The 101,336-nt window shown below is 47.0% G+C and overlaps 4 protein-coding genes, 1 long non-coding RNA gene and 1 other non-coding gene across 9 annotated transcripts in view; 4 read left to right on the top strand and 2 right to left on the bottom strand.

Moving 5' to 3' along the window:
- The first annotated feature begins 10,686 nt into the window (after nucleotides 1-10,686).
- Nucleotides 10,687-10,846, top strand: LOC142842865 (U1 spliceosomal RNA). Its single transcript, XR_012909520.1, has one exon. It is a non-coding gene; the product is annotated as a U1 spliceosomal RNA (small nuclear RNA).
- A 17,133-nt stretch (nucleotides 10,847-27,979) lies between these two features.
- On the top strand, nucleotides 27,980-50,062 carry Ttyh1 (tweety family member 1). Of its 3 annotated transcripts, none has more exons than XM_075942371.1 (14): nucleotides 27,980-28,215; nucleotides 31,075-31,253; nucleotides 33,213-33,324; nucleotides 34,105-34,325; nucleotides 36,984-37,079; nucleotides 41,306-41,378; nucleotides 41,672-41,747; nucleotides 42,458-42,513; nucleotides 42,698-42,790; nucleotides 43,173-43,265; nucleotides 47,384-47,526; nucleotides 47,660-47,705; nucleotides 47,938-48,012; nucleotides 49,264-50,062. In XM_075942371.1, exons 1-13 carry the CDS (start codon nucleotides 28,090-28,092, stop codon nucleotides 47,974-47,976), a joined length of 1,353 nt encoding a protein of 450 aa, XP_075798486.1. In that variant the 5' UTR covers nucleotides 27,980-28,089; the 3' UTR covers nucleotides 47,977-48,012; nucleotides 49,264-50,062. The 3 variants fall into 3 exon arrangements, with proteins under 3 accessions (XP_075798486.1, XP_075798478.1, XP_075798471.1); XM_075942363.1 differs by having other exon boundaries at nucleotides 48,612-50,062; XM_075942356.1 differs by having other exon boundaries at nucleotides 48,134-50,062.
- Nucleotides 50,063-50,968: 906 nt separating this feature from the next.
- Nucleotides 50,969-62,198, top strand: Leng8 (leukocyte receptor cluster member 8). Of its 2 annotated transcripts, XM_075942211.1 has the most exons (16): nucleotides 50,969-51,128; nucleotides 52,906-52,998; nucleotides 53,578-53,749; nucleotides 54,090-54,197; nucleotides 55,143-55,253; nucleotides 56,097-56,349; nucleotides 56,561-56,702; nucleotides 56,903-57,106; nucleotides 57,503-57,781; nucleotides 57,874-58,014; nucleotides 58,134-58,419; nucleotides 58,813-58,914; nucleotides 59,007-59,075; nucleotides 59,165-59,294; nucleotides 59,375-59,582; nucleotides 61,045-62,198. In XM_075942211.1, the coding sequence occupies exons 2-16, from the start codon at nucleotides 52,961-52,963 to the stop codon at nucleotides 61,205-61,207; spliced, it is 2,406 nt and encodes an 801-aa protein (XP_075798326.1). In that variant the 5' UTR covers nucleotides 50,969-51,128; nucleotides 52,906-52,960; the 3' UTR covers nucleotides 61,208-62,198. The 2 variants fall into 2 exon arrangements, with proteins under 2 accessions (XP_075798326.1, XP_075798330.1); XM_075942215.1 differs by lacking the exon at nucleotides 55,143-55,253 and having other exon boundaries at nucleotides 50,982-51,128.
- Nucleotides 62,199-62,299: 101 nt separating this feature from the next.
- On the bottom strand, nucleotides 62,300-64,228 carry Leng9 (leukocyte receptor cluster member 9). The gene has a single exon (XM_075942346.1). The coding sequence runs from the start codon at nucleotides 63,809-63,811 to the stop codon at nucleotides 62,345-62,347; it is 1,467 nt and encodes a 488-aa protein (XP_075798461.1). The 5' UTR covers nucleotides 63,812-64,228; the 3' UTR covers nucleotides 62,300-62,344.
- Nucleotides 64,229-65,448: 1,220 nt separating this feature from the next.
- On the bottom strand, nucleotides 65,449-70,658 carry Cdc42ep5 (CDC42 effector protein 5). Its single transcript, XM_075942429.1, has 3 exons — nucleotides 70,248-70,658; nucleotides 69,833-69,939; nucleotides 65,449-65,985 (listed from the first exon to the last, which is right to left on the bottom strand). Exon 3 carries the CDS (start codon nucleotides 65,983-65,985, stop codon nucleotides 65,524-65,526), a length of 462 nt encoding a protein of 153 aa, XP_075798544.1. The 5' UTR covers nucleotides 69,833-69,939; nucleotides 70,248-70,658; the 3' UTR covers nucleotides 65,449-65,523.
- A 30,212-nt stretch (nucleotides 70,659-100,870) lies between these two features.
- LOC142832174 (uncharacterized) overlaps nucleotides 100,871-101,336 on the top strand; it is a 2,532-nt gene continuing 2,066 nt past the window's right edge. Inside the window, exon 1 of the long non-coding RNA XR_012907201.1 lies at nucleotides 100,871-101,198. This is a non-coding gene — a long non-coding RNA (uncharacterized LOC142832174). The remainder of the gene's footprint in view (nucleotides 101,199-101,336) is intronic.

Raw genomic sequence — 101,336 nt, 5'->3', positions numbered from 1 at the left:
CAGCGGCATACCTAGGCAAGTGGTCCTGGGCTGTATAAGAAAGCAGGCTAGTTTGTTGTAAGAAGGCTGCTTGTTTGTTTCCCAGCCGCCCAGCAGTTTAGACCCAAAATAATCTCACAGAAACTATATTATTTAAATCACTGCTTGGCCCATTAACTCTAGCTTCTTATTTGCTAACTCTTACATCTTAATTTAACCCATCTCCATTAATCTGTGCATCACCACAAGGCCATGTCTTACCAGCAAAGTTTCAGCACATCTCTCTCCAGCGGAGGCTCCATGGCTTCCCTCTGACTCTGCCTCCTTTCTCCCAACATTCAGTTTAGCTTTCCCTGCCTACCTAAGTTCTGCCCTATCAGGTCAAGCCAGTTTTCTTTATTAAGCAATAATATTCACAGCATACAAAGGAGAATCCCACATCACTAGTCCATGGCCCTATAGCAGCCAGGGTCTGTATTGATGTCCACGGCCTGTGTGGCTGCCAAAGGCCACACAGATGCTCAGTGTCTGGGCTGCCGCCTCTTCCCACAGTGGGGACTGAGGGATGTACCAAGGCTGGAGGCATGCTATTCTGAGTATCCTGCACTTTCACCCATGGTCCTGGTGTCATCTGCAGCCAAGGTCCATATCTGGATCCATGGCCCTACCGCAGCCTGGGACTCTGTTGATGTCCATTAGCTCTAACTGTTACCACCAAAAGCCATGTAGATGCCCAGGGTCTAAGTCAACACCTGCTGTCCAAAGGTCAGGGTGCCCCAAGGGTCATTCAGATCTGAATGCCTTGCACAGCCACCAAGAGGCATGGTGACATCTGGCCTGAGCTGCAGCCTAAGGCCATTTCTGGGTCCATGACCTGACTGAAGCCAGGGTCTTGGTTGATACCCATTGCTCCTAGTATCATCAAAAGCCATGCAGATGCCTGGGGTCTGGGCCACGACCTGGGGCCATATTGTGGTCCAAGGGCCACCTTGCAGCCAGGCAATGCTGATCTGAATGACTTGTGCAGTCACCTGGGGACATGGTGGCATCTGAGCCTGGGATGCTGCTAAGGACCATGTCTAGGTACATGGCCCAATGGCAGTCGTGGTCTGTGTTGATGTCCATGGCCCTAGTTGCCACCAAAGGCTACAAGTACGCCCGCCTTCAGGGCTACTACTACCTGTGGCCATGCTGGTGTCCAAGGGATGGGATGTGCCACTCCCAGCGTTATGCCAACCTGATTAACCTGTGCAATGATGTCATCCAGGCCCAAGCTACTGACAAAGGTTATGTCTGGGTCTGTGGCCCTATTGCAGCCAGAATCTACGTAGATGTCTGTGACTCCAGTTACCGCCAAAGGCAGTGTAGATGCCACAGGTCTGGGCTGACACCTGAAGCTGCATTGGTCCCCTTGGTTCATTCTGCCACCAGGACCATGCAGACCAGGGTGGCCAGCACTGCTACCCAGAGCCATGTTCACATCTGGGCCTAAGCTGTGGCTGGGGGCATGTCTAAGTCTGTGGTTCTGCTGCAGTCAAAATTTCAGCATCCACATAGCAAGCTGGGTGTGTTGTTCTTAATTCCTGGCTGGCTGCAGGTTAGAGGGTAAAGACGTTACGCGAGGAAAAGACACAGACACGCGGTGGTCCCACGTGGGTGCACTTTAATGGGGGGGAGGGGTAACAGGCAGGTAAAGGGCGTGCAAACACAGTAGGAAAGGCAGGGGAAGAGAAGAGAGAAGAGAGAGAGGGGCTCGTGGCGCCCCCGCTTTTTTTAACGGGGAATGCAAAAGCTTCTGGGAAATGTGTCCCTTGCTTGGTGCGCTGGAGTCCAGCGGAACGCTGGGAGCTGTAGTCTTGCAAAAGAACAACAGGGTGTCCTACATAGAGTTGTTAACTCCAGCTCGGAGTGTTCTGATGCCCTCTCCTAACCTCCACACACATGCACAGGCACACAGGCAGCACACACATGTGCCTGTACACTCATGCAGACACATTATACATGAATAAAAAACATAGAACTTTAACATCAAGATTAAAAAGAAGGGAATTTGTCACTTGTGCCAACATGGATAAATCCAGAGGATACTGTGTTATGTGAAATATGTCAGAGAACGCAATAACTGCAAAGGCAGACGTCATGGGACAGAATAGAGAGTGTCAGAGATACCACTTAATAGATACATGATAACTGCTACATGAGGGACCCAGATTATGTGAACATAGACAGAAAGAAGAGACTGTCAGAGGCTAGGAGGAGGGAGGGAGATAAAGGGGGAAAATGAGAGATGGGTGCTAACAGTTGTGGATTTTCTTTCTTGGGTGATTAAAATATTTGGAGACTGATTGTGGTGGTGACGGCACCACAGTTCTATGCATAAGGTAAGAACAGTGGACTTGTGTTCTTTCAGTTAGGCCACTGGGAGTCGGAGAGATGACTCAGCAGTCAAGAGCACTTACTGCTCTTGCAGAGGACCCAGGTTTGTTTCCCAGCACCTACATGGCGGCTCACATCTATCTGTAACTCCAGTTACAGGAGATGCAATACCCTCCTCTGGCCTCTACAGACTCCTCCTGCACATACCTGGCACACATACACACATTCACATACACACATACCCATAAAATAATGACAAATAAATAAGTTAGTCAGCTGTAAGATATGCAAATGGGGTCCCAATAGAGTTAATCCAGACCTGTAGTCCCAGCTACCAGGAGACTGAGGCAGGAGGATTATGTAAAATCTACCATTTGAAGCCAGCCTTGGTGCTAGCAAGGTCAATAAAACAAATCTGTTTTAGGCTGGTAGGCTGGCTCAGTGAATAAGGGTGCTTTCCTCCAAGCCTGACAACCTGAGTTTAGTCCCCGGGAAGGGACTTTGACTTTCACAGGTATGCTCTGAGATATGTATTCCCTCTACACACACACACACACAAACACACAAACACACACACTAAACAAACAAGCAAATATCTCCTTGAAGAAACAAGAATTTTGTTAAGGGCTGAGGAAGGTGTGGTGGCATGCATTTGTATGTAATCAAAGCATTTGGGAGGCAGAAGGATCAAGACATCAAGGTAATCTTTAGCTACATAATTAATTTGAGGCCAGCCTGTGTAACATGAGACCTTGTCTTGAGAGGAAGAAAAATGATTGCACAGATGTTAGGCAGCTCTGGAAATCTAAATAAAGGCTGAAGAATCAAGTTCTGAAACCAAGCTTGGTGGTTTATGCCTGTAGTCCCAACACTAGGAGGATGGGCAAATGGATTGCCAGTATTTCACAGGCAGTTGGAGCCCTGCCCTGCCCCCAACCAACCCTCAATCAAAATGACTCAAAGGAAGCAAGAGAGAGGATACAGAACCAAATAGGGCATGCTAGTGTGAAAGATACTCATGTTTAGGGCTGGGGGGTGTAACTCAGATGTTAGACTCCTTGCCTAGGCACAAAGCCTTGGGTTTCATTCCCAGCACCACATTTACCAGTCATGGTGATGCATCCAGGTAATCCCAGCACTACAGAGGTGAAGGCAGGAGGGTCAGAAGTTCAATATCAGTCTGAACTCCATCCATGAGACACTGCCTTAAGGAAGGATGGAATGAAAGAATGGAGGGGGGAGAAAAAAAAGGAGGGAGGGAGGAAGAAAAGGAGAGAGGGGAGGGAAGGAAGAGAGGGGAATGAAGGGAACTGGCAACTAGGAGCACCTTTATTCCTTCTGTCTCTGCCTTAACTCCCCCTAGAGAGTACCACATAGGCCCAAAAGAGAGCTGGAGTTCAGAACTGACTCTAAAGAAAGTTCAATACATGGTAACAGTGGGCAAGCAAGTACTTTGGCTTCCATAAAAGGAGGCAAAGCAAGACTTCCCACTAAGCCCCAGATGGATGGAAATGTCTTTCCAAACAGGAAAGGAACGGCCATGTACAGAGCCAAAGATGGCAACCATGCTGTCTCCATGCACAGCCGTCAAGGTGATACCTGAAATAAAGGCTCCTGCACCTCCTGCCTGCCCACACACATTCTGCCAGGTGCCCAGAGAGGATATTTTTTAGAAACTAAGAGGCTGACAGACCTGTGGGTGAGAGGGTTGAGCTCCTCAACATTTTAATATACAAGTTTTGCAAACATAAAGGTTGAAAGAATTTGACAGTTTCTATCTACTCATATTCTGCTTCAGTACTTTCAATAGCAGCTTACCCTGCTTGGTTTTAAAATATGAAGTCTCTATTAACTCTTTGAGAATCTCATACTTGCATACAACGTATTTTGATGATAACCACTCCCACTCCTCCCATAACTCCTCTCAGGTCCATCCTTCACCCCTTCTAACTTAAAGTCCTCTTATTTTACCTTAAATAATCTTCAGAGCTCAATCTGCACTACTCATATACTCATCAGTACAGGGGTATACAGTGGAGCTTGGTGGACTTACTAGGAGTCAGCCTGTAAAAGCTGACTCTCCCTCTCCCAGAAGCCATCAACTGCCAAAATCTCCTCAACCAGGGAGGGGCGCTGGTGAGCCCCTCTCACCTCCTTGCCAGATCGTCACCTGGCTTGATGTTGTGCAGGCATCCGCAACCTCTGTTGAGTTCATGGATACAGCAGTGCTGTTGTGTCCAAAGGGAACTGGTTTACTCAGTCCTCCTTGGCCTCTGTCTCCCCTTCCTCGATGATGATCATTTGGAGAGTGAGCGTGGTAGAGGTGGCCCATTTTTGGCTGAACATTCCACACTCATTATTCTCTGTACTTTAATCGGTTGTGATGCTCTGCCTTGACTGTTACATCCACTACACAAAAAAACTTCTCTGCTGAGGTCTGAGAGCCACACTAAACAATGAGTATAGAGATGGAAATTTAGAGGGTAGTTTGATAGATACTACTCTCATGTCTTTGTTAGGGTTCCTATTGCTGTGATAAAACACCATGACCAAAATCAACTTGAGGAAGAGTTTATTTTAAGTTTCCTTGCCAGATTTACAGTACCAAGCATGATCTTCTAAGAATATCGTTGCTCAGTTAAGTATGTGAATGCCGGTGTGGATTTCTGTTAGGTAAATGCCGAGTATTGGAACTCCTGAGTCCTGAGAAGAAATTGCAATTTTATTTCTCTGGGTAGAACTTTCATGTTTAGTCATGCAGGTTAGTTGTTTTATTGCTGCTGATTATCAGCTTTGTTCATGTTTGAAACCAAATCACAAAACTTGAAACCAGCCACTGACTATTTTAAAATTCTCTTAAACTCCTACTTAATATATAGTAGGCGTTGGGGTATGTGAGGGTCGGAGGACAGCTTGAGTGAGACAGTGGGTTTCAAGAACTGAACTCTGATTGCCAAGATTGTCAGCAAGCATCCTTACCCTCTGAACCATCTCACTGGCCCACAACTGACTGTATGTAATTTGGCGGATTTGGTATCTTCATATATTACCCAACTTCAAGACAAATTCATCACCCTGAAAGGAGATTCCAGCCCCTTAAGTCATCATTCCTTGAGTCCCTGGCCACCATCTCTCAAAATCAGTGATCTGCTTCTGTTGGCATGGCTTTTGATATATATACATGGACTCATATGTCCCCACCCATGTCCTAGGTATTAATAATTCATCTAATTTTTGTCTGAATAATATTCATTTTTTGTGGGGTGATGGGATGGAACCTAAGATCTCACATATACTAGGCAAGTGATTTATTACTGAGTTACATCCCTAATCCCCTTTCCTTTTATTTTGAGATAAGGTTTCACTAAGTTTCCTAGGCAGATCTTTAGATCACCCTGTAGCTAAAGCTACCTTTGAACTTTTATCCCACACTGTCTCAATCTTCTGAATAGTTGGGCTGACAGATCTGAACTACTATGCTAGGCTAACCAGCCTTCCATTGCAGGGTCATGCCATTTTTTGCTTACCCATTCATACACTGATGGGTTGCTTCTAATAATCATCCAACTCTTGTGGTGCCCAAGAGTTCCAGGGTTAAACTGTGGGACCACACCTTCTGCCCTCGAATCCCAGCTCTACTAGCACTTTTTGTGATAGTGGTCAGATGGCTCATATTCACTGACCATCTATCTGTTTTCTCAAAAACAGAACTAAAGGAATGACTGTGTCTGACTCACAGGATGGGTGGGAAGGTCGAGAGAGTTGATCTTTGGTGAGTGTCTGTAGCCTAGGAATGACCCCTAACTCTATTCACCGTTAATGAAACTAAAGCTTTTGTGAAGCCAAGTCACAGATGCACTGGGAGGCGAAGTCAGGTTTAAACCCACACTCATATCCTACATAGACTCATGTCCTACATATAGGCCTAGTCCTTCCTCCTCCTCTTCCCTCCTTTTTCTCCTTCCTTTTTCCTTGTTTTTTGGAAGTCTCCTACCCCTCAGAAATACCTCAGAAGCCATAATAATGGTGATGACAGCCAAAGAAACGTGGCCATTGTGTCAGAAGGAATAAGATACATGATAAAGTATATGCAACAGATTATTGTCCCATCACCAAAAAACAAAAAAGAAAGAAAAAGAAAAGAAAAAAGAGGACTGATGTGTCTCTGTTCTATTTTGCCTCTCTGTTGCCATGATAAAATCCTGACTGAAACTTACTCGAAGGAAGTGTTTCTTTGCCTTACAAGCTGAAGTCCATCACAGAGGGAAACTGGGGCAGGAACACGGGTAGGAACCTGGAGGTAGGAGCTGAAGCAGAGACCATGGAGGAACACTTACTGGCTTGCTTTCCATAATGTGCTCAGTTTACTTTCATATTGTGGTGGTTTGAAACAAAATGGCCCCCAAATGGAGTGACACTATCAGGAGGTGTGGCCTTTGTTGGAGAAAGAGTGTTGCTGGAGGCTCAGCCTCAGCTCTGATTCAGGCCTTGAGGTGAGGAAGGGGCATCAGTGCAAGGAAAACTTCAGACCCCCCAAGTGGATTGCACTCAATTGATCCCAGAGAGCTCGAGCTGTCTTTATACTTTAACAGAGTATTTGTTTCTTACCAGGGTTACATGAACAACTTTATTATTGGCTCCTTTTCTTTTGATTCTTAAGAAATACATCATATTTTATAAATACATCGTAGTCATTATAAAAGCCTTCATTGTTCCCCTTTATGCTTCCCCAAATACATTTTTCCACCCCTTACATAACCTTATTCTAGACATAGAACTCAGCATTTTTGCAGGACTAGCTAAATATTGAGTCAGACGCATTCCATTCTTGCAGCATTTATGTCAGCTAACAGCCACTTGGGTATAGAAACTTAAAAATTAATAGACAGGGGTACAATGCTTTAAGGACAACAATATTCAAGCTCAAACAATTCTTTAATGTCTACAAGATATGCTTTTATACAGTTCCCTTCTCTACAAAAGGGCCCCATGTCTCAATCGCACAGACTTTGATAAGCCCCCTCCCCATCCCACTGTGCCATACATCTTTCACCAATATAAGCTCCTATATATGGTAAAGCTGGATCTCTTCATCCCACATTTACACTGCATTCTTCCCCACTGGAATATACTGGATCTTATTATTGAGTCTACATGATTGGTGTCCAGGGAACTTACAACAGTTGACACGCTGTGTATTCCTGAGACCCTTTTCCTATTTTGCGAAGGTAAGCCTTACTCTGCTTTCCAGAACTGACACATGGTTAATGTTCCAAGTGTTGTTTTCTCACGTGTGCCTAATTGTCCCTATTGAGTTAGAAAAGTTCCCAGGATCAGGAGTTGTAGTTAGTCATTCCAGATAGGAGATTTGAGAAACATTAACCCCCTTTTGGATCTTAGAGGAAAATATTTGAAAATGAGCAGAATTTCGGGGAAAATTACAGCTGTTGTATGTGTAACTTAAACTTAAAAACTTAAAATCCCACCCAAAGAATCACCAATATAATGAGAGAGAAAAGAACATGCAAGTTGCGTGAATTTTGTAAATCCCTGTGCTGTCCTATGGACTACTGATCCTTGGCAAGTGAGAGTCCATTTCCATAGGTGCCCTGCCCTGAGGGAACCCTCTGGACAGGTCATATGCTGATCCAAGAGTTTGTCGCTGTGTGGGATGGGCCTTAAGGTCCCTTTCTCTCAAGCTTCCTACAGTGAGTCAAGATGTAGGACTCTCAGCTCTACCACCACATCTGCCTCTGTGCCTCCATGCTCCCCAACTCGGAGATACTGGACTGAACCTCTGAAATTCTAAGTGAGCCATCTCAATTAAATGTTTTAATTTATAAGAGTTTACACTGTCATGGTGTCTCATCACAGGAATAAACCCTAACTAAGACTCGTATACACTCAAGGACCTCCTGTACATGAATGGCACTGCCCAAAGTGGGGGAATCTCCTTACATCAGTCAGCAATCAAGAAAATGCCCCCAGAGACATGTCCAGAGACCAGTCTCATGGGGACAATACCTTTATAATTGTTTCCCCTTCCCAGATGACAGTAGGTTGTGTCAGGTTGAGAAAAACTAACTAGCACCGTTCCCTGTCATTGGAGGATCCTTGAAAATATTTTGCTTTGTGATAAGAAAGAAGATATCACGGGCCATGGATTGCATAATTCCGATCCATGTGAAATGCCCAGAAAGCAAACCTAGAGTCAAAAAGCAGATTAGCAGGGGACAGAAGGGGTAGAGAGTTGCTTCTCTCCATCACAGAACATTCTATGGGTCTGGGAAGACGGCTCCTACCATATACTGTGAGAACCTGAATTCAGATCCCTATAAGCTTATACCCATATAAGCTGGGCAGGGTAGAATACGCCAGTGATCCCAGCACTCCTATGGCAGGATAGAAAATGGAAACAAGAGAATTCCGGGAAGTTTGAGGGTGAGTTGTCCTGGTGTACACAGGAGCAAACAAAGAGACCCTTTCTCAAACAAGGTAGAAGACAAGGACCAACACTTAAAGTTGGTCCCCACATGTATGCTGTGACAGGTACATTCTCACACTCAAACACACGCGCATCATGCACACACACACACAGCACAATTATAGTAGCGTGTGTATGTGCATGTAGAGCTCAGAGGATAACTTTTAGGTGTTTGTTTTCGGCTCCTGACTCTTTGAGGCAGGGTTCCTCTTGTTTCTGCCATGCTGTTCTCCAGCCTATCTCGTTCACAGCCTTCCAAGTGACTCCCCTAACTCTGCCTCCCATCTTACCGTAGGATTACTAGGATTTCACACACATCCCACCACAGCATCTGGCTTTCTCACATGGGTTCTTAGGCTTGCAAGGCAAGTGCTTTTACCCACTGAGCCATCTCTAGGGTCATGAAAAATACTTAGGCTATGGCAATTCTAGCAAAAAGCTGGTATAAAGCCCTATCTCAAAGGAGTCAGCTGATGCTGAGGACCCTACTTGTAAATTTCCTCTGACAAAGAGGCTTGGGTCTTTTCATTCCTTCCTCCATGAAATCAGCTCTAGTGTGGCTTTCTCTCACTCTCTAGACTTCTAGCCAATCTTTTCTTCTTTCCTTCCTTGCTTGCTTCCTTCCTTCCTCCCTCCCTTCCTCTCTCCTTTCCTTCCTTCCTTCCTCCCTTCCTCTCTCCTTCCCTGCCTCCCTCCCTCCCTCCCTCCCTCCCTCCCTTTCTTCCTTTCTTTTATGCAAGATCTCTCTATATAGTTCTGACTGTCCACGAACTTGACATATAGAGAAGTAGGCTGGTCTTGAACTTACGTCAACCTGCCTCTGCCTCCCAATGACTGAGATTAAAGACATGCGCCATCACAACTGACACAATATTTCTCTTAAAATTATTTCATTGCACTCTCCAATGAGCTTGCAAGGGAAATCAACAGAAAGACAGACAAGATGTACATTTTAAAATCCAGGAACTGTTAGGTTTTACTGTCTTTCTCCTTAGTTGGTGGCAAATTGCTCCACGCCTGCACGCCTGTCATGCTATAAATAAAATGATTTAATTTTTTATCTCACCTGCTGGAGCTAACGCATCTGCAGCAAAGCCCACACACATTTCCTGCCAAGTTCCATTCAGAATCTTACTGCTGTGCTTGGAATCACCCCAGCAGCTTCTGGTGCCCGAAAATATACTCTGAACTCCCAGCCACCATACTTTAGAATACTGCGGCATTCACCCTGCCTGCTCCCAGATCTATGCTTTAGCAATTCTCCAGCTCACCCAACTAGCCCTTACCAAAATGCTGTCAGAGTCTTCAGCCCTGCATTGGATCTTTGGTTGCAACTGCTGACACCCACTAGCTATAGCTTCTTCTCATGCTCCCTCTAGCACCTTTTGTTTCCACCTCAAAGCACCTCTCCTGGAGTCTAGAGAAGTGGCTCAGTGGTTTAGAGAACATGTTGCTCCTTCAGAGGACCTGGGTTCAGTTCCCAGGACCTTCGTTGTGACTCACTCTTGATAACTCCAGTTTCAGGGGCTCTGATGCCTTTGTAGGTACTACACACACATGGTGCTCATGCATACATGCACACATGCATACAGGCAAAACACTCATATGTATAAGTCAATTTTTTAAAAATAAAGAAAACTTTTTAAAGACTTCCCCTGGTTATTCTAAATAAAAGGTCTCCCTCGTTGTGCCCCATCAGACCTCCATATCCATGATCTATCGCCATTCTTTCCACATGTATAGTCACATGGGGAGAACTGTGTTGTTCCCAACCCACCAACACTACATCCAGAGCCAAGAGAAGGGCACAGTCTCTTCTGAATTCTGTATCTGAAATTTATGTCATGATACTTATGTAGCCAAGGAGATACCATGATCACACGTGGTTTCCCCAGGGTGAAGTTTATCCATTACACTCCAGATGTGCTGGCCCTGCAATTTCCCCAAATTTGGGAAACTTGACTGCATACTTGTGGTAGTGGAGGGCTGTGTTCTCACTCTCCTCTGGCAAAACAATAAATTTATATCATTAATCCCAACCATGAATGAAACGGCATTATAAGTGATACATTTTGGGGTGATTGGTTTTAAACCTCCCTAATAGCATTCCTGTTTGATATGGTGGGAAAGACACTGAAACAAGACCTCTCTCTCTCTCTCTCTCTCTCTCTCTCTCTCTCTCTCTCTCTCTCTCTCTCTGTCTTTCTCTCCCTCCGTTTTTTTGCTCTCCTCACTATGCAAGGATATACTAAGATAGCTGAAGCCTGAAAGACAATGTTCAGAACATTCTAGAATTTCCCCACTCATTTTTCCCATCTAGAGAAGGCAGATTCATAGCAGCTCTTTGCAGCACTCCACAGAATGTGTCGAGCAGGAAAGTTAAATATAGAGGTCCCCTGAGACTCTTCCCCATCCAGAACTATCTATTGACAAGACCAGTCTTGTGCAGACTCTACTGCACAATCTACTCCAAGCTCATGATATATTGGGTGTGTCATACTCGGAAGATGGTATATAATGGCCTTATCTTCTGCCTCTTACGTTCTTTCTGCCTCCTCATTTAATGATCCCTAAGGTCTAGAACAGTAGTTCTCAACCTGTGGGTCATAACCCTTTTCAGGGTCGAAGGAGGCTTTCACCATGCTCACATGTCAGATAACCTGCTTATTAAATATTTGCATTACTATTTGTAACAATATCTAAATTACAGTTATGAATTGGCAACAAAAATAATTTTATGGTTGGGTTCTACAACATGAGAAATGTCTGTATTACTGTATTAAAGGGTCACAGGATTAGGAAAATTGAGAACCAAGGCCCTAGAGGGAAAGGTATATCTTGTTGAACAATGAGCTCAACTGTTGCTTATTCTCAGCATCTATTCAGCCATGAGTTGCTGCATTCACCACTGTTGGTTGCACAAAGACAAGGTTCTTTGGCTAAGGTTGAGTAACAGTTATATATGGGTATAAATATATTTAGAAGGTAGTGTGATGCTACGTCAACTTAGCTGAAAATGGTACCTTGTTCCCTCTGAGAGCCTATGAGTTCGCTAGCCAGTGTTTCTGACTAGATTTACGGTAGCAAGCATGGATTTCCTCCCATGGAGCATATCTCAAATCTAATTAGAGAGTGCTTGGTTATCCCAGTAAGAGTTGTGCCTCTATGCCACTAGGGGACTAATTGTGCCAGGCAAGTTGATGCTGTAGTTTGTAAATTTCACGCCCTCTCTGCTGAGCTATTGGCTATTGATCAAATCTTGGAGAGAGGGAGTCATTGCCTCTAGTTTTGGACTAGCTGGCGAGTTCACCAGGCTCCAGTGGATACTTCCAAGCAGATGATGACACAGACACCAATAGTTAAACTCTGAGTCTCCAAACAAAACCAAAAGACATGAATGAGAGAAAGGGATCTACAGGGAGGAGGGAATTTAACAAGGGTGGGAGGGAGATGAGAGGGCATGTGGGAATAAAGACAACCATGGTGTGATATAAACATGTATGAAATTGTCCGATAACAAATTAACTAAAAACAAGACAAAAAGGAGTATATTTAGACGACCCTATGGAAACCATCTAGTCTAGAGACGACTTCTATAACTCAAAGAGGAAGGATCCCAGGAAACTCCTAACAAAAGTGTCTCCCAAATCTCCACATCTGAGGTTGAAACATTCCAAGAAAAGCAAGCAGGCTGCCAAATTGCAAGGGATGCTCATTGATGTTCTGGGTAGTACCACTAGATGTCAGTATTCAGTGTGCCCGTTGTTTAAGGCCAAAATAGAAATATTGAGGAGCAAGTAAGTATCTTAGAGGCTAAAATCCTGGGAAAGGTTACTTTCAAGTTCCTAAGCGATGATCTCTGCAGTAAATTACTGCAAACTTAATACCTTACAGAAAGTCATCTACATTTAAGATAGTGAAGTACATGTAACTCTTCAAAGCCAGTGGATTCCTGACCAACAGGCTTAGCACATGACTCCTGTATTATCAGTCTATATGTTTGCTTGTTTGTGATTTGACATCTTGAGGTCTTGAAAACTCTATAAAGGGCTTTTCTAGATATGTTATCACATGTTAAACAACTCATCTGTTATGATGTTTAATCTTGGTTGTCAACTTGATTGCTCCTGGGCTCCACTAAGGGACACACCTGTCTGAGGCAGGACATTTCCTGTGACTATGATTTTAAAAAAATGCTCTGACAAAAGCAATTTGAGGGAGAAAGCGGTCATTCGACTCACAGTTCCAGGCTGCAGTCCATCATGGGGAATTTAAGACAGCAGGGATTTGGAGCAGCCAGTCACATTACAACCACAGTCAAGAGCAAAGAGCAGTGAACCCTAGCGCTCAAGGCATTTCCCCCTTTTTATCCAATCCGGGATCATCTGCTCAGGAACTGATGCCACCCACAGTGATCAGATCTTCACATTAATCAAGACAACCCCTCAGGGACATGCCCATCGTCCAGGATAATCTAGACAGTCCCTTATTGAGGCGCCTTTCCTAAGCGATTCTAGGTTGTGTCAAGCTGATAAGTAAAAGTAAGCATCCTGAGTACATTTCCTAGAAGCATTAGAAGGAGGAAGCTCTTGCCCAGAATGAACTTTACATTATGCTGCTCAGATAAAGTCCTGAGAGAAAAGCAGGCTGGGTCTTGCCTGTCTGTTTAAGCCTTTGCTGGTGAGTGTATCTCCACTGTGGTTGCTGCCTCTGCCACCAAACATCCTTTGCTGACATCAGAACCCAGATTTTCAGCCTTCCAATGTGGATTGAAGGTCAGTGGCTCTCCACAAATTCTCTAGGCCTTCAACATTAGATTAAGACAGCTGAAGAGGGGCTGGAGAGATGGCTCAGTGGTTAAGAGCACTGACTATTCTTCTAGAGGACCGAGGATCAATTCCCAGCACCCATATGGCAGCTTACAACTGTCTGTAACTCCAGGATCCAGATACACATAGAGGCTAAAACACTGATACAGTAATTTTAAACAAAGACAGCTGAAGCATCTAGCTTTGTGGACTGAGCAGCTTCTGGGCTCTCATCCTCTCTAATGTTCAGACAGTCACTGTTGGACTATGCAGTCCCTATTGTGTCAATCAATCCAATAAAGTCACTATATGACATCCATTCTTGAGTGATGGAGGAAGGTCATTGGTTAAATAAAAAGAAACTGCTTGGTCCTCATTGGTTAGAAGATAGGTGGGAGGAGTAAACAGAACAGAATGCTGGGAGGAAGAGGAAGTGAGCTCAGACTCCACAGCTCTCCTCTCCGAAGCAGACGCCTCAGAGAGACACCATGCCCCAGCTCCGACCCAGGATGGACTTAGGCTAGAATCTTCCCAGTAAGACCGGTGCTTACAGATTATTAGAGATGGGTTGATCGGGATATCAGAATTAGCCAGTAAGGGCTAGAGCTAAAGGGCCAAGCAGTGATTAAATGAATACAGTTTTTGTGTTGTTATTTCGGGCATAAGCTAGCCAGGCAGCCGGGGTGCTGGGGACGCAGCCCCGCCGCCCTTATTACTACACTTGAGACCCTGTCTCAAAAAACCAAAATGAAAAATAAAAAACCATTCTGTCAATTTTGTTCTTCTAACTAAACCTGGCTGATGTATCTGTGATTGTGGTTTCTCTATGCAGACCACACAATCTAGAATCTACCCACCAAACCCACACACATCATCCCCCCCCACTCCTCTGCTGAGCCTGTCATGGCTTGGGTAATTATTCTCTGTCCTCAGCATTCCAAGACAGGTACCAGGTTTTAAAGTCACCCTATCTTGAAAGACACTGAAACTATTAGTGTTAATTAATTCTAAAATTGATTTTCACAAACACAATAATGTATCTCACTCACGAATTCACCTTATTTTCAGTGCCTCTTGACAGGCCTTGTGCTTCCTCGTGTATTTTTGTGTGGCACTGCACATCCCTTTGTCTATAAAAAGCTACCCTTCAATGGACAATCTCTTCTTATCTGTTGGTTTCATCTTATCTGTATTTTAAAACATCTTGATGCCTGAGTGAAATGAGAGATAAGGATGTGCATCCCTGGTGTTTGGAGTTGGAAGGATGCCATTGTGAACATTAGACCAGGTCACCTTTGCAGGGCTCACAGAAGGCTCCATGCTGCAGAGTCTAGGTCTGGCAAAGAGAAAGCTGCCTAGAAATGAGAACAGCCAGAAGGCTGCCTGAGGGGAAGATTGGCCCCAGGGGAGTCATGGTAAACAAGAGCATAAAGGGGCAGGGCAGGACGGTAAGAGTTATCACGGCACTCACAGGAACTGGAAGCACCTTGGAGAAGACAGATTCAAGGAACATCAGAACTCCTCCTAGCCAGAGTCCTGACATCATCCAAGTTTTCTTTTTCATTTGCAGATGCCTTCTGCACAGGTGAGCCATCCTTACTCCCTTGTGATGCTCCTGCAAAAGGTGAGATGGAGACAGACAGAGCAACTGAGACGAATTTTCTTGGCCAAGCTGAAGGTGATGAACAGTCTTTGCAAATCTTCCAACCCTAGAGATTAGCTACAAAGTCATGTCTGAAAAAAAAGGAAAAGCAGGACATAGGTAGTGGCATTCACTGGGATGCTGTTTTCCAGTGAAAATGAGGAGGGGATGAGGATGTAAGCCAGCTGGGAGAGCACTCACCTAGCATGCACGCAGCCCTGGGTTTGAGCCCCAGCACCACATAAAAGTGGGTGTGGTAATATACACCTGTAATCCCAGAACTCAGGAGATGAGGGCGAGAGGATTAGAAGTGCAATATAGTAAAGTTGAGGGAAACCGGACTGTACTACTTGAAACTCTGTCTCGAAACAGAAGAAAAAGAAGAAAGGAAGACAGGAAGAAAGGAAGGAAGGGAGGAAGAGACGGAGGGAGGCAGGGAAGGAGGAAGGGAAGGAGGGATGAGTCATGTTAGCCAAGACAGATCATATGCACATCATGGCAGACACAGCAGTACTCCAACTAATCCACAAAATGGTTTTATGAGTTGAATCTAAGATGCACCCACAGCCCCTAGGGCTCTTGTTGTAAAGTCTTATCTTCAGCTGGTGGCGCTGTTTAGGGAGGTGGGATCTTTAGGAGGGGTCTGACTGACAGAAGTAAGTCATTAGGTACAGACCCTTCAAGGTTGTACTTGACCCCATTTTTTCTCTGCTTCCTGATCTACTTGTGGGACAGCTTCTGCTTCGTGCTCCAGCCACCAGGCACTGACCTCCACCTTGTCTTCCCTGCCTTAATGGACTGAAACCCTCTGGTCACCAAGCCAGAATAAATTGTTCACCTTTCAGTTGTTTCTGTCAGATAGTTTGGTCACAGGGATACAAAAATAACTAATGCAGTTGACTCTTAGGATGTACACAAGATCCCAAACAGCTCTTTCCCATCTAAATGATGACTTCTTTCCTGGCACATTTAACACACCAAATCATGCACACACACACACACACACACACACACACACACACACACACACACACACACACGATGTATAGCTAGCCTGTTTCCTTTTTTCTACTCCTCACTCTGTTACAGATTTTTAGTTTGGGGTGGAGGATAAGTGCATAAAAATATATTCTACGGTGAAAGTTCAAGTCCAATACGAAGCTCCACAACTTCCATTCCTGATGGTTACTTTACTTATGTAGAAATACACTGAGATGTGTAGACTTTGGGTCTGATTAATTTTGATGTGATATTTTTCTATTTGTAAGGTTTTGTAACAAAGCTAATAAAATATAAGAGAATAGAGACCCAAATGTCTTAGTCAGGGTTACAATTGCTGTGATGAAACACCATGGCCAGCGGAACTTGGGGAAGAAAGGGTTTTTTTACTTACCTCTTCTTCCTCATCATCAAAGGAAGTCAGGGAAAGAACTCAAATGGGACAGGAACCCGGAGGCAGGAGCTAATGCAGAGGCCATGGAGAGGAGCTGCTTACCAGCTTGTTCCCCATGACTGACTTACTTGGCTGCTTTCTTATAGAACCCAGGACCACCAACCCAGGGATGGCACCACCAGAATGGACTGGACCCTGCCTTATCAATTACTAAGAAAATGTCCCACAGGCTCGCCTACAGCCACATCTTATGGAGGCATTTTTCTTAACTAAGCTTCCCCCCTCTAGGTGACTTTAGGTCATGTCAAGTGAACATGAAACTAGCCAGCACACCAAGTAAATCCAAATCTCATGAGGCTTTCTTTTTTTCTTTCCTTCTTTGTTTTTTGTTTGTTTGGGTTTTGTTTTTGTTTTTGTTTTTCTTTCTCACGGAGTCTTTTGGTGCCTGGATTAGCCTTGTGTAGCCAAGAATGGCCTTGAATTTCTGATCCTCTTGCTTCTGCCTCCCAAATGCTCGCATTATAGGCATACACCAACATGTTTTATTTGTGAAGAGCTTGGTGTTGAACGCAAGGCCTTGCACATGCTAGGCTAGCACTAATGCGCAGCCATGTAAATTTAGGAGCTTTGTGTATGAGGTATGTACATTACATCACACCTTTTTCTGACCCTCAAGGGTCAAAAGAGGGCTTCAGATCCCTTGGGACTGGAGTTACAGATGGCTACCAGATAGGTGTTGGGAACTGAACCCAGATCCTCTGCAAGAGGGAAAAGTGCTCTTAACCACAGACCTATCTCTCTCCTAGTTATATTTTTTATTAAAATGCATTACATCATTTCCCCCTGGCTTTTCTTGCTCCAACCAAGTCCCCTCCCTCCAACTTAAAATTTTTATCTTTATCCCCTCCCTATTTGTGTGTGTGTGTGTGGTGTGGTATGGTGTTGTGCCTGTTGTATGTATGTGCATGTAGTGTGGTGTTGTGTGTGGTGTTTATGTGTACTATGCATGTGGTGTGGTGGGGTTGTATATTTGTGTGTGTGTGTGTGTGTGTGTGTGTGTGTGTGCGCGCGCGTTGTTGGTGCCCAACCAGAAAAAATTGTAGCTGGAGATACAGGTGAATGTGAGATACCTGATATGGTGCTGACACCTGAACTCAGGTTCTGTAGAAAAAGCAGTCAGACTTTTAAATTGCTGAGCCAACTCTCTAGGCCCTATTTATTTTTACATTTAGTCATTTGAGATATATATATATATATATATCTCAAATACATAACATATGGGTATACACAAGTCATAACATGTATGTGGAGGTCAGAAAACAGTATGTGGGAGTCTGTGAAAGGAAATTATCCAATCAGGAATCCCAAAACCAAGTTCTCAGCCCAACGAAGATTTATTTGCCCCAGAGGGACAAATAGCTTGTAATAAGAGACAAAATCAGGAGACAAGCTGGGCGACGGTGGCACACACCTTTAATCCCAGCACTTGGGAGGCAGAGACAGGTAGCTCTCTGGGAGTTCAACAGGCTCCAAAGCTACAGAGAAACACTGTTTCAAAAAACAAAAATAAAATAAAATAAACAAACAAAATCCAAAAACCAGGAAACAGATGACCAGGGAGAAGGGGAAGGGAAGAAGGGAAAGAAGACAGGGGTATTTGTCCCCAAGGATGAAGGACTGCCTCTGGGTAGAGAGGAAACAGACATGGGACATAGACAAATGGTGGTTTATAAATGTAAAATGGGAAACCCTATGTTAAGGTAAGGTGTTCAGTTTTTAATGGGCATGTTAATTAGTTAGCCAAAGGGGGCTTCTTGTTAGACTTCAAAACTTTAATAGCTGGACCTTGGTAGTCAGCCTCAGCAGAAGGAAGAGTCCAAAGGAGGCAATAGACCTTGGGGCTAGCTTTTGGAATGTAATCTAAATGTTTTTAGCAAGGCAGAGGGAACGGGAGAGAATGGCAAGGCCTGCCAGAGCCATGCTTGTCTTGCTCAAGCTGGCCAGAGTCCCTTCAGCCTTTGGTCTGTTTTCTCCTAAAACCTTGTGGGTCCCAAGGACGGAGCTCAGGTCGTCAGGCTTGGCGACAAGCAGTTTGACCTGATGAGTCATGTCACTGGTCCCTAACTTCTTTTTACAAGGACTCCAGTTGTGTCAGAGTCCACTCTTGGGGCCTCATTTTACTTCAGTCATCTCATTAAAGATACAACCACATCTGAGATACAAGGGGCCTAGGAGTTTAATAAAGGGATTTTGGGTGATGAACACACATCATCCAGAACATACTTTTACTTGGTGTGGATTACCTCTGACCTCTGAGCCTATAATGTGTGTTCTCCTTGTGCCTGGAGCAATGCAAGATGCTTGAATAACCTCAGTGTCACTTAGCTGTTAAGCTCCACACTGAACTATTTCTCCTGTGGGGTGGGAGGAGGCTCATGCAAACTACAGAAAACTTAGAAGAAAGACTCTTGGGGGCTCCCTCTGAGGTTCTAGTAGAGATAGACAGTTGATGGAGGAGAGGAAGCTGGTCAGTGGAACTTACTGGAAGATATCCACGAATCTCCAGGGATGCCAGTTTTATGAGGCCTCACCCGTGTTGGGATGGACTTTGCAGGAACAGAGCTGCCCAAGTCACCCATGCTCCTGTGAATAGCTCCAGTAAGTCTGCTGTATTTGAATGGAACCATTCCTCCTGCCTGACTCTGCCATCCCTAGCCTGGGTGAATAGGAATAGACTTGTGGGTGAAATAACAAAACGGGGCTGCTTATCCGATGGTCTTTGAATGGAGGACATGGAAATTATGTGAGCAGAAGATGAGGATGGGGAGGAGGAAGAAGAGACAAGAAGACTCCTGGGAGTCCACAGGAATGACCCCAACTAAGACTCCTGGCAGTGGTGGAGAGGGTGTCTGAACTGGCCATCTACTGTGATCAGATTGGTGACTAACCTAATTGTTCTCAGAGAGCCTTTATCCAGTAACTGATGGAAGCAGATTCACAGCCAAGCACTGGGCTGAGCTCCTGGAGTCCTGTAAAAGAGAGATAGAAAGGATTGTAGGAGCCAGGGACGTCAAGGTCACGACCAGACAACCCACAGAGATAACTGACCTAAGTTCCGGGAGCACGTGTCTGTGGACTGGAAGCTGGGGAACCTGCATGGGACTGACCTCTGGGTGTGTGTGGCAGTTGTGTGTCTTGGTCTATTTGTAAGGTTCCTAGCAGTGGGATAGGGACCAGTCCTTTGCACTTGACTGGCTTTTGGGGAACTGTTCCCCATACTAGGTTATCTTGCCCAGCCTTCATGAGGAGGAGGAGCTCAGTCCTGTCTCAACTTGACATTCTATGCTTTGCTCAAGTCCATGGGAGGTCTGCCCCTTTCTGAATAGAGGTGGAGGAGGTGTGGATAGAAGGGGCATAGATGGTAGTCCCAGAGAGGGGAATGGATGGAGAGGAAGGAGGGGAAACTGTGATTAGTATGTAAAATAAATAAAAAATGTTAATTAAATAAAATAAAAAAGGAGAGACAAGAGTTTCTCCTGTGTTAGAGATTCTATAAAGCCCAAGGACAGAACTCGGAAAGTGTGAATTAAAATGCTGCCACCAGAACTCCAGAGCCCAATTATCTTGGTTATTTTTACTCCCTTTGAAAGCAATCCACTGGCCACCCCTGTGCCTGACCTAACAGCCTGTAGCTATCAAAACCTTAAAATGTTATTGTCAGAACGGAATTGAAGTGCTGGACCTCCAGCTGGTATCAGAGCTAGGATTCCAGGTGGAAGAAAGAAATTATTAAAAGGTTTCAGGAGGCAATATGGGAAATGAGATCTGCCTGGCTATTAAAAGATACTATGAAAAGAACACCCTTAAATTTTATTCTTAGCATACCACTAGCCTCCACCAACCCCAAAGCTAAGAATGACATCACATAGCAACTGAAACCCATAGCAGGAATTTCCCCCCCCCTCATGCAAATACTTGATTTATAACATTTTTTTTCTGTAACTAACTAATAAAATCTCATGAAACTATTTTCACAGCAGAGCATGGCTTTGGGAGAGCGGGGACAGACCCAAATTTGTGTTCCTGGACTATACCTACCCATACATGATTCCACAATAAACTATCACTGCCTCTCTTTGGGGTAAGGAGTGTGCTTTGGAGATAAGGGCTGTGGCTTTGCCTTGACATCAACAGTAGCCAGTGAAAAGATTTTGTGCCCCGATAAACCTCCCCACCAATGTAATAATCAGAATCAGACCAAATCAAACCAAATTAGAGAAAGCCCGAGTTTAATGGATACCAGCGCTCTTGGGTGGCATTCCGGCCCCCAGAAAGGAGATGAAAAGGAAGAGCGGAAAACCATGTTTGGTCTCTGGGTTGCTGTTTAAATGCCCTGTGGGAGTGGTCTTGAGCATCTCAGAGGAGGGGGTCATCATTGGCCAGACTTTCTTGGGGTGGAACCTGGACTGAGGCAGCTCCCAAGGGAGGAGGTTTGGGATGGAACTTCCACCCAAACATTCCAGATTATTTGGGTATATGGAAGCCAGGGGCTGCGGTGAAGCCTTAACCCAAACAGTGGGAGGTAAGGAAAGCAGCAGTTCTTGAAAGACTGGTCAAAAGGGAAGAGGGCTTCCCAAGAGCTTCCACCAGACGAGGATTCCAGCTACTTTCCTGGCAAGATGCGGGAGAGAAAAGCCAGCGTGAAACAGTGCCAGTGAGAGCACCCCATCCTGCTCGACTTGACCCCAGAAATTGGAGCAGGGGAGAAAGGAAGAGAGTAAGGAGAAAGGACAGGTCTGTGTCTGTGCTCTGCTCCCCTCCTTTGTCCTAGGGAGGTCTCAGCTCAGGCCCCCACCAGGTTAAGAGAAGCAACTTCGAACTGATGGACTGTTAGCCGCTTTAATATTAAGTTAGGCTAGATGATAGGGCCCCTGGAAGTTCGGCCATTGGAAAACCTCAAAATGACAATAAAATACTGAAGGCCTTCTCCAGATTATGACCAAGGAACAAAGCAAAAATTGGGCCTTATCTGGACAGAGTGGCACGTCTGTTGAATTACAGCACTTAGGAGGCAGGGACAAGCAGATCTCTGTGATTTCAAGAACAGACTGGTCTAGATAGCAAGTCCTTGGTCAGCCGGGGCTAAATAATAAGTTCCTATCTCGAAGTGTCAAAGTAAGAGAGAGAGAGAGAGAGAGAGAGAGAGAGAGAGAGAGAGAGAGAGAGAGAGAGAGAGAGAGAGATGGGGGAAGGGATGTAGAGAAATGGTTCAGTGGTTAAGTGCACTGACTGCTCTTCCAGAGAACATGGGTTCAATTCCCAGCAAACACATGGTGGTTCACAACTATCTGTAACTCCAAAGCCAGGGGGATCTGATACTCTCCTCTAGCTTCTGGGGGCTCTAGGCACACATGTGTTGCACAGACAAAACATGCATTCACTTAAAACAATAATAAAATAATTTAAAACAATAAAAAGGCCAAAAAATAAGACCCAGTCACACATAAAACAAATAAAAAAATAAATCTCTTTTGTGCTCTGAGTTCATTTTAGAAGATGTGTGTAACATACATTTACTTGTTTATAGTGCATCTGTGTGTGGGTGGGTCATGAAAGCCAGGTGACAGCTTGCAGAAGCCAGTTCTCTCCTTTCTCCATGTAAATGCCAAGGATCAAAGTCAGGTCATTAGACTTGGGGGGTCAGTACCTTATTAGCTGCACCTGTGTACTGGTCCCCAGACTTATATTTAAAACTCTTCTGTTGTGCGTTTTTTAAATTCCCTCTGCTTTTTTAAATAATATTTTATTTTAGAATTTCAGATGCAAGGCAAGTTGCCTACAGAGTTCCTATACATCTTTCCCAGAGTCTCCTCCTATTATCATCTCACATTCCTAAGCTTCTTTGTCACAGCGAAGGAGCCACAGGGTCACACTGTTGCTAACTGTAGTTTACGCTGTACTCATATTCCCTTCCTTTGATTTACTGTCACTTCTCTGTCCCCAGATCCTGTTACATTTGTCCCTCCTATCTCCTTAGGCTCTTCTTGGCCTTGGCAGTTGCACAGGCTTTCTTTGTTTTCACTAACCTTGACAACTTTGAGAGCTCTGGCTAAGGATTTTATTAAATGTTCTTCAGTTGGAATAGTGCATGTGTGTGTGTGTGTGTGTGTGTGTGTGTGTGTGTGTGTGTGTTTGTGTGGTGTGCATGAATGTCTGTATGAATGTTCACACATGTGAGAGGTTTTGTGCATGAATGTGTACATACATGTGGAAGCCAGGGCTGACAACAATTATCTTCCTCTATATCTCTTCACTTTATTTATTGCACAGGGTCCCTCACTGAATGCAGACTTTGAAGACTTTGTTAGTCACCTAGTCCCAGTGATCCCCTGTCTCTACCTCCCAAGACCTTGAATTGGAGATGGGCCATGATGCTTCCAGACATATTTTCTCTGATATATAAGCCTCCCTAAACAGTGCCACAACTGGAAGCTGAGTATTCAAATGTCCAAGACGATGGAAGACATTTATCATTAGATAACTACAGACAAGGAGTCACCATCTTAATGACTGATGACATTGACCTTGGTCACTGCCTGAGGACGCATTTGTATACTTTGGAAAGGGGTCAATGGTTCAGCCCATCCTTTGGGGTTGAGGAGCTTGTGTTGCCCATCTAGTCTTTGGACTGAAGCTTGTTACATAGTGTATGGTCAGTTTGTCAGGGCTACCTCATTAAAGAAAATGGACTTCCCCTCTCCTAGCATCTATAAAATGTCAGTAGCTCCTCAGTTAATAGTGGCAACATTCCCTCCTCTATGCTGGATTTTGTCTGGCTGGAGCTCGAACAGGTTTCATACATGGTGTCATAATTCACCATGAATTCATAAGTTTATCTGACCTGTTGTGTCTGGAGAACTCTGTTTACTTGAAATTATCCACCAAATGTGGCTCTTATGAATCTTTCTGCCTCCCCTGAAAAGACCCCTGAGCCTCTGAAGGAAGGGTGTGATATGAACATCCATAGCATTTTGTTCTCTGCACAGTGACCAACCGTGGGTTTTTGTGTTGGTTGCTGTCTACCGCAAGAAGCTTCTCTGATAGGAGTTGAGAGATTCTCTGTTCTACAGGTATGGTCATAAACCATTCCCTTAATATTACGTCCATTTGACAGAAAAATATTGGATTCTCCCTTGGGGCCTATGACCCATTTAGCCAGATTCTTGGTCCCTTTAATAGTGTTAGGTATAGGTTCCATGCCATCCTTTGTGGATAGATATAGACTATTTCCAGTCCTGGATTATTACAAATACAGCTGATTTGTACACTTTTTCATAGTTTTTTTTTTTTTTTGGTTTTTCAAGACAGAGTTTCTCTGTCGTTTTAGAGCCTGGCCTGGAACTAGCTCTTGTAGACCAGGCTGGCCTTGAACTCACAGAGATCTACCTGCCTCTGTCTCCCAAGTGCTGGGATTAAAGCTGTATGCCACCACCGCCCGGCTTCTTTCATAGTTCTTGTGGTGGATGGATGTATTCATTTTCCCTGACGAATACTTAAGTGTATACTTGCCAGATCCAAGGGTAGGAGTTCTGGTAGGAGTTCTGCAGAGAAACAGCACAAATGAGATGGATGAGTGATGGATAGATAGGTAGGTAGTTAGACAAAGAACTGAAGAGATGAGAGAGAGAGAGAGAGAGAGAGAGAGAGAGAGAGAGAGAGAGAGAGACTCCATTCCTGGTACCAACTTTTGTATTAGTTACCTTTGTAGTTGTGATAAAATGTCTCAAGTTACAGAAGGGAAAATTTGCACTCAGGATTCTAGAAGGAGAAGCTGTAATGTTGGGGGTAGGGATACATGGCCCCAGGAGGCTGGAGCAGGAACCTGAAGCAGGAAACTGAGAAACTACATTTCAACGGCAAGCATGAAACAGAAATAGCAAACTAAAAGTTACATAGGGTTGGAACTCTCAAAATCCGGTACCTCTGATGTACTTCTTCTAGCAAGGATCCACCTCTGAAAGGTGCCATTACCTCCCTGAAACAGTACTGCTAACTGGGGACCAAGTGTTCAAGTCCATGAACCTGGGGAGCAACATTTCTCACTCAAAGCACCACAGATAGATATACTAGACAGACAGATGGAGGGATCAATGGATGGACGGACGAACGGACGGACGGATGGATATATACAAAAATAGATCGAAGGAAATTTATTATGAGAATTGACTCAAACAACTATGCAAGTGAGAAGTCCCACAATATGAAGTCCTCCCTGAAGACCCAGGCACATCAGAGATTGACTTCACCTTGAGTCTGAAGGCCAGAATATCAGGACCTCGAGTATCTTATAGCAGAAGAGGATGTTACAGGTATAGAAAAGAATGTGAACTTATTCTGTTCTAACCCTCAATAGATTTGGGGGTACACAAATCTTACATCTAATGTGATGGGTTAATATCTAATCTCCAACAACTTCTCTCAGACACGCGTACTGTGAATAAAGAAATAAGGTTGTACCAGCAATCTGTGTATCCCCCAACCCAGTCAAGTTAGCACATAAAATCAACCACTCTACCATCTGGGCTCACACCAGGCAGCTCAGCTGTGAGGTCTGATCCTGGCTGTCAGTCATTTGAGTCTATACTTAAAGGTCACCCACACGCAGAAAAAGCCATTTCCCAAGTGTCTTTTGTATCCAGAAGCAACCATTTCTTTCCACCACACACTCAAATAGACTATGGAATTAGTTGTTAGTATTGATTAATTGTACATAGCAATGGGTCTCATAATATTTTCATTCATAAATATACACATATATATGAATATGATCTAGGTCCCCGGATGACCAAAAAATGCAATGTTTGCCTTTATAAATCTGGCTTATTTCAATAAAAACAATGATCTCCAATTCCATCTGATTTTTCGAAAATAATAATACATTCTTCTTTACAATTCTATAAATTTCCATTGTGCATACAGACAAGTTTTTTATCCTTTTTTATTCTTTATTTTTTATATTTTATATATTTTACTTTATATTTATTTTTTTTCATCTGCTGATGGACAGCCGGGTTGAGTCTGTCACTTGACGACTGTATGTGGTGCTGCAGTAAACACAGATGTGTAGAAATCCCTGTGGCACACTGACTTAAGTATTCCCCTTTTCCTACAGCTTCACACTATACTTACAGTCCATTTCTTGGGTAGCTACCATCCATAGGAGGCTGTGTCATTTTCTTTCAGGACACAAAGCAATGCCTGAAGCATAGCAGACACCCTGTACTGTGTATGAGGCATATAGGAAAACAAATCATAGTTCATTCCATTTAGTGAGGACATACTATGTGCCAGAAATAGGATACAGAACTTGGTGACATCTCCAGGAGTCTCTGCGTACCTGGTTAGCCAGCAAAGCTCTTCGAGTCTAGGTTGAATTTCTCAGTCGAGGCCTGCTCTCACCTTCTGACAGGAAGGGCTGGGCAGGAGGGTTCCCTGGAGGAGGAGACACATTACTACCTCTCCTGGGCTTCTCTTCCACTTCTCTGACTCAACATTACCGTGGCCCCCTCATCCTCCACTTGCCCCTTGCATGCCAGTGAGGCATAGTGTCTGGCTAGACCAGAGCTTGCAGACCAGCCAGCACCAACCCACAGACAGGTTTTATTTGGCCCACACAGTCACATTTTTTTATTTGAATTCATTTTAACATTTAAAAGCTGGGGGATTTTGCTTTAAAAATATCCAGATTTCTGTCTTCGTTTGGAAATTTGGAACATCTGGTGAGGCTGGGTCCCTCTTCCCATATGGCCAGCACTGGCTGAAACTAAATGGCCCGACCACGTGGTCAATGCCAGCTTCTCTACACCCAGCCTGAATTAACGCCTGTGGAGCCTGAGGTCATTTGGGAATGGTGTCCCCATCTGGGGACTCCAGAATCCCACAAGGGCCATCTGGGAATAATCCCTCCATATCACTTTCAGGAGAAACAGACAGGATACAATGATAGGTGGAGGTCAAGCCAACAGACCTATAATGGATGTACTACAAATCTCTGGTATAATAGGACAGGTGTCTTAATTTTAATCAATACAGGCTAAAGCAGTTCCCCAAAGAGGCTGCCTTCTGGGACCAAACCACACATTCAAGAGGCAGAGAGATGGAGACAAAAGAAAGACAGGGGCAGATGCAGAAAGCAAACAATTCAAGTTCTCTCTGTGTGTGTGTGTGTGTGTCTCTCTCTCTCTCTCTCTCTCTCTCTCTCTCTCTCTCTCTCTCCTTTTGCTAGCCCTTTCCTATCAACCTGGACCAGAATCGAGATGGATACCTTTTACTCTCTCCATTACTGGGTATTTCAGGGGCAAAGACTAAAGACTATTCCTTTTCCACACCAAGAGGGACCCCTGAGCAGCATCCTGGGAATGTTGGTTCTAGTTCACACAGTGAAGGCCAGGGTGATGATATCACAGTGGTCAGGACCCCCGCCAGGGTCTCTATAAACCCTTCTTCATCTATCTGTGTGACTTTAGTGCCTTCCAATGAGATCCCAAACAATTATTTTTTTTCTAGAAGATCCCTTGAAAACTTTAAGGTGAATGGCGATGGGTGAGGATGGTCTAGACTGAAGCAGTCTGAAGGACGTCTCAAAGACATGAGAAGCCATGCAGATGGGATGAGTTCCTACGTGGATAACAGGAGCCCTTACACAAAGCGGATGGCGGGGGGGGGGGTCCTCTTATAAGAAGTTGGTTAGTCCTTTCAGCATGTGCAGGTCTTAAAACACATTCTGGAAGGATCTGTCCACACAGGAAGGTTCCTGTCCATATACAGGTTAGGACAAAGTGGTGGTGGTGGTGCGGGGGGGTGGGGGGGTGGGTGGGACTTTTATCCAAGCAGAAGCGCTCATTTCAACAGAGAACACTCTTAGAATAAAAGTGAGGGATTTTCATTGGCGCGCCTGGGTATTACTTACAAAATGCTGCTCAAATACTAATGACCTTTACAACAAGGTGAAGGTTTTACTTAAGGATAAAGAGCTTGTGTGCTTCAGAGAGAAATCACAGTATCCTGCTTCTTGCACGTACGGAAAGAAGGAATGCTAACCGATTATGTTCTCAGCACAGCTCAGCCCCTAGATACAACTGACTTGAGCAAAGACCCTGCACCTGCTCAGGCAGCAGGTGGGAGCCCGGGAGAGGGCGGAGCAACTGGGCCCACTGCTCACATCGCATTGCCTCCGGTGGCCGCCAGGGGCAGCACCGAGGCGCCTGCCGCACCTCCCCCTCCCCAATCTCCACGCCCCGCCCTCCGGGCTCCTGCTCCCGGGAGCCCCGCAAACCCCGCTCCGCCCGCGCCCCGCACAGCACCGAGGCTCCCGGCCCGGTCCGCCCAGCTGCCCCTCCCCGGGGCCATGGGGGCACCCCCGGGCTACCGACCCTCTGCCTGGGTGCATCTCCTCCACCAGCTGCCCCGCGCTGACTTCCAGCTCCGACCGGTGCCCAGCGGTTTTGCGCCCCGCGACCAAGAGTACCAGCAGGTGGGATGGCAAACAGGGGCAAGGTGCCCCGGGAACAGGAGTCTGGGTCACAGTTCCTGCATCTTGGGGGTCGGGGACCCAGCCTGCTTTTGGAGGTACAAGAGCATGATTAGAGGTAGAGAGCTCATACCTTGAGGTTCCCCCCTTGGACGTGCGCTGGGAATGCAGACCCCTCTCTTACTAAATAAGAGAAAGCCAAGAGCCTAGACACCCCTCCCCAAGAGTCCTAAATGGGCGGAGATGAAGCCCCAGCATTTGGGCTCCCGAGACCTGCCTTGGAAGCCAGTCTTCAGGGTCATCTAAGGAAAGGTCCGCTCTTGAGGTCCTAGATGAGAAGGACCCCGCCCCTACAGAATCCCAGCTAGTAAATATGTCCCAGAAAAGGGGGTACCTAAGAGAGAGGACAGAGAGCGGGAAGTCTGGGAAGGGAGCTGAAGTCTGGGACCGGGGATTGATATTCTCAAATAGGGAAGAGAGATTTTAGGGCCAGGGCTGGGGAATGAGATGAGGTGAGATGAGGATTCAGGGTGTTTTGGGCCTGCCCCAGGACGGAAGGGGCTGTCAGGGCGTTAGAGAGGATCGGGTGGAGATGAGGTTAGTTTTGGGGATACTAAAGAGAGGCCTGGGTCCCAGGAGGGTGAGGCTGGTAGTGGAACCTCACAGAAGCTGGGTCTCCAGGGAAAGGGGCCCAGCTGCAGCTCTGGGTGGGGGTGTGTGAATGTCCCCTGACCCAGTTTAATTCAAGTCCTTGACTTTGAGATTAATGAGAAAAGCTTGGCTGAGCTGGGGGGCCTGGCGAGGGGGGCTGGGAGTCAGCTCTGCCCTCCCCCCAAATCTGAATCTCTGCGGCTTCTGGGAAAGGGGCACAGGGTTGGGAGAGCTTCGAGGGAGGGGGTGTTCCCAGAAAAGCAGCAAGGGGGAACGTGTGCTGTATGCTTGCTATTTGGGTCATGGCTGGCACAGCCTGAGCGGCTCCTCCCTGCCTACTCCACCCGCCCCCTCTCCCCTCCAAACAGGGACCGCCATCCCCTCGCCCACAGCCACTTACACAATCACAGCCTCCAGACGGTGGGTCCACCTACTCCCAGCCAGACTCACGGGGCTTATGGCTCCAGAGAGCGCCTCAGCCACGAGGAATCCCCCGTGGGCCCCCAGCACCACCACAGTTCACTCAACCTGATCTTCAACAGCCGGAGTCAAAGCTAGGGCACACACAGTCCCATCCCCGGGACATTCTTCCTCATAGAAATGACCACTGTGAACACAAAAAGACGCTACAAGGGTCTCTGGGACAGGACCTTCAGGATCACATGCCAAGGCACATATACACAGCACACTCATGTGTACACCATCACACACATGGGCACACACAAGCACCCCACACGTGACACGTCTACGCCCCCGTCTACACACACACACACAAACTCACAAACTCAAAGTCACACGCACATACACTCCACAGTCCACCAACACCACTCACTGACTGAAGAAGCTGTGTTCAGAAAGCATCAATGCCCACAAGTGTTCCCTTGCACACAGACATGCAGCATGATCTTCACAAACACCTTATATCCACAGCCCATATGCCCTCACCTGGTGGAAGGCAAATTCACAGCCACAGAAACACTGCTTGCACTTGTCACTCACACAGGTGATGTGAAGGACAGGCAGATATGCTACGGTTCAGGGACAACAGTCCCTGGGAATGCAGGGCTGTGATTCCAGATCTCATCCTGCCCATATCCTGCAGTGTAGCTCCAGGCAAGCTTGTCCAGCTCTAGGCCTCTGAGAAGACAGGTGACACAGGTCTCCTGAAAGCCCCTATCACATGAAGAGCCTACAGTTCTGTAATTTATTTGAGACAGGGCCTCACTCTGTAGTCCAGGCTGGCTGGAGTTTATGTAACAACCTTCCTGCCTCAGCTCCAGAGTGTTGGGGTTATAGGGGTGAACTGCCTTTCCTAGCTCAGAGATAGGATGTTCTGCAAGGTGTTCCCAGCTATGAACACCCTTTCTGCCTGCCTTTCCTTCCCTCCTGCCTTTGGGTCTCACTACATATTACCCTGTCAGTCTCTGGTTTTCTGTAGTTCTTTCTCTGTGTGTCTCATCATCTCTCTGTCTGTCTCTCTTCCTCTTCCCTCTCTCCCTATTTGTGCTAGATCCCTCTGGAATTTTTTATGTCTTGTCTCTACATTCCTTTTTTTTTTTTTTGCCTTTGTCTCTTTCCTTGCCTGCCTCTTCTGTCTGCCTATTCCTCTCTATTGCTTGATCTGTCTTCCTTCCCTATCTCCATCTCTGAGCCCTGTGTGTATGTATCACAACACACACATGCAAGCTGTCACAGCACCCTGTCCCCATCCCCAGCCCTGGGGTGACAGACTCAACTGCAGTGGGTGTGTGAGCTCAGCAGCAGGAGGGAGATGGGGTAAAGAAGGCTGTCTCTCCTGCTCCCCTGAAGTACGGAAATGGAAGCCTTCCTGCGCCTTCATCCCACACAGTTCAGAGGGAACCTCTAGAAGTTCGTGAGACATGCTGCACTCCTATGGCCTGATTGCGGTGAGGAGGAAACCGAGACTCAGAGAGACGAGGCCCCTTTTGAGGCCGTACAACCTGGGAAGAACAAGCAGGGTCAGAACCCCAAACCTGGGCTCCTTACTTGGATGCTGCCTCCGGCAACCTAGCCCTAAATTCTGGATGGGCCTCAGTTGCTAATATGAGAGAGAATAGGCATCTCAACTTTTCCACAACCTGGGTGCCATCAGGGGCTGGGCTTCGTGCCCCTGAGCCCCCCAACTGAGGAAGAGCTTTTTGTCTGGGACACGATAGTGCTCTCTGAGGCTTCTCATCACTTCTTCCTCAGGCTCTGCTGCTGGTGGCAGCCTTGGCCGGGCTGGGTTTGGGCCTGAGCCTCATCTTCATCGCCGTCTACCTCATCCGCTTCTGCTGCTGCAGGCCCCCAGAACCCCCTGGGGCCAAGAGTCCCCCACCCGGAGGAGGCTGTGTTATCTGGAGCTGCATCGCTGCCCTTCTCGTGGGCTGGTAATGGGGCCCCAGGATGGGTGGGGTGTGGGGATAGAGCTCCCTACACTTGCTCTCAGTCTTGTTTAAGCTACCTTGGGGTATGGGCCCTGAGTTGGCGCAGAGAGTACCTGTCTGCTTGGTGAGTGGAGGCCTAGAGGCTTAAGAAGGATGAAGCAGCCAGCCTGGGAGTAGAATTGAAAGCCTGGGATAGGTTTGGGGTTCTCAGTGGTTGTGCTACCTAGGGGAGTGAGATGCTCTCTCTAGACCTCCGTGTCCACATCTATAAAGTGAGTTTTGCAATACTATCCATACCCTCCTTAGTCACACTAAGACTAGAGAGGGCACAGCACCTGGGTCCTAGGGGGTGTCCTCCGTGTCCGCACTGAACAAAGAGTTATTCATTCACTGAGCTCATTCATTCAACAACTGAACATAACTACCATGTGCCAGACACGGGACATGCCAGCCCAGGCACTCTGTGACTTCAGCCAGAGTTTCAGTCAAGGAAACAGCAGGCCTTACAGGGCAGCAGCAGCACCTGCTCAGCCCACACCCAAGCTGGGTCTGAGGCTTTTAAGAGCTGTGCTCAAGATGGCCACACCTGGCTCTGATTGAGGGAAGCTCAGGGAGGGAGAGAAAATGAATTTTCAAGCCCATATGGTTTAAGAGGCAAGTGGAGATTCAGACTCATGGAAAAAGAACCCTCTCCTCCCACTTCCCCCTCAGGACCCCCAATAGGAACTCCACAGGAGCTTCAGTGAACTTGACACCAAGATTGCTGGCTCTGAGACCAGCCCCTCCTAGGTCATGGTTAGCTGACTTATGTCACATATGAGAGTATTCAGGACCTGCTGGGACCTCATGCACGGTTAGCAGGAGCCCTGGTGTCCAGCCATCTGGGGGTGTGGCCTGGAATAGTCACTCCAATCTGGGCTCTGGTCCACTCTTCTCATTGTAGGAAAAAGAGGGTGTGTGTTTGGGAGTATATGGGGGCTGGGCACCCTCTGTCCAAGATGTTTTCTCATCAGGCTCTCCAGAATGAGGGTGGCTGAGGGAGGCTGACAAAGGCCCAGTGGGGGAGAGTCACAACCCCAGCCCCCTCAGAGCCTGGGAACAAGAGGAGCTTTGTAGGGTTCTGAACAATGGGGCAGGGCCAGTAGGCTCCCATCCAAGGGATGGGGTGGGGGCCTGTGTAGCCCAAGGCTGGGAACTGTGAGGGCATCAGGCTCTCGCCCCCTCCAGTGTGAGGCACAGACTCAGGGAGAAAAGTGGGTCCCCATATTCAAGCCCCACAATGGAAGTCTGTGTGTTGGCTGGGCAGGGACAAGAGCCCAGCTCCTGGTCTGGCCTTCAGCCCTCCCTCCCACATTCTCTTACTCCTCTTCCAGCTGGCCAGATGCCTGGATCCCTGGGCAGCGGAGGGGAAGGCTGAGAGCTCCCAGCACGCGGTCTTTTACAAAAGAATAGGGGCTAGCGACCTTGTGCTCCTAGGAACCTTTAGGAGGCAAGGGCAAAGAAGACCAGGAAGGGCTAGGATGAGACAGGGGTTGGTGCCTAATGACTCCTAAGACAAGGCTGTGAATTCTCGGGTGTTTTGACAAAGGATGGAGGAGCTGGTTGTGAGCTGATCATAATTAGGAGTTGATAACCTTTTATCCAGGGATAGGCAAAACCAGGGTTCCATTCTGGGGAGGTGCGAGTTAAATCTGGGGGCTCCTTCTTTTCCACCACTCCACCCACCATTAGCATCACAATGACGTCTTTCCAGCTTGGGGGAGTGAGGTCTTCAGGTTACCCTGGCAACTGGTGGAGGCCAACCTTGGGCTGTTCTTTTTCCCACGGAGGATGAACCAATAGGGTGGATGCAGAGATTGGATAGGCAAATGAAGCAAAGGGGAGGACTGGTAAGTGTGGAGGCATGATCCTGCCCTCCAGATTCTGAGACTGTTTGGTATTTCTTCTTCCTTCTTCTCTCAGTGCGGGCATTGGCATTGGTTTCTATGGCAACAGCGAGACCAGCGATGGGGTGTCCCAGCTCAGCTCAGCTCTGCTGCATGCCAACCACACACTCAGCACCATTGATGACTTGGTGAGAGGGGCAGCAAAGAGCCAGACTGCAAACTCATACCTCAATTGATCTCCACATGGGAATGTGGTCCCCCACTGAGGAACAAAAGAAACCAAGATCAAAGCAGATCCCAGACCAGAAACCTAATCCCCAGATCAGAACTGTAAACTCAGACCTGCTGACATTAGACCATATGTTCCGCCCAAACCCTGCAACCTGGAGCTGGATCTAGAAGATTCAGACTCAGGCTGAAGACTCTTATCCAGGCCCAGGCCTGCACTTCCGTTTATAACCAAGCCAGAGACAAAACACCAAGGACACTGGTCCCTGTCTTCAGGCCAGATCTAAGACTACAGGTCCTATCCTTGGACCAAATACAAGCTCAGGGACCCCCACCACCACCACTGTGAGATCTTATACCCCAGGATATAAGCTTGGGACTGAGATGCAGGTGTTATATTTCAGTGCCTACTTGTGTAGAGCCAAGGAATCAGATTTGAGATCCCAGACTCAAAAGGACTGATGCAAACTTCAGACTTAAGACTCATCCTTCCATTTTGACTTAATTTCAGTGCTGGGGTTAGAATCTTTACCTTGGACTCAAGCTCCTGACTAAACTAGAGGACCTGGGAGCCCCACCTTGACTCACCTTTTCCCCCTGTCTCCAGATGCCCCAGAACTCCAAATCTCAGGCAACTGACACTCCTCATCCCTGCTTCACCCCCGAGATCCCATCCCTCAGCCCCAACCCTAGGCTTTGGAAAAGGCGGTCCCAGACCTGAGACCATGTCATCTCCCCAGGTGCTGGAAACAGTGGAGAGGCTGGGTGAGGCCGTGAGGACTGAGCTGACCACCCTGGAGGAAGTACTATCAGAACGTGTGGAGCTGGTGGCCGCCACCCGGGGAGCCAGGAGGCAGGCTGAGGCCATGGCTCAGCACCTACAAAGACTGGCCTTCTGGCAAGGAGTGTCCCTCAGCCCAGTGCAGGTGGCTGAAGATGTGACTTTTGTGGAGGAGTACAGGTGGGAAAAGGACCTTTCTGTTTTTTTTCTTTTTTAAGCATTGTAGTCTCACACTAGTCCCTGGGGGGATGTGGGACAGTATCTGGAGACAGTTTTATTTGCCCCACTGGGGAAGCAAAGCTACTGTCACCTGGTGGAAGCAGGGGTGATGCTGGTCAGCATCCTTCAGGCCAGCCCCACTGTGAAGAATTACCCAGTTGTGAATATAGACCAGGCTGACAAACTGAGCTGTGAGGTTGGATCCAGACATTTGGGGGCCCATCCTCATGTTTACATACCCCCTCCACAGTCTCCTCTCTCATTCTTTCACTCACTCGGCCATTCCTTGACTCATTCGTTCAGCAAATCAATCACAATTCAGTTTCCTCTTGGACTAACCCAGTAGCAAACCTACCTACCAGATTATTTGGGAGGCAACTGTGTTCACTGTGCAACTACTTAGCATCTGGTGAGAGACAGCACATGTGGTTAGGAACCTTAGCTTCAGGAGACCACTCTGTATTTGTGCACACTTACACAAGTTTCTTTGGCCTTGGTTTTCCCACCTTAAAGTCAGTCCTGTCGTGCGTAGCTCAAAATGCCTTGTCCAGAGTTAATAACTTTGAGTGTCTGAAACAAAGACTACGTTATGACAGATGGAACAGTGCCAGTAAAGTACAGATATGCCAAGCAAAAGGGATGACACAGGAAATCCCACCCAGGAAAGATTCTTTAGCAGGGAGATCAGAATAAAACAGGCTTACAAAGCCAGACCTGGTGGTATAGGCCTGTAATCTCAACTACTCTGGAGGCTGAGGTAAAAGGGTTGAAAACTCAAGGCCTGCTTGTCCTACTGAGTAATTTCAAGGTCAGTCTGAATAACTCAGTGAAGCATTGTCTCAAAGAGGAAAAAGAAGGCTGAGGATCTGGATAATGGAAGAATGTTTGCCTAGAACTGACTGCTGAGGGACTGAAAGTGTGATTTAGAGGTAAAACTTCTGCCTAGAATCCCCCAGTGAGGGACTGTGGGTATGACTCAGTGGTAGAGCACCTGGCTGGAATCTCCCAGTGAAGGGGATGTGGCTCAGTGGTAGAGCACCTGGAATTCACCAGTGAGGAAATGGGGAGTAATGGTCAGTGGTAGACCACCTGCCTAGAATTCCCCAGTGATGGGCTGGGTTTGTGGCTCTGGTAGAGACTTACTTAAAATCTACTACTGAGGAGGTGGGGGACTTGACTCCCGTAGAGTTGCCTACTTAGCATGTGTGAGGCTCTGTGTTCACCAAAGCATCAAACGGAGTAAGAAGAGAGGAACTAGAGAGATGTATTAGTGGCTTAAGGGCACTTGCTGCTTGTATAGAAGACCCAGGTTCGGTTCCCAGCCCTCATGGTAGCTCACAACTATCTGTAACTCCAATTCCATGGGATCCAACACTCTTTCTGACCTCTGCAGACACCAGGCATGCATTTGGTAGATGTACATACATGTAGGTAAAGCACTCATAGATATAAAATAAATATTTTTAGAAAGCAAGTTTTCTGTAAGGAGGGTGAATGAGAGCTTTGGAGCATGTAAAATAGGAAGGGGCTTGTCAGGGGACAGGCAGGGCAGTTTATGTGAAAGTGTTTAGAAGGGCCATACTAAAAGGTGACACTGGGGAGGAAAGAGCAAGCTGTGAAGCCCTCTGAGTCAACCATCCATCTCAACAGCCAGCAAGACCTGGCTTTATATCCACTCAGTTATTTCATTTCTTCTTGAGTTTAGCTGATGCTCCCGAGTCTTCTGTTCCCAAGCAGGAGGCCATGCTGCTTAGTACAATCACACTGGGGCTGAAACAATCCCAGCAGCAGATGATGCTGGAGATGAGGCAGTGGGAGGCAGGCAGGTCTAGGTCCAAGGGCCACAGGTTCTGTGTCAGCCTGGTCAGGGAGGTAGAGGGGACTGTGACAATGATGCTTGGCAGATGCTCTGGAAAAGTGTCTGGTAAAAGACAGGCCCTCAATAAATACACTGGGGCCATGGAGGTGAGTGCAGAGGTATGGCCGGGGACAAGGTCTCGGGGAGTGCAAACCACAATTACATGGTGACTGCTGAGAATGAATCTCTTTGTGGAGCACTCACGGTGTGCCAAGTGCCGAGTTTGGGCCCCCATGTGGCTTCCTCTACAGTCCGGATGCATTACTTACTTACTTACATACTGTGTCGCGTTCACAGCTCCCCGGATGATGATTTAGCTAACACGAACTTCACCCACAAGCCCATTCTCCTAGGACCGTTCCATGTGTCCATTCATTCACCTGGCAACGGATTTTGAATTTGATTCTGATATGCCACTCATGTTCCTGGTAGGGAAACTGAGGCAAATAGGTTACATGGCTAATTGCGTAATTGAGACCTAGACATCAGACCTCTGAAGTGTGCATTTAGGTCCTGGGTGACTGACAGTACTGGCTCAGGGATTTATTTAGAGAGGCCAATGCATGTGTCCACAAACACAGAACTTCTGTGTGATCTGTTCAGGGTAGGTTTCAGGTGCTCCAGAGTCTTGTGAGCCCATGCACCGTTTCACCAATGAACTTTGCTGGGCAGCAGGGAGGCTGCAGGGTCGGGTTGGGTTAGCGTGAATCTGAGGTCCTGCTGGCCTCCAGAAGCCCACTTCTTTTCCCTTCTTCCTACAGGTGGCTGGCCTACGTCCTCCTGCTGCTCTTGGTGCTGCTGGTTTGCCTCTTCACCCTCTTGGGCCTGGCGAAGCAGAGCAAGTGGCTGGTGGTTGTGTGAGTGGGGTATATTGCACAGGGGAGAAAACCAGGCGGGTTTCCAGCATGCAGCATTGCTAAAGTCTTAGGAAAGACAAAGGCTGTGTTTTCTATAAAGGGGTGGGGGGGATGATCAGGTGATCGCTGACATGGCACAGATACGTTTTCCCTTGGTCACCACAACAAGCCCATGGAGGAAGTGCCACCAGGTCCTCTGTATGGCAGGTGAGGGACTTATGGTAATGTGGGGACACATAGAACCCATGCACTTATTGAATAGTTTGCTGTGTACCAGATATCATTCTTAGGACTTCATGGGACTTTTACACTCAGTTACCCAGGGATGTAGGCATTGACCTCTGTAGAAGGAGCAGCGGGCAGGCCTGCTTTTCGTCCCGCCCAGCTCCCGCACGACTAGCTTCATACCCGAAATAACTACACAGAAACTGTATTCATTTAAACACTGCCTGGCCCGTTAATTCTAGCCTCTTGTCGGCTAATTTTTATATCTTGCTTAACCCATTTCTAATAATCTGTATAGCACCATGAGGTGGTGGCTTAAGGGGGAAAGATTCAGCATATCTGACCTGGCGGCTGGCTCCATCACATCTGCTTGACTCAGCTTTCTTTCTCCCAGAATTCTGTTCTGTCTACTCCACCCACCTATGTTCTGATCTATCAGGCCAAGCAGTTTCTTTATTAACCAATGAAAATATGACCCTCCTCCATCATTTCCCCTTTTTCTGTTTAAACAAAAAAAGAAGGCTTTCATTTTAACATAGTAAAATTACATATAACAAAACAGTTATCAAGCAAGAATTACAGCTACAATATTTATATCTATTTTATCTTTTATCATAACAAAGGAAAATAACTATAACTATCTATTCTTCAACTCCATCAAAGACTCCAGAAGGATATAATATTACCTAAGTAAATGAGAAGTAAGCAACCTACAAAATTCTAGAAATCACAGAGACATCTCGCTGCCTGGACAGTCACCCAAAGTTTCTCTGTACTGTTGGGGCATCCATCTTTGGCCTACAGGCCCATAGTATCCAGAGACATTTTCATGAAGCTGGAAATTTCAAAGGCAGTTCAGTGACTATCTGCTGTGTCCTGCAGAATGTCTCGCAGACTCTTTCCTGAATCAGGAACCCCGAAAGATCATCTCACCTTTAGGCAAGTTTAGCAGTCCTCTCACTGTGGGTTCTCTGTGTCCAGTTTATGCATCAGTCCAGGCAAGAGCAGTTTCTTGCCCAAATGGCTATCAAACTCCATAGGAGCCTCTTTGATGCCCATCCTTTTCTTGAAGTAGCTGGGGCTGCCAGGAGCAGACGTGTCTCATTGTCATGAAAAGCCCTAAGTTTTTGAAAGATATGAGGAATGCTTATCTGAAATATATATATATGTATATATATATATATATGCATATCTAGAAAATCTAACTAACACAACTACAAGCTTGATGATTATTAATGATTATCCATTAACAACCTGTATACATTACACAATCACAATACCTTAGTCAAGGTCAGAAATACATATACATATAACAAGATTGACCTTAAATTTATATCAATAAAGTCAAATCCATACCAATGCAAATTATTCCTATCTCTATCATATCCCCCTTTAAATGTAAAAGAACATTTATAAACAGTATTTGGGAATATGGGCACAGTTATTTCTTTCCAAACTGCTTCCTGCTGAATGGGGGCGCTGTTAATCAGATCTTTCATGGTGTAACCTGTGTGCCAGATTCATCTCAGTCAGCATTAACTGAAGTAATATTTTGGAAGGTGTTCACAGCAACCTTTCAGGAGGGCATGGTTTATCATACCATATTAGAATAGAAGCAATACACAGGGTCTCATCCTCTGTGAAAACAAAAGGAGAACTTTTCCAAAGCATCATAACCTTAGATCCAAATTTTGAAGTATTTTCAAAATATCTATGTTGGATTTGTTCAACAGCATTTATAAACAAATATCTTTTAGCATCTGTTGCTCCTTCCTCAGCATTCAAACAATTCAGAGAGAGCATAATAGCATACAGTATCAAGATTCTCTGTGTATTTTCCATCTTTGTGCAGCTTTGTTTTAACCTCTGTTTCTTTTATTTTTACTTTTACTTTTTGAGACAGGTTCTCTGTATATCTTTGTCCTGGAATAACTCTGTAGACCAGGCTGTCCTTGAACTCTCAGAGATCCATCTGTCTCTGTCTCCTCAGTGCTGGAATTAAAGGTGTATGCTACCACACCTTGAACTCACAGAGATCTGTCTGTCTCTGCCTCCCAGGCATTGGGATTAAAGGTGTGTCCTGCCACACCTTGAAGTCACAGACGTCAATCTATCTCTGCCTCCCAAGTATTGAGATTAAAGGTGTGTGCCACCACACCCAACTACTCTCTTTCTTTCTTTTTGTTTTTTACTTTAAGAACTTTTAGCCTGCATATATTCTTAACACACTGTAAATCATTTAGAGATTTTCTTTGTTTTTGAATCTCTCTTTACTGTATTTCTCTCTCTTTTTCTGACCACATGAGCCTTTAAATTACTGAGCAATATGGGTAGGATTAAAGCCGTGGCTTTGCCAGCTGGATCCAGCCCATCCTTAGCTTTCTGCGATTCCAGCCTTGTGGCTGAGGTACCGGCCAGACCCGTATTCATTGCCACAACTCTACAGTGTTTCAAGGTCCCTGCCAGCAAGCAAGCTGCAACATTCTGCTCACAGACCACACTCAGTCAGACTGCCTGCCTGAAAGAGTCAGAGTTTGCACTGGCAGTACGGACCAGAACGCCAGCATTTTAAAACTGCACAGCTTTTTCCTGCTACGGCTGAAAACCGAAAAGCATGCATTCAGCTTTTCATCAACACCGTTTAAGTGTTTCGTGGAAGGTTTTGCGGCTAAAGCTGAGTCAGGAAGCCTCTCTTAGATGAGAGCGCTTGCTTGCCTGTAGCAAGCAGAGCAGACCCGAGAAATTGCTGCTACCAAGAAAACATGCTTTACTCTATTCTTTCCCAAGCTTTCTCAGGCTTTCTGTGGATTCAGTTATCCATGTCTGGGCACTATTTGTAGAAGGAGCAGCGGGCAGGCCTGCTTTTCATCCCGCCCAGCTCCCGCACGACTAGCTTCATACCCGAAATAACTACATGGAAACTGTATTCATTTAAACACTGCCTGGCCCGTTAATTCTAGCCTCTTGTCGGCTAATTTTTATATCTTGCTTAACCCATTTCTAATAATCTGTGTAGCACCATGAGGTGGTGGCTTAAGGGGGAAAGATTCAGCATATCTGACCTGGCGGCTGGCTCCATCACATCTGCTTGACTCAGCTTTCTTTCTCCCAGAATTCTGTTCTGTCTACTCCACCCACCTATGTTCTGACCTATCAGGCCAAGCAGTTTCTTTATTAACCAATGAAAGTATGACCCTCCTCCATCAGACCTCTGTTTAACAGTGGGAGGTGTTTGAAACCCATGTGACTAGGTCAGGACCACACAGCAAGAAGTACTGTGGTGGGGCTCAAGTCCAGCCTGCCCATCACTGGAAGAGTTTATCCTTCTTCTCCTCCCTTGTGGCCCACTGTCTGTGGACTCTCCCTGGGAGATTAGTCCAACTACTGCATCTAGGCTCTCATCAAGGCTTGGAGACTCATAGAACACACTGTGCTGAACAAGTATATGACTGGGGGCCAGGTCTTCCAGTTTACCACAGCTGTTAACCTCCCCCACTACCCCAGGACCCAGAATTATTCTACCCCTCACAGCCCTGGACATAGGTCAAGACTTAAATAAACCAAGCTCTGAGTTTCAGAAATTAACTCTGAAACACTCTCCACACCTTACATCCTGGAGGTGGAGAAAGTGGAGAAAGGATAGCTAAATAAAATAGGCTGTAGATGGGCCTGAAACTAGCTTAGAACCTCCAGGACCCTGTGCAATGAAATCCCAGTGAATTCAGCTGATGGGTGGACAGCTGCCCGCTAGGGTCCAGGAACAGCTGGGATAGTGGTTGCTGACCTGCAAGCCAAGACCTTCCCCTCTCCTTTGCCAACTGAACAGATGTTCTATTTGACGTCAATCTGGGCCTTACCCCACCCTTTACTCCCATGCCTCTGACGCTAATCCTCTAGGCTATGGATGTTGGTGGGTACTGGGGAGGGCTGTGATTGGATGTGGGGTATAGAAAGAGGCAAGGCTGATTAAGAGATCTGAGTCCAATCACCTCCCCCTCTAGGATGACTGCCATGAGTCTCCTGGTGCTTGTCCTGAGCTGGGGTTCTATGGGCCTAGAGGCTGCCACAGCTGTGGTAAGTATGAGACTCTGGATTGGGGTGTTCTGAATCCTGGGGTGGGTGTGACCTAATTATTGCCATTAATCCTAAGGCTTGGTGGATATGATCACAGTTCTGAGGTTTCAAACTTATTTGCTGGGTCCTGAGAGGGCAGAAGCTGGGGCCTAGACTAGACTCCTCAGTCTGAGGAGAGTTAGGGTCTAGACCCCTGGATCTGAAGGAGCAGGGTTGGAGCCTGGACCTTTGAGTTCTATGAAAATAAGAAATTGGACATTTCTGATCTGATCCCTTCCTATTTCCTTCATCAGGCCCTCAGTGACTTCTGTTCCAACCCAGACACCTATGTGCTGAACCTGACCGAGGAGGAGACAGGGCTCAGCTCAGGTGACTCCCATAAATCCCTGCGGTCCTCGGCACTCCCTGCCACTCCCCTAGTGCCCAGTCCATTGTAGGGGGAGAGTGTAGAATCATCTGGCAATCCTGGCAGGATGGTAAAAGGGCAGGATCAAAATGTGAGTGGTGGGGGTGGTGGAGTGGGCCATGGTCCTCAGTGATAGGAGAATTTGATTGATTATGGGAGAACAAGGAAGCATAATTAGGTTAGTTGAATTCCAGGTGCAGGTGAAGTAGAAGGGATGGAAGTATGTGGTGTGATATTGCCCACCTATAATCCTAGCACTCATGATGTGAAGGAAGAAAGATCAGAAGCTCAAGATGATTCTCAGTTATATAGCAAGTTTAAGGCTGGTTTGTGGTACACGACTCTGTCTCAAAACAAGAGCAACAAACTGAACAACAAAACAGGAAGGAAGAAGAAAAGGAGGGAAGGAAATGGAAGGAAAGGGGAGAAGGGGAGGGAACAGAACTGGGGAGTAAAGGGAGGGAAGGAAAGGAAGTGATGAAGGGAGAGGAAGAGGGAGGGGAAAGAGAAGGGAGAATGGGAGGAGAGGGAAAGGAGAGTGACTAGCAGGTCTTTGAGACCCCAAGAAAGTTCCAAACTGGGGAATGTCCGCTGGGCTATGGCCCTCCAGATTTGCCCAGGGAGAGTCTAGGCCCAGGCTCATAGCCTGCTCCTTTCTCTCCCTCCACTTCAGACATCCTCAACTATTATTTCCTGTGCAACCAGGCGGTCTCCAACCCCTTCCAACAGGTTAGGACTGTGGGCAAAGAAACGGGAAATGAGGAGATGGCTAATGTGGAGCCCCAAGGGCATATGCTGGGCTGCCCTTCTGGGAGGTGGAGGGGTCCTTAGGGTCTTGAGTTGTGTATTCTAGTGGACAGATGGCATGGTGGATACCCTGACCTGAGTCCTCATCTCTCTTCTCCCCCTGCAGAGGCTGACTCTGTCCCAGCGAGCTCTAGCCAGCATCCACTCCCAGCTGCAGGGCCTGGAACGGGAAGCTGTCCCTCAGTTCCCTGCAGCACAGGTTAGGTCAATGGACTGCACCAGTGGGTGGGGGGAGCTGAGCCTGGTGAACCTGTGGGATGCTGGCCCATCTCATGTGAAGGGGCAGGTTGATTGGGTCAGATAGACTTGTGGAGCTGGCTCTTCTCTAAGTAGGCATGATTTCATGTTGTGTGCAGAGCCTACGGGAAGGGGCAAGGCAATAGAGCTAAGCAGCTCTCTGGGCCAGAGCCTCCAGAGGCGACAGAAGTAGGCTGGTCTCTTGGAGCTGGGGAGGAAGTGGAGGCGAGGGAGGATCTAGAGTGCTGTTGAACCTATGTAAAAGGGACTGTCTGGTCCCTCTGGGAAGTGGGGCAGGACATTGCTGGGTAGCATGACTGTGTAACTGTTCCCTCCCACAACAGAAGCCCTTGTTATCTTTGGAGGAGACGCTGAATGTGACAGAGGGAAGCTTCCACCAGTTGGTGGCACTGTTGCACTGCCGCAGTCTGCACAAGGTGCGCTCCTGTGTGCTTGCTTGCCTGCCTTCTGTCTTTTCCTCTCTCCTTCCTCTCCTCTCTCTTCCCCTCTGTCCCTCTCCGTCTCCCTCTCCCTCCCCTCCGCTTCTCTCTCTCCCCTCCTCCCGAGGTTTTCAGCTTCTACCTTCTCCCCTACTCTTTGAAAGCTGTTCAGCCTCTTAAGCCCTGGAAAGAGAGCCTGAGAAGGCTCCTAATTGCCTGGGTTGAATGCTAGAGATCTTGGATCTCTAGATGTGAAAGGGGCAGGGGAAAGGGGCAGCAGTCTGCTCAAGCCCCACTGTAGGCTCAGCTGTGAGCTGTGTGGCCTCAAGAGCAGGCCAGCATCTCTGAGTCTCAGCTTCCCCACCTTTACACCTTTGGGAGAACAATGATGAGCATCACAAAGACTCACCCTTACAACATCAAGAGTTGATCTAATAGAGACTTAACTGCTTTCCTTGGTTACAGTCCTCCCACACTGATACTGTCCATGCGTACAGCTTTCGCCCTGATCCTGACTCTATGGAGTCACTGGTCACTGACCCCCATAACCAGACCAGATGACTTTTTTCTTTTATGGTACTGGGGGATTGAATTCTGATACTCTAGCTTATTAGATGAGCACACTACCATTGGTGTGTATATGTGTGTGTGTGTGTGTGCGTGTTTAGGGTTTCATGTAGCCCAGGCTTGTTTCCAACTAGCTGCATAGCTGAGGGTGACCCTGAGTTCTGATCTTTTTGTGCATACCTCCCTCCTGAATGCTGAGATTACAGGTGTGTGATGGCACACCGGCACACCTGTATGAAGTACTGGGTATGGAACCCAAGGCTTCATGTATTTTAAGGAAGCGCTCCACCAACTGAGCTATGTCTGCAACCTCCAGTCTTTTTATTTTTATTATTATTATTTTTTTTTTTTTGGATTTTTCGAGACAGGGTTTCTCTGTAGCTTTTGGTTCCTGTCCTGGAACTAGCTCTTGTAGACCAGGCTGGCCTCGAACTCACAGAGATCCGCCTGCCTCTGCCTCCCGAGTGCTGGGATTAAAGGCGTGCTCCACCACCGCCCGGCCCTCCAGTCTTTTTAAAAAGTATTTTTTATTTTGAGGCAGAGTCTCATTAAGTTGCCCAGATAGACCTTGAACTCCTAATCTTCTGGTCTCAGCCTCCCCAGTAGCTGACAATATTTTCCAGACCCAACAGGGAATATTATTACATCTTCTGCAAACCCAGAGGCTGGGAGAAGGCAGTTGAGTGATTTTCCCAGAAGGCAAGGACGTCATGGAAGGGCACAGAGCTGCTTCTGGTGTGAACTGCTACGCATGGCCAGTCTGTCCCCTTCTGATTTTGAAACATTTTTACCCATCCAAGGGCTCACTGCAAATCAGATCTGGAGAACATATGCTTCTTCACCACCTCTGGTCATCTGGTCTACCTTAGGATTAGGATACAGACTCAGCAAACAAACTCCTCTCTACAGGGAGACCTAAGCAACACCTGGAGGTCCTTGCCCCAATTCACTATTGCTGGATATCCAAAGTCTGAGATTAATGTGGTATCCTGCCTCAGAGGGCAGGTACCAAAAAGTCAGTGAAGGGTCACTGAATAGGTAGGGGTTCTTGCTTTTTTATATACAGTGGCAAGCTGGGCCCCAATCTTCTTTTATGTCTCATTCAGATGCTGAGCTTTAATTCTGGTTCCAAGATGACTATGAAGGGAGAAAAAAGGGGTCAGAGTCTGTGCCAATTATTGAGATATCATGTGACCCTGGGCCTTGGTTCTCCATTTAGACCTTTTCCACCACATGTTAAAATTAGGGACAGGACTGAGGACTTTGCTCCATCTATAAAGTACTCACCACACAATCATGAGGACCTGCGTTTGATCCCCAGAAACCATGTAAAAAGGAGGGCATATGGTGCTCAGCACCGAGGGGGCAGAGACAGATAGTCAGTTTAGTGCACACCAGGTCCCAGAGAGAAAGCCTACTTAAAAAACAAACAAAACATTGCTGACAGTGACTTGATACACCTTTAATCCCAGCACTAGGGAGGCAGAACCAGGCAGATTTCTGAGTTTGAGGCCAGCCTGGTCTATAGAATGAGTTTTAGGAGTCAGGCGGTGGTGGCGCACGCCTTTAATCCCAGCACTCGGGAGGCAGAGGCAGGGGGATCTGTTGCGGGAGATCCTCCCGCTCCTCCAGCCTATAGCTGCTGGAGTATAAGCTAGTCAGGCAGCCGGGGTGCTGGCGACGCAGCCCCGCCGCTCCTATTACTACAGGGATCTTTGTGAGTTCGAGGCCAGCCTGGTCTACAAGAGCTAGCTCCAGGACAGGAACCCAAAAGCTACAGAGAAATCCTGTCTCGAAAAATCCAAAAAAAAAAAAAAAAAAAAAAAAGAATGAGTTTTAGGACAACCAGGGCTATATAGAGAAACTGTCTGGATAAATAAAACAAAATCCAAAATGTATTTGAACTTTAACCTTTGTTCCCACCCCACATGCACAGGTATACAACAACAACCCTTCCACATGTACACACACACACAAACACGCATAGACACAAATATACACATAAATAAAATATGGACAAGAGACACTAGGCTAAGAAAGAACGGACTGGGTGTGGTGGTGCACACATTTCATCCCAGCCCTTCCAGAGGCAGATGCAAAGAAAGGTGGATCTCTGGGAGTTTTAGACCAGCCTGGTCTACAAAGTGAATCCCAGGCCAGCTAAGCCTATAGGGAGAGACCCTGTGTAAATGAGAGGCAAGGGGGAGGTGTCTCTGGAACCTAAGAGACTTGGTTCCAGATTCAGCTCTGTACCTTCTAGGCTGTGTGTCTCTGTAAAAGCAGATTGCCCACTCTGGGCTTAGCTTCTTTCCACAGCGTCAAAGGCAGCATTGTATGGGGCTATTGGCACAGTATGTGTGCGCCTGATGCAAGCCTAACTGGTTAGTATCCTGGTGGGCTCCTCACCACACACTTCACTTACTCAACAGTAGGAGCCTCTTCCCTCACCCCAGCAGTTGCACCAGGAAATCAGGACTGCCCTTCCTGCTCGCTATCCTCACTTCCCCACAGCCACTGCGGCTGCAGACCCTGGCCCCTCCCCTCCTGCCAAGACCACAGCCTCTTGCATGCCCATCTGCTCATTCCATCTATCCAGAAACAGCTAGTAATCCTTTCAAACACAATCAGATCACAGTCTTCCTCGAAAAGCCCTTGTGTGAATCCCCCTGCACATGGATTAAAGCCAGGGCTCCTAGCACTGACCTAGCAGAGCCTGTATAGACAGCCCCAGCAAAAGCCGCCGTGTGGCCTCAGTCTTGGTGATTCTACCCATGTCCTCCATGTCACCCAGCTACCTGCCTCTGTCTGGAACTAACCATCTGCCTGGCTCCTTGTGCCCTTCTCAAATGGCCTCTGCTGGCACTGTCCTACCAGCTCACAAGCTACCTTGGTCCTGTGTACTGAAGGTTGCCAGTGCTGAGCAAAGGCAGGCTTAGTCCATTTCTACAGAATGAACCAGCACATTGGCTGTGCCACTGGGCATTGAGGTCACAGTGGTTCTGCTGTCCTCCAGGGCAGCAGCCACAGCAGACAGTCTTTTCTGCATGTGTATCATGTGCCATGTCCAATCCTAAGTTGTTACGTAAGCCAGCGATTTGTAGGACCCAAGGGGCATCTGACAATGTGTGGCAACATGCATTTCACAGCTACAGGAAAAGGGTGCCAGCATCCTCATCTGTCAGTAACATGTGGTTGGAACAAGGACGGGCAGGGCTGGTGCTGGTGGGAGGCAGCATGTAGAGGCTCTTCCACCTGGGATCCTGCGAGAGCAGTTCTCTGGGTGCAGAGTGGAGATGGTAGACCACTTTGCATGTGGGGTAGAGGCATGAGATGAAGTAGGAACGGACTGGTGGGCTGAAGCTCAGCCAAAGGCACAAGGTGAACATATGGATGGCCTTCCATGTTCAGAACAAGCTCTTTGACAGGAGACTACTCTTGGGCGCAGAGTCTCGGTGACTCATGCAATACCACTCAGCCAGGCAGGTGGATGGTTGGACCTGTGTCCAGAGCACATGTGTGCACACTCTAAGGCTTACCCTCTGCCTCAGGACTATGGCTCGGCACTCCGAGGCCTGTGTGAAGATGCCCTGGAGGGCCTGCTGTTCCTGATGCTCTTCTCTCTCCTGTCTGCGGGGGCCCTGGCCACCACCCTTTGCAGCCTGCCCCGTGCCTGGGCCCTCTTCCCGCCCAGGTCAGCAGGGGAGAGAGGGCAGGGTCCCCAGGGAGGGGACAGGAGGCAGCACCCAGGGCCACTGGTGGGGATGGGGCAGCCTCCTGATGGGTTCCCATCCTGCTTCTCTGCCACTCCCCACATCACACTCCAGTGATGACTACGATGACACAGATGATGACGACCCTTTCAACCCTCAGGTACAGACCCTGGTCTGTGGAGAAAGGCTGGGGTGTCAACTCGTGGGTCTGAGGGATGGTTGGTTCTGGGTCTCTGGGTCTGAGGAAGGGATGGGCCTGGGATAATGTGGGAGGAGAAATCAGTCTTGAACCTGAGGGAAAAGCGCTGAGGTCTGGGATCCTGGGTCTGAGGGAGGGACCCCCAGTATGTGACAGATTCTCATTGTATGTCTTCTCCCCATTATGGTGCTAGGAATCCAAGCGTTTTGTGCAGTGGCAGTCTTCCATCTGAGCCTCGCCTCCAGCCTGGAGTGGCCTTTCCTGTTAGGTAAGCTTTAATGACACCTTGGTGATCTGCTGGGCCTTGACTTATGGCACTCTGAGGCTGGGTGGGTGTCCACGGGAGTGTCTCCTGCCTATGTCAGCTCCTCATCTCTCCCTCTCTCTAGCTCCTTTCCTGGCTGCTGGAGAAGGCCCCACTAACCTGACCCTGACTGGGCTCTGACCACTAACACTGCTGGCCATGGACACCTCACATAGGATGACATTCTGCTCTGGCCCCAACATTCCCCCATTCCCATTTGTCTTTAGCACAAGGGACTGCTGAGATGGCAGAGCAGGGATCTGGGCTCGCTGGGAAGGGGGCTGACCTACAGCCAGGTGTCCCTCACCTCTGGCTGGCTGCTGGTATTGTTCTTGGAGGGACTAGGGGAAGCAGGAACAAGGATGTCTCTGCTCCTGCCATATTCCAGCAATCTCAACTCATGGCACTAACTTGAAAGAGGGTTGATTTGAAATAAAAGGGAAGACTATTTTACAAGTAGCTAGGACCTTCTTTTTTCTCCCCTCCTGGGAGAAGAAGTCCTAACTGAGCTAGAGAGATGACCCCTTCCCTGACAGTTGAAAGACAACTCTCCTCTTGTCTAGGTTCAGCACTGCTCTGGTTGTCCTGACAAAGGAAGAGGCAGCCCCAGGAAGAGAATAAACATAGCTCTAGATCTAAACATTCATGAATCCACAGGAACAACAAAGTCGAGCTTCCAGACATGTGGAATGTGAAGGCCTAGTGGGTTTAGGAACGGTGTGGCATCAACTCACTTCCTAGCAGTTCAAATCCAGCACAAGATGTCAGAAAATCTAAGTGTGTGCCAGTAAAGGGGAAGAAGTATTCAAAGAGAAAATAGAATATTTGTATATAGTGCTGCTAAGGTGATGTAGAAGAGGAAACGTGAAGATATAAATCTAGACAAGAAAAGATAAGGCAGTCAATGAGCTAAAAACTACAAACAAACCAACAAATATGGCAGAGGAAAAAGGGAAATTTATTGTACGGGAATAATGCCTATGTAGTTCTCTTTTGTAAAAAGAAAAAATAAGCACATATGACAAATAATTCATAAAAAGACAACTCAGTTTAAAAATAAGAAACTGAGATGAACATACAAAGAAACAAAAATCCAGAGACAAAACTCATAAAGTGGTTAAAATTCTAATGATTTCCAAACACAATGTGCTACTCCCCTGCCCAGTACTTACTTACTGTGACGTTAAATTGGGGTGCTGTCTGGTGCTGTTCTAGAAGCCCAGAGAAGAGGTGCTCAAAATATGCTGCCCAGAGGCTGTGAATCCCCAGTTGTGTGAAAACAAACAAACAAACAAACACCTACTTATCTGTGAAAGAATGGCAACTGTGATCCTTTGAGGAACGGCTTCCAGAAAGAGACAAGCAACTGAAGATGTGTGTGAAGAGCCCTCTGTCCAGGCAACACTTGGCTTAGTTACATGCTGGAGACAAAAAGTCCACAAAAGGAAGAGAAGTGACCTGCTAAGTAGAACTCTCTGGAAGACCAGCAGTTCTCTAAGGGAAGCCAGTAGAGCAGGATCCTCAGGTTGGGTGTGACAAACAGTGGCAGTCGGGTGCACAAGCACCAGGTGACAGACCCTGAAACGCCCCCACACAGCGGTTGGATGCTTCTGGGCCCCAGTCCAGGCACCACACTGCCGAATGTGGGCAAGTCAGTTGACTAGTTGAACCTCAGTTGCATTGTCAAGCAAATGGGTGTCATAAATCCAGAAACCTCAGTTCTGACAGGACAGGGAAAAGCAAAATAAATGCAACACGATGCCCTGGGTTACACACTGGCACACAGAAAACATTAATGAGAAAAGTATCGAAGTCTAAAGTTTGCGGCTTAGTTCAGAGTATTAAAGCAACGTCAGTCAGTTTCTTACTTTTTAACAAATAAACCAAGGTGAATCCGAGGTGATAGCAATAGGGGAAACTGGGCATCCTATGCCCAACTCCTGTATTATCTTTGCAACTTTTCCCCCCTGTAAACCCAAATTTATTCTAAAATAAAAGTTCATTATAAAAAAGAGATGGGAAGAAGCCTACCATGCTAACAGTAACAAAATGTTATAAAGTTATCAAAGTGTTATGTAATTACCAAAAGTCTCTAGTACAAAGTGTGATTAGAACCTGGGTTATTATTATTTTAACAGGTATCCCTAATTGAACAGCACAATTCAATCATTTCTGGTGTAAACAATGAGCTTTAAGAAAAGTCTACTGGGCCGGGCGGTGGTGGCGCACGCCTTTAATCCCAGCACTTGGGAGGCAGGGGCAGGCGGATCTCTGTGAGTTCGAGGCCAGCCTGGTCTAAAAGAGGTAGTTCCAGAACAGGCTCCAAAGCTACAGAGAAACCCTGTCTCCCAAAACCAAAAGAAAAAGAGAAAAAAAGAAAAAGAACAGGAAAGAAAAGCCTATTGTGGCCGGGCGTGATGGCGCACAACTTTAATCCCATAGGAGGGAGGTGGATCTCCTTGAGTTCCGGGTCAGCCTGATCAGCACTTACACACATTCTAGGTTCTGCAAACCTCTCCCTACACCTTCCTCTGCCCCGGCTACCTTTCCAGCGTCCACAGCCAAAAGGCTACTCCTCAAGCGACGCGTGTTTCCTGCTTTCTTGGGGTCTCACTCACTGTTGCTCACGCCAGGTGTGCCATTCCAGTTTAAACAAGCCTATTGGGGGAAGATTCATCCTCATCACTTATTCACTCCTTTTTTAAAAAAAAAAGTCAGAGCGCTGTGCGCAGCCTCAAAACTCCCGTCCCTATAGTTTACATTTTACGGCTAAGGCTGCTGTGTGGGAGAGCCTGCGGCGCTTGTCCCCGTGGGGCCACCGTCCACGCCCAGCTCTCAGCTTGCTGACAACGCCCACACGCAATTGCGTAGGCGGGATAGGTGGAGGGTGGTTCAAAGCGAGCGGTGACATCCATTGGCTGTACGCGACACGGGGTGGGTACAGACGTCCTGGTGACGCCATCACGCCGCGGTCAGGACGTTCCAGCCCCAGAAGAGCCTGCCGGTGACCGAGCGCTATCGCGGGTGTCCTGTAGCCGCCGTGGCCCACCGGTAACGAACCCCGGGAGCAAGAGGTCCTGGTGAGTGTGAGAACTGGCGGGCGGACTGGCGGGCGAGCACAGGGACTCCTTCCGGCTCCGCGCTCGGCGAGCCCGGGCCTGCTTGGTCGGGCTAACCGACGCCGCTCCCAGCGTCTGTGAAGGGTGTGGCCTCCGCGCATGCGCCCGAGGTTTGTGTGCGCGCGTTTGGCGACACTGCGCGTGCGCGCGCGCTTCCGCTTTGCCACCGTCCCTGGGAACGCTGCGGACCCTAGTGCCCTAGGCGCTCCCCTCGCGGCCCCATTGACCCGCTGTTACGCCGGCCGCCGTGTTGCCCTGGGCAACCCAGAGAGACCATCCTCGCGGCTTGGTGCACAGGCACGCCTGGCTGGTGGCTGACCGCGGGGATAAAGGAGGGTCGCTTGGGCTCAGGGTGGCCTCCATCTCCACCTGGTGGCGTGGACCCCATGCCTGCGGGACAGCCAGGTGCAGAGAGCCCATGTTGTCCTCGTCTGTCAGATCCCTGCCCCCTAGGCCTCACTCCTAATACCAGTTAGTACTCCCAGGGTCTCCCACTTGCTTCCCTACTTTCGACCGACCCCTTGATTCCACCCAGTGGTCTGTCTGTTTTTTCTTTTTCTTTTTTTGGTTTTTCGAGACAGGGTTTCTCTGTGTAACAGTCCTAGCTGTCCTGGAACTAGCTCTTGTAGACCAGGGTGGCCTCAAACTCACAGGGATTCCCCTGCCTCCACCTCCCGAGTGCTGGGATTAAAGGCGGGCGCTACCACCGCCCGGCCCTGTCTTTTTTTTTTTCTTAATGTCTTTGAGGCCTGTCATTGCCCCTAAGGCTTCCTGCAAGCTTTCTGGTTCTTCCATGGGCTTCTTTGCTGTAAATTCTATTGTTTTGGCCTCAAGTCCTGACCCCAAGGCAGTCCTTCATGCTTCTGTCACCCCACCCTTCACCCCTAAAGGTTTCTTAAGAAAATTGTGGGCCTCCCACATCACCCCGAAAACTGCAGACATCGTACCCAAGGGATTGCCTGTTGTTTCTCCCAGACTAGCTCCTGCTCCCAGGAACATCTCATACAAGTCTCTGTCTTCTGGGGACTCTTCATTGATTCAAGTGCTGACAGCCAGTGACTTCACATAAGGAGAGCTTCCCCCACCTCTACTTTCTGTTGCTCCTCAGTGAGACATCCTGAGATTCCCTTTCTCTTTGAAAACTTGGCTTTGTTCTCCATGTTACTCTCAGTCTCGGCTCCATGATCCTCTGTGTGTCCCCAGAAACTTCCCTCTTGCCAAACGTCTTGGTAGCTAATGCTTTATTCACGGGTAGTTAAGACTTTACTCACTGGATAGTACCTGCCTTCTTTCTGCATCCTTAGAACCTGTATCACTACTCTAGGAATTCCCATTGGATTCCCTGCCCAGGACTTGGGTATCCACATCCACCACCTCAGCCTGGTTTCCCCTCGCGTCCACTCTGCTCGTTTCATCATCATCTCTGTCTTTCATTTTTACATCCTGCATTTTAGGGAGTCCAGTGTCTTCCTTTCATGCTCAAGTCTCTTCATTCCACAAGAGGAATTCTCTGATTCTTTTTACTGGTTTTAGAAACAGGATTTCAGCATGTAGCCTAGGCAGGCTTTGAACTCCCAAAAGAGTGTCGGGATTGCAGTCATGAGCCACCATGCTTGGATTCTTTTCCATTCTTTACCAGTGCTCCTTTCTATGAGATACTCTGTCTTTCCTATCTATCCTTTTATGGATCCAACATTTTTTCTTCCTCCTTAGGTCTAACTTATCTTTTTTCTTATAGACAGTGAAAAAGCAGTCTGGCTCCCGAGGTCAACTCCCTACACCCCAAGGTCCAGATGGCGGCCAACGTGGGTGATCAGCGCAGCACAGATTGGTTAGTAGGACTAGGGGAACACAGCCCATTGTGCTGGGAAAGAGGAACAAAATACAATGGGACTTCTTTGCACAGCCTGGAAGAAGAAATCCACATTCTGGGGGCTAGGGTGGAGGGGCAAGCTTCCTGTCTGAGCTTTCTGTGTGTGCATACCAGTGTGTATGTGTGTGTGTGAGAGTGTATAATTCACACTCATGTAGCTCAGAAGAGGCATGAGATCACAGGTGTCTGTGAGCCACTTGACATAGGTGCTGGGAACTGAACTCGCAACATCTGCAAGATCAGCAAATGCTCTTAAATACGGGCCATCTCTCCAGCCCCCTCTTACTGTCTTTCTGATAATTCCTTTTTTGTTTTGTTTTTCCCCATAGTTGGCCATATCAGAATTCATTGACTTGTAAAGATTGAGTCCTTCTAAGGTCACGTAAAGCTTTGTGTATACTGGCCAACCTTCTGTTTGCTTGGCACTTGCTATGTGCCAGCTTCAGCTATGGCTCTGGTAGGTAGGGATATTAGCTCTGGAACTTTGGCCTTGTCTACCTGTGTACAGTAGAACATTACTCTGTCTCACCTTTGCAGGTCTTCTCAGTATGGCATGGTGGCTGGAGCCAGCAGAGAGAATGGCATGGAGACTCCTATGCACGAGAACCCAGAGTGGGAGAAGGCCCGCCAGGCCCTGGCCAGCATTAGCAAAGCAGGGGCTGCCAGTAGCTCCAAAGCTAGTAGCAGTGGGCCGGTGTCCAGTGCACAAGTGAGAAGGGCACACAGGACTTGGGACTGCTGTGCTGGGTGGGGCTGTTGCTGAGAGAAGGATGGGGAGGATGCTGACTTTCAGAGAATGGCATGCCTTAGCAGACTGTAAATATGTTTTCCTGTTAACTAAACCAACAACTTTGAGTCAGCCAGGGTCTGAGTGATTCTAAAGAGGGAGACTTGCCCCATCTTCCAGAAGCCTACTCTTACTGTAGAGGCATGGACTCCATTTCTTTTCTTTAGTTACTCTGCACTAAAGGCCTGTCCTCTTGGGACTGTAGTGCCCGTAGACTCCTATGGCTGTACTGACAGATACGTACATGCTTTTGTCTCCACAGTATGTCTCTCAGGCAGAAGCCTCAGCTTTGCAGCAGCAGCAGCAACAGTACTACCAGTGGTACCAGCAGTACAATTATGCCTATCCTTACAGCTACTACTACCCCATGGTGAGTACCTGACTACAGGGTGAGAGCTTTCTGTCCATGTGGGGCGTGGCTAGTGGGGGTGAAGACGGACATAGCAGTGTGCAGAAACCTACCAGTATCCCCTAATGTAAATCCCAGCTTCCTGTTCCGGTCTCACAAGATCTGACTTGTCCATGGTCCATCCCACTGCCTCCTTACCCTAGGACATAGGATTTCCTAGTCCCCTGTGCTTTGCTCTGCTGCAGCTTTCCATTTTACTGTGCTCACTTCAAGATTCCTTGCTGCCTAGAGAGCATCTTCAGAGAGCCTCCCACTCCCAAACTGTTCAAATCATATTCCTGCTTCTCTTCTTTGCCTTGTTTTCTTTCATGCTAATTACTGTGGGACGTTACCCACTTACACCTATAGCTATGTGTGGACGTTGTTAAACCCGGGATTTGTTTGAGTCAGAATTCTCTATATAGCCCACCTTGACTTCAACCACCCCTCCTGCCTCAGCCTCCTGAATATACATCACCACAACAAGCTTGCCTTTTTTTTTTAAATTTTAATTTTTTAAAGATAAGGTCTCACTGTGTAGGCCTGGTTGGCCTGGAACTAGCTATGTAGATTAGGCTTGCCTCACACTCCACAGAAATCCACCTGTCTCCATCCTGGCTTATAAGTCCTATGATTAAAGGGGTGAGCCTATCCCCCCTGTCTCCTGCCTGTCTCTTTATCATAGCATTCGAAATGCTGACACTCACTGCTTCTTTTCACTTGCTAGCAAGACCTATGGGTGCTGGCATGAGTGGAATGAAGAGGTTTTTGGTTTTGATTTTTTTGAAAATACATGATTTGGTGCATTTGTATGGTAGAAAGAACAAGGGCCTGGCGTCTACAGCCTCTTGAGTTGAACATGGTTCCAAGGGAGGCCGAAGGCCTGAGCAGCCTTCACTAACTCCGGCTCCTCCTGTGCCTTGGCAGAGCATGTACCAGAGCTACGGCTCCCCCTCCCAGTATGGGATGGCCAGCTCCTACGGCTCAGCTACAGCCCAGCAGCCATCGGCTCCCCAGCACCAAGGGACTCTGAACCAGGTAATGCTTTGCCTAGCTGCTCCTGGTCAGCTGGGAGCAAGAGCCTGGCTTTTGAGGGGACTTGCAACCAAGAATGGTCTGCACTATTTCAAAGCTGCTCCCTCCCCTCTCGCTTGTTCTTTCTTGTCAAGCACCTCCTGATGTAAAAGCTTAGCTTTTAAAACTAGGATGGGCTTGAGGCTGGGCAAGGTCCAGGGGCTGTAATGTTGGGGAGATGGCGGGAGCAGTTTGTAGTTTGGCAGTCTGCCGTCTCTCTTTCTCCAGTATGTGTACTCACAACTGCGTTCTGGAGCTAGTGTGCCCCCTGCACACACAGCAAGTGGTGTATACACACCCACAGCCATACCTACCCAACATGCTGCCTTTGCAACTGGTGCAACCTAGAGGAGTGGAGGACCCTAGGGCATAGGAAAGTACATTGACCTGGCTTTGAGTCCTTGCTTTGCTTCACTGTTCTCTACACATTAGTGGCTCCCCAGAGTTGAGAGGATGCAGCCTTTCATAGGGCTTGAGTAAGTGTGTTGTCACGTGTTGATGTGCTCAAGAGAACCCTAGTGGATGTGTTGTCAGTGGCTCTTAGTAGAGTCAGGCCCCAGTGTTGGCACTGGTGATAGCTGAGCCTATGGAAAGTTGCTCAGTCTCTTGAGTCTGAGACCTCTCTGTTGTGGGAAGGATAGCTAGTAAAAATAGACACCCCAGTAAGCCACCGATCATACGGAGTGGCAACCCCCTGAAGATTGTAGCACTTACTGAGTACTTACTGAGTGACTTTAAGAACTGAGTACCATGTGATCTGGCATCAGGATGCTGCCTGCTGCCTTCAGCCTCTGCTTCTTCCCACAGCCTCCAGTCCCTGGCATGGATGAGAGTATGGCCTACCAGGCTTCCCCTCAGCAGCTACCTGCAGCCCAGCCCCCTCAGCCCTCAAACCCTCAGCATGGAACACATGGTCTAAGCAATGGCCCTCAGCCTGGAACAGCCCCAGCCACTCAGCACAGTCAGACAGGGGCACCTACAGGACAGACCTATGGGCCACACAGCTACAGTGAGCCTGCCAAGCCCAAGAAGGGTCAGCAGCTGTGGACCCGCATGAAGCGTGAGTTAGCAGACTTGTGGGGGTCAGAAAGTTGGAGCTTATTTGTGAGCCACCCAGAGTGGCTGGACCTTTGTCAGGGTGTTGTGATCTACTCTAGTCTAGGGAAAGACTGTTCTGGAACAGATTTGCTCATGCTAGAGACCTGCTCCAGTGCTAGCCAGTTTGAATGTCTGGGAAGGACCTAACTCCAATCTCCGCTGTCCTCCCACAGCAGCCCCTGGGACTGGAGGTCTCAAGTTCAACATCCAGAAGCGGCCCTTTGCTGTCACCAACCAGAACTTCAGCTCCAATACAGAGGGGCAACACAGTAGCTTCGGTTCCCAGCCCAGCTCTGAGAAAGCCCAGAACCATAGGTGAGTCTCATCCCCATCCCTACCTACCCATGCTCTGTGTTCAGCAGTGTCTGTTCTCCAAGGTCCCTCCGAGTGCCTTATGTGGTGAAGGGAACCCTGGGAATGTGTGGTGTAGGGCTGCCATCTAAGATCACAGTAAAACTTCTGCCGAGATGTGGGGTCCTCCCACCTGAGTGCCCTCATCTGTCGTATTCCCACAGTGGGCCGTCTGGCCGGGGAAACCTGTCTGGGAAGCCGGACGATTGGCCGCAGGATATGAAGGAATATGTTGAGCGGTGCTTCACTGCCTGTGAATCAGAAGAGGACAAGGACCGGACAGAGAAGCTGCTCAAGGAGGTGCTACAGGCCCGGCTCCAGGATGGCTCTGCCTACACCATCGACTGGAGCCGAGAGCCTCTGCCTGGGTCAGTCTGGGTGACACAATGAGGGAGTGGGGATGCTGGGTCCTGGCCTGAGGACTTGGGCCTCAAAAACTGGCAGCTTCAGAGAGAAATGAGCCAGAAAGCTGACAGCTCTATCTCAGGACCCTGTGTGGAGGGTAGAAAGCCCAGGAGTGATCGAGGATAGGGTTTTGGGGAGTGGGCAGGACTGGCTGGGGAGGTATGGGTAGCTTTATGGCTAAGAGCATCCCCTGGACACAGACAATCTTGGGCTTGGTCCCTTTCCCGCACCAAATGGCTGAGTTGCCAGGGTAAGTGCCTCTCTGTTCTGAGGTTTTGTGGCCCTGGGCCACAGGGTGGGGTCTGCAGTCCTGCAGGTTGGTGGCTGGTTGGTAATGCCCTGCCCTGCTATATCCTCAGGCTGACCAGGGAGCCTGTGACTGAGAGCCCCAAGAAGAAACGGTGGGAGGCCCCTAGCAGCCTTCACCCTCCCAGGGGGGCAGGCTCGGTGACCAGGGGCGGGGGTGCCCAATCCCAGCGAGGGACACCTGGGTCTGGGGGTGCTGGCCGAGCCCGGGGTAGCAGCTTCGCCAAGTTCGGCAACCGCAACGTCTTCATGAAGGACAACAGCTCTTCCTCCAGCACAGATTCGCGTTCACGCTCTTCATCCAGGTCCCCTACTCGTCACTTCCGGAGGAGGTGTGCAAGCTTGTACTGGAGGGCAGCTGGGAGGGGACTGGTGCTTCCTAACCCTTGTGCTTCAGGCCTGACTTTTCTCTTTCCCTATTTAGTGACTCCCACTCAGACTCTGACAGCTCTTACTCAGGGAATGAGTGTCACCCTGTAGGCCGCAGGAACCCACCCCCCAAGGGTCGGGGTGGTCGCGGGGCCCACATGGATCGGGGCCGAGGCAGGGCGCAGCGAGGAAAGAGGTGAGCTTTGGGTGGGATTTCTTCCCTAGGCATAGGTGGAGTTGATTGGGTCTCACAAGTGGGGTAGATGGCCTTCAGAGTGACTGAAGACATTGGCCTTCTTTACGCTTTTTCCCCAGGCATGACCTAGCTCCAACCAAACGCAGCCGCAAGAAGATGGCAGCAATCGAGTGTGAGGACCCAGAGCGTGAGCTTAAGAAGCAAAAGAGGGCAGCCCGCTTTCAGCATGGGCACTCACGCCGCCTGCGCCTTGAACCTTTGGTGCTGCAGATGAGTAACCTGGAAAGCAGTGGAGCTGACCCTGACTGGCAGGAGCTACAGATTGTGGGCACCTGTCCTGACATCACAAAGCATTATCTACGGCTGACCTGCGCCCCAGACCCATCAACTGTGCGACCTGTGGCTGTGAGTCCCAGACAGTGGGTCCACCACCAGGATGTGTTAGCATTAGGCCAGGGAGGTGGCAGGTCTGGTTCTGAGAAGACCCTAGCGTGCAGGCTCTTCACACTTGGGGCATAGCCTGGCCAGTCAGCCTTAATACAAGCAAAGTCAAGGCAGACTTTAATATGGGACCCTGGAGCCAGGTGGCCTTTCAAAGGCAGCTCTTACTCTGCTTCAGGATGGCACAGCACTATGTGTCAGCAGGAAGTTGTGGGGCACTGAGTCTTGCTGTGTGTTGTTGACTCGGTTTGTTTGTTGGTAGCCGTGGTGAATCACTGATAGAGGCTGTGCTGCAGTTCTCACTGGCTTTGGCCTGTCAGCTGTCTGTACACTCAGCCTTGATTCTATTCCCTGCAGGTTTTGAAGAAGTCTCTGTGCATGGTCAAGTCCCACTGGAAGGAGAAGCAGGACTACGCCTTTGCCTGTGAGCAGATGAAGTCCATTCGGCAGGACCTCACGGTGAGTCAGTTGCTGCGGGGCACGGGGCTCTGGTGTCAGCCATCTTGCCCTGCTCTGCTCAGCCTGACTCTCTGCTCGTTCCCACTGTCCAGGTACAAGGCATCCGCACTGAGTTCACTGTGGAGGTGTATGAGACACATGCCCGCATTGCCTTGGAGAAGGTAGGGAGCTAGGCAACTGCCATGGGGCACCCACCCTTTTGAAGCCACCTGTACTTGCCTGTTCCTTACACCCCTTCCTCCACGCTCAGGGTGACCATGAAGAATTCAACCAGTGCCAGACGCAACTCAAGTCTCTGTATGCGGAAAACTTGGCAGGCAATGTGGGTGAATTTACTGCATACCGAATCCTCTACTACATCTTCACCAAGAACTCTGGGGGTAAGAGGCCATCCTAAGATGAAGGGTGCCATGCCCAAGGTGGCACCCTGTCACCTGACCTCCAGTTATCTTTTGTGCAGACATCACTACGGAGCTGGCATACCTCACAAGGGAGCTGAAAGCAGACCCCTGTGTGTCCCACGCATTGGCACTGAGGGCAGCGTGGGCCCTAGGCAACTACCACCGCTTCTTCCGGCTCTATTGCCATGCACCTTGTATGTCTGGCTACCTTGTGGACAAGTTTGCAGACCGGGAGCGCAAGGCTGCCCTCAAGGCCATGATCAAAACGTATGTGGCACTGCACTCTGCTGCCTTTTGTGCTGTGGCTCTGCCACTCTCCTTCACATCCTGGTCAACCTTCAGCTTCTCTGCTGGAGTCCCCTCCAACTCCAACTCTCCTGTTCACACCGCTGGCCCTCATTGCTTTCCTCCTCAGCCACCCTCAGTTCCAGGTTTTCTCCCACTGTTCTTCCCTCACTGCTCCTGGTGTCATGTCCTCTCCTTCCCTGCACTCCTCTCTTCACGTCAGCTTGAAACCTGGGTTATCTTCCCCTTTTCCAGGCCTTTGCCTGCAGCTACTTGCTGTTCTTCTTCCTGACATAGTTATTAGAAAGGGTGGCCTGGCTCATATTGTTAGCAGTTTCTTGAAATGTCTTTCTGGGACAGTGTGATTGGGGCCTATGGCACAAGGGGTGGTGTGGCAAGGCCCTCTAGTTATCATACTGCATGAGGCTTGCCCATGTGGGGAAGAGATGATCACCATGCTGCTGCCATCTAGTGGGTGGAGACCAGGAATGCTGTGCAATAAAAGGCCCCATAGCAGTGTGTGCCAGTCTTGATAAGGTTGAGAAACCCTGGCAAATATATCTGTCAAGAGTCTCAAGGGGTCTTGAATGCCGGGCTAAGCAGCAGCATTTTCTCATTTGGTCCTGTTATGGTGGGACCTGCCGAGGAATTTCGGATTTTGTTTTAGTCAGTCCAACCCAAGGGAGTGAGATGAGTGGGCACCGAGCTATCAGCTTTTTATGGTCCAATGAGCAGCCCTCAAGCCTCAGTGGTGCAAGTGATTCTTACTCTGTTCTTAGTCAACCTTGGCTACATAGCACAAATGGTCCTTGTGAGAACTCAGGGTCCTGGCTTGTGTTGACCTCATTCTCACAGCACCTTCCCTATGAACTTTGCAGACAAGTCCCTGTCATGGCCTAGAAGGTCACCTGAAAGACAGGGAGGCTGCCCTCTCCCAGAGCCATAGAATACCTGGGTTCTAGATACTTGAAACCAAGTAGCTAAAGGGCTGCGATGGCCTGCAGGAAAGGGTCCCCAAAACTAGTAGGACATGTACAAAATTAGGGCATCTTGGTACCAACCAGAAAGCACTGCTGAGTGTGACACTCTGCAAACATCCTCGAGGATGGAGTGTCACTGTCCCTACCCTCCAAGCCTTTGTACCACTTACTCTGTCTGGCTCCAGCCCCTCAGCCAGCAGAGGAGCCATCTGGGCCCTTTCCCTCCTGCCCCCTCCTTCCTGGACAGGTAAGTGTGGGCAAGGGGGGGCAACTGGGCACTGGGGCTACCAACCCCATCCCTGGCCCCCCCAAGCCGCTAACATGGGGAGGTTGGGAGGGGCTGCAGAAGCCAGCAGGTTCCTTGCTGAGGAAAATTCTGGGAGCCCAGATGGGGAGCATTGCTCCCTGCTCTTGGGCCCTCCCTTGTCTGCTTGCCTCATCATTTTCTCCTCTTGTCTCCATAGCTTCCGCCCTGCGCTGCCAGTCTCCTACCTGCAGGCCGAGCTGGCCTTCGAGGGCGAGGCCGCCTGCCGGGCCTTCCTAGAGCCCTTGGGCCTGTCCTACACGGGCCCGGACAACTCCAGCGTGGACTGCCGCCTCAGCCTGGCGCAGCTGCCAGCCTTCTGAGCACTCATCGAGCACGGGCGGGGTTAGGGCTGTGGCCCAGTACCGCCTTTGCGGATTTTGTTTTTGAGCCATGGACATGGGTTGTAAATTAATTTGTGGGGAGAAGGCTCCAGGAAGAGCCAGCATCCCTGCCCCCGTTTTCCCACCGGGGATCTGTACAGAGATTTTTCTACGTTTTTATTTTTTGTCTCACAGGGGATAATTGGGAGTATAGTGGAGGAGGGCGGGGTGGGGGCTACAGGTTCTGTGTCCACCTCTCACCTCCACTAATGCTGTCTCAGTGTTTTTTCTCTCTCTCTTTCGAGCTCGTACTCCAGCACCTGACCCTGCGTGCTGGCCCATCCCATGTTGGGGGGTCAGCAGAAAGAAGACAGGCCGTCCAGCCCGCACCCGCCTGCAGCGGGGCACCAGCCAGCCACACCTAATTGCCTCGTCTGCCTCTTCATAGACTCTTGTTGCCCAGCTATTGGGGCCTCAGTGTTGGGGTGAGGGGAGCTGCTTAAAGACTATGCCCCACCTTCAACCCCTCACCCCAGAAATGCCAGCCAGCACCACCAACACAGCCAGACCAGCGCCACACCGCACTGAGGACTCCAGGGCCTTCGCGGGACCATGCCAGCCGGGCTGCCTCGTCTTACTCAAGTTGTATTAAGTTGTCTCCGTGTCCCTTCCTCCCTCTGCCCCAATGTTTCTTCTGATTTTTTTTTCCCTTCCCTCCCTCCTCTTCCTTCTCCCTCCCTGCTCCCTGGTTCAACACAGGTAAAATGGTTACCCTCCCTTCCTTCCTCCCCTCTGCCTTCATGGATCACCAGCTCACGTCATGTTTCCTTCTCTTTCCTCTGTGTGTGTGTTTAAGTTATTTTTCTTCTTTCTCCCCTTTTCTTTTCACCCCTCCCTCTTCTGCCATGTAACTGGAGGATGTGCTATGAGGTTGCAAACAGCTGGACTGTCAGGCTGCTTTTTTTCCAGATGCCTCCCTTCCTCCCCTTCCCACCTCTCCCCTCCCCCCCCTTCATTCTCCTTGAGCATTGAGTACAGTACATTTTGGAAGCTTGAAGCCAAAAATTAAAGAGAAAGAGAGAGAGAGAGAGATTGTTTCTATTTGGCTTGTTTCTTCTACGAAGTTTGGAACGTTGGTCACTTGAGGGAAATCTCAGCCAGGGACACGTAGCTATGTCCTGCTCTGCCCATACGGCATAGCCAGAGTTTTCCTAGGGGCTGTCTTCCTAGCTCCTGGTTCAAACTGAACTCAGGCTCAGGAATGCAAACCTGGGATCCCTGTGGCACCTTGGCCAGGGTGAGGTGTGGCTGTAGGCCCCCTGGGGGCTGCACCACTCTCAGCCCTTCAGCCTCCAGCCTCTGATTCAGAGTTTGGGCCATGCCTGCCAGTGTGGGGGAGGGTATGGCACAGAGCACGTGATGACCCAGAAGAGTCAAGTCCTTGAACTGTAGCTGGGAGGGTACCTGAAGCCCTGGTTTCAGGAGGGCCCTCCGTAGAGCCCCAGTAGCTGCAGCCTCCTCCCCAGGGCCTGTCAGCCTCAGCAAGGCCACTGTGAGGTGCAGGGCCTGTACAGGTACCAGGAAAGCAGCACAAGGAGGAGCAATCCGCACCAAATGCTCTTGGGCCTTGACCACTTCCGCCCTAAGCCCAGGCTCTGTCGCCATCAGTGCCACAAAATGTGTGGGCCGGGGCTGGCGAGGGGACCTTCTTTCATCAGGCCAAGTCCCTGGAGTCCACTCACTTCCCATCTCTTCAGCAGAAAGCTTTGGAGCTTCCATGGCCTGTGCCTCCCACTGTGGAAGTAGAGTGGCTCCAGGTGTCTCTAGTGGGTTCAAGATCTCCTTTACTCCTGTGAAGCACCCGCTTGCCTCTGGTGTTCCTGCCTCTGTGGTCCTATTCAGGACAGTCTCTCTGGTTGCCTCACCCTCTTTGGGTATCTCCAGCCCCGAATCAAGCCCAGTTTTATTTTCCTTAGTTGCCCCACCGTCTTCGGGTGTCTCCAGGCCCGAATCAAGCCTAGTTCTTGCCGGGTTTCCACTCCCTTCCTTAGGGCCATCCTGAGTGTCCTGACCCTCGGAAGCCGCACCTGTCTTCTCTGTGTCAGGGATTTCTGGTGCAACCTCTGGCCAGTACTCGTTCCCGTCGTCCAGTGCGTCTAGGATGGTGGGTCCCCGTCCAGCCACAGAACCCGAGCCAAAAATGAGGTCAGTACGCGAGGCACGGTCCCACACCAGGCGGCCGCGGAAGCGGAAGTAGCGGATGCGGTGCTGTGGCACCGCCAATACGCCGGGCCCGAGCGCTGCCAGCGGCTCGTCCCAGCAGAAGGCGCAGAAGGGCTCTTCCTGCACGCCCAGGAAGCGGTCAGTGTAGCCCACCGAAAATTCAGCAGGGTCCAGGCGCGGATCCCAGCGGATGCGCTGGATGACGTCAGCGGCAGTGCGCAGCGCCGGCTTTTTGGACCCAGACTCCGGCTGCGCGACCTCAGGGGTTGGCGCTGGGGCCCCGGGGTGTGGCTGACGGCAGCGTGCGCCGAAGCGACAGCGGCCCTCTAGGAAGAAGCGGCAGACCGAGGGGGCCTCAGAGGAATCGGCCCCTGCCTCCATGGTACCGCAGTACACTGGGCAGCCTCAGTCCACAACGTTGAGCCCCAACTGTGACACCAGGAGTCCCGTCCGCCTCACCCGGAGGGAGGCCAAGAGACTAGGCGGGACCTCGGTGTGTCCCACTGGCTCTGGTGCTCCCGGCCCCGCCCAGCTTATTTACGTGTAGCTGGCTTCTGAGCCTCTGGGAACCTGGTCTTGCCCCGCCCAAAATGATCTTCGTGAGTCCAGCTCCTCAGAGGCCTTAGCGAGGCTAGTCCCGCCCAACCAGCCAATTAACTAGTGTGTTGAGATCCTCTCAAGAACTCAAGGGAGTCAAGTTCCATCCCATCCAACTATTTTATATGTGCTCCTCCCTTTCTGGACTTTGGCGAGAGACAGTTCCCAACTCATGCAAACACTTTACGTGTTCTCGGCCGCTTTCAGGGTATCAAAGGAGCAAGGCTTCCTCTCTCCAGCCAGCTGATTTACATATATTTCCGCCCCGTGCGGTGGGGGTGGGGCTTAGAAATCCGGGCCTGCTGCAACTAAATACTTTGCTTGTGCCCTGTCCTTCTCAGGACACCACTCCGCAGCACGCGATTTACCTGAACACAGCCCTTTGTGTGTGTCAGGGGCGCGCGCGGCGAGGGGGGGGGGGGGCCGAGGGGGGTGTTTCAATACCCTGGCTCCGCCCCCGACCTCCTTAAAGTGTGTAGTCCCCATACCAGTGGTTGACTTACATACCATACCTCACTATGAGCAAAGTGACTCCTGGTCCTGCCCCATGCAAAGTTACTTATGATTGTCCCGTCCTGTTTTTCCTGGGAGCGTGGCTTACCTTGGTCTCAACCCACTTGAATGATTTATGTATGCCCCTCCTCTCGCTGGCCTTACCTTGGCCTCTCCAAGTTTCAATGGTTTTACCTGATCCTGGTTGTGGGGTATGAGTCTTGCTCCTGTCCCCAGTCTAGGGGTTGGCACATATGACCCACCCCTCTGCAAACTTCAAAAGACCTTATTCTGAGTCCGGAAGTTGGTATCGTCCCTTCAGGGACCTAAGATAGCCACTCTCCAAGCCGAGTGATAAATACTAGAGGTCCCCTCTTTCCGGGAACCTTTGAGAATCTGGTTCCACTCTCAGTCCATGATATAGGCCTAGAGAGCCCCGCACCTCTAGGGTGTTAAAACATCTGGACATCTGTGGGCTCAGGGTTAACTTTGTGCCCAGATTTGTGACGCAACAGCTACCGCGCATGGCGACACTTAGTTGGTGGGAGCAGAAGCCCTACCTATCGGGACCATGGCTCTAAGGAGTACCCAACCGCTCCTCTTTGCAGTTGCTCTCAGAAAAGCGAATGGCACCGCCTGGTCAAAGTGCACCTGGGGGATGTGTAGGGCCAGGCGTCTATGACTCTTCAAACCAAATGTTACCGTAGGTGGTGCTAAGCAAACCACCGTGTCTGGACTTTATCCAGGTAGCAATGAGGCTGGGTCAATATTTGAAGAATGAATAAGACTGTGGGAGCGGCCAGGTGCGAGACTCCACCTTTGGGAGTGGTTTATTACATGGATAAACCGGACTTGGCTTTTAGTTGGTGGCAATCGACCACTGTCCTGCCTCTGCACCCCTTCCCGTAAAAAGTGAACAGACACAGCACTGGCACAAACCTCAGCCATTTATGTGTACAAAAGTGGGTTATTGGGCGGGACTGAGGGGTGCAGGAATCAGGACACTACAGGCCTATGACGTCGTCCAGTGGGAGGTCAGCATTGGGGCGGCAGCGGGCCTTCTGGTGCTGCGTTCCAGGGTGGGTGTCCCCGACAGGCTTGGTGGCTGTTGCTTCAGCACGCTCTGCGTCCATGACGCTTAGCACCGCGTCTAGCATAGAGGGGCCCAGGTCCAGGTGAAAGGACAACAGCGGGTCGGCAGGTGAAGGCACTCGGAGACCAGGTGCAGGGGGCTGTGGAACTGTAGGTGGAGGGACAGAATGCGGGGCCCCGACTGGTGGCGTGTGGGGCTCGGGGGGTGGGCCGCCCCCGTGGCGACTCAGGAACGAGGTGTCTCCGAAGGCATCGCCACCGCGCCCCACATGCAATGTGTGCCTGAAGTCTCCAAGGGGCGCTGAGATAGACAGTGCTCCACGCTCCAGTCGCTTCTTGGGCTGCGTGGAGCCCACCTGCTTCAGCACCGGCATCTGTGGGGGCACAGGCATATCAGAGCTGCCTCACCCTGGAGCCCCAACTCTATGTTCCAGACCTGCCTAGTCAGCCTCAAAAATGCTCGGATAAGGCAGGACGTTGGTGGGACTATTCTCAGTTAACAAGTAAGGAAACTGAGGCTGTGAAAGCCCAAGGTCACTACTGTTGGACTCAAATTTTAAGTTTTTCTGACTCTAACATGTCCATGATCATATTACACTATGGGGGTCACCCCAGTAACTAATACTTGAACCTTCTTGGAGGGTAAGTACCAAATAATTACTTTTGGAGTGCTTCCCAACCAGACTGTAAAAATCTCCAGTAAGCATAAGCTGTAGATGAAGTATAGATGAAGATTACCAGTGCCCAATCCTTGAAGGCGGGGCAGACTCTATCCAGTGTGAGTACCCTGGGCACAGGTTTAGGATCAACCACACACGCTCAAGTGTCCTTCCCTCAACACACACTGAAGAAGTGGACCAGGAAGGCTCTACAGAGCATGTACAGACGACATGAACATTCTCATTTGGGAGGCTTTGGGTGGTTCAGGGGAGCTTTATATTTATGCAGAATTTTAAAATTAAAATATGCTTTGGGGAGCATCTAGGGCATAACATCACCTAAGGTATAACATCTCATTTTTTAAAAAACAAATAATAAAGCAAATGCCTCATGTGTTAAAACTCGGTAACAATGAGGGCCCTGAGAGATGGCTCAGAGGTAAATAGTGCTTGCTGCTCTTCCAGGGGGAGGCAAGTTCCAGGACCCAAGTCCCACATCTTACAACTTCCAAATTGTAATTTTACAACTTCCAAATTTCTTCCATACATATGCAGCAAAATGTCTGATGCCCTCTGTTGGCCTCTGAAGGCACTGCACCCACGTGGTGGGTCACAACCCTCCATTGTCATCAGTTCCAGAAGATACCCTCTTCTGACCTCCATGGGCACCAAGCATGCATGTAGTGTACACACACATATACAGGCAAACACTCATAGGTAAAATAAATGAATAAATCGAATAAGCAAATATCGGCAAGAATGACATATGCTTGCAGCTGCCAGCTTGTGAGTTGTATACCAGATACGCAGTTGCTAGGTTACTGCACCTGACTGAGTGGTAAAGAGAAACCCAGCAAACCTTGGCCCATATCCTGGAGCTTAGTCTTTTTCCATGGAAACTGTGACAGGAACTTGACAACTTTGTACTTTTAACACTTACTATTATGATGAAATCCCCTGTTTCTATTTCCATCAAAACCCCACCCTTTTCCAGTTAAGTGAATCTCCACAAATTAATCCTTCGTTTTCCTGTCTATACCTCAGATAAAATGACACTGCCAACTCCCTGCAGAGCACATAGAAACATGAAGTATGATTTAATATTAAGTGCTGCCAAGCGGTCGTGCTAGTGTTGGGAGAAGAAAAGGCTGTGTCACCCAAACAATAACTGCGGAATAAAGATTAGATTTGGTAAAATACATGAGGAAAGCAACGGAGCCAACATTGTGCATTCAGCACCCTGGGAAGGATCAACGAGGATGTGAACACAAAGTACAGCCAAAACTGTTTGAAATAATTTAGACGGATGCAGTCTAAGGACTATTGAATCCATGTACGCATGCACACAGAGCCCCTCCCACAGGGAGTGAGCCTAGAAACACATGCACACTTGTGTACTTCCCACGTTTGCCCTCTGCTAGGACTGAACCTAGACTTTCATGCATGCTAGGAACATATTCTACCACTGAGCTATATCCCCAGCTCTCTCTCTCTCTCTCTTTTTAATTTATTAGCTGGACCGTGATGGTGTATGCCTTTAATTCAAGTACTTGGGAGGCAGAGGCAGGTGGATCTCTGTGAGTTTGAGGCCAGGTCTACAGAGTGAGTTCCAGGACAGCCAGGACTGTTTCACAGAGAAACCCTGTCTGGAAAACCAAAAACAAAGAAACACAAAAACAAAATTTATTTTAAGTACATTGGTGTTTTGCCTGCATATAGATCTGTGTACTGCATGCATGCATGGTGCCCACAGGAGCCAGAAGAGGGTGCCAAATCCCTCGGAACTGGAATTACATATGGTCGAGAGGTACCATGTGGGTGTGGGAATCAAACCCATGTCCTCTGGAAGAGCCATTCAGTGCTCCTAACATCTGAATCATGCTCCAACACGGCCATGCCCTCCTCCAAAACCTCTTTTTGTTGTTCATTATGGAACAAGGCCTTACTAAGTTGTCTAGACCATTCTTTGTAGCCCAGGCCTTGAACTTCGTGAACTAACAGAGTAGCTGTGATTACAGGACAGTATTGTGATTATTGTGTTTTGTTGTCGGGTTTTGAGAAGATTCATTTGTTGTTTGTTTTGTTTTGTAGATAGCATCCTACAAGACAGATCTGGATGGCCTCCAGTTCAGGACAATGCTCCTGCCTCAGCCTTCACAAGGTGCTGAGCATACGAACCTGTGCCATCTTGCCCATCTCTGAAACCACTGTTGCTACAGCAGTTCCACTCTGTCCTTAACCTAGGTGAATAAACACAGTTTTACTGTAACTTGACACACAGTCACCACTCCCTCCTTCACTGCAATGAAAACGAATGTTTTGATAGACTAAGACTTGCCCTTAACAATTTAGCAGGTCCTCGGACTTTCCCTATTTCCATTTCCTTATTTTTTAACTGTGAATATTGAGTCACAGTTAAGCATAAAAATCCTCTCTGGGTGTAAATGATGCCATTCCATCAATCTTAATACTTCCTCTGCAGAGAGAAGTGAAAAGAGGTAGAATTCAGAAAACCAGCTGCCCAGGTTTGAATCTGGCTGGGGCTGTTGCTGTGTGGCTTTGGATTAGCAGTGTAAACATTCTGACCTTGTCTTCTCATCTGCAAAGTGGGATGCCAATAGAATGCTCTGCCTTAGCAACCAAACAGTAGATGCTCGCTGAGAAAATGCTCCATAGAATTCTACCCCCATTTTATTGGACTCCCGAAGATAGAACCCCGAGTTAGCTAACATCCTGGGCGTTAGGAAAGCACTCTACCATTGAGCCATGCCCTAGTACCTTATAGGATGATAGCTAGGGCTTATTCAACTCCGGTTGAATAAGGGATCCTCCTCCATTTCGAGAATAAGGTGGAGCTGACCTAGGCCTTAGGACACACGTATGCACACAGCCCATGCATGCCTCTCACACAAGCACAGGGAGATTTTAATGCCGTAATGCCCATGAAGCTCCTGGCTGGCTTGGAGACCTTGAGGGAGTCACTTTCCCCTCAGGCTAGGTGTCCTGCACACTCAGCTCTAACCTCCAATATGCTTGTTGCTGAGCTGTCACACTCAAGGCAATGCTGTCATTCTTGGAAAAAGTTCGTAATCAGCCTAGGCTCTTACAGAGGGACCCTTGTTAGGGATCAATGCAAAGTGGGCTGAATGCAAGCACATAGGGGCCCCAGCCCGCTCGGACAGACACACGCTCAGATAAGCAGATCTCCTCTAGCCTCTTCAACTCCCTTTCCTGGCTAGGCACTGTGTGGTTCCAGCTGCACAGGTCAGGGGCACAGCTGGTTCACCTCTGTCCTCTCTCAGCCCCAGCCCTGCCAGGACAGGGAAATAACAACCCGCTCAGGAGCTGGCCCAACTGGTTCTCAGGCTGGAGGAGGGTGGAGCCCAGACCTGGCAGGGGACCCCACCTGGAGACCCCTGGGATCTTAGGACTGGCAACTCTTTTCCTAAAGCTACAGGGCTGCAACAGGGACTTTAAAGGCCCTGGTCTCTTCGTTAACTAGTCTGTCTCTTTTTTATTTCCTCCGGATGAAGACCCCTGCCCACCACAACAGCCTCCTCACCTCGTGGTCTTGACTGAATGGGTCTCCGGCTCAAGCTCTGGTCCCTCCTGGCCTCGGATGCTACCTCACTGGCGCCCTTTTCCTTCTTTTCCCGGGCGGGATCTCACCTGGCAAAAAAGCAAATGTCATGCCCAACCTGGAAGGGGTTCCAGGACCTAGGCATGTGGTCTGAGTACCATCACCTCAGGTCGGGTTCTGCGCTCTTGGGTCCCAGGAGCTCCCCCCCCCCCCCCGCGCCCCCCAGCTCTCTGGTTTCACAGGCAGGGAGTTTCCCTGGTCTCCGCTCTCACATTCCAGGGGTCCAGGCTTCTGCACTCTTTATCATTTACGAGGGGCCAGACCGCGGTCCTCCTCCCTCAGACACAGGAGACTAGATTCCAGAGTCTGGCAAACACTGGTTGTGGTCCCTTCTTACCTGCACCAGGAACTAAGCTTCAGCCCCTCTCGGGGGCCATGGTAGCCTACCAGGCGAGCGCGGAGTCAACGCCCAGTCAGCCTAGTTGGTCTTAACTTCTTGTCCCGGGTTGAGAGGGTTAAGCCATAGGCCCCTCCCAGCCTTCCTTATTCCCCCAAAGTTTGCCTCTAGGATTTAAAGGACTAGAAAGCCTTGATGGTGGAAAAGCTGAGAGCCCTTTGGGCGGATAGTGGGCGCAGGAGACCAGGACTGGACGTGCTGAAAGCAGGGGCAGAGCTAGGGGGATGAACGGTCGCGCCCCCAGCCCGGCCCCTCCCCCTTCCCAGCTTGGAATTTCCTGAAAGTAGGGAAGTCTGGCTGTTTAGAAGAGTAATTTCTTCCAGACTGCAGCTGTTGGGGGAGTGGTGCGTGCGTGTGCGTGTGAGTGTGTGTGTGTGTGTGTGTGTGTGTGTGTGTGTGTGTGTGTGTGTTGAGAAAGAGAGGGAGACAGGAAGAGAGGAAAGGAGAGAACGTGTGTGTGTGTGTGTGTGTGTGTGTGTGTGTCTGTGTGTGTGTGTGTGTGTGTGTTGAGAAGGAAAGGGAGACAGGAAGAGAGGAAAGAAGGACAAGAGAACTAAAGTCCCGCCTGGAGAAAGAAGTGGTGTGAGTGTCCTGGAGTGATCCCCAGATGGATGTTCCTCTTTCAGACACCTTCCGGAGAAGGGTCATTCCTGTGAGTGTCTGTGTCTGTGGCACACAATTCACCGGTGTTACAAACATCCTTCTGAAGCTCCTGGGGCATGGCTGGAGTGGGGTATGAGTGTGCTGTCCCTGAGGTGTGGTATGGCTTAGGACAAAATCTACAGAAAGTGGGACGGCTCAGAGGGTGCAGAGGTGACCCAGTTACAGGTCTACCAAGCAAGCCACTTTGAGTTGCACACTGAAAGACCACTGGGAACTTGCAGCGCCCAGGAAGGAGGGAGCATATTAAGAGGAAGACAGAGGCTGAGAGCCATGGCAGAGGCTGTTAGAACTAGCACTCTGGAGACATAGGCAGGTGGATCTCTGTGAACTCCAGAGACTTCCACAGGGTTCACAGAGACACTGTCTCAGAGGGCTAGGGATGGGAGGAGTGGACAGAGGCCTCGTGGAGCACAGACACACAGGGAAGCAGATAGAAGTGACTTTGCTAGACCCTGAGAAGTCAACTTGAAGGCCACTAGGAAGGATCTAAGTCAGCATGCCACATACCTGCTAGCCCACATGTTGGCAATTTTTCCACAGGAGCCAGGTTACTGGATTAAGATGTCTACGAACAGATAGATGAATAGATAAAGAAATTGTGTACATTCCCAATAGAGTTTTGTGCAGCCATGAAGAAAAGCATGATTATGTCATTTTTGAGGAAATGGATAGAACCTGAACCTGGAGGTCTTTGTGTTAAATGAAGCAACCTAGACTGAGAAAGACATACAGGGCTTCTCTGTAGCTTTGGAACCTGTCCTGAAACTTTCTCTGTAGACTAGGCTGACCTTGAACTCAAAGAGATCTGTCTGTTTCTGCCTCCAAGTCCTGGGATTAAAGGTGTGCACCACTACTTGGTTTTCAAGACAGGTTTTCTCTGTATAATATCTCTGGCTGTCCTGGAACAGCCAGGTAGACCAAGCTGACCTCCAATTCACACAGATCCTCTTGCCTCTGCCTCCGGAGTGCTGAGTGCTGGCATTAAAGGTATGTGCCACCACCGTCTGGCAACAAAAATAATTTTATGGTTGGGGTCACTACAACCTGAGGAACTGTATTAAAGGGTCACAGATCTTAGAGGATGTTGTGGGCTGGAGCAGGGCCAGTTTCATGAACATGCATTTTGTGAAGCTTCCCTGGGTTCCATGCTCAGAAGTGCCCAGAACTTGCTTTAACACCCAGCAAACCCCATTGCAAGTCACCATTTTTAGAGAAGAGGCTCCCTTTTTACTTTCTCTAAATACTACCCCACACATTAGGAGACAGATTTCCTATGGAAAGGAAAAGCAAGAAGGTAAGGCCTAGGGGAATACTTGAAGTGCGAAGTTTGAGTGATAAGGGGAGGGAATGAAACCCTGGGGCAAGGCTGTTGTAGAACTGGGAGAACCGGCAGGATTGAGAGGAGACAGCAAACCTTCCTTGGGTCTCAGAAGCAAGCCAAGCAAGGGCAGTAGAATAAAACATGACAAAATAAACAGGGTTGTTGGTTTTCATAACAATCCAAAGACTACTGGGGGTGTGGCTACTGGCCTTAGAGGGGCGTGAGAGAAAACAAGGTCAAGGGAGGTGAGGAAGGGAGGCTCTGAGGAGGGCTGGACCAGAAGGGCAGAGAGATAGGGAAGACTAGGGTCACAGAAAGGCCTCCTCTTATTGGCTTGGTTGATACACGTTTGCTACTATTTTGTATCATTTTAAAACATAGTTTTATTTCTTTTGTAATTTTCAGTGACATTGAGAATATACAGCTACTTTTCTTGTGTGGGAATCTTTAATAAAGCTTGAGTGACTGCCAATCTAGTTCCCATCTTATTATTAATAAAATAATTTGTAGTAATTTCTGAAATTATAAAAAATTTACATTATTCGTCCCCTCCCCTTTCCTGCCTGCAAACTCTCTCATGCACTACCCTTTCAAATTCATGACCTCTTTTATCTTTAGTGGATGTTCCGTCCATCCATCCATCCATCCATCCATCCATCCATCCATCCATCCATCCAATTCCTAAATTCATAACTACAACCTCAGTCCATGTAAGGTTACCTGTGTGTATATGATCTTAGGGATGACCCATTGGTATTAGGTAACCAGTTGGGGAGTTCATCCCCATGGCATTCTCCTGCCCTCAGCATTTGCCACCTTATGCATCTCTTGGAAGTTAGTTTGGGGAATACAGCTCCTGACCTTGGCATGGGCTCTTACAAATTGACCTGAACTTTTCCACTCTCAAAAGTTTTTATTTGGGACTGGATAATTCTTGTGTGTGTCCCCCACCCCAATTTGTGAGTGGTGCTTGCCTATGTGTGCACCTGTGCTACGTGTGTGTGCTCCTTTGGAGGTCAGAGGTTGATATCAGCTCTCTCTATTGTTACCCACATTGTTATTGTTGTTGTTGTTTTAACTATTTTTTTGAATTTTTAAAGATTTTCTTTTTATGCATATGTGTGTTTTGACTGCACCTGTGCCTGGTGCCCATGGAAGATAGAAGAAGGCATTGGATCCCCAGGAACTGGAGCTCCAGACAATTGCTAGCCTCCACATGGGAGTTGATCAGGTCCCCCAAAAGAGCAACAAACTCTCTTAGCTGCTGAGTTCTCTCTTTAGACCCTTGTTATTTTTTGAGACATAGTGTCTCACAGCCTGAACCCAGAGCTCACTCATTTGGATAGGCTGGATGGCCAACAAATCGCTGGGATCCATCTATTTCCATTCCCTGAATGTGGCTTACAGGCACATGCTACTCTGCATGGCCTTTGAAACTTTTTTTTTTTAAATAGTGCCTAGAAAGATGACTCAGTGGTTAAGAGATGTACCATTCTAGCAGAGGACCAAGTTTGTATGGTGTGTATGTTGGGGGCATGAGTATGGAGATCAGGGGTTAATTTTATGTAGTTGGTTTTCTCCATCCACATGCGTGGGGCTGGGTACGTTTATGTCATATCTCCCACACTTCCCATTTGAAACACCGAAAGTGTTTCCAGGCTTACTGTGTTCCTATTTCCATAAAAATAGCACAAGCTGAGCCTTGAACTCACTGGGTAGCTTAGGCTACTCTCTCTCTCTCTCTCTCTCTGGTGTGAGAGAATGGTCTGTATTCTGTCAATTATATTTTAAACAAACGCTGATTGGCCAGTAGCCAGGCAGGAACAACCAGACAGGAAGTAGTGGCAGGTCAAGGAGAACAGGAGTGTTCTGGGAAGAAGGAAGCTCTTTCTGCAGTTGTAAGCCTGGCACAAAAGAAACAAGATGTGACTGCCTCCCTGAAAAAGGTACCAAGCCATGTAGCTAACACAGATAAGAATAATGGGCTAATATAAGTTATAAGAGTTAATAAGAAGCCTGAGCTAATGGGCCAATGAGTTTATAACTAATGTAGACCTCTGTGTGATTTTCTTGGGACTAAACAACTGGGGACCTGGTGGGACAGAAAACCCTCCAACATCTCTCTCTCTCTCTCTCTCTCTCTCTCTCTCTCTCTCTCTCTCTCTCTCTCTCTCTCTCTGGCTTTTCAAGACAGGATTTCTCTGTAGCTTTGGAGCCTGTCCTGAACTAGCTCTTGTAGACCAGACTGGCCTTGAACTCACAGAGATCCGCCTGCCTCTGCCCTCTGTGTACTGGGATTAAAGGCGTGTGCCACCAACGCCCTGCTAGCTACTCTTGAACTCTCAATCCTCCTGGATCAGCTTCCCCAGTGGTAGATTCACAGATATGTGCCACCACAGCTGCCCAACGCATTTATATTTTCAGTGTTTGGGGGCCTGAAGTCCAAAATCAGAGCATATTTGGGGTGTGATGAGAGGCTACTGCTCACACAGCCTCTTGGGGCTGGGTCCTCAACAGGTGTGAGGGGCAATGGACATGAATTCCAAGTGGTTTTGTCACCTACCTTTTCAATAACCTTGGGGGTGAGGATTTCAGTGTCGGGGGACTGAGACATTCAGACACAGACACTGGTGCCAAATGTTTCTGGCTAGCAAAATCACCTTTGCAATAATTGATACCCATATAGATTGTCCTCAGACACCTGCGGTGCTCTTTAAATATGCTGAAATCCTGTGAGATGATTTTGGAAAATTGAGGTGTGGTGGCACACACCTAGAATCCCAGCACTAAGGTGGCAAGAGGATCAGGAGTTCAGGGTTCTCCTCCTTTCATAGCAAGTTCAAGGCCAGTCTGGGGCATAAATCAAGAGGGAGGGAGGGAGGGAGGGAGGGAGGGAGGGAGGGAGGAAGATGAGACTGTGGCTCATTAGACTTCCTTCCTCTGATTTATTTATTTATTTTTTGCATCATTCATCATATGTAAAAACAGGCTTAAAAATAAAGAGCGCATTAAATTTGGTATTATAAAGTAAGGAATAGTCGGGCAGTGGTGGTACACACCTTTAATCCCAGCACTAGGGAGGCAGATCTCTGTGAGTTGAGGCTGGTCTGGTCTACAAGAGATAGTTCCAGGACAGGCTCCAAAACAACACAGAGAAACCCTGTATCAAAAAAACCAAAATAAATAAATATAAATAAAGCAAGGAATAAAAAACAAACTAACCCAAACAAACAAACAAACAAAAAGAAAACAAACCACACAATGTCATCTGAAAGTTATCCAAGACTCAAAATCTCCCAGGAATAATCCCTTCCTCAGAATTACTCAGTGGTGGGAGTATGACCAGTTACTGCCAAAGTAATTGTTTCTTGTTGTTTTTATTGTTGCTGTTGATATTTGACATTTGAAACTGAAATACATTATTAATTTATTTTATTCAGTCCTTTATTGTGTGCCTGCATGCACAAACACACATGCCATAGCACACACACGTAGCACATGTGTGAGGCTCAAGGACAACTTGAGGTTCTTCTTCCACCATCTGGGTCCTGGGCTTCGAATTCATGTTGCCAGACTTTGCAGCAAGCACCTGCACACGGAGCCATCTTGTTTGTCCTGGAATTTATTCTTAATAAATGTAGGTATAAAATAACCAAATTAATAAATATTATTACATTATACATAGCTTCGTCAGCTTATGATTATTATTAAAGTGTTTGTGTGTGCATGCCACTATTCACGTGTTGAGATCAGAGGACTCAAGGTCTTTCTTGTTGCTTTGGGATGTGGACACTGAACCCAGGTTGCCTCATCCACCACATCCCCAGCCTCCCATCAATCCTGTACTGTAGCTTCTCAATCACTTTGCTGGCATGACATCTCCACAAATAGCAGGATGCTGAAAACACTTCCCCAGAGTTTGTCAAGTTCCAAAACTTAGGTTTCTATGCCACAGGAATACGCAAACTTCCCACTGGCAAAAAATGTGCGGCTTGCCCTGGCTCCTACGCTGATTAATAAAGATGTCTTTGAGCCTAGTAAGAATGACTTCTTCAGATCCGAACCTGCTATTCCTTTGGCTTTGAACCAGGCAGCCCACAGGTGTCAAAGTCAGGCAAAGGACAGCAAAACAACTCTGGGCATCTTGTGGGAGGGGAAGGGAAGGACAGGTCAGGAAGATAGGATGTCTGCAGGGGTGGGTAGGGTCAGAAAAAGTTTTTCTTTCTCCCATAGTTTGGATACATTAGCTACTATTTTGTTTCCTTTCCTTCCTTCTGTTTGGTGTTAAACCTGGGACAAAAGGCCGAGGTGCCCTTTTAACATTTCAAAAGGGGTGCTGGCACTCACCGGGTTCTCCCAGCACCCCTCAGTCGTTACCCATTACAGGGTCCTCCTGGTTTGCATACCCCCATACCTACCCTGAACTATCCATCTCAGGGGGGTGGGCAGCTCTTCCTTTTATAATACAACCCTATTGGGCCTCCTGACTACTAAACCTGGTTCCCCCTTCTCTTTCCTCCCCTCCCCCTCTGCTCACATGGCTCAGGGTCAGTCGACTCTGGACTCTCCTAGATGTCCCTGCATCTGGCTATGCACCCCCACATATCTTTAATAGACTTTCTCCTCCACTGTAGGAACGGTCATGGTCCTTTCCTTTTCATCACCTTCCTTCCTGCCTCCTCTTTTTTTTTTTTTCAAACATGTTCAAGATACACTGTATGGTGAGATTCTGGCCGGCCTGGGACTGGGAGCTCGGGGGTTCCTTGGCCCCCTGTCCTTCTTGGGCTCTCTGCAGGGCCTCTACTCCCTGGGTGCTGCCTCTTTCTTCCTGGCCCACCCAGCTTCCGTCCAGAGCCCTCCCCACTTCGGCCCCACCGCCCTCTTTCGGCGCGTGGCATCGCCCAGCCCAGCCTGTCTGGGTGCTGGGTCCAAGTCCTCGGAGCACCCAAGCGGGCTGCAGTTCCTTTGTTTCTGTGGCCTGCCTGCACCAAGCAGGGTAGGCGCTTTGTTTGCGAGCTGCCCAACCAACATGGAGGCCTGATCTCTCGGCTCCAGGAGACCCAGCATTGGGGTGAGTTTCTGGCCTGCGGCGCCAGCCTGGGACGGGGAGCTCAGGGGTTCCTTGGCCCCTATCCTTCTTGGGCTCTCTGCAGGGCCTCTACTCCCTGGATACTGCCTCTTTCTTCCTGGTCCACCCAGCTTCCATCCAGAGCCCTCCCCACTTCGGCCCCACCGCCCTCTTTTGGCACATAACATCACCCAGCCCAGCCTGTCTGGGCACTGGGTCCGAATCCTCGGAGCACCCAAGCGGGCTGGAGTTCCTTTGTTTCTATGGCCTGCCTGCACCAAGCAGGGTAGGCGCTTTGTTTGCGAGCTGCACAACCAGCACGGAGGCCTGATCTCTCGGACCCAGGAGAGCCAGCGATGGGCACGGAGACCTGATCTCTTGGCGCCAGGAGAGCCAACAATGGGGAGAGCCAAGGTGGTAGGCAAGGAGACCTGATCCTGTAAAAGAAGATCCATAAGGGAGCATTTGGAAGAAGAGATGGGCAGACGCCAAGGCAAGAATTCTCCCAACAGGCTGAAAAGCAACATGAAGCCACCAGAAACCAGCGACCTCACAACGGGAGGACATGAACACCTTAATCAAGAAGAAGTAGAAAAGATTGACTTCATGAAAGTGATTGACGCCCTTAAACAGCATGTAAAAAATGCCCTTATAGAAATGGATGAGAAATATAACAGAAAGTTTGAAGAATTGAATAAATCAGTGAATGATACCCTAGAAAACCAAGGAAAAACAATCAAACAGATAATGGAAACAGTTCAAGACTTGAAAACTGAAATGGAGGCAAAGAAGAAAACACAGAGGGCCGGCTGGACATGGAAAATCTAGGTAAACGAATAGAGACTACAGAAACAAGCATAACCAGCAGAATACAAGAGATAGAAGAAAGACTCTCAGATTCTGAAGATACCATAGAGAAAATAAACACACTGATCAAAGAAAACAGCAAGTCCAAAAAACTCTCATCACAAAACATTCAGGAAATATGGGACACAATAAAAAGACCAAACCTAAGAATAATAGGAGTAGAGGAAGGAGAAGTGCAGCTCAATGGTCCAGAAAATATATTTAATAAAATTATAGAAGAAAACTTTCCCAACCTAAAGAAAGATATACCTATGAAGGTTCAAGAAGCATACAGAACACCGAATAGGCTGGATCAAAAAAAAAAAAACATCCCCTCGCCATATAATTATCAAAACACAAAGCATACAGAATAAGGAAAGAATATTAAGAGCTGCAAAGGAAAAAGGCCAAATTACTTATAAAGGTAAACCTATCAGACTTACACCTGACTTCTCCATGGAAACCATGAAAGCCAGAAGGTCCTGGATAGATGTACTGCAGAAACTGAGAGACCATGGATGCAAGCCCAGATTACTATACCCAGCCAAGCTTTCGTTCACTATAAATGGAGAAAATAAAATGTTCCAGGATCAAAACAAATTTAAACAATATGCAGCCACAAATCCAGCCTTACAGAAAGTAATTGAAGAAAAATCACTAACCAAGGAGTCCAACAAAGACCACAATAACTCAGATATCTAGAGACCCTTCACCAACACAAATCAAAGAAGGGAAACACACAAACTCTACGACTAAAAAAAAAATGGCCGGAGTTAACAACCATTGGTCATTAATATCACTTAATGTCAATGGGCTAAACTCACCTATAAAAAGGCACAGGCTAAGAGATTGGATAAAAAAACAGGATCCAACATTCTGCTGTTTACAAGAAACACACCTCAACCACAAAGACAGGCACCTACTCCGATTAAAGGGCTGGGAAAAGGCCTATCAAGCAAATGGACCTAAGAAACAAGCAGGTGTGGCCATACTAATCGCTAACAAAGTTGACTTCAAACTTAAATCAATCAGAAGAGATGGAGAGGGGCATTTTATACTCATAACAGGAACAGTTCATCAGGATGAAGTCTCAATCCTGAACATCTATGCCCCTAATATAAAAGCACCCACGTACATAAAAGAAACATTGCTAAAATTCAAGGCAGCCATCAAACCGCACACACTAATAGTAGGAGACTTCAACACTCCTCTCTCACCAATGGACAGGTCAATCAGACAGAAACCTAACAGAGAAATAAGAGAATTAATGGAGGTAATGAAGCAAATGGACTTAACAGACATCTATAGAACATTCCACCCAAAGAGGAAAGAATATACCTTCTTCTCTGCAGCTCATGGAACCTTCTCGAAAATCGACCACATAGTCGGTAACAAAGCAAACATCCACAGTTACAAAAAAATATTAGTAACCACCTGTGTCTTATCAGATCACCATGGATTAAAGTTAGAATTCAACAACAATGCTACCCCCGGAAAGCCTACAAAGTCATGGAAACTGAACAGCCAACTACTGAACCATACCTGGATTAAGGAAGAAATAAAGAAAGAAATTAAAGTCTTCCTGGAATTCAATGAAAATAAAGAAACAACATACTCAAACTTATGGGACACTATGAAAGCAGTCCTAAGAGGAAAGTTCATAGCACTAAGTGCCCACTTAAAGAAAACAGAGAAAGCTCACATTGGAGACTTAACAGCCCACCTGAAAGCTCTAGAAAAAAAAGAAGCAGACTCACCTAGGAGGAGTAGAAGACTGGAAATAATCAAACTGAGGGCTGAAATCAACAAAATAGAAACACAGACAACAATCCAAAGAATCAATGAAACAAAAAGCTGGTTCCTGGAGAAAATCAACAAGATTGACAAACCCCTATCCAAACTAATCAAACGGCAGAGAGAGAATTTGCAAATAAATAAGATCAGAAATGAAAAGGGGGACATAACCACAGACACAGAAGAAATTCAGAGAATCATTAGATCTTACTACAAAAGCCTGTATGCCACAAAACTGGAAAATGTAAAGGAAATGGATACTTTTTTAGATAAATATCATATACCAAAGTTAAATCAGGACCAGGTGAACAATCTAAATAGACCTGTTAGTCACGAAGAATTAGAAGAGGTTATCAAAAACCTCCCTACCAAAAAAAGCCCAGGACCAGATGGTTTCAATGCGGAATTCTACCAGAAATTCCAAGAAGACCTAATACCTATACTCCTTAATGTATTTCACAATATAGAAACAGAAGAGGCACTGCCAAATTCCTTTTATGAAGCTACAGTTACTCTGATACCAAAACCACACAAAGACTCAACCAAGAAAGAGAATTATAGACCAATCTCACTCATGAACATCGATGCAAAAATCCTCAACAAAATACTGGCAAACCGAATCCAAGAACATATCTGAAAAATTATCCATTATGATCAAGTAGGCTTCATCCCAGGGATGCAGGGCTGTTTCAACACACGAAAATCTATCAATGTAATCCAGCATATAAATAAACTGAAAGAAAAAAAAACCATATGATCATTTCATTAGATGCTGAAAAAGCATTTGACAAAATTCAACATCCCTTTATGATAAAAGTATTGGAGAGATTAGGGATACAAGGGTCATACCTAAATATAATAAAAGCTATATACAGCAAGCCGACAGCTAACATCAATTAAATGGAGAGAAACTCAAAGCCATCCCGCTTAACTCAGGAACACGACAAGGCTGTCCACTCTCGCCATACCTCTTCAATATAGTGCTTGAAGTTCTAGCAATAGCAATAAGGCAACATAAGGGGATCAAGGGGATTCGAATTGGAAAGGAAGTAGTTAAACTTTCTTTATTTGCAGATGATATGATAGTGTACATAAGTGACCCCCAAATCTCCACCAAAGAACTTTTACAGCTGATAAACAGCTTTAGTAATGTGGCAGGATACACGATCACCTCCAAAAAATCAGTCGCCCTCTTATACACAAAGGATATGGAAGCAGAGAGGGAAATCAGAGAAGCTTCACCTTTCATGATAGCTACAAACAGTATAAAATGTCTTGGGGTAACTCTAACCAAGGAAGTGAAAGATCTATTTGACAAGAACTTTAAGGCATTGAAGAAAGAAACTGAGGAGTATACCAGAAAATGGAAGGACCTCCCTTGCTCTTGGATTGGGAGGATCAACATAGTAAAAATGGCAATTCTACCAAAGGCAATTTATAGATTCAATGCAATCCCCATCAAGGTCCCATCAAAATTCTTTACAGATCTGGAGAGGACAATAATCAACTTTATATGGAAAAACAAAAAACCCAGGATAGCCAAAACAATCCTATACAATAAAGGATTGTCTGGAGGCATTACCATCCCTGACTTCAAACTCTATTACAGAGCTACAGTAATGAAAACAGTGTGGTACTGGCATAAAAACAGAGAAGTCGACCAATGGAATCATATAGAAGACCCGAATTTTAACCCACAAACCTATGAACACCTCATTTTCGATAAAGGAGCCAAAAGTATACAATGGACAAAAGAAAGCATCTTCAACAAATGGTGCTGGCATAACTGGATGTCAACCTGTAGAAGAATGAAAATAGACCCATATCTATCACCATGCACAGCCTCTCCAGCAAAGGCTATCATTGGAGTTTTTTATTTTAGCCATTCTGACAGGTGTAAGATGATATCTCAAAGTTGTTTTGATTTGCATTTCCCTGATCGCTAAGGAGGTTGAGCATGACCTTAAGTGTCTTTTGGCCATTTGAACTTCCTCTGCTGAGAATTCTCTGTTCAGTTCAGTGCCCCATTTTTAATTGGGTTAATTAGCATTTTAAAGTCTAGTGTCCTGAGTTCTCTATATATTTTGGAGATCAGACCTTTGTCTGTTGTGGGGTTGGTGAAGATCTTCTCCCAGTCAGTAGGTTGCCTTTGTGTCTTAGTGACAGTGTCCTTTGCTTTACAGAAGCTTCTCAGTTTTAGTAGGTCCCATTTATTCAATGTTGCCCTTAATGTCTGAGCTGTTGGGGTTACACATAGGAAGCGATCTCCTGTGCCCATCTGATGTAGGGTACTTCCCACTTTCTCTTCTATCAGGTTCAATGTGTTCTGACTGATAGTGGCAAGGGGTTTTGATCCTAAGTAATGTGCTGGCTTTGTGGGAGCCTAGCCAGTTTGGATGTTCACCTTCCTAGATATGGATGGAGGGGGGAGGACCTAGGACTTACCACAGGGCAGGGAACCCTGACTGCTCTTTGGGCTGGAGAGGGAGGGGGAAAGGAGTGGGGGGAGGGGGAGAAAGGTGGGAGGAGGGGGAGAAGGGTGGGAGGAGGGGGAGGGAAATGGGAGGCTGGGAGGAGGTGGAAACTTTTTTTTTCTCATTTTCTCAATAAAAAAAAGATTAAAAAAAAAGATACACTGTATATTGTATGAAAATTCCAAAGAATAAAAGAAAACTAGCTGGGCAGTGGTGGTGAACACCCTTTATCCCAGCACTGGAGAGGCAGAGGCAGCCAGATTTCTGTGAGTTTAAGGCCAGCCTGGTCTACAGAATGCCTCCCAGGGCAGCCAGAGCTACACAGATGTTGGGTTTCTTGAGGAAAGGCCTTCACATCCTCACTTGATCTGTTTTGCACTCTTGTGGTTGGTTGTTCCGAAAACAGAACAAAAACAAGAACAATTTGTTGTTTTCAGCAATGTTTCTAAAGATGTTTACCCCAAGGTGATGAGCTTCTTGCTTTTGCTGGCTCGGCTTCCCGGCTCGGCTTCCCCTGCTGAGGGCTATATATACTGTATGAGAAAGTGCAATAAAGGCTTGTCTGCAGAACCTGAAGTTGTGCTGTGTGTTAATCCTGACGTCCCTTCCTCAGGGAAAACTACAGTTGCCATTCTGGCGGGGCACACAGAGAAACCCTGTCTTGAAAAACAAAACAAACAAACAAACAAAAACAAAGAGTAAAAAAGAAAACTATTGTTCTCGCTATAACCTTGCAAAATGAGCTTCTTTTAAAGTTTTATGTTTAACATTTTTATTTATTTGTTGTATGAGGGGGTCACGAGATTGACCTTTAGCACCATTTAAGATGATGTTTTAGTGGGGTTGAAAAAATGGAGTTTTAGATTGATTTAGTTATTTAATTTATTCAAATTGAAATGGTCACTGCTGTCTTGGGTCCCATCCCACAATGACTGGCTCAGGCCCAGAGAACTTACAGAGGACCAAGGAAGTCTGTCTCCTCTGGAAAGGAGCAAGGAGAGAGGAGGAGAAGGGTAAGGACACAGCCCTGAGGCACCTGCTGGTCTGGGCTGGTCTCCGAGAAGGGGAAGGGCCTGCCTCAGCTGAAGGCAAGAAACAGAGCTGCCTCATTCTAGGTAGGAGAACAGCAGGGAAGCATCTACAGAGCTTTGGCTGAATGCAGGGCCCTCCCTCATCTAGCTAAATATATTGGCACCTGCCTATGATCCCGGTACTCTGAACAGGAAACAGGCAAATGGCCGATCTGAGGCCAGCCTGGGTTATACAACAAGACTGACTCAGAAAACAAGCAAGCAAACAGGAAATAAACAAGGAACTATGTTTCATAGGTGTGTTATGCACGTGGTACGTTATCTCGCTCTATCCTATCAGCCAAACTGAGTCATCTAGGCAGAGTCTGTACCAAAGTCCATAAAGCTGGGGGTGTGTGTGTCATAAATCTGCACTGACCGATGCCTGGAACTTCTGGAGTTTGTACAGTTTACTGTTAGGTGTGGGCTGTCCAGAGCCAGAGAAACTCAGGATTGGGATGTCCAGCAACAAAAGGACTTTGTGAGAACACTGGGTTCAGAGAATACAGAGAGAAGGGGAAGGGAGGAAAGGAAGTAAAGAAGGAAGGAAAGAAGGAAGGGAAAGGAAAGAAAAGGAAAGGAAGGAAAGAAGGAAGGAAGAAAGGAGAAGGTAATGGATGGAAAGAGACAAAGAGAGAGTGTGGGAGGAGACATGTCTGGAGCACTCTCTTTTAATACAGCTCCTTTCCTCTTTCATTTGAGGCTTCTGTCACTATTCCTGCCCCAAAGCGCAGACAGCCTGACATTTCCCTCTACAACTTTCACTCCGTCACATCAGAAGTTCCCAAAAGCCCACTGGGCACCTGGGAAGAACACTGGATGCCTTGGGAATAAGTGGGAAATTTGAGGAATTAGGGAGGTGTCAGGAGACGATGACTACAACCCTTGGCAGAGGGTTTGTGAGGTTTGCCTAGGACTTTCCTGCCTGACTCTCAACTCAAGTGGATGGGATTGCAGCACGAGCTCTGCACACCTGGGTGCAGAGCAACTGGTCTGTGACCCTGGCTCCACCCCACACAAATATCTGCAGAGCAACTGGCCTATGACCCTGGCTCCACCCCCCCCCCCCCACATCTGTGTTTCCTGCTTAAACAGAAAGCAAACTTTAAAATAAAACCTTGTGGTTAAAAGCAGTATTGAGCATTACGCCACTTTAATAGCTCCCACTGCTCCCGCTCCCCTATCACCTCTATTTTTTCCTGCTTATTGACACAGCATATCCCTCTGTGGTCCAAGTTGACCCTGAATTTGTGGCAAGACTCTTGATTCAGCTGTCTGAGCACCTGGGGATGGCAACCTGGCTGTCTCTATGGCTTTAACTCATTTAAACATATTATATGAGTGCAATCATATGATATTTGTCTTTTGGGGGGACGGACATGGAGCTGGCTTGTTTGCTTTTAGCACAATGTCCTTGATATTTGTCCATTACGGTGCATAACAGGATCTTCTCCTCCTCCTTTTTCTTCTGAGACAGGGTCTGGTAATGTACCTGTGACTGTCCTGGAACTCACTACGTAGATGAGGCTGGCCTTGAACTCTGAGAGATCTTCATGCCTGCCCATGATTAAAGGTGTGCATCACTATCATCACTATGCTTGATTTGGCCAGTTAATCCCTAATTTTTGAAGATTTTTCATAGGGTTCTAAATTATCTTTCTTTTCCACCCATCTTCCCTTCCTCTTTTTCTCCCCCCACCCCAGTGTCTTCTACGTAACCCTGGCTGTTCTGGAGCTCACTATGTAGACCAGGCTGGCCTCCAAAGCCTAAGCGGTCTTCCTGTGTCTGCATCCCTTGTGCTGAGGTTACAGGCCTGAGCCATCCAGTTCAGGGTTCTGATTTCTCCATCTTCTCACCAACCCTTGTTAATTTTTGTTCTTTGGTAGCAAACGTAGTGCGGCTTCTCACCGTGGCTTTGCGTTGGAAAATAAATGATTGGGATAATTTTAAGGGTCTCCAGCATCGCTCCAGGATCAGAGACTTAAAATTGGAGAAGGTTTTGTGAAGATTTGCACACAGGTGGAAACACAGAACTAACTGGTATTCGGGATAACAATGCTGCCCTCTAGTGGGCTAAAAAGGCAATATTCTCTCTGTCTCTGCTAGGCGACACCATAGACCACATCATCTTGCAGAGCAAGTGCCACAGCGATTTTTGAAAGCAGAATGTGTTATCTTCTCACATTGTTATAAGGGGTTCCTCACCCAGCCTAATGCGCCAGATCACCAGCTCCGCTGATGTCTCATGTGGATGCATCCGACCTATGGCGTCCACGATGCCTATCTGCACATTTCCTGAAGGGGCCTTAAGCTGCCGCTTTTACCTTGAGAAAGTAGACTTAGTTGGTGACTTCCCAGAGACCACCATGCTTAGGGATATCGGGGATCAACAGTATTGAGGGGCCTGGAGAAATGACTTATCAATTAAGGGCACTTGACTGCTCTTGCAAAGTTCCCGAGTTCAAGCCTCACAGTGGTGGCGCACGCCTTTAATCCCAGCACTCGGGCGGCAGAGGCAGGCAGATCTCTGTGAGCTTGAGGTCAGCCTGGTTTACAAGAGCTAGTTCTAGGAGTTGAGTTCCCAGCAATCACAACGTGGCTCACCCTCATCTGTAATGGGATCTGACTCCCTCTTCTGTTGTGCACGAAGACAGGGCACACATGAATTTTAAAAAAAGTGAGTGCCAAGGAGAGGCAGTTGTGCTGATTTGGTTTGTGATAACCTGACACTGGCTAAAGTTACGCGAGAGTGGGACTCTTAACTGAGGAGTTGTTTCTATCAGGCAAAGTCTATGAGGCATTTTCTTGATTGGTGGTTGATGTGGGAAGAGACAACCCACTGTGGGAGGTGCCTCTGTGTGGTGATATTTTGTTTGTGATCTAGCAAATAAAACTTGCTTGAAGATCAGAGTGCAGAGCTAGCTACCATAGCTAGCCATAGAGGTCAAGCGGTGGTGGCATACACACCTAGCAGTAATCCTAGCACTCAGGAGAGAGAGGTAGATGAATCTTAGTGAGTTTGAGGCCACCCTGGGCTACACAAGATTGAATCTGCCTAAAAGAGAAACAGAGCTCACGCAAACAGATTATAGCACTTGGGATCATACACCTTTAATCCCAGCACTAGGGAGGTGGAGACAGTACTGATATGGCTTGGCTGAGAAAAAAAATATAAGGTGGGAGGGGACAAGAGCTTGGAGCATTCAGTTTGAGGATTCGTGGAGACAGGATCTTACTCACTTTGGTCTGAAGATTTAGTAGAGGTAAAAGATCTTTCTAGTAACTGGCTCTCTGATCTTTCGGTATTTACCATGATATCTGACTTCAGGTTTTTATTATTAAGACCAATTAGAGTTCATGCTACACCACCCCTGTCAAGTGGTCCGGGGAGGTATAAGGAAGTGGGCTGAACAAGCCATAAGGAGGAAGCCAGTAATTAGCTCTCTCCTCCATGGCCTCTGAATCAAGTTTCTGCCTCCAGACTCTGCTTGAGTTACTGCTCTGACTTCCCTGGATGATGGACTACAGTCCTGAAAATGAAATAAACTCTAGCCTTCCCAACTTGCTTTCGGTTATTGTTCTGCTTCTGTAGAGAGAAACCATGACTAAGGCAACTCCCAAAAAGGAGAGCATTTAGTTAGGGGCTTGCTTACGTGGTCGTCATGGCAAGGAGTGCGGCAGTGGGCACGTGTGGTGCTGGAGAAGTAGCTGGGAGATCACATCTGATCCACAAGTTGCAGGCACAGGAGAGAGAGAAAGAGAGGCTGGGCTTTTGAAACCTCTTAAACCTTTTGAAACCTTACAAGGTCACACTTACTAATTCTTTTCAAACAGTTCCAGTAACTGAGCCTTTGGGGGGCATTCTCATTTAAACTACCACAGTCATGGTGTTTATCATGCCAATAAAAAAATACCCATGACAGCAGTATTTCCAGATATGTTGGGACTCACCTTTTTTTCCTACCTCTTATTCTGTTGGACTCTCTCCTGTCCACTCCAAATCCTTTTTATCTCTTGATGAATTTCTTGTAGGACCCTCTTAATCACATTCACAATAGAAGGTAATATCCATTCTCCCAAGTCTCCTCTGTATCTTGGATCTCATAGCCTACAAACAGGTTTAGCAAACTACTTTTAGAATTGACTTCTTTTTTTAAAAAAAGGATTATTTATTTATTTTATGTATGAGTGCTCTAACTGCATGTTAACTGCATGTCAGAAGAGGGCATTAGATTCCACTTTAGATGGTTATGGCTGTGAGTCATCCTGTGATTGCTGGGAATTGAGCTCATATCCTCTGGAAGGGAAATCAGAGCTCTTAACCACTGAGCCATCTCTCCAGCCCCTAGAATTGACTTCTTTCCTTCATCTTATTTTCCTTTTTTTATTTAAACTTTTTATTACATTTATATATTTTTGTGTATGAATTTATGACACACACACACACACACGTTGAGCTCATCATGCCCATGCCACACAATGTTGTGTATGGAGGTCAAAAGACAGCTGGAAGGAGTTATTTCCTTTTACCATTAGGGTCCTGCGGATCAAACTCAGGTTGTGAGACTGGGATACAAGTGCCTTTACCCATTTCACAGTCTAACCAGTCCGTTTTCCTTTCATCCTTCCCTCTTGTCTCCCTGCTTTCTCCTCCCCCCCCCTCTTTTTGAGATGGGGTCTCATGTATCCTAGGCTGCCCTTAAACTTTCTATAAGCAGAAGACATCCTTGGACTGCCAAGCCTCCTGCCTCCACCTCCCAAGTTCTGGGATTGCAGACATGAACCACCATGTCTAACTAGCTTGGCTAGATCTGTCAGGTGCTCCTTGTCTGTCACCACTTGATGACAAATGTTACATCAAGACAGCTGCCACCAGATGTGGACTCAATATTATAGCAGAAAAATGAGCCAAAAACCATTTCTTTATAGATCACCAGGTCTGTGGTATTGTGCAATTAACAAAAAGAAAGTACTTTTGAGGCATAAGAGGACAACTGAACTTCTGAATTCTCCTTCTAGTCAGAATTCATGGAGTGTGGAGAGAATTTGAATTGATGCTAAATATGGATGTCTTTTTACTTATTTCAAGCTTATGCTCATGCCCCCACTTTCTCTTTTTTCTTTCCCTCCCTCCCTCCGTCTCTCTTTCCCTCCCTCCCTTCCTCCCTCCCTCCCTTCCTCTCTCTTTCCCTCCCTCCCTCCCTCCTTCCCTTCACCCTTTCAAGGTCTTATATAACCCAGGCTAACCTAGAACTCACTATATAGTAGGTGAAGATGACCTTAACTTCTTATTCTCTCACTTCTACTTCATGAATGCTGGATTACAGGTAGGTACCACCACACCATTTCTGTGAAGCAGGTGCTAGATCCTCAGAATTTATGCATGGTAGGCAGACACTTTGACAACTTAGCTCAGTCCAATGGCATATTTCTTCAGGAAGACTATGTGTACGAAAAGCAAATGATTTAGCTTTTATGCATCCTCTAGTTCAGACAGCCGCAGTACTTGGAAGAAGCCGCACGAACCTATAGATTCTGACCATGGTGCTGAACTCAGAGTAGAATGCCAACATCTCAATCAGCACTGTGGACAGCAACCAGAAAAAAAAAACAAAACAAAAACGATTCTCTTGAGTCTGCATCCTGATGAGAAAACTATTAGGGAAGGCATCTAGATTCTGAGCATATCCAGGGAAGGATTCAGAATTTAGCAGGAAGTGAAGAATCTTAAGACATTGATGAGGTCCAGATAGATCAAAAGATATTGCTCTGCTCCAGGCTGAGTGACAGAAGGGTAACAGGGAAGATGTGGGCTTGGATTAGTCTAGACAGGACATCTTCTCTCAGTGCCTATGAGTGTACAGTACATGTAATAAGAATGTTTATAACACATCAGACTTTTTCTTTATTTTTTAATTATTAAATTTTATTGATATTTATTGAGCTCTACATTTTTCTCCCCTCCCTGCCTCTCCCTTTCATCTTCAACCCTCCCCCAAGGTCCCCATGCTCCGAATTTACTCAGGAGATCTTGTCTTTTTCTACTTTCTACTTCCCATGTATATTAGATATATGGATGTCTCTCTTAGTATCTGCATTGTTGTCTAAGTTCTCTAGGATTGTGGTCTTTAGGCTGGTTTTCTTTACTTTATGTTTAAAAACCACCTATAAGTGAGTACATGTGATAATTGTCTTTCTGTGTCTGTGCTACATCACTCAAAATAAACACATCAGACTTTTGTCAGCTTGTAATGTTGAGATCTTGTAGTAGTGAAACTGTGATAGGCTCATGGCATCCCATACCATCCATGCATTATATAAGAAGGGCACTTCTTTCTTTCTTTCTTTCTTTCTTTCTTTCTTTCTTTCTTTCTTTCTTTCTTTCTTTCTTCCTTCCTTCCTTCCTTCCTTTCTTTTTTTCTTTCTTTTTTTCCTTCTTTCTTTTTAAAAAAATTCCACTTCCTCCCATCCTCCCATTTCCCTTCCACTCTCTCCACTCCCCCTTCCCCTCCCTCTCCAGTCCTAAGAGAAGTCAGGGTTCCCTGCCCTGTGGGAAGTACAAGGCCCTCCCCCCTCCATCCAGGTCTAGGAAGGTGTGCATCCAAACAGACTAGGTTCCCAAAAAGCCATTACAGGCAGTAGAATCAAAACCCGGTGTAATTATCATTGGCTTCTCAGTCCACCCTCATTGGCAACCACATTCAGAGAGTCCTGTTTGATCACATGCTATTTAGTCCCAGTTCAGCTGGCCTTGGTGAGCTCCCATTAGATCAGTCCCACCATCTTCATGGGTGGATGCACCTCCTGAATTCCTTGCTCATGTTCTCCATCCTTCTGCTCTTCATCTGGGCCTTGGGAGTTCAGTCCAGTGCTCTAATGTGGGTCTCTGTCTCTATCTCCATCCATCGCCAAATGAAAGTTCTATGGTGATATGCAAGATATTCATCAGTGTGGCTATGGGATAAGGCCAGTTCAGGCACCCTTTCCTCTGCTGCCCAAGGACCTAACTGGGGAAATCCCCTTGGACACCTGGGAACCGCTCTAGAGCCAAGTCTCTTGCCAACTCTAAAATGGCTCCCTTAGTTAAGATATCTTCTTCCCTGCTCCTATATCCACCCTTCTTCCATCTCAATCATCCCATTCTTCCAAGCTCTCTCCCCAATCCTCTTAAGAAGGGCACGTTTGCTAGTAGTGAGATATGTAAAGTTTTTTTTAAAGGTTTATTTATATATTTATTTATATTTAATTAATTATTTATTTATAGTTTATGTACATTGGTGTTTTGCCATGAGTGTTGGGTCTCCTGGAGCTAGAATTATAGACAGTTGTGTGCTGCCAGGTGGGTGCTGGGAATTGAACCTGGGTTCTTTGGAAGAGCATCAGTGCTCTTAACCACTGAGCCATCTCTATAGCCTTAATTAATTAATTAATTTATTTAATGTATACAATTACTCTATCTGTATGTACACCTGCAGACTAGAGGAGGGCATCCAATCTCAAGATATGTGATTGTGAGTAACCATATGGTTGCTGGGAATTGAACTCAGGACCTCTGGAAGAGCAGCCAGTGCTCTTAAACTCTGAGCCACTTCTCCATCCCCCAGAATATGTAAAATTTAAGAGAACTTTTTTGATGTTCTAGCTGTAATGATCTGTTCTGATTCTTTAAGAGACAAGCCACACCCACTCTCTCCTTGTCCGATGAGGCAGGCAGATCTTCCTTCCTGCTTGCAGCCTGAGTCTCTTCTTCTTCATCTCGATCTTGAAGGGGCAGCTTCTCTCTCTCTCTCTCTCTCTCTCTCTCTCTCTCTCTCTCTCTCTCTCTCTCTCTCTCTGCTCTTCTCCCTTTCTCCCTTCCCCTTTATAACCCTCTAAATAAATGTGCAACCTCACTCTGCATGGCATGCCTATCCATGTCTCTGTCTCTCACCTGCCACGTGTTTCCCTACTCAGGACCAGCCACCTTCAAAGACCTGTGGTGTGGTCTTATGTCATGCCCATCCTTCTGTTTTTCCTTGTGGCCTGCTGCAGCCACTTGGGGAACAGTGCCATACCTGCCTGGGACTGGCTGCTGTCAGGACATGCTGGACTTGCTGTTCACTGCCTCCTCCCACATGAGCCCACTGCTGTCACTCGTGACCTGCAAGATTTCAACCACTGCCGCCCACCGGGGATCTGCAGCATATTTTTATTAATCCATTACATTTATTGTCATGAGACTCAGGGAGAGTGAGTGTTGGTGGGTCCACCTTTAACGGGAGGTGTGGCTGGAAAGGCATCCTGTTCATTGTCATCCTGGAAATGCCAGGCATTTGTTTCTTGAGGAAGGTAAGAAGGCAGGTGTCTAGGAGATGCCATCCCTCTTGGCCTTCTGCCTGCTGCCACTAAGGGACCTGCAGTGCTTATGTCACTGCAGCTACTTGGGGATCCACAGCATTTTTAATTAATCCATTTCAGTAGCTGCATGTGAATCACCATGTTTATGTAAATGACATCTTGAATGTGCTTCTGTAAGTGACTTCAAGCAACTCATTAGTTTTCCAAGCTGGACTGGCACAGAATCCTTTCTTTGGTCTGTAAATTGCATAACTGAATTGAATAGGAGTTTTTTTTATTGTCTTATATTTTTCATTGGTCAAAATTAACTACTTACTCATTGGAGCTGTACAATTCAGTGAAATTTGCTACATTTGGTATTCTGTGTAATCAGTATCTCTACCTATAAAGTTCTAGAATATTTTCATTCTACTAAGAAGAAATTCTTATTGTAGTAGTCTGAGTTCTTTTTTTTTCTGAAGCAAGGTTTCTCTGTAGCTTTGGTTTCTGTCATGGAACTAGTTCTTGTAGACCAGGCTGGCCTCAGACTTACAGAGATCTACCTGCCTCTGCCTCCCGAGTGCTGGGATTAAAGATGTGCACCACCACCACCTGGATAGTAGTGTGAGTTCTTTTTTTAAAAATATTTATTTATTTATTATGTATACAGTATTCATTCTCTCTCTCTCTCTCTCTCTCTCTCTCTCTCTCTCTCTCTCTGTGTGTGTGTGTGTGTGTGTGTGTGTGTGTATGCCTGCAGGCACTAGACCTCATTACAGATGGTTGTGAGCCACCATGTGGTTGCTGGGAATTGAACTCAGGACCTTTGGAAGAGCAGGCAATGCTCTTAACCGTTGAGCCATCTTTCCATCCCCTAAAGTCTGAGTTCTATAGAGAATCAAAACCAACTGAATTTGTGCATGCATGCATACACGTGTGTGAGTGCGCGTGCGTGCGCGCGCGCACACACACACACACACACACACACACACACACCCTTAATTTGTGGAGGCCCAAAGAGGCCAAAGGTCAGAGAGTTTGGGACAGATTATTGTGCTTCTAACTCAAACAAATGCCCCACCTATTTGTAAATCAGAGTTCTACTCTCTCAAGGCTATTGTCAACAGGTGTGGCTAGTTGCTAGAACTTGTTCTCCTAAAATAGGGAAGTAGTTGGTTCCTACCCAACACAAAAGTCTAAGGATCTAACTAAGTTCCAGTTCCCTTTATGGAAATAACTTGGGATTCCACCCAGGGAGTGGTTTGCCTACAGAGTGTTTGGTCTAGAACATGAGTCAAGGGCATGAGCAATGAATGTATCCCATGACTTTCAATTTGTATGTTAATGCAGTCCTTTTGTTCTACTCCTACCTTTTGAAATAAGGGTATATTAAGTGGTTGGAAATTAAACACAGGTGAAATTTCAGTACTCACTGAAATTCCCTCCTGATACTATCCTATGTGTTTCTGCATTTTATTATATTTGTTTGCATCTTTGTATTCTTTATTATGTTTCTAAATTCCCAAGCCTCCACTCTGGAAGAAAGGTAATTTTGTCAAGGCTGGCCCCCAACATTAATTGATCACACAATTATTAAGGTTAGCAACTCTAAATATGCACGTGGACCTAACAAGTTGGAAAACTCAGGGACAGATGAACTTGATATTCATACCTGAGACTGTCTGTCAGTAGAGATTCTTCTTCCTTAGAAAGCATCATTCTTTAGTTTCATCTAGACCTGTACATGATTCTATGAAGCCCCCCTCACTGTCTTAGGGTAAATATTCCTGTGAAGAAACACAATGACCAGTATGGGATGGTAGTGCGAGAACTTGGGAGGCAGAGGCAGACAGTAATCTTGAAACTTAACCATCATTTTACTTTTACAGAATACCATAGAAAGAACATTGCCCCCATGACAGCTGGAAGTAATTCTAGAAGATGATGTCCCCTCTCTGAACAAAGTTTGTCTTCAGGGTTAGGGACTTCAATTAGGGGTTGATTATAACTGGTATAGGGTTGGGGGCTGGGATGGAATTTATGTGGGCTCAGAGATCTCTCTGAAAAAAAAGAAAAAAGGGATATTAAATGGACTAATATGTATATCAGTATGAACTTACTTAGGTTATTAATAATAGTAAGTTATAGAGTGAATACATGTGAGCTATTATTTATAGGAAATTTACATTGGCATAGATTCTTATATATTGAAACAAATTCAAATTATATTTGTTATATTGAATACACTCCTGATGGGGGAGTGTCATATATCAATCTGTTGATTTCATTGGTTAAGCAATAAAGAAACTGCTAGGCCCATTTGATAGGCCCACCCTTAGGTGGGTGGAGTAAACAGAATGGAAGGCTGGGGGAAAGAAGCTGAGTCAGAGAGTCACCATGATTCTCGCACTCCAGACAGACGTAGGCTAGAATCTCCCTGGTAAGCGCACCTCGTGGTGCTACATAGAATAATAGAAATGGGTTAAGAGGCTGAAACTAAGGGGTCAAGCGGTGTTTAAAAGAATACAGTTTCCATGCAATTATTTCGGGGCATAAGCTAAAGCTAGCCATGCAGGCGGCAGGGGTGCCAGGGACGCAGCCCCGCCGCTCTGTACTACACACTCTTTTTTCTGTTTATATTTGTTCACTTAGGCAAAGTTATATTGTCATATTGCATGATTGCATGCTTCTACCTCTGCTTAAGGCATTTTGCATACTGATACAATTTTAGGATATATTTATTATATTGCATTATACATTTCTACCTATGATCAAGATACTTATACATTGTTTACATTTTGAGGTCATTGTCCTTATATGTTGCAAAGTTGCTTAAAGATTGTTTAATATTCTAATGAAGTTTTCATCTTTAGCTATATAGGTATTAAGAATAATAGGTCAATATTCTTCTATGTTTGTCATACTTAGACTAATCAGGTTCTTTAGATACATAGAGATTGTATTCTACATAGACAGATAATCTTCAACTACTTCAAAGAGCTGTAGAATATAGCATTTAAATAACTTAGGGTTTTGTTACCAGGAGACACAATTGCTCCCAACAACACCAATTCCTGAGAGAGTGTTGAGCACCAAAGACACTCCACTTGGAGCTTGTTTTCTTCTTGACACAGTTGGCCTCTGGGCAAAGAGCCGCCCAGGCCTCGACCACTGACAAAATGCATGGTGTCCGGACACGAGAAGTGGGATACAAGAAAAAAGACTGTCAAATCTTTCCCAGACAGGGTAAGATGGTTTTGAAAATTTCCTGCTTCTGAAAACGGTCTGTCAGTTACTCTAGGCCTTAGCCAAAGTTAATTGTTCCAACATTACAAATGAGGCTTTGGGTGATTACCCAGGTAGCCAGTTGTCTCTGTCATTTTTTTTCTGCACATTTTAGAAGTTGCTTCATTGCACTTCCTGTTTACTCAGGTAATATTATTTCCCTTCTCAGGTCTTCAATGGGGTTGATGACTAGATAATCATAGTTACTTTCCTCTCAGGACTTGGCCAAGCACTCTTTCTTTCTTTCTTTCTTTCTTTCTTTCTTTCTTTCTTTCTTTCTTTATGGATTTTTGAGACAGGGTTTCTCTGTGGCCAAACTATTTCTAATACAAGACTTAGACTCCTTAAAATAGTAAAATTATCGAAACATTTAGCATATGTTTCTTGCTTGATATTGTTTATGCTGGTTGTAATTCTAATTTTTATACTTGGTATTTGTTCTTATTGTATATAGTTTTGTATTAGGCTTAGAACTCTCTTATTTAAACAAAAGGGGTAAGTGCTGTAGTAATTTCTTCAGCCAGTAGTGTAAGAAACTGGACTGTAAAATGCTAATTAACCCAATGAACCCTCAGAGTGTAAATTATCGGATGCTGTGAATAAAGTTGGCGATTGCATGAAAAAAAAATGGGGCACTGAACCGAACAGAGAATTCTCAACAGAAGAAGTTCAAATGGCCAAAAGAAACTTAAGGTCATGCTCAACCTCCTTAGCGATCAGGGAAATGCAAATCAAAACAACTTTGAGATCTTAGTCAGAACGACTAAAATCAAAAACACCAATGATAGCCTTTGCTGGAGAGGTTGTGGAGTAAGGGGTACACTCATCCATTGCTGGTGGGAATGCAAACTTGTGCAACCACTTTGGAAATCAGTGTGGCAGTTTCTTAGGAAATTCGGGATCAACTTACCCCTGGACCCAGCAATACCACTCTAGGGAATATACCCAAGAGATGCCCTATCATATTACAAAAGCATTTGTTCAACAATGTTAATAGCAGTATTATTTGTAATAGCCAGAACCTGGAAACAACCTAGATGCCCTTCAATGGAAGAATGGATGAAGAAAGTGTGGAATATATACATATTAAAGTACTACTCAGCGGTAAAAAACAATGACTTCTCGAATTTTGCATGCAAATGGATGGAAATAAAAAACACTATCCTGAGTGAGGTAACCCAGACCCAAAAAGATGAACTTGGGATGTACTCACTCATAATTGGTTTCTAGCCATAAATAAAGGACATTGAGCCTATAATTTGTGATCCTAGAGAAGATAAATAAGAAGGTGAACCCAAAGAAAAACATATAGTTATCCTTCTGGATATTGGAAGTAGACAAGATTACCAGGCAAAAATTAAGAGTGGGGGTGGGACGGCGGTAAGGGGAGATTGGGAGAGAGAAGTGAGAAGGGGAGGATGGGGAGAGCTTGGGGGAATGGGATGGTTGGGATAAAGGAAGGGTGGTTACGGGAGCAGGGAAGTATATATCTTAATAAAGGGAGCCATCTTAGGGTTGGCAAGAAACTTGACTCTAGAGGGGCTCCCAGGTTTCCAGGGAGATGTCCCCAGCTAGTTCCTTGGGCAGCTGAGGAGAGAGAACCTGAAATGGCCCTATCCTATAGCCATATTGATGAATATTTTGCATATCACCATAGAACCTTCATCTGGCGATGGATGGAGATAGAGACAGAGACCCACATTGGAGCAATGGACTGAGCTCCCAAGGTCCAAATGAGGAACAGAAGGAGGGAGAACATGAGCAAGGAAGTCAGGACCGCGAGGGATGCGCCCACCCACTGAGACAGTGGGGCTGATCTAATGGGAGCTCACCAAGGCCAGCTGGACTGTGACTGAAAAAACATGGGATCAAACCGGACTCTCTGAACATGGTGGACAATGAGGGCTGATGAGAAGCCAAGGACAATGGCACTGGGTTTTTTTTTTAAAAATATTTATTTATTATGTATACAATATTCTGTCTGTGTGCATGTCTGTAGGCCAGAAGAGGGCACCAGACCTCATTCCAGATGGTTGTGAGCCACCATGTGGTTGCTGGGAATTGAACTCAGGACCTTTGGAAGAGAAGGCAATGCTCTTAACCACTGAGCCATCTCTCCAGCCCAGCACTGGGTTTTGATCCTAATGCATGTACTGGCTTTGTGGGAGCCTAGCCAGTTTGGATGTTCACCTTCCTATACCTGGATGGAGGGGGAGGGCCTTGGGCTTCCCACAGGGCAGGGAACCCTGACTGCTCTTTGGACTCGAAAGGGAAGGGGAGAAGAGAGGGGGGAGGGGGAGAAGAGTGAGGGGAGGGAGAGGGAAATGCGAGCGGGGAGGAGGCAGAAATTTTATATATATATATATATATATATATATATATATATATATATATATATGAAAAATAAAACATTACTTCAGCAGCATTTAATGATAAAATATTTAAGATGAAAGTTAGTAAATATTTATAAAATACCTATATAGAATCATATAATTTATACTGTATTCAGAAGGCAACATTGAGCATTGTGTATTTTTCTTATTTGGAAATGCTTATATTTCTAGTTTCTTTCCTCCTTATATTTTTTATGTATTTGGAATTAATTTTGAAAAAAATTTAAGAAAATGTGATACCAATACTTTCTATGTAGTTCAGAATAAATCTACTCCTAAACTAAAATTATACATACACACATCATATATATATATATATATATATATATATATATATATATATATATATATGAGATTAATTTTGTTTGCTAAATAAATGACTGAATTAAATTATCTTTAAAAAAGATACCAGCCTACTTGAACATGGCCTCTTATACTATAAATGCCAAAGTAAAGCGTGTGGTCGCTCTCTCTTCTGGCTGCTGGATTTGGTTCCTGTTCTCTGTTTGTGCAGAGGACTGTGACCTGTGAGTCTACCCCTAAATAAATAACCAATATACTCAATTCTGAGCTAGAGTGGGATTATTTACAACTCCCATCTTCAACTTGGAGAACACTTGCAATAAACATGCTAGAGTCTGCAACAGGAGAGTCCTCCAAAACTCCCAGAATCCAGTTTTTAACAAGCTTAACAGCATACAACATTGTACCAATGTAGAGTACATTGCATTCAATCTAGGAGAAATTGAGTTGTGATACATCCTATAGTAATAGAATAATATGAGATGACTGAAATGTGCTAAATGATAGAGTATGATTAATCATGTCATTAACTCTGTATTTCATGGATAAGGCACATCCACAAGATGGGAATTTGGGGGAAGAAGAAATAAAGCAGAATAGGAATAGAGGGATTGGGAAAGGGAATGTGGAGGAGGACAAATAAGAACAGAGTACGGGAGGATGGCTCAGAGTTTAAAAACACATACTGCTTTTGTAGAGGACTGGGTTCAGTCTCAAAACCACTTGCAACTCCAGTTTCAGGGGATCTAGTGCCCTCTTCTGGCTTCCAAGGGTGTTCTACTCATGTGTACACCTCCTTCCACATACCCATAATTAAAAATAGTAAAAATAAATCTTTACAAAAGTAGAATTGCTTTCTACACTAGTTTGAAAAACAAATTAAAACAATATTCACTTGTAACCAACAGCTCTACAGTTGTAGAAATCACAAACTGTACAGTGGACAACCACAGTGTCTGCTTTGTGGACATGGAGTTCTTTTTGGGCCGGTGACAGCTAGATTAGATTATGGTGGTAGCTGTGTATCATTGAGAATTTATTCAGTGTTGTTGAATTACATACTTTGACGTGCTAATAGTTAAATTTATGCTTTATGAGCTATAGTCCAGCAGGAAAATGAAGAACCAACACACATAATCTTTATAGCAGAAGGGGGTTCACATTAATTACTTTTCTGTTGCTCTGATAAAATATTATGGCTAGAAGCAACTTATAGACTAATGTTTGCTTTTATTTATGGTTCCAGAGGGTTAGATAATCCATAATTGAGAGGACAGCATGACAGCAGGTTGTGGGACTAAGATGCCCACCAAGAAGCAGAGACGTTGAACTGGACATGGGTCAAAACTATAAATTATCAAAGCCCACCTTCAACGACCTACTTTCTCCAGAAAGCCTCCCATGTCCTAAAGTTCCATAATCTCCCCCCAAATAATGTCACCAAATGGGGACCAAGTGTTCAAATACACAGGTCTATGGTAGTTCTCATTGAAACCACCGTAGAGGTACACCATGCTTCAGAGGTCACAGCAATTAAACATTGCTTCCTTGGTGAAACTTTAAAAAAATAACTTTTTATTTATGTATATGTGTGAATGCATGCCCCCCTTCCCCGTGTGTGTGTATTGTGTGCACGCAAGTGTGTGTCGTCACAGAAGCTGTAATATTGTTTCAGATCTCCTGGTGCTGGGACACTACACAACAGACAGTTGTGAGCCACTCATTGTGGTTGCTGGGAATCAAACTCAGGTCCTCTGGAAGAGCAGGCAGTGTTCTTTACTCCTGAACTTTATCTCCAATCTCTTTAATAAAATTTCTAAAATAAACTTTGGTTAATAATTTTCCTGAGTGTGGAGCTTGTGTTGTACACCTGCCTTTCTACCCAGGGTACAGTATGGCATCTTAGGTTCCTGTGCAGTAGGGGGCAGATGCGGAACACTAATGAGTTATTTCCACCACAAGTACTCTTGATCCCATGTCTTATTCTGAAAAAGGAGAATGCCACTATATTGCATGATCCTCACAACAACCTGAGAGGTGGTGTCGCAATGTTTTCACCTTGAAGAATATGGGATGGAGGCCATTGGTAAATATTTTCCCCATGTCTCAAGGGGAAACTGGAGACTTTCTTCTAGTGAGCATTAGTATCTAGACATGCAGACATTTTCAGGCTAGGATTTGTTGTCAGGAGAGAGGAGAAATTGAGGAAGGAACAAAAGGGTGGGGATGAGGAAGAAGAAACGACATGAACTGGTCCATAGAGAAGGGTTAAGAGGAGCCATAATGTCTTACAGAAACGAAGAAGCCAGAAGGAGGAAGTTTGGGGCAATAAACCACAGCCTTACTCCAGGAAGGAGGCCAGCATCCTTCTGCAAAGCAGATTTTTTCAGAGTTGTCACACTGAACAAATTTCCTCTCTGTTTTTCACTACCACCTCTGTCCTTCTATTTGTTCTATTGAGAACAAGTGCTTGAACCTGAATTGCGAGGGGTTTTGGGGTTCTGACTGCAAGCCCAACAACTCTGGGGACAACCAAGTGTGATTTGATAAGAAAAAGCAAATAAATGAGAAAGGAGCAGTTGATGAAGCCCTCATACTGAGCCCAGATAACCTATTTTTTCCTTTCTTATTCCTCTTCATCCCTCCCGGCTCATGTCCAGAATGAAGTGTTTTCTTTGAAACACCGATGTGTATCTTCTTCAAAATTCCTTCAGGGTTTGGAGGATTCTGGCCATGGTAAGGACCACACAGTGCTGTGTAGACACATGGCAGGATGAAGGAGGGAGGGAGACCCTATGGTGTTCCTCTCAGATGGATGGCCAGCCCTCAGCCTCCCTCACCTGAGGGGTTTATTTCCTGACTTATTGAAATGCGCACCATTAAGTCATATGTCCATGGACCTGAAAAAGAACTTCTTTGTATTTAAAATGTCAACAGTCTTGTTCCCACCATTGCCTGTGTCCCAGCCCTAAGAAGATGAAGACCAACCTCCTGAGGTGGTCAGTTCCTCTTCCTGTGGGGCTGTTAGTGCCTTTGTCTCTGAGAAGACAAGGCCAACAAAGGCCACACCCTGCGTGCCTCTTCATCAGACTGCCTGCACAACAGTAGTTAGTGAGAGAAGATACCATGGCTCTCACCCCCCTGGTCCTGTTTAGCCTTAGTGAGACGTGAAAAGGGGAAGGAGTCACCTACATCAAGGAGAGACCCCACTCCAAGACCGGATCTGGCATGTGAGGAGAATCCAAGGGCACAGGAGGCTCTTGGTAGGAGGGGATCTCCTCAGCTTTCAGGATGAACTTCTCTCAGGACAATCTCTTTCAGGGCTGAGTCTGGGCTACAAGAAAGCAGTATTGGCTGGTGAGTGTATTCCCAGTTGTCCCAGATACCTTCACTGTACTCGGGACAATGTGTCATACCAGGCAGAGGGGATGGGAGAACAGTAGATGTGGGCTGATATTGGGGAAGGCTGGACAGTTCTGAGCTTGCAAACAATGA

The sequence above is a fragment of the Microtus pennsylvanicus genome, chromosome 1, assembly GCF_037038515.1.
Source record: "Microtus pennsylvanicus isolate mMicPen1 chromosome 1, mMicPen1.hap1, whole genome shotgun sequence".
NCBI classification, from domain to species: Eukaryota; Metazoa; Chordata; class Mammalia; order Rodentia; family Cricetidae; genus Microtus; species Microtus pennsylvanicus.
The sequence above is the reverse complement of the archived record's forward strand: the minus strand, read 5'-3'. Positions and strand labels throughout refer to the sequence as shown.

Coding starts and splice junctions, on each gene's coding strand:
- Ttyh1 (XM_075942371.1), top strand. CDS start 28,090: ATGGGGGCACCCCCGGGCTACCGACCCTCTGCCTGGGTGCATCTCCTC. Junction 28,216..31,074: donor GCGACCAAGAGTACCAGCAG/GTGGGATGGCAA, acceptor CTTCTTCCTCAG/GCTCTGCTGCTGGTGGCAGC. Junction 47,706..47,937: donor ACGACCCTTTCAACCCTCAG/GTACAGACCCTG, acceptor TTATGGTGCTAG/GAATCCAAGCGTTTTGTGCA.
- Leng8 (XM_075942211.1), top strand. CDS start 52,961: ATGGCGGCCAACGTGGGTGATCAGCGCAGCACAGATTG. Junction 55,254..56,096: donor ACCAAGGGACTCTGAACCAG/GTAATGCTTTGC, acceptor TTCTTCCCACAG/CCTCCAGTCCCTGGCATGGA. Junction 58,915..59,006: donor CCATTCGGCAGGACCTCACG/GTGAGTCAGTTG, acceptor CCCACTGTCCAG/GTACAAGGCATCCGCACTGA.
- Leng9 (XM_075942346.1), bottom strand. CDS start 63,811: ATGGAGGCAGGGGCCGATTCCTCTGAGGCCCCCTCGGTCTGCCGCTTC.
- Cdc42ep5 (XM_075942429.1), bottom strand. CDS start 65,985: ATGCCGGTGCTGAAGCAGGTGGGCTCCACGCAGCCCAAGAAGCGACTG.